This window comes from Castor canadensis, chromosome 17 (assembly GCF_047511655.1).
Source record: "Castor canadensis chromosome 17, mCasCan1.hap1v2, whole genome shotgun sequence".
NCBI lineage: Eukaryota > Metazoa > Chordata > Mammalia > Rodentia > Castoridae > Castor > Castor canadensis.
Window position 1 is genome coordinate 18,456,232 of NC_133402.1, and position 144,179 is coordinate 18,600,410.

General features: G+C 43.2%; 2 long non-coding RNA genes across 2 annotated transcripts; both read left to right on the plus strand.

Moving 5' to 3' along the window:
- The first annotated feature begins 11,587 nt into the window (after nt 1-11,587).
- Nucleotides 11,588-19,261, plus strand: LOC141418602 (uncharacterized). Its single transcript, XR_012443243.1, has 5 exons — nt 11,588-11,962; nt 12,493-12,579; nt 14,770-14,912; nt 18,389-18,438; nt 19,187-19,261. It is a non-coding gene; the product is annotated as an uncharacterized lncRNA (long non-coding RNA).
- A 1,525-nt stretch (nt 19,262-20,786) lies between these two features.
- On the plus strand, nt 20,787-116,894 carry LOC141418542 (uncharacterized). The gene is made up of 4 exons (XR_012443170.1): nt 20,787-20,892; nt 105,979-106,076; nt 114,367-114,759; nt 115,734-116,894. It is a non-coding gene; the product is annotated as an uncharacterized lncRNA (long non-coding RNA).
- The last annotated feature ends 27,285 nt before the right edge of the window (nt 116,895-144,179 follow it).

The following is a 144,179-nucleotide window of genomic DNA, read 5'->3' on the forward strand; positions in this document are numbered from 1 at the left end:
CATCTGACTGTTGGAAAAGAAAAGTGAAGCAAGGAGGCTGATTAGGAGACTTCTGCAATTGTCTGGGAGAGAGGCAGTATTGACTTAAATTGTGATGGTGGCAGCCAAGATAAAGGAAAGTCTGCAGCTTATCCTTGGGGTTGTGTTAGTCAGTTTTCCACCACTGTGACAAAATACCTGAGATAATCAACTTATAAGGAGAAAAGGTTTACTTTGGTTCACAGTTTCAGAGGTTTCAGTCCATGGTTATTTGCGCCATTGCTTTTGGGCCTATGGTGAAACTGAACAACATGGTAGAGAGTGCATGGCAGGGCAATCTTCTCACCTCATGGTGGCTGGGAAGCAAAGAGACAGAGGCATCTCAGAATTCCCTTCAAGAGCCTGCCCCCAATGACCCAAGGACTCCCACTAGGCACCACCTCTTAAAACTTTCACTACCTCCCAATAACACCATGGGCTGGGCCAAGCCTTTAATACATTTCAGACTCAAACTATGGCAGCTGGTGGCTTATTGATGACAGTGTGGAAAAGGGAGAGGTCAAGGATGCTTCGAAGCTTTTGGATGGAACATCTTGGTGGAAGAGATCCTCTCCACTAAGAGGTGGCAGGAGGGGTTTTGGCAGCTACAGACGCTGTGAATATTGTAGATATTCTCTGCAGGCAGGTACTTGGGTATGTAAATCTAGAGTCTGGACATCCATATGCCAGACTTCAGCCATGAGGCTGAGGGTGGTGTCCACAGTTCTCATGTCCCCTTGCAGATGTTTGGCTCCCATGTCAGGGACATCTTGCTCCAATCTGACTCATTCTCTGGTGCCATTGGAAGCCAGGTTAAGCACACTTCAGTGTATAAACATCAGATGCTTTCTAAGTACCATGTCAAAGGTCGAGAAACAGTCTCCAGGAGGAAGGGGCTTGCTCAAGACCACACGGCATGCTAATGGCAGAACTGTCACATCATTTCTCTCTTCGGTGATTGTGTCAGACTTTGTGTTGCTGTGCCAAAATACCCGGTAACAACAAGTTGAGGGGGAAAGATTTTTTTTTTGACTCTTGTTGATTCTGGGCCTGTGGTGAGACAGAACATCATGGTATGGTAGTGGGAGCAGGAAGGGGGGGAGGGAGAGAGAGAGAGAGAGAGAGAGAGAGAGGAGAGAGAGAACCTTCAAAGACACCCAGATCCCCCCCCCCCCACTTAACCTGTTTTCTTCTGTTAGGCTCCACCTCCTAAAGGCTCTACAACTACCCAAAATAGTGCCACCAGCTGGGGACCAGTTTTCAACATGAGCTTCTGGGGAGATTTCAAATTGAAACCATGACAATCTTCATGGGTGGCCTTGGCTGTGGCAGAAGACACAGATCCTGGTACACAGGTACTCTATTGGATAGACTTTGCCACTCAAAACCAGGCCTTGGTCTACTGTTTCTTCACTCTGCCTCTTGCCCTTCATCTCACTGGGGAGTTTCATAAGCTCCAAGTTACCAAAGGAGGCAACTCCTTAGAGGGTATGCAGATCAGGGATGGTAGAAGATGGCAGCTTTTACACCACTGCTCATGGTAGACATTGCTAGTCAATCTTAGAACTCCTACTGAGCCTTAAGGTCCTCCTCCACCTAGGTAGTACACGGGTAGTTGGCAGGTGAGTGAAGCTTGGGCACTTGCTTTCCATAGGGAGATAAGATACCAAAGCTGGTACTTAACAAGAAAATAACGGAGAACCAGCATTTCAGAAAAGCAAATCAAACTGCTCATGAAGTTCATTGTCTGTGATTTTGTGTATCTTGTGCTTTTTCTTAATGTGTTGGACATAGTCAAATTTTCGCCTAAATTTCGTTCAGTACTTGCTGAAGGGAAAGACCTGCAATTAGGAGCCTTTGTTTATTTCCATGGAATCTACATGAGTAAAATAAGGTGTTCCTCCATTGCTCCTGCCATCTATCTTCCAAAACAGTCCCTCCTACATCCTTCCCTGTGCTTAAAAAACATTAGCTAACATCTAGTAAACACTTGAGTGTACCCGACACTCTTCTAAATTCTTTACATATATTGGTTCATTTAATCTTCATAACAATGCTCTGAGTAACTACTATTAACCTCACTTTTTAAATAAAGAAACAAAAATCAAAGAGGTTAACTCATTTTTCCAGTGTTACAACTGTTTGTAAGAGGTATAACCAGGAATTTAACCTAGAACTTGAGGTTCAGAACCTGAGCGCCTATGCTGTCCAGAGAGCCACTCCTTATCTGGTGAATTAATGGTGACCACCACTGGACCCCAGTTCTGTGTCTCCCAGTCCAGGGTTCCTTACGTCCCTCCACATCTTCCCTCTTGACTTGTCTTCCCTGCTCTCATCTGGGGCTGCCATGTTGGCTGATTACTGCATTTATCACCTGTTACCCAACATGGTCTCCTGTGCCTTGGCCCAGCATAGACTCCAAGGCTCAGACCTCATTTCTCCAGCCCACTCAAAGCTTTATTGATCTTGCCTGACATTTGCTTCTCTTGGGTTCTCAGCTCCATGCAGCTGGACAAATGGCCTCTGAACCACTGAGTCTCCTGGCTGTTTACTTACTCAGGCTTTGGGTTGATGGTGAAGGAATGGGGCAGAGGAGGGAACTGCTGGAGTGGATGGAGAAGGGACACTGCAACTGGAGACTCTGAATACTCTCCTTAGAGACTTCTAAAAGGCAATGTCTTAGCACTTTGTATTTTTAAAAACATTTGCTCTGAGATTCTCAAAAACTTATAAAATGTACCTGTTGTTTTTGGGCTCCAGCAGGGGGGACCAGGATGGGACCTTCATGCCTGTTGGAGACGCAGATGGGAAGGAGCATTCTTGGGGACCAGGAAGATAAGATGTGTGTTTAGTTGGCCTAAGGTCAACATTTCTTGGCTGCCATCTTGATGTGTTTCTCTGATGATCATCCTTGGCCTACATCCTTGCCACAGCAGGGGCTGTAGCAGAAGCTGAAAGGTTTTTGTCATATTGAATGAGTGAGGGTTGTCTCATTGCCTCATTTAGGTCTTCTGATGTCAGATCTTTGATAAGTGTCCTGATTGTTGGAGAGAATGGATTGGATTTCTGAGAGATATGGCTTAATTTAATAATATGTGTTGTGCCTGACATAAAACACTCACTCAATGACGTAACTAGAAACCACTCTGGTGGAATTTTGTGTGCCAAGTACAGTTGTAAACATTTAACTCATCTAATATATTTTGGCCATGCTGGGGTTTGAACTCAAGGCCTTGAACTTGCTAGGCAGGTGTTCTACCATTTCAGCCATACCCCCAGCTCTTTTGTTTTTTCAGTTGATTTTGAGATAGGGTCTTGAATTTTTGCCAGAGCTGGCCTGGACAGTGGTCCTTCCATTTACACTTCCCGCATAGCTGGGCATGCACCAACATGCCCAGCTTTTTTTTTTTCTTTTATTATTCATATGTGCACACAAGGCTTGGTTCATTTCTCCCCCCTGCCCCCACCCCCTCCCTTACCACCCACTCCGCCCCCTCCCTCTCCCCCCCCAATACCCAGCAGAAACTATTTTGCCCTTATTTCTAATTTTGTTGTAGAGAGAGTATAAGCAATAATAGGAAGGAACAAGGGTTTTTGCTGGTTGAGATAAGGACAGCTATACAGGGCATTGACTCACATTGATTTCCTGTGCGTGGGTGTTACCTTCTAGGTTAATTCTTTTTGATCTAACCTTTTCTCTAGTACCTGTTCCCCTTTTCCTATTGGCCTCAGTTGCTTTAAGGTATCTGCTTTAGTTTCTCTGCGTTAAGGGCAACAAATGCTAGCTAGTTTTTTAGGTGTCTTACCTATCCTCACCCCTCCCTTGTGTGCTCTCGCTTTTATCATGTGCTCATAGTCCAATCCCCTTGTTGTGTTTGCCCTTGATCTAATGTCCTCATATGAGGGAGAACATACGATTTTTGGTCTTTTGGGCCAGGCTAACCTCACTCAGAATGATGTTCTCCAATTCCATCCATTTACCAGTGAATGATAACATTTCGTTCTTCTTCATGGCTGCATAGAATTCTATTGTGTATAGATACCACATTTTCTTAATCATTCGTCAGTGGTGGGGCATCTTGGCTGTTTCCATAACTTGGCTATTGTGAATAGTGCCGCAATAAACATGGGTGTGCAGGTGCCTCTGGAGTAACCTGTGTCACAGTCTTTTGGGTATATCCCCAAGAGTGGTATTGCTGGATCAAATGGTAGATCAATGTTTAGCTTTTTAAGTAGCCTCCAAATTTTTATCCAGAGTGGTTGTACTAGTCTACATTCCCACCAACAGTGTAAGAGGGTTCCTTTTTCCCCACATCCTCGCCAACACCTGTTGTTGGTGGTGTTGCTAATGATGGCTATTCTAACAGGGGTGAGGTGGAATCTTAGTGTGGTTTTAATTTGCATTTCCTTTATTGCTAGAGATGGTGAGAATTTTTTCATGTGTTTTCTGGCCATTTGAATTTCTTCTTTTGAGAAAGTTCTGTTTAGTTCCCTTGCCCATTTCTTTATTGATTCATTAATTTTGGGTGAATTTAGTTTTTCAAGTTCCCTATATATTCTGGTTATCAGTCCTTTGATGTGTAGCTGGCAAATATTTTCTCCCACTCTGTGGGTGTTCTCTTCAGTTTAGAGACCATTTCTTTTGTTGAGCAGAAGCTTTTTAGTTTTATGAGGTCCCATTTATCTATGCTAACTCTTAGTTGCTGTGCTGCTGGGGTTTCATTGAGAAAGTTCTTACCTATACCTACTAACTCCAGAGTATTTCCTACTCTTTCTTGTATCAGCTTAAGAGTTTGGGGTCTGATATTAAGATCCTTGATCCATTTTGAGTTAATATTGGTTTAGGGTGATATACATGGATCTAGTTTCAGTTTTTTGCAGACTGCTAACCAGTTTTCCCAGCAGTTTTTGTTGAAGAGGCTGCTATTTCTCCATCGTATATTTTTAGCTCCTTTGTCAAAGACAAGTTGGTTATAGTTGTGTGGCTTCATATCTGGTTCCTCTAGTCTGTTCCACTGGTCTTCATGTCTGTTTTTGTGCCAGTACCATGCTGTTTTTATTGTTATTGCTTTGTAATATAGTTTGAAGTCAGGTATTGTGATACCTCCTGCATTGTTCTTTTGACTGAGTATTGCCTTGGCTATTTGTGGCCTCTTGTGTTTCCATATAAATTTAACAGTAAATTTTTCAATCTCTTTAATGAATGTCATTGGAATTTTGATGGGAATTGCATTAAACATGTAGATTACTTTTGGGAGTATAGACATTTTTACTATGTTGATTCTACCAATCCATGAGCATGGGAGATCTCTCCACTTTCTGTAGTCTTCCTCAATCTCTTTCTTCGGAAGTGTATAGTTTTCCTTGTAGAGGTCTTTCACATCTTCTGTTAGGTTTACACCTAGGTATTTCATTTTGTTTGAGGCTATTGTAAATGGAATTGTTTTCATACATTCTTTTTCAGTTTGCTCATTGTTAGTGTATAGAAATGCTAATGATTTTTCTATGTTGATTTTATATCCTGCTACCTTGCTGTAGCTATTGATGATGTCTAGAAGCTTCTGAGTAGAGTTTTTTGGGTCTTTAAGGTATAGGATCATGTCGTCTGCAAATAGGGATATTTTAACAGTTTCATTACCTATTTGTATTCCTTTTATTCCTTCTTCTTGCCTAATTGCTCTGGCTAGGAATTCCAGTACTATGTTGAATAGGAGTGGAGATAGTCATGCCCAGCTTTTTATTACTTGAGATGGGGTCTCATGAACTTTTTGCCTGGGCTGGCCTTGAAGAGTGATCTTCCCAATATCTGCCTCCTGAGTAGCTGGAATTACAGGCGTGAACCACTGTGCCCACTCGGCAACTCACCTACTCACCTAAATGTGTATGGTAACTCCATGAGGTAGATACCATTACCTACCCCATCCCCCATTTTACAAATGAGGAGAGGGAAGAACAGAGTGTTCCAGTAACCTTACTCTGATTGGGATTCATACTTAAGTGCCTGACTTTCAAATCTGTGCTTCTACCCCCAAAATTCTTCTGACTGCTGTGATCTGTTCTTGATTTTTCTAGCATTGTTAATCTGTCACTCACGTCTATCAAATTTTATGGATTTCTGTGTTTTGTTAGAGTAATTGTTCTAGAAGCAATTTTGGGTGCACTATCTGGTGAGGGCTGGGGCCACAGTCAGCCCAGCTCAAGCTCAAACTTATGGATGGAAGAAGGCAAGTCATATACTCCATGTGCTAGCCATTTGTTTCTTTCTTCATTTATTTATTACCTTTTTTTTACAGTAGTGAATTTTTCCCAATATTTGTTGAGCACAGATTACATGCTTGCTCAATATATATTGACTTAGCCTCTAAAAAAATTTGTTCACTCAGGGAGAGAAAAGATGTAGCCCCATCAACTCTGCCTGGGACCCTGGTCTCAGACTGAGAGCCATTAATTTGTCCAGAGCTGAGATTCCTGTAGATGGCCCAGTGTTTCCCAAACCTCTGAAAGGTTTGATTTTACACCCTGTAATTTGAAAGCTGGAGGGCAAATAAAACATTTTCTTACCATGGCGGGAGATACTCCAGGCTCCTATTACATGTGCATTTGGGAGGCCATCAGACATACCATCATGTGCTTGGTGGTGGTGGTGATGGTGGTGGTGGTGATGGTGGTGGTGGAGTGGCGGGGTGTGAGAAGTGTTTTCCCAAACCACACACAGCAAATCCTTACTGGCTGTTGATCAGAGTGTGATGATTAAGGGAAAGAGATCTGACAGGATGTTTGGGCTGGTTTCAGTGCTGCCAGTTACTGGCTCTTTAATTTTGACCAAGCTACGTCTCTGCCATCAGACTGGGACATGAGCAAGACACAAACATTTGGATGTCTTACTGCCCTGGTAATTTAGGCTGTTGTAGCAGCTAATAGGTATCCTTGTGCTCAGTTGGGTCATGGTCGAACTTAGGAAGTAGAAGAACAAATAACCCTGTGATTGGCCAGGTCACTGTAAATGCTGGATGCAGGGGGAATGCTGGGTGGGGCATGTCAAGTGTGAGGAGGTGCAAGGTGACTCTGAAGGTCTGAGAGGGATTCTGGAGGTGGAGGTGGAGGGGGAGGTGGTTCACACTGGAGTTCCTGCTGTGGCCCGTTCTGACTGAGAGTGCACTGCTTCCTGCTTAGTCCTCATAGTGGACTTTTCCTTTTCTACTCTACCTAGTGACAGTGGGTCCTTCTCTGTGACTGAGTAGCATCAGGGTCTGCTTGCCACACCTGAATGCTTTGAGAGGAGGATCCATGCAGGGACAGTGGGGAGTGTGGAGGGTTGACGTCTTTCTCACAAGGGCCTCACGTCCCCTTCCCTACCTTTGAAGGGTGTCCACCTTTCTGTCTGTCTTCTGAGCTCTGTGCTGGTTGGTAAGAGTCTTCCAATGAGGCCAAAATCCTCTTGTATATAGGACTCCTGGGGAGGCCTCGGGGTCACCAAGCCTACATTTGGTCTTCGGCTGCTCTTTAAATTGTTCTTGAGACTTTTTTTCCTGAAGGATAGTGGCCACCCCTTCCTCTTGAGCTGGACTTCTTATCCTGACTTCCTGTTTGAATTTCTGTTCCAACTTCCTTTCTGTATTTACGGCCCCAATATTTTGTCTGGATTTCCCATCCCAACTTCCTGTCTGGATTTCCTGTCCCAGTTTCCTATCTGGACTTCCTGTCTTGGCTTCCTGTTCCAGCTCTGTTTAGAGCAGCCTCTCTTAGACTTCAAGGTACTTGGCAGCCAAGCAACTTCAGTTCTCTAATGGGTTTAAGATAAATTTTGATTCTATAGATCATCTAGAGTTTTCTCTTTTTTAAGACTTCCTGACTTATTCTAACTGAACTGAAGCAGATTCCTGAGAAGAAACAATATGGAATTTTCTAGTTTAAAATTTAGCAACTAATTAGAAAGATTTGAAAACACTGCATGCCCATGGGCCGAATATGACTAGCAGGTGGCCAGTGACCTATTTCTTTGTTTGTGACAGTTGACTTTCTATCTTTCTGGGAAGAGTGGGAATCCCTTCAAGGTGGGGAGTTTATCATATTTCGCCTTAATGCACAATGCCTGGCTTGAGCTGGGAGAGAGTAGGTGTTTTATTAATTAACTGCTACCCTTAGGCCAAGACAATTCCTCTAACAAAAAGATAGACAGAGGTTAAAGAGAAGCGTTTGCCTGTTTTTTGTGGTCGGGGAAGGGCAATTGGGAAAAAAGAACCTTGTGAAGGTTCTGGAAGAGAAAAGAGTCCATCAAAGCCCAGTGGGACTGGGTTTTAGGAGTGTAAATAGTAATGCCAATGAATGCTTGAGAACAAGGAGGACAGAGCTGTGGAGGGGATGAGAGGGGAACCCAGACAGTGGTTGAGGATGTAATTAACAACTGTTGGTTCTTTGGGTCCATGAGCTGATCTACATGTGCCTCAGCGTCACCACAGGCTCAGTGACACTGTTTATGGGAAGCTGGGGTAAGTTAGGCAAAATTTTTTGAGAAGCAAAGACATGAGGTTTTGCTGTGAATGGCTTGAGAGGTCCTGGGCCTGCATCTTTTTTTTCTCCAGCCCAATCTGGGGTTGGGGTCCTCTCTTCCCAGGTCTATGCAACTATGTCCCGTAGCTCCTTATTTCAAGCCACTAAGAGCCACTAAAGCAGGTTTCTTCCTGGGGAGAGTGTCAAGAAGAATTTACAGAGTTTCTGCAGAGAAATAAAACACTGCCTTCTGTTCAGGCTTCTCATCCTGCAGGGTTACTCCCCCTTGGACTCCCAGACACAGGATTTTGAGTGATGAAGGAGAGACGAAGAAGGTGAGGGTAGGGGTAGAAATAAATAGTGGAAATAGTGGTAATCAAAGAGATACAGAGATGGTGATGAGATTGATGAGGGAAGAGAGAGGTTTGAGAGTGGAAGAGTGGAGTAGAAAGAGTGCAGAAAGACAGACAGACCTAGTGTCAGGGAGAAAATAGAGGAAGACAAGGAGAAAGCCAATGACAGAAAAAGAAGAAAGGTGGCAGGAGAGATCAAACCAGAGAGAAAGAGAGAGGGATGGAGAGAGGGAGGGAGATGGAGAGAAGAGTAAAGGCACTGGGAAATAAGACCAGAAGTCAGGGATAAGGTGATGCCACAAAGTGGAAATTTTTCCTAAGGATGGAATATGGATAGATACTAGAAAAATTATTATAGCATCACTTACCAAGGACTAGGACAGATAGGTAGCATGAGATGGGCCCTGAGTCTCAGATGGGAGCCGATTGTGGCAGCAATTCTACAGCTGATTGGCTGAGGGTACAGTACTGTCCTCCCATCTGCTTGACTTTTCTTCTGGAACATTCCCTGGACAGGACACCCTTCATCCTTGGGATGGCAGTCAGTACTAGGTAGTCAGGCTTTCACTTCTGGCCAAGGATTAATTCTCAGTGTTCTGCTAGCTTGCTTCTCACTCTGACCCCTCTGGGTCACTACCCAGGTCATGACCTTTAGATAAGAAGGAAGGGTAGCCACATTTGGGTAGGATGATTACGTAGAGGTAATGCTGAGGTTGGACTCCCCACCTTGGGCTTTTCCAGCTCTTTGGAGACCTTCTCTTGGCCTGAGTGCTGAGGTGGCAGGTGCAGGCTGCTGCATGGGGGACTCCTGCTGTCTGCCCTTGAAGAGGGCTCACCCCAGGAATTGAGGCAAGGAAGGGTGGGGTGATATGTCCCAGTCAGAAGCACTCACCTGGGGTCAATCCTGCTGTTCATAGGAAGAGTTCATGAGAAGTGCATTTTTATTTCTTTGAACAGGTTGAGAAAGCCCAGCTATTGCCACAGGGAAAACCACAGCTGTCACGGGGCTCCAGATGGCAATGGAGTGCTCAGCAGAGTAGCTGGCTTTGCTTCTTCATTGTGAAATTGGTGGCAATGGGGTCAAGGATTAGACCCTGAAGGAAGGAAGACTCAGGCTGACCTTTGGGCTAGAAATGAGGTCAGGATTCTGCGATTTGAGACTGGGAGTAGCAAGCTCAGTGTTTCTGCCTCCCTCCCAGAACTTCTGTCCAGAGTGAGCCAGGACTGGGGCTGCCTCTCAGCCTGATCTGAAGTTGGAGCTTCATCTCTCCTCCTAGGGGGGTCCTCAGTTGACCCCTCTTCAAGGGACAGACAGAACATGGCTTGCACACACTAGAGTCAGTACTGATGAGATCAGCACTGGGGCCAGAGAGCAAGAAAAGGTCTCCAAAGACTGCCACCCTCTTGCTTTGGGAAGATAGAGATAATGGGTAGGCTACTTTGGTAACAAGTGCTCCCAACCGTCAGCGACTTTGATGCAGGAAAAAGATTTCTGGTTTTCTTGCTCACATTACAGGCTCATGTGCACTGGCACAGACACTCTGCACCAGGCAGTCTTTCACGGACCCAGGTTCTTTCCACATTATGACTCTATTCTCCTCTATGTTCTCAGCTTGAGTGGGGATAATGAATTTCAAGTGGGAGGTTTTGGATCAGGCCTGGAAGTTGCACATGGCAGTGTTCTCACATTCCTCAGGCTGAGTTTTAGCTTAAGGGAACCATCTTTTTGGGAGCAGGCACTTCCACTTCTTGAGGCTATTGGTCAAAATTGGGTCACCCAGTGTCCATATGTGCAAAGGAGGCAGAGAGATCATTGTTTTAGCTGAGCACATTGCTATCTAGGACTAAATATGAGTTTGGGATGTGTGTGCATGAATGCACGTGTGTGTCTGTGTACACATGTGTGTGCTTTTATGGGTGCATGTGTGCATTTGGACAGCTCCTTAGGATGGATGGCCCAATGCAAGACTGGTTAGCATGTGTGTCAGGTTGTGAACCTAAACATCCAACAGGCCCAGGCTGCTCTGGAAATACATAGTTCATGGTTATGACAGACTGAAGAAGCCTGTCCACTCTGGTCCCATTGAGAGAAATCTGATGTCTCTAGATATTCAGAACTGTTAAGAGAAGCTGCACATACAAACTCTATGTGTGACACTGTTTTTAATGCCAGCAACATGTATCCTAAAACACATTCAGTGGTACTGTGGCCAAACCAAGGACATGTACAGGATGGCTGTTTTTCAAGGGCTGGGCCCTTATTGTTGGGTCCATCCTGCACACAGGAGAGGCCCAGTTCGCATCGATGACGCCCTTCTGGATGTGCAGGAAAACAGCGAAGTGTTAAATAAACACCCACTAATTACCCTGAAAATATTTATTGAGGTTTCCCCATGTTGTAATAAGAAATTATTGAAACATACATCACCTACTGAGTTGTTAATCACTGGTAAATATATTTTAAATACAGCAGTCCATTAGTATTTTAATTTAGCCTGTCTCCAGGAGAATATGTGTTGGATCAGACAAATGTCCCAAGCTTTCAAGCCAAGGGAAAAATTTCCTCACCTAGTTAATCTTTATGTTCTTCTCTTACGGAGGTAATTCCAGCTGCACCAGAAAGAAATGATTCCCCTGGGGCTTGGTATTGATGGCCAGTGTCCTTGAGGAGCCTGTGGGTGAGGCAGGGAGGCCACAGCTCCAGAGAGAATGGTGGAGTGGGTGGAGGGACCAGGGAGGGCTGGGAGTAGTATTACTCATAGCTTGGTCACTTCCCTGTCAGTTAACTTAAATGCAAAATTGTGCAGCTAAAAACCCCAGTGACTGCTACATTGGACCAACATGATCACAACAGTCTTGTCCAGCCTGATGGCTCGGCACTGAATGATTCTCCTCTCTCCCCTTCCTTCCTGTCTAAGGTGTTCACTGTGATCTCGTGATTCATATGTCTGCATCTCAGGCGGGGCCTGCCAGAGGGACAGACAATGACAACGGACTGAGGAGTTTCTGGTGAGCTTCTGCCTAGGAGACTACCACGTGGTGATATGTAACTGTTGAGCATTCAGTATGGACCAAGGACCATTCTAGCACTGGAGAGACAGGTGAACCACCACGTGGATGTCCTTTCCTCTGGAATTTACCTTCAGACAGCAAACACGCCAACAGTCAGTAAACAACTGTGCTTCAGAGGATGAGTGCTAAGAACTCAGGACCTAGGAATGGGGGAAGACAGCTTGGGGTGGTGAGGGGGAGGGAGAAAGCTGGTTGGAACTCAATTTTGATCTGAGAAGTGAGGGAGTGGGAGAAATTTATGATGTCTTTGAAGTTTTGAAAATGGGATGGAGAATGGGTAATTTGGTGAGCTCTGGAATTCAGGAGGGAAGAACAGAACTGGAGGGGTGTGAGGAAGCAAATAATTGTTTGGAACATGTTAATCAGAGCTGTATGTCAGCCAGCTTGCTGCTCAGAAGAGGGGCCTGAAATCCTTTTTTTTTTCTTTCAAGTTGTAGCAGACCTGTGCCACGCACTTAGCCATGTCCCCTCAGCACAGAAAGGTGGACGCCTCCCTGCCCATAGCTGGGTCCTATACCCAGCATGTGCTATGTGATTCTTTCCTTTGCTACCTCCATAGGGGCAGCCTCAGCTCATTTCAGGTGTGGCCAGGAAGTGAGGTAATGTTCCTGGGAGGACCTCAGCCACAGGGAGATGGACGGAGGGGGTGAGTAAAGGCCTCAGCCTCCCAGGCTCTGATGGGACAGCACCCATTTGCCTTTTGCACAGTGCCTCATGGTCCCCAGTTGGCCATAGCTGTCATCCACTCATTGATGTACGCTCTACTTGGCTTTCTTCCTCGCTCCCTTACTCCTCTCACTCCTGTGCTGTTAAATACACCTCTGAGACTTTCTGCATTTGCCTCTTTGTCCCAGGCTGTGCTTTTGGAGATACTCAAATTAGGACAGACGCTCACCAGTTCCACAGGGGATGCACGGGAGGATGCTCATTGGGGTGTTGATTAGGAGGAATGCAGAATGCTGGGATCAGAGTCTGAGGCTTGCTGCTGTAGAGGAAGAAGACACGCTCTCCTAAATGCACACAATAAGCAAACACCAACACCCAAATACTTTGAGAAAACCTCACCAGCTGCTTCTTTCTGTTCCCCTCTGTGGGCTGCGAGATTGTACCTGTTTTCAGATCCCTGGCCCAACCCTGTCTGGGGTATTTTCTGCTCAGACTCTGTTGGTTTACAATCCAGTGAGACTGCTTGAAACCTGGTGCATGGGCAATGCCCCCCCTAATGGGTTCCCAATCAAGTGACCATTTTTCCTGTCCATTTCTTTCTTAGTTGGCTCTTTATAGAATAATGCTGCCTAAGAAGACTCAGTGGCATAGACATATGAGCATTTATTTCTTACCTATGAGTTGCAGGTTGGTGTGGCCAGCTCTGTTCCTTGTGTTTCCAGTCTCAGGATGGAAGAGTGTTGGTTGACAAACACTTTTTTTTCTTTCTTTGGCAGTACTGAGGTTTGAACTCAGGACTTTGAGCTTTCAAGGCATGTGCTGTACTGCTTGAGCCATGCCTCCAGCCCTTTTCACTCTGGTTATTTTGGAGACAGAATCTTGCTTTTTGCCCAGGCTGGCCTGAATCATGATCCTCCTATTCACACTGTCTACCATTGTTGGGATTACAGAAGTGTTTAACCATGCTCAGCCTTTTCCTCTCTGTTGAGATGGGGAGTCTCATGAATGTTTGCCTAGGCTGGCCTGCAACCATGATCCTTCCAATCTCAGCTTCCCAAGGAGCTAGAGTTACAGATGTGAGCCACTGGCACCCAAGTTGAGACTTCTTCTTGAGAAAGAAATTGAACAGTCCCAGAGGGGTGAGCAGAAACATGCAAATGTGTCTTACAGCCTTGATTCTGAATTCACAAACTGTCCCTATCGTAATGGACAAAGGAAGTCCTGTGTTCAACCCCCTGATACCAGTGTGCAAGAAAACACATTCTTCTCACAAGGGAAGTGCACGTGTACCGGTAGATGAACATTTGCTAAATATTCTTCTCATATCAGGCCCCAAAGCATGGATGCATGCTTTCCTTGTGGAATTTACAATTTCCTTCCCTCCATTATGTGCAAGTCAGTCACATGCAGCTTTATTGCCCAGCCACACTGTGAATTTCTTCAGGGCAGAATCCGTGTACAATCTCTCTCAGTACCTCCCCGCCAATTAAATTCCTAGAGAGACTTGGCACATGGTAATATGTGGCCAGGTTCTGGATGTATGTTGAAGGTAGAACAAGAGGAATTTGCTGACAGGTGGGATAATGTATTATACCGGAGAATGAAGGAGATGGTGATGCTGGTTTTGACCTGAGCGCTTGAGAAAATTGATCTGCCCTAGACACATGAGGGGAAATTGTGGGAGGAACCAATACTCTGGAAATTGAAGGTCATTAATATCTATTTTACTGCTTCCAGAAGTGTGGGATGCTCAATATTTATGAGTGGTAGAGGAAATGTTCAAATGATACACAGACCCAAGTACAGTGAGCTCTGCGTCCAGGAGTTAGAGAGCTATTTATCTTTCAATTCTTTATTGGCTTTTTTGATTAGTTAAAAGCAGTCTCAGTTTGGTTGCTGGTATGTCTTTAAACACTTGCTGATTTCTCTTTTTGGAAAAGAGATTATGTGGAAGGCTTAGGGAATTCAGCTGGCAACAATATCTAGCTAGGTTTAATAATAGCATTTTCTTCTCATTGTATTTCTTTTTCTGGGAACTTCTCTTATGATATGGAGGCTGTTCATTTATGGTCCATATGTATATTTCCCTTAAAAATGAATTTACTTATGTTAAAAAGGAAATCAATTTGCAAAGAAATGTGTAAGTAAATTCACCTTTCCATTTACTTAGGAAATATGTATCATTATGTACCAGGCACTATTTTGGGTGCTAGAGATACAGCAGGAGACAGAAACAGACAGAAGCTGGGGCCTTTGTAGAACGTGTGATCCAGTGGGAAAGGAAGACAACAGACCAAGTGCACAGGTAAAATAGTAAGTATTTAATTTAATTAATTTTCTTATATTGTTGCTGTACTGGAGGTACACTGTGACATTAAAAAATTGCTTATATCTTAATTAAATACACCCCCTCTCTCTGTTCTTAGAATAGTTTCAATAGGTCTCATTTTTCCATTTTTATACATGAGTACACAATACTTCTACCATATTTAGAAAGTATTTTAGATGGTGGTTAAGTTCTATAGAATAATTAGAGCAAATAAAAGGGGGGGGGGTTGGTGATGTGGATGGGGTGGGAGTTGCTATTTAAATAGAGTGGGCTAGGAAGTCTTGGTGGGAAAGGCAGCAACTAGAGAAAGACCCAAAGGAGCCAGCCATGCTGGATGGAAATACTAAGGCTAGGACATGGCTAGCATAGGAGAGGGACAAGAAACCTGCATGTGTATGGAATGTAAGGAGCTGGGAGGGAGTCGGGGATGGTGATATTAAGGAGGTGATAAGGTGGGAGACCCCGTAGGGTCTGGGAGACACTATTAAGGGAGAGGTTTTTTTTGTCTTTTCTTTTTTGGTGTTGGGATTGAACCCAGGGCCTCACACATGCTAGGCAAGCGCTGTACCACCGAGCTACATCCCAGTCCTGGGGGACACTATTAGGAATTTAGCTACTGCTTCAGGAAGATGGGGGCAATAGGAAATTCTGAGCAGAGGGGTAACATGGTCTGGTCTCCAGTCTAAAAGCATCACTGTGGTGAGTCTGTGTCCAGAACAGACTCAAGTCAGCTGTGGCTGTGAGAGGGACCCCATGGGAAGATGTTGCAGAAATCTAGGTGCGAGGTTATGACGGCTTGGGCATGGCTGGCAAATGTGGCCAGATGCTGGGTCTGTGTTGAAGGTGGAATGGCACAATTTGTGAGACACTGGACACAAGTTGGGAAAGAGAGAAGGGAGGTGATGATGTCATTTCTGATCTTAGCAATGGAGAAAGTTAAATTGCCCTGTGCAGATGGTGTGGGGTGTGGACTGGAGAGGAATAGGAGATGGGTCCATGTGGTCAGCTGGCTTTGAGACACCTGTGAGACATCTCATTGAGTATGCTAGGGGGCTCTTGAGTACCTGAGGTTAGGACGGAGTCCTCACAGGGGCCTTAAATGTCATTGACATTAGATGGTGTTGGGTGAGCCAACAGAAGACAGCGCAGAGCATGGACTCTGTGTCCTCTTCTCACCTGCCTTCAGCAAGCCCTGCATTTGCATCTGCTACTATCTGGGTCCAGATGCGGCAGGTGCACATGGCAAAAGGCTATCTTCCTAGAGACTCTGGGAAAACCTCCAGCTTCATGTGGCTCAAGAAGAACAAAGGAAATTATCTTTGAAAAACTGTCCCTTCAGCGCAATCACTCTGCATATCAGGCTTTACATGTTCAGCTTTTCAAATTGATCCATCCTGTCATTTCAACTTCCCAAACTTTGTCTTTTTTTTGCACAGCTCATATTTCCACTGGGAAGCTGTTGTCTGAAGCCAGAACTATGTATGTCAAAACATCCTGTTAGGGTTTCCTGAAGGTTCTGATATTGGACATTCAGGGCATTTGGTTTCCACATCAGAGGAGGAAATTTTCTTCCTGTCATTATGTTATTGCTGCAGATCTGAGTTCTTACTGCTTCAGGTCTTGGGGCCAGAAACAGATGTCTAAGATGTGGAACAGTGTTAGCTACAAGATGTGAGGCGGGCTCAGCCTGAGAATGGGGAGGACAATTTACAATAACCCCTGTGCAATGGACACTTATGTTTGCTGAGCTCTGTTTTGCAGTGGGTGCTATGGATCCCTCACAAGAATTCCCTCATTGACTGTACACCCACTCCCCAGCTGCTGTGGGGATTGCTTTCTAACAACTCTTGGCTGCCCTCTGGCTGCATAGGGGTCACCTTGTCTGTCCCTGCAACAGGGGACAGGCAGGCAGTAGCCAATGGTTGGCTGACATAGGCTGGTCCTCTGGCCTCAATCTGGGAGTAGCCCTGTGGTTTGATATGTGGCCCAGAATTCCCCATGGGATGGGGCTGAAGGCCGTCTTGGGAGGATTACATCCTTGCTTTTCTTTGTTCTTTCATCCCATTCTGCCTCTATCACCCCCTCCTCTGGAGGACTGTCTCTCCATCCCAGAATCACATCTCCATTTCTCTTTCTAGGGAACGTGGCTTAAGTGCTATATATTTTTAACATTATATAGTCCTCTCAAGGACTGCCTACCATAAAATAATGGTAATAATGATAGTAACAATAATATTACTGCAGATGTAGATGCAAAGACTCAGGAAGGTGGGCAACCAGCCCAAGAACAAGTGAAATCCATCATTTGCTTCAAATCTCATACTCCTGCAACATGGTCTGTCACCCATCCATAGGGCCAGTCTCAGATATTTTGAATCTCTAATGTTTTCTTCCTTTCTTTTCTTTGGGGACCGAATGTAATTTTTAAAGCAGTGTTGACGAAGGGCCAGACGTCAGCCATCTGTAGTGACCATAGGTAAGAGGTTAATAGGTATTTGGACCCTTGGGGAGCAAAGAAAGGTAGTTAATCAGTAAGTATAACCATGTTGTATTTCTTCTGGTAAGAATAAGTAGGTATTTTTGGAAAATGCAAATGCCACTCCCATTAGGTTTTGGAATATAGTCAGATTCCCATCCACAGACTCAGTGCCGTCTACTCCAGACTCGGTCTAAGATGCTCTTTGCGCAGACATCTGCGTGTGTCCAGAGAGCCATAGCCTAGGGTTTAGGGCACACTCATGACAGTCTAGGTCCTGCTGCTAGTTAGCAAGCTTTCCTCTTGCAAGTTTTCAAACCATGCTAAATGAAATCATTTTCTCATCTGTAAATGGGCAAAATGCCTTCTCCTCTGGCCTTTATGAAATCGTTTCAAGGGCTGGAAAAACTGAGGTTGTCTTGGGAAGAAAGGAAGTATGGTTGTTGGGTTTGCTAACTGAGGAGAGGGTCCTGGTTTCCCTGGGTAACCGGAAGTGTGTGCTGAGGACTTCTGCCACCTGGAGGATCAGCTTGTATTTCAAAACAGAGTGTCATGTTACACCCATATTGAGAAGACCTAAGCTGACTGTGTAAGGACCAGGGTGAGCCTTTCCATCCAAACGGTCATGCCACACCAGCTGGATGTGAGAAGGTTGGTGAGAGAACAATCCATACTTGAAAACCACTCAAGGAGTTTTGACTGATGGCAAGTCCACAGCAGCCAGTGAGGATGATGACATTGACCTTGTAAGAGCATAAATACCATTCTCCTCTGCCTAATGAGATGTAGAGCACCTACCATCTCATTGTACTTCACGTGGGTGAGATTGCAGCAGGAAAACAAAGGTCACAATGGGAACTTGTATTTATTGACCACTTACTTCATGTCTGACCTTATGCTAAGTGTTTTTTTTTTTTTTTGCATTATCTTCTTTAATTCTCACAGCATCAGTGGTACATGAAATAATAACTTTTAATCCTGCAGATGGTGATATTGGGGCTTGCAGAAGTCACTTCCCCAGCAGCTGGCAGTCAGTAAGTTGATGTTCTTACCAAGGGTGGGATGTTTTTCAGTCTGAAGGCTGTGCTCCACTGTGGGTTATGATACCAAGTTCATGAGTCATGGTCAGATGTCAGAAAATATCAGAGTTCCTTGCAAGTAGAAAAGAGTAAATTTATTAACCTTTATTCCAGTAACACATATACTGTGGATATGTGTGTGTACATGTTTGTTTGTGAGCATTGGGTTCTGATGCAAATGTATTTCTTACTGGACACTAGAGTTTAAAGAATTTGTAAAAATGTCTGCTCACACTCTACATCTCTCTTTGGGTTTCCCTCATTAAGAGAGACAGAGCAACTTAAAGTAAACCCAGCAGAGGGTGAGTAGGAGGATGGGAGTGGGAAAATATGACTGACCAGAGCAACGTCTCCAGCCCTGCTGTCTATGGGACTGGAACCTTCTTCGGGTTACCACCTCCCAGGCCTCAGGCTCATAGTCGGTCTGCAGCATGGGGAACAGGGCTCTGGGACAGGCAACATCATCAACCTGGTGATGTCTGACATGGCCAAGCAGGTGGGTCCCGTGGTGTCGGTCACAATCGGTCAAGGTATGTATAGGTCGGGGGAGCGCATGAGCAAGGCAGGGCTGGGAAGTCAGAGCGAGCTAGAGGTCAAGGACTACATCTAATCTGGGACAGTTCCTACGGTCCCCTTGCTCTGGAGTCACTGGGCTCTTGCTTTGTGTCCTCTGAAAGCTGGTTGATGGTGACTTTTTCTTTAGTTTGCCGGGATGTACGCTCAACTTCCCAAGACCCTTTGCCTCGGAGCGCTGTTTTCTGACCTTATGTGTATGATGCGTCACAGCTCTTCCTGGGACTGCTTGAGAGGTAAGAGGCAGCAGCACCTCTCTCAACTGGGGTGGGAGGCCAGTCTCCTAGGAGGACATTCTTACTTTCTGCAACATAAACGCAACCAAGCCATGCTATGGAAGAAGCGTTGACTTCAGAATTAGACAAGGAGACTTCAACATGAGTGGGGACTTGGTTTTTATTTTTTTCCAGTACTGGGGTTTGAACTCAGGGCCTCGCACTTGTGAGGCAGGTGCTCTACCATTTGAGCCATGACCCTGGCCTTTTTTCTTGCGTTACTTTGGAGATGGGGTCTTGCTTTTGCCCTGGCTGGCCTAGATCATGATCCTCTCGTGTAGCTGGGATTATAACTTGTACCACCATGCTCAGCTTTTTGTTGATATGGGATGTTGCTAACTTTTTGTGTGGCCTGGAACCGAGATCCTCCTGATCTCCACCTCCTGTGTAGTTGGGATTACAGAGGTGAGCCACTGGGTGTGGCCTGGACTTACTCTTTTTGTTACTCTACTATATCCAGTGCTTGTCACATTGAAGGACCTCAGTAAGTATTTGTCAAGTGAATAAGCTTCAATATACAGGCACTTTTAAATTTTAACTAAGGTCCTTTTGGCAAGGTGTTTGACCTTCTGAGCCTCAGTTTCCTTATGCAGAAAATAGGAGTTCTATAGGGTTGTTGGAAGAAATAGATATGACATAGTATTTAAAAGGACCTACACAAATCAGGCACTTGATGAATCTTGACTTCTTTCTTGGTGGAGGGTGACCTCTGGTCCTCCTCTCCCAACATCCTGACATCTACTGCTGGCTGAGCCTCCTTCTCATCCAGGGCCAGTGTTGCTTCTGACACTCGAGCTCTGTGTTTGGACCTCATCTTCTCCCATGGGACTAGAAGCCAGGACAGATGCCAGCTTGTGACTTCTCACAAATGTCAGTGGAGACACTGCACCCAACAAACCCTGCACCACTGGGAAGTTTTCAACCTCACACTACTTTGTTTTCAAAGCCTAACTTTGTTTTTAAATATACGTACAACACAAACACATTCCTAATATAAAATAATCTAAGAATTCATTAAAGGAATGATAGCTCCCATTCCTACATGCTGTTTTGGTTCATGTAGTGATAAGCATTTTTCTATGAGCACATGTGTATTTAGTGTATATTATATATATTTTAAAATTTGATTATTCTCTACTGACTTGTAACATGCCTTTTGTATTTAACATTTTTATGTTAGAATAAACTTTATTCTTTTTAACAGATGCACAGTATTTCATCATATCCTGTATCCTTCATATGATTAACTAGTCTCCCTCTTGGTGGTCATTTGGGTTATATCAGTTACTTTGCTAATAATGAATGTCTTTGTCTGCTTGGGATATACATGCTTTTGAGTCTCCCATGCAAGATAGGTTTTTATCTTCTGAAAAACATTTGGATTTTGGAAAGAGCTAAAATGTGATCATCCCCCAGCTTCCTCGTGATTCTTGTAATAATCATTTACTCAGTACTGAATGTTCCAGACTCTGTGTTGGTTTCTGTGACCGTAGAGGGTTTGGGCTCATCAGTCTGCCAGTATTATGTGGGCTTCATGCAATGATGGCCCTGTAAGAGAGAGGTGAGTAGCCTTGCTCTGGGGTGGTGGGGAAAGTTCTATAGGGACATTTGATCTGAGTTTTAAGTGAGCAGAGTTCTCCACGTGAAAGGAAAAGAGAGCATTTGAAACATAAGGAACAGCTTACAAAGGCCGAGTGAGATGCAAAGGCATGCAGTGTTTTGTATTGACAGACCATAGCTTGGGTCTGGCACTGACGAAGCTGTGTGTGGAGGAGGGGGTCCAGGAAGGAAGCTGCAAAGGCATCAGGACCAGACTGTGGGCTCCTGCTGTGGACTCTGAACTTGGAGGGAGGAAGAAGAGAGAAAGAGAGAGAAAGAGAGAGAGAGAGAGAGAGAGAGAGAGAGAGAGAGAGAGAGAGAGAGAGAGACCAAGAAAGAATCTGCTACCTCTATAAGCAGCAGATCTTTATTAGGGAGAGGAGACCTGAGAGGGACCCTCAGCATCAGAGTAACACTCGGAGAGGGGCAAGGGCAGCCTCTCTTACAGGCTGGGTTTTAAAGCATCCTGTGGTGGGAAAGGGAGGTTGGAGAGGGATGGGCATTAGAAAAATGACTGCGAAGGGGGAGGGGGAAGGTGCTGGACATTATTGGGAAGGTCATTGGGCTGGGCAGCCAGCCATACGTGCTGTTTTTCTCTGGCTCTTTTATCAAAGGTAATCATGTATGCATTATTCCAGTGTTTCTCAATATTCCAGCATTCCAGGCTTTGTATTTTATATACATAAGTGATAAAGGGCATCGCCGGTCTTCTGTCTACTTCCTGGCCAGGGACGATGTGGGGGGTTGTCAAGCCTGGAGAGTTTGTAGAAGCATGATGGTGTTAAACTGCTCCCCTGAGGTAGCCCGAGAAATGGCAGTAATACGCTCCTGTAAAAATCTTTGGAGGATATTAATACAACATGGTAGAAACATTAAAGCCAGACAAACAAGGATGAGAGGAACAGCCAACGGAATGAGCCATGGGTACGAGGAGGAAAGGAAATCAGTAGACTGTGAGGATGTTAGCTATTGTGCCCTATCTAAATTTTTTTATTCCATTTCTAACTATGCCAGATTATTGGTAAAGAAACAGCAATCCTCCCCTAACAAGAGGCATAGCCTGCTTTTTTCAGCTGTGAGGAGATTTAATCCTCTCCTGTTTTGTAGGACCACTGCTGCTAATGAGTCGCTCTGATCTGGGATTGCAGAAATCTGTAGGCAGTGTTATTAAGGCTTTCTTTTAGAGCTGTGGATAGTTTTTGGAATTGGCTGATTGACACCCCTATTCCAGCCAATCCCGGTTAAGAGGCCCAGTCTCACTACTAGGGGGTGAGGCCGGTATCTCTTTTTGTGCGTATAAAACTGACAACTGGGACAGGAATGATTTCTGAGTTGATAGTGTAGGAGACAGGGGGAATCAGAAAAACAAGGGTACAAACTCTGGTCTGGTTACTAGGTAGACATGTGTATGCATGGGATCCACACAGAAAGAAGATTCCTGCAGAGGGAGAGAGACATCCATTAATTTGAAAGAGAGGAGGGGTTCTAGCCCGTCTGCATTTTGTTCTCTTTTGTATGAACAAAAGGAAATGGAGAGGGAGACTGTTAAAAGAGGTTGTAAGAGAGGGGAAGAAGCACTAGTGGGTATGAGGGCTTCCATGATAAGTCAGTGGGTTGGTGGATAGAGGAACCGCCGGGCGTGAGTGTGAATATCAGTTTGCAGTTACTTTTGGAGAAGGGTTTTGGGTAGAGTCCTGGTATGGTAAAGACTAGCATGGCATTGGGGTGGAGTCTCCCATTACAAAAGTCTGACGTGCCTGTAGTGAAGTCACCCTGGGGGGAGGGGATGAGAAGTAGCTAAATGAAATTTCATTATCCTTTTTCTATCTACCTATCTACCAAAAGGCATGAATGTTGGGGTTAACAGTGAGGACAGCCATGTTAGGACCAGACCCCCTCTCCCCTTGTAGGTGGCTTACTGGAAACTCCCCACCTGACCCCAAAGACTAACAAAGGGACAGTTGTTAACCTTTATCTCCCTGGATGGGTGCCAAGGATAGTTGGGCAGACAGTAACCTAACTACAACTTATCTTTCTTGGTTGCCCAGCAACAGTATTCCTTAGTGACCTTTCTGGTACTTTTTTATTAGTCCCCTATATCTAGTCCAAGCCTGTGTGTGGCAGTGGGCTCTAGCTCTCTTTCTGGGGTTCCCCTCCACAGGGCTCCTGCCTGAGCAATAAACCTGTGCTGGTGTTTGAGCCATCTGTCTCTTCCATGCTTCTTTCATTTCTAACAGCTGGTGAAGAAAAGGCAAAAGGAGAAGAGCATTTGGTTGGGCGTGAACTCAGTGAGATTTCCTTGGAGCCAAAGGTCCAAGACAATCTCTGCGAGGTTTTCTTGTGGTAGGTAATAATTGTTAAGTTGGCTTTGGAGTATCTGGAGCAAGGTCTGGTATGGTTAAAGGCGTCAATCAATCAGTCTCCTAGATGGAGGGCAGACAGGTGATAAGGATCTTGGTGGGTCTGTCCTGGAGCAGGAGAGAGCAGGAGGGGGCGGAGACCAAAATGGGGAATGATTTCCCTCCCTGAAAAGTATGGTGGCCACTATGGAGGCTCTCTTGTCAGTGGTGGGGAAAGCTTTGATCCATCCTGTTAAGGTGTCAATGAAAACTAGAAGATATATGATGCCCTTTAATGGGGGCATATTTGTAAAATCCACTTGCCAGTCTGACCCGGGTAAGTGACTTCTTGCCTGATGGGTGGGAAATAAGGGGGGGTCGGATGTTTGATAGGGGGTTAGTTTTGGAACATATGTTGTAAGAGGATGAGTTTTTTTTTTTTTTTTTTTTAGTGTTTTGTGGATGTTAGAATTAGGAGCAATGTGGGTTTTAATAACATGGAGTAAAGATAGAGGGTTAGAGTGAAAGACTTGATGGGGGGCAGTTAGTATGGGTTTAATTTGTTGTTCTGGTAGAACAAGGGTATTATTAAGAAACCAGTAGTATCCTTTGTGCTGGCTAGTGCCTGAGTTTTAATAGTTCTGTCTCTTTTTGTGAGTAACTAGAGTGAATTGGTAGAATGGCCTGTGGGGGCCGGGGGGGCATTTGTTGGGCTGCCTGTTTAGCTGTGTTGTCTCTCAACTTTTGTATAACCTGCTCTAGCTGAGAGGTAGTGGAGGCCTTTATAGAGCTGCCATCTATAAACCATGTGGGGGCATCAGGTATGGGGGTGTCTAGGATGTGATGAAAAGTTGTGAGTCATCAAGTACCTCAAAACAGTCATGAGCTGGGGGCTCTGGGTTAGGTGGGATTTTTGAGGGTGAGAGGGTAGCAGGGTTTAGTTGCTGACATCACTGGAAAGTTAGCTCAGGTTGTAAGAGAAAGGAGTGTAAGATCTGAACATGAGATGGGGAGATGGAGTTAAGAGCTTTGTGGCTAATTAAGTCTTGAATGTTGTGAGATGACCAGACTGTCGTAGCTAAGTTGAAAGTTATTCTTTGAGCTTCTGGTATTAAGAGAGCTGCTGTGGCCAATACTTTTAGGCAGGCTGGCCAGCCCTGTAAATGGGGTCTAGTTGTTTTGAGAGGTAGGCTATAGGAGCTATTGAATCTCCTGCACTTTGGGCCATCAGGCCCAAAGCTTGGCCTTTGTCTGATTGTAGGTATAGATGAATAATTTTGTTAGGGTTTGGGATGGAGAGTGCAGGTGCCCTTGATAAAGCTTGTTTGAGGAGATTAAAGGGGGTCAGAAGGGCCCTGGGGTCCCCTCTAGCAGCCTCATATGGTGGTTTGGCTATTATTGAATAATCAGGAATACAGATTTTAAATACCCAGTGAGTCCTAGAAAAGAAAGGATGTCCCTTTTTGTCTTAGGGGAAGGAATTTGGAGTATGGTGGTTTTTCTGTTTTGAGGTATTTGATGATATCCTGAAATTAATAAAAGTCTCATGAATGAGATTGAAGTTGAGATAAGTTGGGCCTTATTTTTTGATACATGATATCCCCAGTGTGTTCATGAATTAAGAAAATAATGGTGTGGGTTTTATATAAGGATTTTGAGGGGTACATAGAAGGAGGTCATCTCTATACTGGATGAGCTTGGCTTGGGAAAAGATTGAGGTAATTGAGATCCTGCTGTAGGTGTTGGCCAAAAAGTTGAGGGGACTCTCTGAATCCCTGGGGGAGGACCATCCAGGTTAATTGTTGGGTGTAATGGGTAATGGCATCTGTCCAGGTGAAGGCAAATAAGGGTTGGGAGGAGGGATGTAAGGGAATGGTAAAGAAGGCATCCTTGAGATCTACGACTGAAAAGAAAGAGGTTTGGGGAGGAATCTGGGAGAGAAGAGTATACGGGTTAGGGACCACAGGATGAAAGGGTTAATGGCAGTATTGATGCTGCTGCTCATGGAGTTTGTCAGCATGTTGTTCTTCTGCCTTCCATATTCTTACCTTTTCATCCTCTGTGAAAGTGTCATTAATAATGTTATAAATGTCACACCATGTGAGGGCATAGGCCCGAGTAAGATGGAGAAATTCCTTACGGTATCTTGTTGGATTGCCTGAAAAGGAACCCAATCATTGTTTGATTTGGGAGATATCTAGCATAGAAAAAGGGACACTTGACTCTGACTGTTTCTTCCACTCCTGCACCTGTCACAGGGGGAGAATGACAGCTGGAGGGAGATGTGTAGATGTGGATAGTTGCAGGAGTGTGGGAGCATGTGTTCAGGATCGGGTGTGAGGAGGAGACAAAGGAAGGGAAGTGGCTGCAATTGAGGAAGGGTTTTCTAGTGAAGGAGGGGGGAGTCTTACAGAGAGGAGAGGGGCTTGGAGGAGTTGGGTTGGGGGAGGGGGACTGATAATGAGGGGATTCATCGGTGGGACCTGGATCAAAAGTTGATGGGAGGGAATTGGGAGCAGGAGCTGAGGGGGAGGGGTGAGAATCAACAAGGACTTGGAGGGGGCTGCAGTTTGCACAAAGGGAAGGCCAGGACTTGAGATAAAAGAAAGCCTGAAGACAGGGGGCCTCTTGCCACTTGCCATTTCTCACAGTAAAATTGTCAGGATCTCAGAGAATACTGGGATCAGAAGTGCCGAATTTAGGCCATTTTGAAGTTATCTAATCTATATTGTGGACAAATATGTGTGGAAAAACGGATGAGGTTTGTTTTAAATCACCCTTTAGGCCTAATTTTGTGAGGTTATGTAGGAGACACCCCAGGGGTGTCTTTTAAAGTGGGTATTGCCATGCTGGGGTTAGGAAGCTTTCTTAGGGCATCCCTGGAGAAAGCTTACAAAACTGGAAAAACACCTTGGGCAGTAGGTAGACTTCTCTAACCTATGTAGCCAGAGGCCAGACTTGCTGGAGAGTAAGAGGGAGGGAGATAGGAAAAGGGAAGCTGAGAATGGCTGGAGTCAGACACACCAAGGCACCACAGAGTGCCAGACGGAGAGGCCAGGTCTTAACTGCCATCCCTGTAGAAATCAGAGCCAGTGTTGAGTGTGCGGGTGGCCTTGCGAAGGGCCCTGCAGAAAGGTCGCAGAGGAACAGGAAGTTAGGGGTTTATGTATGACCAAAGGTCAGGCCCCAGAGCACTGTGGCTATTAGGTAGAAAAAGCTAACTAACAGTAACTTTTGGGCTGAAGTCCAATCAGAAGGGGCAGTTGCCCCAACCCTATGCCCAAAAGAACGGTCAGTATGATGGGCAGGCTTAGCAGAAAGTACAATAGTGATAGAGTCACACAGAAGATTCTGAGGAGGGAAAGAAGGGAAAGAAAGAGATTTGGAGAGAGGTCAGGTGGTTTGGGGATGGAGGTGGGCACCGGCTGTGTCCCTCTCAGGAACTTAGGCACCTCTTGGCCCTAGTGCATCCCTGTAATTCCCAGATTGGAGACCCCATGGGGGTGCACCACTGACCATAAGAAGATCGCCATGGAGTCGCTGAAACCCTGCCCCTGGGTTTCAGCACCAAATGAAAGGAAAACAAAGAGGGGAGAGCAAGAGAGAGAGAGAGAGAGAGAGAGAGAGAGAGAGAGAGAGAATCTGTGACCTCAGCAGGTCTTTATTAGGGAGAGGAGACCTGAGAGGGACCCTCAGCATCAGAGTAACACTCGGAGAGGGGCAAGGGCAGCCTCTCTTACAGGCGGGGGGTTTTAAGCATCCTGTGGTGGGAAATGGAGGTTGGAGGGGGATGGGCATTAGAAAAATGACTGCGAAGGGGGAGGGGGAAGGTGCTGGACATTATTGGGAAGGTCATTGGGCTGGGCAGCCAGCCATGTGTGCTGTTTTTCTCTGGCTCTTTTGTGAAGGTAGCCATGTATGCGTTGTTCCAGTGTTTCTCAATATTCCAGCGGGGCCCACTCTGGCCTGCTCTGGCTGTGCGTATCTTCATGGGGTGAGCCGTCAAGGGGACAGTCATGTGCACCCAGAATCTACATCCCCTTCTTCTAGACCATGTGACCTGTGATTCCTGTGCAAACATCCCAGCCTCCTTCCAAGGCCCTCTTTGGGAACCTCTTTGCTGAGTGTGCACCCCTAGGTGGCTTCAGGTGGGCACCTTCCACTCTGAGCAGTGCCCCAGCAGGCCATTTGCAGGGGATGTGGATGAAGTTTTTTGTGCAAGCCGAGGCATCCACACCCTTGTGATGAGGTTCTTCAGTGTGAGTTGGAGCCAACATGGAAGGAGAAGGGGGTGGGCTGCGGGCTTAAGGCCTCCACTAGCCTGGAGCCTGGTCAAGGTCAAGGGAAAGTCTTTAACATCTTGTTCCCTAGTTTTCTCTTCCGTAAGGTGGGGCTTGAAATAGACTGATCCTGGGTCTTTGGATTTGGTAGAGATTAACTAAGATATCCTCTGTGAAATTCTCAGTACAACACCTAACTAGCATTCAGTAAGTGCTCAATAATGGCACAAAATTCTCAGGGAGACAGCAGCTGGGAACATGATGCTGGATGTGGGGATATGGTAGAGAGGATGGACTGGGGTATAGAACCAAAGACAGGGAGACCAATTAAGAACTGGCACCAGGGTTGACAAGGACAGCTGAGAGGGACTTTGGGTATCTTGAGCAGTGGGCTGAGGTGACCAGTGGCATCTTCAAGGGCATCATTGGTCACTGGAATTGGGAATGCACAACGCCTTCCAAATGAAGCACTGAAATCAACATCTTAGCTGGGCATGGTGGTGTATGCCTATAATCCCAGCTACTCAGAAGGTGGAGATCAGGAAGATCATGATTTGAGGCTGGCTCAGGCAAAAGAAGTTAGTGAGACCCCCCCCCCCACTTTTACCAGAACTGTGGTGGCACATGCCTGTGTTCCCAGCTCAGCGGGAGTCATATGTAGGAGAGTTGTGGTCTCAGGCCTACCCTTGGGATAAAGATGAGACCCTACCTGAAAAATAAAGCAAAGAAAGGCTGGCGTCATGGCTCAAGTGGTAGAGTGCCTGCCTAGTGAGCATGAGGTTCTGGGCTCAAATCCCTAAACTGCCAAAAAAAAAAAGGGAACCCCCCAAAAAAACCACAACATTTCTTCAACATGGCCCCCAACTACCAGCATAAGAGTGAGTGTGGCTGGGGGGAGAGTGTTAAATGCAGCTGCCGTGACACTAACCCCATCGTAAGTCAGAATGTCTGGGGATGCAACCTGGAAGTGCTGATAAAGCAGGTCAAGTTTGTGGACCACAGACACAGAGTGAAGTTAAGGCCAACTGATGACTAAGGATTGGGTCTTAAAATCTGAAATGACATTGAACGAAAAGTGGGAGGAAACTCTGACTTAATATATGACAATTGGTTCAGACGAAATGTGTTTCCAAACAGACAACCAAAGGAAAAACAAAAGGCTTGGTGGCAGAGACATTGGAAGGTAGAGTGTGCATGCATGTGTGTGTGTGTGTGTGTGTGTGTGTGTGTGTGAGAGAGAGAGAGAGACAGTGTGTGTGTCTATGAGGCAAATCGATATCCCATTTCCCTTGGAGTTTACGCAGCTGCCCACAGGGTGATTCTGGACTTGAGGATAAATAGAACCATATCTCCCTGCTAGAGGACAATGAATTTTCCAGATGGGCCACACATCCTTTCCGTGGGCCTCTCTGGATCAAATTCAGCCCCTCCAAGACGAGCCTGTAGACACTCCGCCCTCCCCAGCCCATTCCCAGGCGAGGGTGGGTGGCACGAGTGATGGCTTTGTGCTGGCGGTGGTGGAACCAGCCCCTCGAAGTTCAGACAGGTCTCTGTGATTTCTGTGCTAGATTTGCTCCCACTGAATGATGGTTAACTGGAAGGCAGGGCCACCTTGGATTTCTCTAGATCACATCCCTGTATCCATCAGAATGGGCCAGTATGCGTAGTCATAAGCCACAAGGGTTGCTTTCTTGCTCACTTGAAGTCCATTGTGGGTCTAGGTAGGGCTGGGCTCTGTGATGTCCTTATTTGGACACTTGAACTGACAGATGGAACTCTCAGCACTTGGGCTTGTGACCTGCTGGTCACCAGGGAATGGGGAGGAAGTGAGGTGATTCATACTGTCCATAAAAGAAACCACCCGACTCCATCAAAGCCCAGGGAGCTGCGAATTTCAGTGAACTCAGTCTTTGGAAGGAGGAACCAGAAATGTTGGTTCAGAGCATGGATGACTACCATGCTTGTGTGATAAACCAGCCAGGGCTTGGAGTGGCAAATGAATGGACAGGTCTCTTCGTGACTCCACGCTAAAATGGATGAGGAGCAGAGGAGGCTTGGGTCTGGGGGGACCTTAGTAAGTCCCACTGAGTGGGTATTGAGTTATATACTTGAAAAGTAGGACTGCTTTGCCCTTTACTTTTGAATTTCACCTTTGCCTGTAAGCTGGGCAGGGAGATCGTGGCTGAGCGGGTATTTTGAGCTCCGTAATTTAAATTCTAAGTGTTCTTCATGGTCTTCCAAGGAAATGCCTGGCACTGACCACTTGTAGCTGCTTGCCTGAAAATATGCCAGTGAATTTGACCATGGAGATCCCAAAGGTACATAGCTGGAGGACCTGAGCAGAGCACTTAGATCAGCCCTTGTGTTCCAGCCATTTCCATTGCAATATGGACTCCCTCTTGGAAAGTCAGATTAACAGAACCATGAGGCACATGGGTTGAGTTCAGATCTCACCTTCAGCACTTGCCGTGTGGCCTCAGGCAGGTGACTTGCCTCTTTGTCCTTGATTTTCTTCCTGAGGACTTCCGTGGGGATGGGCTGTGTTTAGCTGTGAGAAACCTGCAGCACTGTGCCTGACACTGAGTGCTCGGCGATGGAGATTCGAGGTGAGCATGATTGTTATTACTTGTTTCTGAAGGATAAGATTCTCTGTGCTCACAGAATCAGTGCTTCCACATGTGAATCAGCTAAGATGCCACTGCACAATTGCAGGATTTAAGTTGGTAGGAATGCCTCGTACAATGCTGAGTCCAGAGCAGGAGCCAACGCCCAGGCGTTTCTTCTCCTGGTTCCTCTGATGCAGGAGCGTGTGGCTATCGTCTTGCTCTGCTGATGTGTTCTTGTTCTCTATTGCTTTAAAGAATTAAAGATAGGAACGAAAGTGAAAGTGAGCAAGTGTTTTATTAGAAAGCAAAAGAAAAGGCCTCTTGGTGGAGAAGCAGAGAGGTGGGACCTGGAAACTGGTAGTCCGCTGAGGCAGCCAGGGGGTTTCCTTTTTATAGACCGGATGATACCCTCCTCCTGTTCTACCCCTCTTTCCCCATTGGGCCCAAGGTTGGTCTCTCAAGGTGTTTCCCAACTGCCACAACTGCCAGGCACTGGTTGTGAGCTTGGGGAGTTGCATAGCTGTTTGTGCAAGGCTTTCTGGGCAGAAGATGACTTGTTGCACTTCCTCAATTGCCATTTTTAGGATGGTTTCAGCAGTCCCTTTCTTCAAGTGCCCTCCCTCAGAGGCTGCCCTAACTGCTGTTAGGGAGTCTGGGCCATGATCTTATCCCAAACTACTTTCTGCTGAAAAGGGATGATGTGTAGGGGCCCTGCAGCATCAGGGCTGGCTACAGGGAGGACTGTCCAGAGGGCTGCGGTAGTAGGTTGTCTTCATCTCCATCAGCGTCCATAATTTAAATTATTCTAGGCAAGAGGAGACAAATTTGACCACAAGATTTAAAAGACAGGGTCCAAAAAGTAGAAGGGTTATAGCAACTATGGGGCCTAGAAGGAGTAGGAACCATGTCATGGACGGGAGCCAGAATTTTATGTCCATACCTGTGAGGATACCTGAGTTTTAAGAAATTGTTCCTGGAGTCACTTAGCTTGCTGGAGGATGTAAAAAATCTAAGGCTAGGTGGTGGTCCATGACCATCTCAGTGAGAGAATAGGGTACTCCAGTAAGAGGGATCATAGCATAAGAAAAGTTCTTTGATTTTGGCCTTAAATGTGGAAATGGGGGGCCATTGGTAAAATTTAGCTGAACCCAGGTAGGCACATGAGATGTTGTAGGCCTTTGGAAATAGATCCAGCAATCCTGCAATGGGAATCTGGGAAACACAAAAGCTCAGGAGAAGTTTAAAGACATTCCTGTTTTAAGGCTGTGGGTCTTTACCTTCCTTTACCAGAGCTACTAGTGCAGACAGAAGATTAAGCCCCAGAGCAGTGCAACAAGAAACATGTCAACACTGCCTGTTGACACCCAGTCCAATTGGATGGAGCAGTGGCAGTCAACCCTACCCCCAGTACAATTATAAATAGAATAAACAGACTTAGCATAAAGTGTTGTAACCCAAAATTTGTGGGGCTCATAGGCAGTTTTGGTCCATCCAAAGGTTTGCACAAGAAGGAAGCAGGTCTTTTTTTTTTTTTTTTACTTCTCAGAAGAACATGATTTGTTTTAATGTTCCATGTAGTTTGGAGTACTGATTCAAGACTAACAGATGCAAGTAGTCTAAGTAGGGGAAATTGCTAAAAGCACAATTAAATTGCCAGAGTATACCACAAGCAACAGTTTCCTTAATTTTTGTTACACACACAATTTGAAATGATTATGTGCTTACAAAAACATGCACAATAAAACAAAGTGTTTATGATCTGTAATTTCATATTCATAACTGTGTCTCAAGGTTAAAAGTTTAACTTTATAAATCATTATTATTTAATATATAAAATTAAGATAACTCAAATTATCCTAATACAGATCAAACACCTCTTTCTGTTCTGTTTTCATATGTCAGATGATACATATATTAATGTGCTAAAACTTTTTCTTTCTCTTTTTTTTTCTTTTTTCTTTTTTTGTTTTTTTCGCAGTACAGGCACTTGAACTCAAGGCCTACAACTTGAGCCACTCCACCAGCCCTTTTTTGTGTTGGGTTTTTTCTTTTTTCTTTTTTTTTTTCCTTTTTCTTTTATTATTCATATGTGCATACAAGGCTTGGTTCATTTCTCCCCACTGCCCCCACCCCCTCCCTTACCACCCACTCCGCCCCCTCCCTCTCCCCCCCACTCAATACCCAGCAGAAACTATTTTGCCCTTATTTCTAATTTTGTTGTGGAGAGAGTATAAGCAATAATAGGAAGGAACAAGGGTTTTTGCTGATTGAGATAAGGATAGCTATACAGGGAGTTGACTCACATTGATTTCCTGTGCGTGGGTGTTACCTTCTAGGTTAATTCTTCTTGAACTAACCTTTTCTCTAGTTCCTTTTCCCCTTTTCCTATTGGCCTCAGTTGCTTTTAAGGTATCTGCTCTAGTTTCTCTGCGTTGAGGGCAACAAATGCTAGTTAATTTTTTAGGTGTCTTACCTATCCTCACCCCTCCCTTGTGTGCTCTCGCTTTTATCATGTGCTCATAGTCCAATCCCCTTGTTGTGTTTGCCCTTGATCTAATGTCCACATATGAGGGAGAACATAAGATTTTTGGTCTTTTGGGCCAGGCTAACCTCACTCAGAATGATGTTCTCCAATTCCATCCATTTACCAGTGAATGACAACATTTCGTTCTTCTTCATGGCTGCATAGAATTCCATTGTGTATAGATACCACATTTTCTTAATCCATTCGTCAGTGGTGGGGCATCTTGGCTGTTTCCATAACTTGGCTATTGTGAACAGTGCCGCAATAAACATGGGTGTGCAGGTGCCTCTGGAGTAACAGTCTTTTGGGTATATCCCCAAGAGTGGTATTACTGGATCAAATGGTAGATCGATGTCCAGCTTTTTAAGTAGCCACCAAATTTTTTTCCAGAGTGGTTGTACTAGTCTACATTCCCACCAACAGTGTAAGAGGGTTCCTTTTTCCCCGCATCCTTGCTGATGATGGCTATTCTAACAGGGGTGAGGTGGAATGTTAGTGTGGTTTTAATTTGCATTTCCTTTATTGCTAGAGATGGTGAGCATTTTTTCTTGTGTTTTCTGGCCATTTGAATTTCTTCTTTTGAGAAAGTTCTGTTTAGTTCACTTGCCCATTTCTTTATTGGTTCATTAGTTTTGGGAGAATTTAGTTTTTTAAGTTCCTTATATATTCTGGTTATCAGTCCTTTGTCTGATGTATAGTTGGCAAATATTTTCTCCCACTCTGTGGGTGTTCTCTTCAGTTTAGAGACCATTTCTTTTGATGTACAGAAGCTTTTTAGTTTTATGAGGTCCCATTTATCTATGCTATCTCTTAGTTGCTGTACTGCTGGGGTTTCATTGAGAAAGTTCTTACCTATACCTATTAACTCCAGACTATTTCCTACTCTTTCCTGTATCAACTTAAGAGTTTGGGGTCTGATATTAAGATCCTTGATCCATTTTGAGTTAATCTTGGTATAGGGTGATATACATGGATCTAGTTTCAGTTTTTTGCAGACTGCTAACCAGTTTTCCCAGCAGTTTTTGTTGAAGAGGCTGCTATTTCTCCATCATATATTTTTAGCTCCTTTGTCAAAGATAAGTTGGTTATAGTTGTGTGGCTTCATATCTGGTTCCTCTAGTCTGTTCCACTGGTCTTTATGTCTGTTTTTGTGCCAGTACCATGCTGACCATGCTGTTTTTATTGTTATTGCTTTGTAATATAGTTTGAAGTCAGGTATTGTGATACCTCCTGCATTGTTCTTTTGACTGAGTTTTGCCTTGGCTATTTGTGGCCTCTTGTGTTTCCATATAAATTTAACAGTAGATTTTTCAATCTCTTTAATGAATGTCATTGGAATTTTGATGGGAATTGCATTAAACATGTAGATTACCTTGGGGAGTATCGACATTTTTACTATGTTGATTCTACCAATCCATGAGCATGGGAGATCTCTCCACTTTCTATAGTCTTCCTCAATCTCTTTCTTCAGAAGTGTATAGTTTTCCTTGTAGAGGTCATTCACATCTTTTGTTAGGTTTACACCTAGGTATTTGATTTTTTTTGAGGCTATTGTAAATGGAATTGTTTTCATACATTCTTTTTCCATTTGCTCATTGTTAGTGTATAGAAATGCTAATGATTTTTCTATGTTGATTTTATATCCTGCTACCTTGCTGTAGCTATTGATGATGTCTAGAAGCTTCTGAGTAGAGTTTTTTGGGTCTTTAAGGTATAGGATCATGTCATCTGCAAATAGGGATATTTTGACAGTTTCTTTACCTATTTGTATTCCTTTTATTCCTTCTTCTTGCCTAATTGCTCTGGCTAGGAATTCCAGTACTATGTTGAATAGGAGTGGAGATAGTGGGCATCCTTGTCTGGTTCCTGATTTTAGAGGGAATGGTTTCAGTTTTTCCTCCGTTAAGTATAATGCTGGCTGTAGGTTTGTCATATATAGCTTTTATAATGTTGAGGTACATTCCTTATTCCTAGTTTTCTTAGAGCTTTTATCATGAAATGATGTTGGATCTTATCAAAGGCTTTTTCTGCATCTATTGAGATGATCAAGTGGTTTTTGTCTTTGCTTCTGTTAATGTGGTTTATTATGTTTATTGATTTTCATATGTTAAACCACCCCTGCATCCCTGGGATGAAGCCTACTTGGTTGTGGTGAATAATCTTTTTGATGTGTTGCTGAATTCGGTTTGCCATTATTTTGTTGAGAATTTTTGCATCAATGTTCATTAAGGAGATTGGCCTATAGTTCTCCTTTTTGAAGGTGTCTTTGCCTGGTTTTGGGATAAGTGTAATACTGGCTTCATAAAATGTGTTTGGCAGTTTTCATTCTCTTTCTAAGGAGGATTGGTATCAGTTCTTCTTTAAAGGTCTGATAGAATTCAGCAGAGAATCCATCAGGTCCTGGACTTTTCTTTTCTTTTTGGGGAGACTCTTGATTGCTGCTTCAATTTCATTTTGTGTTATAGGTCTATTCAGGTGATTAATTTCCTCTTTGTTCAGATTTGGATGATCGTATGTATCTAGAAATCTGTCCATTTCTTTAAGATTTTCAAATTTATTTGAATATAGGTTCTCAAAGTAGTCTCTGATGATTTCCTGGACTTCCATGGTGTTTGTTGTTATCTCCCCTTTTGCATTCCTGGTTCTACTAATTTAGGTTTTTTCTCTCCTCATTTTAGTCAGGTTTGCCAGGGGTCTATCGATCTTGTTTATTTTTTCAAAGAACCAACTTTTTGTTTCATTAATTCTTTGTATGGTTTTTTTGGTTTCTATTTCGTTGATTTCAGCTCTTATTTTTATTATTTCTCTCCTTGTATTTGTTTTGGGATTTGCTTGTTCTTGTTTTTCTAGGAGTTTGAGATGTATCATTAGGTCATTGATTTGGGATCTTTCAATCTTTTTAATATATGCACACATGGGTATAAATATTCCTCTCAAGGCTGCCTTAGCTGTGTCCCATAGATTCCGGTAGGTTGTGTTTTCATTTTCATTGACTTCCAGGAACTTTTTAATTTCCTCTTTTACTTCATCGATGATCCATTCTTCATTAAGTAATGAGTTATTTAGTTTCCAGCTGTTTGCATGTTTTTTGTCTTTACTTTTGTTGTTGAGTTCTACTTTTACTGCATTGTGGTCAGATAGTATGCATGGTATTATTTCCATTTTCTTGTATTTGCTGAGGCTTGCTTTGTGCCCTAGGATATAATCTGTTTTGGAGAAGGTTCCATGGGCTGCTGAGAAGAATGTATATTGTGTAGAGGTTGGATGAAATGTTCTGTAGACATCTACTAGGTCCATTTGATCTATTGCATATTTTAGATCTTGGATTTCTTTATTGATTTTTTGTTTGCATGACCTATCTATTGATGATAATGGGGTGTTAAAGTCTCCCACAACCACTGTGTTGGCATTTATATATGCTTTTAGGTCTTTCAGGGTATGTTTGATGAAATTGGGTGCGTTGACATTGGGTGCATACAGATTGATGATTATTATTTCCTTTTGGTCTATTTCCCCTTTTATTAGTATGGAATGTCCTTCTTTATCTCATTTGATCAATGTAGGTTTGAAGTCTACTTTGTCAGAGATAAGTATTGCTACTCCTGCCTGTTTTCGGGGGCCATTGGCTTGGTAAATCTTCTTCCAGCCTTTCATCCTAAGCATATGCTTATTTCTGTTGGTGAGATGGGTCTCCTGTAAGCAACAAATTGTTGAATCTTCTTTTTTAATCCATTTTGTCAAATGGTGTCTTTTGATGGGTGAATTAAGTCCATTAACATTAAGCGTTAGTACTGATAGGTATGTGGTGATTCCTGTCATTTAGTTGTCTTAGTTGTTTGAAGGTTTGGTTGTGTGTACCTAACTTGATGTTACTCTCTACTGTCTTGCTTTTTCTTTTCCTGTGGTTTGGTGCTGCCTGTCTTTTCATGGTTAAGTTGGGTGTCACTTTCTGTGGGCAGAATCCCTTGCAGAATCTTTTGTAATGGTGGCTTTGTGGTCACATATTGTTTTAGTTTCTGCTTATCATGGAAGACTTTTATTGCTCCATCTATTTTGAATGATAGCTTTGCTGGGTAGAGTATCCTGGGGTTGAAGTTATTTTCATTCAGTGCCCGGAAGATCTCACCCCACGCTCTTCTTGCTTTTAATGTTTCTGTTGAGAAGTCTGCTGTGATTTTGATGGGTTTACCTTTGTATGTTACTTGTTTTTTCTCTCTTACAGCCTTCAATATTCTTTCCTTAGTTTCTGAACTTGTTGTTTTAATGATGATATGTCCTGGAGTAGTTCTATTTTGATCTGGTCTGTTTGGTCCTGGAGGCCTCTTGCATCTGTATGGGAATATCTTTCTCTAGATTTTGGAAATTTTCCGTTATTATTTTGTTGAATATATTACGCATTCCCTTTGCTTGCACCTCTTCTCCTTCGATGCCCATGATTCTCAAGTTTGGTCTTTTGATGGAGTCAGTGAGTTCTTGCATTTTCTTTTCACAGGTCTTGAGTTGTTTAATTAATAGTTCTTCGGTTTTTCCTTTAATTACCATTTCATCTTCAAGTTCTGAGATTCTGTCTTCTGTTTGTTCTATTCTGCTGGATTGGCCTTCTGTTTTGTTTTGCAGTTCTGTTTCGTTCTTTTTTCTGAGGTTTTCCATATCCTGGCAGTTTTCCTCTTTAATGTTGTCTATTTTTGTCCTGAGTTCATTTATCCATTTATTCATTGTGTTCTCTCTTTCACTTTGGTGTTTATACAGTGCTTCTATGGTTTCCTTTATTTCTTCTTTTGCTTTTTCAAATTCTCTATTTTTGTTGTCTTTGAATTTCTTGAGTGTCTCCTGTACATTTTGGTTGACCCTATCCAGTATCATCTCTATAAAATTCTCATTGAGTACTTGTAGTATGTCTTCTTTTAAATCATTCTTGTGGGCTTCATTGGGTCCTTTGGCATAGTTTATCTTCGTTTTGTTGGAGTCTGGATCTGAGTTTCTGTTCCCTTCATTCCCCTCTGGTTCCTGTACTAATTTCTTGCTGTGGGGAAACTGGTTTCCCTGTTTTTTCTGTCTTTCTGTCATTGTTGTTGGTGTTGTTACTGTCCCTGTACTGTGTGCAATTAAGTATTTTCTAGCTTTTAATAATAACAATGGTAATATTTAGAATGGAAGGGTGAACTGAGATGGAAAGCAAGAAGTTAAAGAAAAGGGGAAAACAAATATACAGACAAGAGGGAGAAAGCAGAACAAGGTATCAGACAAGAGAGTTTCAAAGGTATAAATGGAGTGTTAGTGTACTAATCGACAGTAAGCTGAACAGACATTAGAGAGACAGAGAGAGGATTGAAAATCAAAGATAAAAAAAATAAAAAATAAGTAAATGAAAGAAATATCTATATATAAAAATGAATTAAAATAAAATGGAAAATAGAAAATTAAAAAAAAAAAACAAACAAAAAACAAAACACAAAAAACTTCCAAGTTTATATGCAATGCAGTTTCAGTCTTAATAATTTGGGTGTCGGTCTCAATCTCCAGTCCTGGAGTTGGTGCCTCATATGTTGCTCTGTAGTTGTCTCATCAAAGGGGATGCATAAAGTAGAACAAAACTACACACTCACACACACACACACACACACAAAGCCCCACTAAGTGTCCCAAGTTCAAATGCAATACAGTTTCAGTAAGTTTTTCGGCTTGCAGGTGTAATTCAATTGTTCTCTCATCAAAGGTAGGGAGAAAAAGAAAAAAAAAGCGTCTGGAGACTGTTCTGAGAGTGGTATCTGCAACTGTGGCTTGCCTGCCTGCTGTAGCTGGCAGCATTATTTATGCAGATCTCAGGGGTGAGCTTAGCACTCACCTTTTCCCACAGGCTTTGTTTGTTCAGAGTTCTCCTGTGCGGGAGCCTCTGCTACAAGCTTTCCCCTTTCCAAGCACTGGGAAAGGTGACACTGCCCCTGCGTTGTCAGGCCTGCGTGTTTATTTACAGTTCATGTGGGAGGTGGGTCTTCCCCCATCTCCTGTGCAGTTTTCCTCTCACTGCCACTTTCACAAGCTTTCCTGCTCCTGATTACTGGGCGGTGCTGCTGCTCCTGCAGGCCGCCATGTTTGTTTACAGTTCACGTGGGAAGTGGGTCTTCCCTCCTCTCCTGTGGAGTTTTTCTCCTTCTGCCACTCTCACAAGCTTCCCCGCTCCTGGTTGCTGGGCACGTGCCCCGCTCCTGCCAGAGCCTCTCCAGCCCGCCCGGCTTGTTTATTTACAGTCCCGGGAAGGGTTCCCTTCCCCCAATCTTCAGCGCTCAGGGCACCCCACCCTCCTTCCAGAGTGTCTTAATTGTTCTTATTGCTTATTACTCAGTTTCTCTTTTTTTCCCTGGGTGGAGGTCAGTCTGTCCAGGGGGCTATGCTGCTCTGGCCCAGGCTTGTCTGTGGGAGAACCGCAGTACTGCGAAGCTCACCTGGTCCGTGTCTTCCCAGTGGGTGCCGGCCACTGGCGGCCTGGGGGCCCTCCTCATTTCTCCATTTAACGTGAAGTGGAGATTCTCTGCGCCGGCTGGAGGTGTGGAGGGGTCAAAGTTATGCCTTTTCTCAGTGATTATGCCTGCAAAGTGTGTCTCCAACGTCTCTCCAAGATTTCACTACGGGAGGCTTGCTTTCTGCTTCCTACCTCTAGCCGCCATCTTGGAATCCTCAGGAAGCAGGTTTTGACCTTGAGTCAGGAGGTGAGGATGGAGCAGATTCTGGGTTTGCCGCCTAAGCTTCCCAGAGGACTGGGGATGCTAGGCACAGTGGAGTGGAGATGGTAATTTATGCCTAAAGCCCTAGAAAGTCCCTGGGTCACCTCTGCCTTGAAGGCTGGCCCATTGTCACTTTGGAGGCTTTTGGGAAAGACAGGAGTCTTCGATGGCTAGGACAAGAACCACTTCCCTAGGATGTTTGGTATTGCAAGGGAAAGTCTCCATCCATCCTGAAAATGTATTTACCAACATTAGCAGTGATTTTGATCTGGATCCCCCTTTTAGATGTAAAAAGCTTTAAATTAGGCATACCATAAATGTCAATTTAAGTGTGCATAGATTTAAGAGCTCAAGAACAGGTGGCTCATTGTATATGTTGATATCATTTAGCCAGATTATAATCCTTCCTAGATGGTAACAAGGTAGCGCAGGCCACACACATTTGCAGGAATAGATGGCGTACTTTCTGTCATCCAGGCAGTGCCCCCTCCTGGAGTGACCTCTGGTTTCTGGTGGAACCTCCAACCTGTGTGCCTGTGCCGAGGCCAAAGCTTTGTGCCTGGGTTGAACCCCTGAGCCGTGGGAGAAGTGCCCTCCAGTCCACGAGCTAGGTAAACCTGTGTGGTCACTGTCAAAGCCTCATTTTTAGTGGCCTGAAACCAAGAAATTAGTGAGCATGCCTGTCTAATTTCCTCTGTGGGCATCTCTCTTTCCTTTAGCCATTGTTTGAGTGTTATCTGGAATGGCATCCAAATCTGGCTCCTGTCTTTAGGTGAAGGCACCTGTGTGTGCTTGGAGCCCTGTTAAGTCTATTGGGCTCTTGAACTGTCCAAGGAATGTTCCTGTTTTATTATATCTTTTTATGGCCTGTGCCATTCTGGATAGCACAAAAGATTGAGGAGTAGCCTAACAATAAGGAATTGTCTTATGAAGGGTGGAAAACTACACTTGGAATAAGCTCTTCTCCTGGGCAGTGGTATAAAAGGGAGAAGCCCAGTCCAGAGAGAGAGGGAGGGAAATAAATACTGTCAGGGGTCCACCCAAGATGAGTTTCTGAGCTTTGGATATCAGAAGGCTGACTGTAGCGACTGTCCACAAGCCTCCAGGCCATCCCTTAGTCACCTGATAATTGGGCCTCGGTGCCAAGTTATCACCTCCAAGGCCAGTCTTTGCCTTTCCTAGACAAATAGGGAGACTTAAGTCAGGGGCCCCAGTTAGAGCTCTTTTTAGTCAGTGAAAAGCATCAATGGCATTATCATCCCTCTCAATGAGAGACTGGGAGTGTGTCTGGGCTTAAGGTGGACTCAATATAGAGGCCAGGCTAGATTTGTGTATCTTGGAATCCAAATTCTGCAATAGTCTGTCATTCCCAAGAAAGCTCTCAACTGTTTTAAGGTTTTGGGCAAGGGGAAAGTCAAGATTGGATGTATCTGTCTCCCCCAGAGCCCTTGTTCCTCCTTCCAAGTCAAGCCCCAAGCACGTGACCCTGGTTTGGCATAATTGAGCTTTTTCCCTAGACCTTATAACCTCTGATGGCTAGAAAGTTTTAAGAGGGACTCAGTCGTCCATGAAGTGACAGGTTCAGTTGGCCCACATAGAGGGAGGTGATCCACACATGGTAGCAGGGTGGTTTGTGGGTACTTTTACTCTGACAGATCTTGAGCCAAAGTCAATCCAAGGAGGTGGGGGTGGGGCTGTCCATAAATCCTTGAGGGAGGACAGTCCATGTGATCTGTCTGGCCTTTTGAGTGGGAGCCTTGAAAACAAAGGTGAGTTGATGTTCAGGATGTAAAAGAACGAATAAGGCATCTTTTAGGTCCAGGACTGAAAAATTAGTAGTATCAGAAGGTATCTGGGCCAGAAAAGTATAGAAGGTTGGGTTAACCAGGCAGAGGTCTTCGATTAGCCTCCATTGGTCAGGTCTCTTTCTGATTTCTAACATAGGGGTATTATTAGGGCTGGAACATTCAATTAAAAGTTGTTCTTTTAGTCTTTTGATAATAGGTATTGTTCCTTCTTGGCTTCCGGCCTTAAAGTATACTGCTTTTGTTGAGTAAACTAAGAGGGATCCTTAAGATGGACCTGGAATGGGGCCACTGTTAGTGCTTTCCCCACTATGTGCCCATCTGCCCACACCACAGGATCCACCTGGGTCTCTATCAAGGGTAGGCAAAAATACTGCCTGAGGGTAGAAGAATCTGGACTTTCAATCTGGGCATGAGGTCTCATCCCAACAAAGGATGGGGGTTTCTGGGGCAATTAAAAAAAGTGACAGAAGTGGAGATCTCCCAGGAGCAGGCAAGCAATTGGGTAAAATTGCTCTAGGGGCCAGCCCAATATGCCCCAAACAATAACCTCATTTGAGGACCTGCCTGGGTCCAGGAGAAAAAGGGATAACTGAAAAGCGTGCTGGAGGAGGAAGCTGACTTTGCGCCTGTTGATGGTAAGTACAATCTGAGGCTCTTCAGTCTGTACTGTGATCATGGGAGCCTGGATGGGAGGTCCTGGGATCTGTCACTGTTCAGAAGGATGCGTACCTGACTCCGTTAGGCCACCGAGGACAGCGTGACGTCTAGTTTCTCTTACAGATGAGGCAAGGTCCCTTAGGGTATTTGTGGTATCCACTCTGGGGACACTCCCTCTTGTAATGGCCTTCCTGTGCACAGGGGAAGCAGGTCTTTGGGCCTGGTCCTGATACAGAGGAAGCTACCTGGAGTGTAACGATCAAAGCCTCCTGCTGTTTATCTTTCCTTTTTCCCTTTTTTAGGTATATTGATATGGCTGCCTGGACCAGTTGGTCCAGGTTTCTGCTCCCTTTAGCCACCAGTTTTTGAAGCTTTTTACAGTTATCTGGGGCCAATTGTGTAAGAAATTTATCTTTTAGGACAATCTCCTCCTTCTGTGATCCTGGCACTACATTAGTATGGTTCTGTAAGTTTTCTTTAAGTTTGATAGTCCCTGTTGAACAGCCGGGACCTGGGAAAAATTGAGGGGCTTAACTGTAGTCTTCCTCAGACCTTCAGTCATTCTGACCCATGGGAGGGATGAGGAAGGGAAGAGAAGAAGTGAAAGCCTCAGTGCACTGGGATTTCAATCCTGCCCTTGTAGCATATGGCAGTCAGGTGTAACCCCTGGATGGCCCCCAATTTCTTGGGTTACCTGCCTATTAGCTGTAGAGGGTGCAGGGCATCCACCCCAGGTTCCCAAGGGGGAATCCTCCCTATCAAGAGAAAGCAAGAGGCTGGTGCAGTCGCTCAAGTGGTAGAGTGCCTGCCTAGCAAGCATGAAGCCCTGAGCTCAAACCCTGTACCACCAAAAAAAAAAAAAAAAAAAAAAAAAAAGAGAAAGCAAGAGAAATGAGTCAGCCAGGGAGTTTGACCATGCTAAGTGTGGTTGGTGGCCAGGGCAGAGGTGGGTGTCCCCTGGAAGTAAGGTCCATAGCAGTGCCAGATGATCATGGTCACTTCCCAGGAATTCTCCCCCAGTTTGGCATGACTTACACTGACATTGCAATGTCAGAGCAAGGTCTCACAACTCAAACCCCACATTGGGTGTCAAGAATGATGTTCGAGGGTGCAGCTGTTGTCTTGCTTGGCTGATGGGGGTTCTTGTTCTCTATTGTTTTAAAGAATTAAAGATAGGAACAAAAGTGAAAGTGAGCAAGTGTTTTATTGGAAAGCAAAAGAAAAGGTCTCGCAGCAGAGAAGCAGAGAAGCGGGACACAGAAACTGGTAGTCTGAGGAGGCAGCTGGGGTTTTTCCTTTTTGTAGACCTGGTGACACCCTCCTCCTGTTCCACCTCTCTCTCCCCATAGGACCCTGGATTGGTCTCTCAAGGTGTTGCCCAACGGCAAATGCCTGCCACTGATTGGTTCCGTTGTGAGCTTGGGGAGTTGCATAGCTGTTTGTGCAAGGCTTTCTGGGCAGAAGATGACTTGTTGCACTTCCTCAATTGCCATCTTTAGGATGGTTTCAGCAGTCCCTTCCTTCACCTCTTCTTACCACTGTGGAACCTCAGGCAAGCCACTGAGTCTCTGTGCCTTGTTTTCCACATCTGTAAACTGGATGCTGACATACCTGAAGTCATGGGCTGGCATTCTGAACCTCTGTCCTTCCCCAGGGCTTTCTCCCTTTGCCTCTCCTTCCTTCCTCTCCCCTTCCCTCCTAATTTTTTAAGAAACAGTGGGAAGAGCTCTGTGGGGCTTAGCTCTTCAGAGATAGTTGGGGGAAGGAAAGGGGGATGAGGCATGAGAAAAATTGGGAACTGACAGAAAGATTTCTTTTTTGTTACCCATTCACCCTCGGAAAGAACTGGAATGTGGAGCCGAGTGTGGTGGTGCATCCCTGTAATTCCAGCATTAGAGGCTGAGGCAGGAGGATGAGTTCCAGGCCAGCCTGGGCTACATAGTAAGATCCTGTCTCAAACAAACAAACAAACAAACAAACAAAACTAGGATGGGAGAGAAAGCCATAGAATATAAATATGTAATGCTTATACTCAACACACACATCCCCCACTCCCCACCCCCCCATCCATGGCATCATTTTCCTAAGGAAAAGAAGTCATAACAATAGGGAGCAAAGAAAACAACATGTTGATTCCCTTCTGTCATGGCAGTGTGTTCTGCAGTAGGCTGCTGGCGTCATTCATTTCTTTGCAGACAGATAGCTTCTTGGTGCCAGTGGTGATAGCCATGGGCACTTCTGGGTTTGGGTTGGAGATGGGGGCACTTAAGTGTAGGGATGGGACGGTGTTTTTCCCTTCCTTTGCTCCCCTTTAAAATGCTCTTGAGGTCCTGTGAGAGGGGAGGGAGACAGCAGAAGAGCTGTGAAGCTGTGTGCCAGTAGGGCTTCTCAGGGACAGAGGTGACAAAAAGTGACAGTAGGAGGAGGGTCCTCCACTGCCACCATCCCTACAGGGTAACTTTAGTGCTCTAAGGACCCGAAATGAGCCCGTCTGGGGTGGCTGTGCTCAGAAGAGGGCCTGGTGGAATTGGTTGATTATGGTAAAGACCACTGGTATCCAGGGGCCTCCCTTGAGGGCCCCTAGGCAGGTGACCCCCTTTCAGAAAACTGGAGAACATGGTAGGCTTGGGCTTGGTGCCATGACCAATCTGGTAGCTCACTGAAGAGCTGGGACAAACTTTTGAGGGCCTGCTTGTTCTTAGACCACTGGATGGCTGAGGCCATGGGTACTGGATATTGTTGCTAGCCATGAACTGTCCTTGAAAAATGGTACTTGTGCTTGTAGGAACTGAAGTAATTGCTCTAGTCAGAGCTGACTTTGTGCCTCTAACTTGGATCATTGCAGCAGGACCCACGGTGACTGTGGCAGGGATCTCTTCTCAACTTGTAGATCTTTCCTCCCTAGGATGAATTTTGTACTTCCCTAGGATGTAAGTTGCACCAAAGTCATTTAGCTGAAGTGGAACCAAGGCCATTGTGGCTGGAACTGCTAGGGCTTGACCTGTGAGGTCTGGATTGGCTGATGGTGACGTTGGCAGGTTCCTTCTATATCCTGGTAGCAGGAGCAGGGGTTTTGGGACACCAGGGTCAGCCAGAGCCTGCAAGGCTGTCCCAGGTCAGGAGTTTCCCCCCTGGGTTCTGAGGGACAGCCACGGTGACTGGTGTCACTTGAAGACACATGGTCTAGAGAGGCTTATGTAAAGCCAAACTTACTGGGACACGTTTTTGAAAAGGAGGCTGGATAAGTGACAGGCAATCACAGAGGGGTCCTCTCCTTTGGTCAATGTAAATTTTGTGTTTGAGGTCTGTCTTTAGCTTCATGGTGGGTTTGAACTGACCTGATTTCATCATGATCTTGCTGCAGAAATTGACGATGGGCATGCCAGAAAGGTGCAATAAAGCCACATGTCCTGTGTAATGTGGTCACTAGTTGAATTTATTGATGATAAACATGAGGAGGAGGTGAGTGGTGCCTTTGGCTGTGAGACACTAAGATCTCCTGGTGACAGCTGGAAATGTCCCATTTCCTGCGTGGGCACAGGGCTCTGCATGGCACACAGACTAAGATCCAGGGAGCAGGTGGTAAAATTTCTGGGTATAAGTAGTGGGACTGTCACCTCCAAATTGATGGATGAAGATGACAGTCCTTTCATGGAAGGCCCAGTCCTTCCATGTCTCAGGCATGTCCCTGGGTCCCATAGCAGGCACCTGGGTGCCCACAGTCTCAGGTGCCTTTACCATCTCCCCTGGTCTCTCCACCCCAGCATTTCAAAACTAGTCTGTGTGATGAGGACCAGTAGGGTGATGGGAGAGGTGGAAATTGGGAGGGTATTACAAAATGTGACAATAGAAATAAGAAGTAAAGACAGTTATTTATTTTATTTTTGGCTAGCCTTGAGGTGGTGTTTGCTCGGGTTGCTGGAAATTATCCTGAGGTCTGGATACTCAGAGACAGACTTACTTCAGTCTTCTCTGCCCTCTGCAAGGACCACTTGTAGTCACAGCTACCAAGGGGGAATTCTTAGTAGTGGTGGTAACCATGATGACACAGGACAAGTCGGAGCACACACATTCTCAAGTTTCCAGGGCACAGACAGGTCAGTGAAGGACCTGGGCCAGGCAATGAGGAAGGTAGAGTAAAGGGCACTTACCCTCTGTTACCTAACGGGGCCGCACCACTCAGCATCCATCTGCTCACTGGGGCTGGTGGCAACACGGATATAATCTTTCTCCCTCTCCCCCTTGCTTCCCTGATCCTTCTGCCTCCACCTCCCTGGTGCTGGGATTGCAGCTGTGTTCCACTCCTGGCTGGCGTGAGAAGTTTCTGAACGTGCCTTGTCCAGCACCTGGCATGCAGCAAACCTTCGTATCACCAGGAAGGAAAATAAGATGAAGCCCAAGATGGGTGGAGGTTGTCTGTCTGTTGTCTTAATGGGTTAAGTCTCATCATTAAATTTTCCTGAGCTGATGGCTTTCTGTGGAAGAAATACCAGCCAGGCCCAAGCACCCTGAAAGCTCTATTAATCTTTCCGTAACCCCATTAAACACTCACTGCATATTTCCTGTGAAAAGGGACTGGAAATGACCAGGCCCTACAGTATGGAAGTATCTGTCATGTGCCAGTAGCCGGAGGAGGCCATGCGCTTACACAATGGGAGGATGGCTGGAACACGCTTCCTTCAGATGGAGGGGAGAAGAAGCATCGCTTAACCGCAGGAACCTTATAACTTGACAGTCATTACACCGGAGTCCCCTGCACTTTCCATCTAGAAGTATCTATTACCTTGAACCTGGGGTTAGATGCCTGTTCCACACCCCTCCAGCCCGGAAAATCTGGAAGCAGAGATTTATTCGTGCAGCAATAATTGAGGAGTTCATTTGATTCCAGTGTGCATCTTTCAACCACAATCAATTTCACGCTCTGTCATAAATAATAGAGGTCACAGAGGCAGCCAGGCAGGGCGGGGGATCGGGTGATGCTGTTGACAGTATTCAAACAGCATCCACAGAGAGAGGGACAGAGCCAGATGTGACAGCCAGCTCAGGGGGGTGTTTGAATGGCAGCATGGTCGTCGTCTTCTTTTCAGTGCCCTCCTACCCTCTAATGAGAAAGACGGGCCAATATTGCAGAGTAACGGCTTGTGACTCCAATACCTGGGCAGTGCCTGTGCTGTAACAATGCTGCTTCACATTGGGTCCCCTCAGGGGCCCCGGCCCACTTCTTAGGGAAACCCTGTTAGTGGAGAATTAATAAGTGGACTGCTGTAATTGGCAGAGTTTCAGGGATGCTCCAGGTTAACTGCCCTGAGGCAGTGTAAGAAATGGCTGTTTGAAGTCTGAATTATATGAGAATAGGGAAGAAAATGTAAGGGGAAAAAAATCAGTCTTGACTGATTTATAGAGATTTTTCCATTTCTAATGAAATGAGATATAGAATTTTTAAAACTTTGCATCTGGAATATATGAATGAAATATACCTCTTAGCCTGGTCTTCTTCCCTTGGCTTACAGGGCAAAGGACTCTGTCAGTTTCTTTCCTGCCCCAGGGCCTTTGCACATGCTGCTGCTTTTGCCTTCCCGCTCATCATCTAGCCAAGTCTTACTTGACTTTCTTGTTCTGGCTTAAATATAAGTTCCTGGGGGAGATCTTCTAGCTCACGTTGCATGTTCTCCTCCAACCTGTACCATTCTTTTCTCGTGCCGGTGACATTGGAACTCAACAATCATTTGTGCAACTGTTTGCTAAGGCTTCACTTTGTTCTCTAGCCTGGAAATGTCCTGGGGAGCCAGGATTGTGTTGGTCTTGCTCAACATTGTATTTTCAGCCAGTTGGGAAAAATTGGGTATACTTTTTGACTGGCTTCCAGGATGATGGTCACCATTCAATACCTAATGTTTGCAGGTGAGTGGAGCTGGGCATGGGGGCAAATCTAGAAAATGACACCCAAATCAGGGGTGTCAGCGCCATTAGACATGAAAAAAACCATATGATGCTACTGTGAGATGCATAGCAGAGAGGTGGGCCTGAGTCTCTGGGCTTACTTTACCTGCTGGATTGAAGCATCATGGGTGCGTGGAGAAAGGTTTTGGAGGTCGGTCAGAAAAATGTGTGCCTCTGGGAATTTGTAGATACCTGGGGCTCCCCACTCTGGGGAGGCAACTGTGGAGCACCAAGATGAATTCCAGAGCTGCTGGTGGAGCTCGGGTTTTCCTCCAGGGACCAGGGCAGGGTGTGACAGACACTCAGAAGTCCACACAATGTCCTCTTTCTCCACCATCAGATTCTGACTTTTGTGTCAGAAGTTGCACCTTGTTCTCTTCCCCCCTGAGACTTGGGGCAAACCACATGACCAAGCTTATGACATTCCCACTGTTTTCCCCTGGCCTCAGTGGTTGACTCAGGCACAGGTACCAGAGCCAAATTAAGTCAATCAGGAACCAGCAGCAGCTACTGAGTGGGTAGAGTCACCCCTTCCCACTGCGTGTAAGCATGGCAGGACATGCAGCTGGAGCGTGGTGGCCGTCCTGCCCTGGGCAGCAGGGGTGAGCTGAAGTGTGGACTGTGCCACTTGGACCCCTGCACCACGTTCTGCCTAGAGCCAGCCCTGAAGCCTTCGATTTCAAGTTACAGGAGTCAACAACTTCCGGTTTTGCTAAAGGCCCTGTTTGAAAGATTTAACGTGGTGTTTTTCCTACTTTATTCCATCCTCCTTTCACCTGATTCACCAGAACTAACAAATTCTGTTATCCTTTTTTTCTGGTTGGTGGTACTGAGGTTACAGCTCAGGGCTTTATGCTTGCTAGGCAGGCATTCTGCTGCTGAGCCATGTCCCCGGCCCCTTTTGCTCTGGTTATTTTTGAGGTAGGGTCCCACTTTTTGTCAAGCATAAAATGGTGACCCTATTTTATGCTTTTTGCCCTAGCTGGGCTGACAGGTGTGCACCGCCACACCCAGCTTTTCTCCACTGGGATAGGGTCTCATGAACTTTTTTGTTCTGGTTGGCTTGGAACAGCCGTCCTCCTGATCTCAGCCTCCTATGTAGCTGGGATGACAGGCATGTGCCACCACTCTATTGGTTAGATGGAATCTTGAGAACTTTTTGCCTAGGCTAGCCTCCAACCACAATCCTCCTGATCTCAGCCTCCCAAGTAGCTAGGATTATAGGTGTGACTAAAAATCTATTTTGAATCCGTGTTGTTGGCTCTATCAATTAAGTGCAAAATTACAGAGTTGTAGAATGCCAGACTTATGACTTTCTTGTCTGGTTTCATAGCTTAGCAAATGGAAACATTGAGGCACACACAAAAATGGCAATGATTTTTCTCATTCACTCATCAAACATGTGCTGAGAAGATGCTGGGTACTGGGTCACATGCTAAACATTAGTTGTGTCAGAAGGGAGAGGCTGTTATTCCCACACTCAGGAAACACTCCAGACAATAGGTTCTGGTGTATGATGGGAGAATGGTGATGACATTGTAGAAATATCATGGAGGAGCCCTGAATTTATCCTGGGTCACAAACTGGTCTCATTCTTGAGCTGACTTTTGGGAGATAGTCGGAATCTCAGCATGGCTTCATTGTGTCAGGGCTTCCCAGGTGAAGGAAATAACATCCACAAAGCCTGGGAGGTGTGATATGAACCTCTGGGAATATAAGTCATTTGTTTTGTATGGCTCAGAGGTCTTCTGACTATTTGGGATAGTGAGACAAGAGACTAGGAGGAAACAGAGGCAGGCCAGACCCTCGCGGGACTTTGGTGATAGGCAGAGAGGTTCGTTGTTAATTGTGGGTCATGGGGAGCCATGACTTCATCATGCTACAGGTGTGAATCTCAATCCATAAACTCAAATGCAAGAAAAGTCACTTCTATTTTGCTTGACTCATTCATTTTCTGAATTTGAGCCTTCCCATTCCAACATTGGCATCAACCATTTGGGGGAATTCCTAAGGTGACCTCATCTCCTGTCTGGGGTCTTATGTGGAGTTAAGAGGTGTGGAAAAGCCTTAACTGGAAGGAGTCCGTTCCCTGACTGACCAGTCACAAGGGAGCTGATGGGGACATGTCTACCATCTTTGTGTGCATGATGCCTTGAGGTCTGGCAGCTCTCACTGGTGAGCCAGGCCTGAGAATCCTTGGCCAGCTCCCCCCAGATACACCATGCAGATTTTCCTCTCTGGACTTTGGCTTTCACTGTCAGTGACGTCAGGAAGTGGACTTCAGGCCACCCATGCTCCAGGACTCCCAGATCTCTCTGCTCTTATTGACTCCTCTTTTAGTCTAGGGAAGCACTAATGGTTAGTGAATCCTATTATCCTAAGAGCATAGGCTTCTTGGAACCCAGAAAACAGTGTGGGGAAGTTTTGGGTTAGACCCTGCTATTTCTTGCTTGAATGTCGTTGGGGGAAGTTGTCGAGAGAAAGAGAAAACACAGGAATCATAACAATTCATATATATATATTTTTTGCTGGAGACAGTCGTACTCAGATATCAGTAGTTAGTGTGGAGATTGTACGTGGAGGGGAGTTGGTGGGTAGGGAGGTGCTCACGCCAGTTATCCACACAGTCAAGCGGTTGCTTCCTGAATCTTCACTTACATCATCTCATTAAACCCACAGCTGGTATTTTACATCTCATTTACAGATGAGCAAATTGAGATTCATACAGAGACTGGGTGCTCTGGATATGTGTACCCCAAGGTTTATGTGTTAGAAATTTAATATCCAAAGAAACATGCTGGGGTTGGGCCTAATGAGAGGTGTTTAGGTCACAAGGGCTCTGTTCTCATAGCTGGATTCGTGTCATCATGGCAGTGAGTTAGTGATAGCCAGAGTGGGTTTGTTATAACAAACTAATCCTCTTGCTGGCTCCCTGACCCGCTCTCTTGCTCTTCCACCTTCTGCCATGGGATAAGGCAGCACAAAGACCCTTGCCACACACCTATCCCATGAGCTTGGACCTCCTAGCCACTAGAACCGTGAGCCAAATAAATCTCTATCCTTTATAAATTACCCTGCCTCAGGTATTCTGTTATAGCAGCAGAAAATGGACCACTGCCATCAGCAAGGAGATGGCAGAGTCAAGAATGAAACAGGTTTATTTAATGACCAGCCTTTCATTGGTCCTCTGGGTAATTTAAGATTCTCCCTACCAGGAACAGGAGAACTTTCTTGGGCTGATGGAGAGGAGGGATGATGACCAGATCTTTGCTCATGCACTAGGGTGTGTGTGACTGCTTACAAATGCAAACTTTTCTTAATGACTGAAGTCTATGCTAGATGTCTACATCCTATTTTCTGCCTGAACTTGTTCCATAAGTGAATTCAAATTTACTTATAACTTCTAAGAATTGTTTTGTGCCAGTGTGTACACCAATAAATAGAGTAGTTGGTTTTCCAAGATGAGTGGCTGGGTGCTCTACCTCAAAGGGGAACATTTGATGGACGGGCACTGGCAGCTGGTTTTAGTTATCAAGGACAAACACTGGGAAATCTGGGAGGGGGCCTGGAGAGGCCTTGCCCTTGTTATGGAAGGGAACAGGCCTGTTCTGGGCAGTCTCTGGCTTGTTTTCCCATGACATGTTCCAAGTGCATCTAACATCTATGTGATCTTGAGCAAGTCACCTCCCCTCTCTGGTCCTCTTGTTTACTCAGTAGCCTGGTTTAGGCTCAAACAAGCAGGCAGAGGAATTTGGTGGACACCAAGTCAGCTTTTACTCCTTCTCTGCTCAGAGCCCTCAATGGCTCCCCATTTCCCTTGGTGTCAAAACCAAGTCCTTGGCATGGCCTACTTGGCTCTACACAATCTCCCCAGTCTCTGACTACCTTTCCATCCCACCCAAGCCACATCAGACCCCGCTGTTCTTCATACACGCCACACTCTCCCATCTTAGGCTTTGCCTTGCTGCCCCATGGAACCCCCTGCCTCTAGGTGGCCCTCTTTCAAAACGCCAATTTTGTAGGGAAGCCTTTTGACCATGCTGCCTAAAATGCAGCTCTGCCCTCAGGGTGACCTTGAACAAGCTGCTTCCCTGCTCTGGTCCTCCTAATCTAGTTCAGACTGCTCCATAATTGGAGGCTATTGTCAGCATCATCTTCAACACAGTGAGGAGGGGTGAGCCCTTCCTCCCCGGGAGCAGTGACACCAAGTCAAAGCCAGATGGGTCCTAGGGCTCTTGCTTCTCAGGTACTTTCCTCTTAATGACTGTACCCCCTGGGAACTGAGAGAGGAAGGAATTGGGCCCAATTTCTGAGAACAAACTCATCTTGAGTATTGTCCTTGATTCTGGTAGGTCCAACGTCCCTGACCTTAGAGGACGGAGGAGGTCTTGGGCGACCTTAGTCTCCCCTGTCCTGTAGCTGTTTCCTGGGCCCTGGTTACTGCACACTGGTCTGGCCCCCAGTATGACACTGTCTCTGGGCCATCCTGTGGGCAGAAGCATCTTCAGGAGAGGGCTTGGTAGATTCCACTCACAAGACATTGATTTTTCTAATGATGAATTATCCTAACAGCCTGTTGACCTAAGACAGAACAGCCTCTGATGTTTAAATCCACCCATGTCTCCTTTCTGGTCATTTTTCAACACGTTAAGGGTATTTAAAGCCCATATATCTGGGTGCAACTCTGATCTGCTGAGTATCAATTTTTCTGTGTTTTTATAAAAGGTAGAATTCTTTTGAATTCTTGTGGGTATCTTTTCCCCCTCCTACTTTATCTGCCTTTAATGCTTTTATTTATATCTTTAAAATGCCTGAGTGGATGCTAAAGCACTGCAAGGGGACTAGAATTAAAAAAAAATTGTATAAGAGAAAATGTACCATTTCTGTTCATTTTTTAAGTGTACAGTTTTGTGGCATTAATTAAACCATCACAACTTTTCATCTCTAGAGTATTTTTCACCTCCCCCAACTGAAACCAGAAGCATTAAAGTGTTAACACACACTCTTCCATCTCCTCCCAGGGCTTAGCAACCTCCATTCCGCTTTCTGTCTGTATGACTGATGATTCTAGGAATCTCATGAAATGCATCATACGTTATCTGTCCACATGCAATTGGCTTATTTCGCTCAGCATAATGTCTTTGAGGTTAATCTGTGTTGTAGCATGTCAAATTTCCCCTCATTTTTAAGGCTGAATTATGCTTAATTGTGTGTACAGATCACATTTTGTTCTCCATTCATCTTTTGATGGACACTTGGCTTGCTTCTACCTTTTGGCTCTTGAGAATAATATTGCTGTGGACATAGGTATGCAAGTACTTGCTCAACTTACCTGCTTTCAGTTCTTTTGGGGTGTATGCCCAGAAGTGGAATTGTTGGATCGTATGATAATTCTGTCTTTATTCGAGGATGGATTGTATGGTAATTCTATCTTTATTTGTGGAATTTCCATTCTATATTCCACTGTAGCTGCACCATTTGCATTTTCACCAGCAATGAACAAGGGATCCAATTTCTCCACATCCCCAACACCATTTGTTCTTTTCTTTGTTTTGATGTTAGACATCCTAGTTGGTGCGAGATACCTGGTTGGTGTCTCATTATGGCTTTGATTTTCATTTCCCTAATCAGTGATGTTGAGCACAGTTTCTTGTACTTAATTACTCATATGTTTTCTTTGGAGAATATCTTCTAAGTCTTTTGCCCATTTTTAATTGAGTTTTTTGTATTTTTGTTGTTGAGTTGGAGGAGTTCTTCACACATTCTAGAAACCCATCTTATATTAGATATATAATATGCAAACGTTTTCCTCATTTGACAAGTTGCCTTTCACTCTGTTGATAGTGTCCTTTTGCCTAGTCTTAAAAACTCTTGATAAGGTTCAATTTATCTGTTTTTTTCTTTTATAGCCTGTGATTTTGATGTCATATTCAAGAAATCATTGCCAAACCTAATATCATGTAGCTCTTCCCTGTAGTGTCTCTTAAATTTTATGGTTTTATCTCTTATATTTAGGCTTTTGATCCATTTGAGTAATGGTGAAAGGTAAGCATCCAATCTCTCTCTCTCTTTTTTCATGTGGGTCTCCAGTTTTCCAACACTGTTTATTGAAGAGACTGTCCTTCCCCCATTAACTGATTGTGGCATTCTTGCTGGAGATCATGTAATCACATATGTGAAGGTTTGTTTCTGAGTTCTCTATTGGAATCCTTTAGTCTAGACATCCCGTTAATGTGAGTTACTACACTGCTTCAATTACTGTGTCTTTGTAGGAAGTTTTGAAATCAGGAATTTTGGGATCCCAGCATTATTTTGTTTTCAGGATTGTTTAAGCAATTTAGGGTCTCTTGAGATACCATAAGAAATTTAAGATGGATTTTTCTACTTTTTGCTATTGTAGTTTTGAGGAAAAATCACCTTGAATCTGTAGATTTCTTTTTTCTGTTTTTGACATTTTAACATTGCTTTCCGATCCATGAACATGGGATATCTTTCCATTTCTTTGGGTCTCCTTTAATTTCTCTCAGCAATGTTTTGCAGTTTTTGCTGCACAAGTCTTTTACCTCCTAAGTAAGTTATTCCTAAATATTTGATTCTTTTTGATGTCATTATAAATCAATTTTTTTGAATTTCCCTTCCAGGTTGTTTATTGTTAGTGTATAAAAATGCAACAGATTTTGTATGTGTATCAATTTTGCATCCTGCAACTTTGCTGAATTCATTTATTAGTCCTAACAGTTTTTCATGGCACATTCTTTTGTGGTTTTTCTATGTATTATATCTTGTTTGTAAATAGAATTTAACTTCTTCCTTTTTCAGCTTTGATGTGTTTTATTTATTTTTCTTGTCCAATTGGGTAAAATGTAAGTGGTGAAAGTGAGCACCTTAGTCTTATTCCAGAAAAGTTTTTAGTCACTCACCATTGAGTATGATGTTGGCTGTGGGGTTTTCATGCATGGTCTTTATTTTGTTGAGGTAGTTTCTTTCTCTTTCTACTTTATTGAGTGTTTTCATCATGAAAAGGTGTTGAATATTGTCAAATGCTCTCCATTCTGTGACTGTGATGCATTGCATTGTCTGGTCTGCATATTATTTTGCAGACAAGGAATAAATGCCACTCAATTGTGGTATGTCTGCATACCCTTTAATGATGATGACTTCATTTTTGAGTATTTTGTTGAGGAATTTACACTGACATGCTGTGGTGTTAGGGCAATGCTGGCCTCAAAGAATGAATTAAGTAATGTTTCCTCCTGTTTAAATTTTATGAAAGACTTTCAGAAGGACTGGTTTCCTTAAATGTCTGCTGGAATTCAAATGCTGATGCCACATAGTCTGGTTCTTTTCAGTGTTGGGAAGTTTTAAATTATGGATTCAGTCTACTTTTAGTAACTAATTCTCTTCAAATTTTCTTTCTTCATGACTCAGTCTTGGTAGACTGTGTGCTTCTATAAATTAGTGATTTCTTCTAAGTTATCCAGCTCAGTGTATAGATGTTAATAGTACTCTCTTATAATCTTTTTGTTTCTATAAAATTGTTAGTGATGTCCCTTCCTTTGTTTTGATTGTATTTATTTGCATCTTCTCTCTTTTCTGCCTGGTGAACCCAGCAAAGATTGATCAATAATAATAATAATAATAATAATAATAATAAACCTTTTGAAGAACCAACTCCTAATTTTCTCTCTTTTAAAACTGTTTTCTTTCTTCCTCCTCCCCCCTTCTTTTTCAGTACTGAAGATTGAATCCAGGGCCTCACACTTGTGCTATACCACTTGAACTACGCTCCAAGCCCTTTTTGTTTCTATTTCGTTTTTGAGATAGGTCTCTGTAACTTTGCTGGAGCTGGCCTTGAACTCATGATCCTCTTGCCTCTGCCTCCTGAGTAGATGGGATTATATGTGTGTGCCACCACACCCATCTCAAAATCTTCTATTTTATTTCTGCTCTAATCTGTATATTTTTCATTCTACTTGCTTTAGGTTAATTTTGTGCTTATTTTTCCAGTTCCTTGAGATGTAAAATTAGGTTATCAATTTGAGACTATTATTTGTTCTTCAATGTACATATTTACAGATCTAAATTTCTTCCAGACCACTGAGTTTTCCACATTTCTCAAGTTTTGGTATATTTTCATTATCATTTGTGTATTCTTTCATTTTCAGCCTATGTGTGTCCTTAAATTTAAAGTTCATTTCTTATAGCCATGACACACATATGTTCTTGTCTTAAGAGAGAAGTTGCATCTTTGTTATCATAAGGTGGCAATGCATTTGGTGTAGCTGACCTACTGAACACTATCGCTTAGCAACACAGCACACTGTAGAGTACTGTTGTCAGCCTTCATGACTGTGTGGCTGACTGGGAGCTGTGGCTCTCAGCCATTGCCCAGCTTCATGAGAAGTAACTACATCACATACCATCAGCCTGGGAGAAGATCACACATAAAATTTTCAAGTGTGTTTTTTTTTTTAACTGAATGTATATCACTTCCACACCATGTAAAGTCAAATACAATCATGGCTGAATTATCATAACTCAAGATTATCTATAGATCCTGTTTTCCACCATCTCCTCTGCAATTTATGTTTTTGGTGGGTTATTTATATTTAAAGCAATTATTGATAGGGAAGCACTTATATCTGCCTCTGTATTTTTTGTTTTCTGCATGGCTTAATAGCTTTATCGCTCCTCTCCTCCTCCTTCCTTTGTAGTTAGTTGAGTTTTTTTTTATTGACACATTTTTATTTTCTTCACACTTCCTTTTTTGTATATTCTGTAGGTATTTCCTTGTGGTTACCTTGGGGATTACATTTAATATCTTAAAAAGTTATGACAGTCCATCTCAAATTTATGTCAACTTTACTTTAGTTTCATAAAAAAAGTACTTGCTTACACTTAATGTTATCGATGTCACAAATTATATCTTTATATATTGCATAACCATCGACATTGATTTATAGTTATTTTATGCAATTGTTTTAAAATCTTGTAGAAAATAAAAGGTAGCATTATGAACCAAATTTACGATGTTTTGTATGTGTGCAAGTGTTTACCTTTAACATAGAATTTCATATTTTCATACGGCATTGAGTTACTGTCAAGTGTCCATTTCAACTCAAAGCACTCGCCGTGACATTTCTTGTGTGGCAGGTCTGGTGTAATGTCTCAATTTTTCCTCATTTTTGAAGGACAGTTTTGCTAGATATATATTCTCAGTTGACAGGTTTCTTTTTTCTTTCAACACTTTAAATACAGTCATGCATCATTTAATAGTGGAGCTATGTTCCAAGAAATACATCAGTAGGCACTTCCACCATTGTGTGAACGTCATCAAGGTTATCTTCTCAAACCCAGATGGTGCAACCTACTACAATCCTCGGCTACATGACACCTCGGTTACACATTTACATATAGATATAAATTTCTTCTAGCGCCACAGTGAATGAAACAACACAGGAGTAGAAGTGCAAGAGAAAATGATATAGTCAAGGGAAGTTGGAAACACAAGATGTGTAAGACTGCTGTCAACACGGCATAGTGACTTACAGTAAACATTTTTTAAGAAGTAGTACATTCTAAACTACTGATGAATGTGTTGTCTAGTAAACACAGTAACCAGTAGCAGTCACTTATTATTGCCTTAAGTACAATGCACTGTATGTTATTGCATGGGTTATATTTCATATGCTGACAGTGCCATAGGCTAGCTTACACTAACTCCACAACAAACATGTGAGCAGTACATTGCACTACAGCAATATCACAGCTATGTCACCAGGTGATAGTTTTTCAGCTCCATTATAATCTTATGGGAATGCCATTGTGTATGCAGCCTGTCACTGGCTGAAATGTTGCTAAGTGGCCGGTGACTGTGTCTCCTTCCACTGTCTTCTGGCCTGCACAGCTTCTGCTGAGAAATCCACCGACAGTCATTCTGAGGAACTCTTGTGCACACAAGTCTCTTTTCTCTTGGTGCTTTCAAGGTCTTGCCTTCTCTTCCAAGAGTTTACTCTTAGGCTTATTTTAGAAACCATTTAAGTTTTTTATATTTGTATATCCATTTCTTTCCTAAAATTGGGGGACATTTTGGCCATTATTTCATCAAATAAACTCTCTTACGTTTTCTTTCTCTCTTCTTCTTCTGGAATTTCCATGATGTGTGTATCAGCCCACTTGATGGTGTCCCGTGTGTCCCTTTGTTCAATTTTCTTTGTTTCGCTCCTCGGACTTGATAATTTCAAGTGGATTATTTTTGGGTTCACTGATCCTGTCTTCACCTGTTTGAGTCAGCTGTTGAATCCCTAGAGCAATTTTTTTCAATTCAGTTATTAGATCTTTTTGGTTCTGTTTTTGTAATTTCTATCACTTTGTAAACATTCTCATTTTGTTCATTTATCATTTTCCTGATTCGCTTCATTTGTTCATGTTTTCCTTCAGCTCTTTGAGCATATTTAAGAGAGTTGTTTTAAAGTCTTCATCTAGTTAGTCTCATGCATATGTTTCTTCAGAGACTGTTTCTGAAGATTTATTTTGATCCTTTGAATGGATCATATTCCTCTGTTTTTGCTTGTTTGCTTTGTGGTCTTTGGTTGAAAATGAGCAATTGAAAAAGCAGCCACCTCTGTTAGTCTTTGCATACTAGCCTGAAAGGCTTTTTTTTTTTTGTAGTGAAAGTGATAGTAAAGTTTATTAGGAAAGGAATACACTCAATAGACTGAAAGCAGGGCATCTCTAGAGACAGAATGAGAATGACCAGCGTGAAAGAAAAACGTTTACTAATTAGTCGTTTCCTGAGTCTTGAGATCAGCCCAGGGTGAAGGCTGAATGTCTTCTCAGGTATTTTCTGGGTAAGTGTTTGGTCTGGATTTGTGTGTGTGAGTGTGTGTGTGTGTGTGTGTGTGTGTGTGTGTGTGTTGTTTTTTCCCAATTTCTTTAAGCTATTTTTAACTGCTTTAGTTTCTCACAGAGTCTCATTCATGCTTTTCCTTGGGGCCTTGGATGTTCTGTTGTATTCCTCTCTCTTGCCCAGGTGTCCTGGGGACTGCAGTGCCCTTGCAGTTTCCATATGCCACAGTGCCCACCACTGCTCATCTGCAGCTTCTGGCTTGAGATCCGAACTGAGTCATCATTTCTGTTTGAGGTCCAAGACAGAGGAGCTGGAAACCAGTCTCTTGGGTAGACCTCAAACAGGTCAGAATGTTGCAACAATTTCCACTCATTCAAATGAGGAAATCTTTAAGTTAGTACAAAAATTCCTACTATTTTGAATGTGGCTTTTCCTTGTTTGGGAGTTCACTTGGTTGCTGTAGCTCTTTGACTTCAGATCTTCTATAAAGTAATTTTGGCCCATGTATCATTGTTTATTTGGTGTTTCTGTGTGAGGAATATCGGCCTGGAGCCTACTAGTCTTTCACCTTGCAACTTGGGGCTTGTTTTTGATGAATGGAACTGTAGGTAAATAAATGTGCTTAGAAATGAGTGACATATTCTCCCTCTGTTCCTGTAGGACAGTTACACCTTCCAGAAAGTACCCAGGAATGGGCTCTCTTAGGTCTGAGTGAAGACAGATTTGGCTGTGAAAGGCCAGAATCAAGTTTTTTTTTTACTAGATCAAAGTCTTTACCGCTATCTCCACCACTGTCAGTTCGACATTTGAAGCCACAAGACCTTTCCATAGCCCTGCCACTTTCTGACAATGACCTTGTCCAAAGCATTTAATTTTTTTAAGCTTCAGTTTCTTTATTCATATACTAAGAATAATGATTAATGACTCTGAGAATGATAGTGGGGAAGGATGCACAGAAGTTCTTTATAAATAAGGAGGCTTATATAAAATGCTAATGAAGAAGACAACTCTTTTTGCTGCCTCCCATCATCCATTTCTTTCTCTGAAATTGTGCACCAGGGGAAGTTGACACTGGTTCCTGCTCCATTGTGGGTGGAGGGAGGGAGAATGTTGCTTGATCTAGACCAGGGATATCCAACAGGACTTGATGAGACAATGATAATGTTTTGTGCTTTCCAATATGGTAGCTATTGAGTCCTTGAAATATGGCTACTTCATCTGAGGAATTAAACTTAAAATTTTATTCAATTTTAATTAGCTTAAATATAAAATCAATCAGTAAAATATTAGCTATAATAAAAAAAGATGGATAAGCTTTGGAAAATATATGGAGAAATTGACACCCTCACACATTGCTGGCAGGATGATGGTACAACCATTTTAGAAAACAGACAATCTTCTAAAAGTTAGATATACAGGTACCATTGATCCAGAAATTCCACTCCTAGGCACATTTTCAAGAGAATTGAAAACCTGTTCACACCAAAAGTTAAACACAAATGTTTAGAGCAATATTATTGATGACAGCAAAAAAAATGTAAACAACCTAAATGTAAGGTTATGTTCAAAATATGGTATATCCAGACAATGTGATATTTTTTGGTCATAAAAAGAAATAAAGTACTATACATGTCATAACTTGGATGAGCCTTGAAAACATTATTGAAAGAATGTGGCCAACTGAAAGAAGCCACATAAAAGAGCACCCTTTATGTGATTTCACTCATGTGAAATATCTAGAGTGAGGAGGTCCATGGAGCTGGAAAGCGTTAGCAGTCGTTAGGGACTGGAGGGAGGATGGAATGCATACAAGGTTCTTTTGGGGGCATGATGAAAATGTTCTGGAATTAGATTGTGGTGATGGTTGTGAAGCATTGTAAATATACACTCTTGCTCCCCAAGTTGTACATTTTAGAAGAGTGGTTTTATAGTGTGTGAACCATATGTAAATGTTAAAAATAGTTACATATGGCTAGTGCTTATTTTCTTAGACAGCACTGTCTGCATCAACCTTGGAAATTCTCTTCCCTTTGCCAATGAGCAAGGACCCAGTTCAGACCAATGAAATACAAAGGAGGATCTTCTGAGTGGGAAAGTCTTCCTCACTCTTAAGAAGACTGAGAACTCAACTATGATATAATGTAAGAACTTTTGCAAATATCACAATGTACCCCCAATACAACAATAAGTTAATAATAAAAACTAGAAAACACACACACACACAAATAGGAAGACCAAGGGAGAAATAGCCCTTTTATTTTTCCTAGGTGGTTTCCTCCATTTCTGTCATCCTCTTTCCTACAATGTACCAGATGAGAAGTCTGGAATGGGCTGACACCATCTTGGATCTGTAGGAAGGCAGATGAACACAAAGCCCACACATATGGAAGATGGAAAACTCATGGGTTTTGATGGTTTTATCGAGTCCTGGATCACATCACACCTGAAATTTTCCTTCTTCCTCCACTCAACATAGAATTGTGAGATTAAAATAATCTGATTGTTTAAGGCATAGTGAGTCACTTTGTGCTGAAATATCTTAACCAACGACTACATCCCCCTTCCACTCCCCTCCACCCCATCTTTGTGCACGTCACTACCATAATCCTCCTCCTCCTCATTGTCATGTCTTCCCTGGAATTTCAGGGTGCTGCTTTATGTGGGGTGGAAACTTCAGTCCAAGGGCAGGATTTTCAAGGCCAGGTGGCTGCTGGGTGGGTGGATTTCTCTTCAGTGAGCTTCTCTTCGCCTTCAATAACTGCTGGAGGGACAGATCTTTGATGAGTAAGCAGCATTTTCATAGCACTTACAGATCTAGAGGTCTCACATGTTCTTTATCTCATTTAATGTTTATTACAATCTAGTGAGATGGTTGGAGCTGGGTCCTTACACCATGGCAAGCATGAGGAAAGTAAGGTGTAGTTGGAAGTGACCTGCCTGGGCCATCCAGGACATCAAAGAGAGTCAGAAGCACACATCCAAGTCTTCACTCCTGTCTTATTGGCCATATGAACAATTTGTTTTGTTTTGTTGACATAGGGTGTCATTATGTAGCCTGGGTTGGCCTCTAACTATCCTCCCACTTCTGCTTCCCAAGTACTGAATCACAGGCATGTGTCACCATGCTGGGTTGCACTTGTTTCTTTGGGGCACACACTGGGGGTGGTGCTAGAGTTCTATTCACTTCTTTACCCCTGCTGTAGAAGCACAGCACCCCACCCCCTGCTTTCTTGTCCTTTGGTAATGCCACGGCCACAGGATTCAGGCAGGCAGAGCATACCTGGACGTTTATATGCCAGAAGGCATATGTAGACACCTGAATGTTCATCTTCTCGGGATGTAGAAATCTTGCCTGCTGGATTCTAAACTTGAGACTGTGGTGAGCTGGACATAGCTAGTGGATTTTGGTGTCCTCAGGAATATTTGAAAGTCACAGATTGGGTCTAATTAGGCTGGTTAAAGTATCTTATTAACCCATACAATTGTAAGTATGGGGACCAGCAACAAGGAAATAACCATTCCAGCCTGGTTCCCACAGTGACTCTGGCCCTGAAATGGGCCAGGTGAAATGGGAAATGAGTTCTCCCAACTCAACTGTCCCCAAGTCCTACCCCAAGTGCCCTCACTTACCAAAGATGGCTTTAATGCCTGCCTTACTGAAAAAGCACAGAACACCGTGTGGTAGGAATCCCCTAGCTAAAGTTTTGCCTCAGAGATTGTGTGAGAGGATGTCAGAGGGAGACCTGATGGTTGCCATCACAGCAGCATTGTCACCATCACGAAGTAACCTCCATCAACATTGCCACCAGCAAGCAGAACGTTGGGGACTGACATTTACTGAGCATCCTGTATGCAAGGTGTGTGCTGCAAGGCTTTTTATATAAATTATGTCACTTAATTCTCACAAGATTTACAGAGGAGGAAGCTGAGGCACACAGCATTAAGTGGCCTGCCTACGTGAAACTGGAAAGTGATCCTGGGCCTCCCTGAACCTGAATCTGAGTTTTACAGTGCTCTTCCAGATGGAATTAATATTTTCCCACTGATCAATTAATTAGCTGATCAAGATAGAATTTCAACACTCCTCCCTGTCACCCACCCCCCACAGCAACTCTTTCTCACAACCCAGCACCCAGGAATGAGAAGGTGAAAAAAAAAGACTTTTTCTGCAGGACAATTTGGAAAACAGATTAGTAGTGTCAACTATGAAGTGTTGTCACGAGGGTTAAATGCAGTCACCGAGAAGCCAAGACCATCCAACATGGATGCTGGACAGTGAGGACCAGGGGTCTCTCTCAGAGATGTGCTGGGGCCAAGCTCACCTTCCCAGAGAATGTGCGTCCTTCTTCTTCCAGCAGGAGGCGCTGTGAACAAACCCAATTTTCCCTGGGCCTTTCCCAGATAATCCCAGAATGCCTGGTGGCAGCCTGCATTTCTCCATGCCAGGGTTGCTCTCACGCTTATCCTTCCCTATAAGAAGGGAGGGTGCTTAGTGACCTGCGCTCTCTCCCCAAATCCAGCTCCTGACAGAGGGTCCAGCCCAGCATGCTGGTCCTGGCACACCTCTGCTGTGAGTAGAGGAGAGGAGGGGCGTTTTGTCCTCTCTTGCTGATCATGGTTTGTAAACCTCCAATAAAGTCATTCTGTGTCAAGCTTTGCCACTCACCGCAAGTCCTGGCACCTGACAGATGGGAGTCTCACAGACAGGCCACCTGACTGATAATGATGTGGTTAATATCTTTGGTGTAGTGCTACTCACAGGGAGAGCTCTTGATGAGTGCCAGCTGCCAGGGTGTCATGGTGACCCTGATTGCTACCTCCCCACCCCAGCCACTCTTTGGGAATTCCTGCAGCTCGGGAAAGGACAGGGGCCCTTTAAGAAATCAGCCTTGTACTTCAGAGCTGCATCCAAGAAATGCCAGAGGCTGAGGCGGCCCCAGACCTTAATGTGTCCTGTCAGTCATCGCAGACCACAGACCTGCTAGGCCCACTGACAGAGGCCCAAGAAGATTTATTTTGTCTCACTTAATTGCCCTTTCTGCTTTGTAAACATAAAGGTTGCAGCTTATGGTCTGACAGCTAGAGTAGCCTTTTTCTTATCAGAAAAAAAATGGCATTTGGATTCTTAGAAACTGTTTTCCCTCACTCCTCTGGAATGGCCCACCCCCCCTTCCCTTTGCTGACTGCAAGGTCTTGTAGTGTGTTCGGAAAGACCCCAGCCCCGAGGTCAGATAGACCCCCCCAGGACCTCAGGCAAATAGTGTGCCTCAGCTTCTTCTTCTATGAAATGTGAGACCAGGATTTCCTACAGGGGGTTGCTCAGGTTCACTGGGGTGGCACAGTGAAGTGATTGGGTTCTGAGTACAAATCCCAGATCTGCCACTTACTAGCTATGTGACTTAGTGTCTCTGCCTTAGTTTCCTTCTCTGTGAAATACAGGCAACAAATACTATCTCAGTACTGCAGAGGGTCTTACGGAGGAGTCCACGATATGTAAGCATTTAGAGCCCTGTCTGGCCCATGGTCGGGACTGAATCACGAGAGCTACTTAAATGACCTGTGCTTGGTGTGTAGCTACTGCCTGGCCCAAATGACTGCGTAGTCATGGTTATTTACAAGTGATTCTCCAAGGAACGCTTTGTTGGTCAGCATTTAATAAGTTGGAGGAAGGTGGGCTTAGTGGTGCATGCCTATAATCCCAGCACTCAGGAGACTCAAGTAGGAGAATCACAAGTTTTAGGACAGCCTGGGCTACTCAGCAAGATCCTGTCTTTTAAAAAATGGGTATTTCAATATAAAATGCATGTTTCTGGCTTTTTTTTTGAGAAGGTGGGAGCTCCCCAGCATTTGGTACCCCGTTGTTAAGCCATCAGTGATTGAGAAGGTTCTTGCTCTCAGATGTTGAGGCCACCCTAGCCTTCTTTCCTCCCAAGAAACTCACCAGAGTTAAGCCCAGGAAATGGACTATCTTGCCGTGGAGTGAGTTTTGGGCTGTGGCTGGGAGATGGTCATGCCCTGCCTACAGTTTTCTGAACAACTCCACCACCTTTGAACCACACGGGGCCTGCTGAGGTCCCCAGAGGACTCAGTGTGGAATTTCAAAGTGAAGGTTTCAAAGGTTCTGCCCGGAAGCGGTGGTGGGGCAGGGGGAGGCAGCACAAACAATGCATACACATGTAAGATAAAATAAAAGAAAGAAAAAATTTTTCCATGTTGCTCATGGAACAGCTCAGACACTGGCCAGCTCAAGCAGGTGATCTGAGTCCTCAGGCCATCTACATGGGAGGTAATCCTATATTCATTTTGAATACAGGAAAAATGGAACCTGTAACTACGTACATATAGATGCAAACATTTCTCCCTTACCTTGTCTCATTTATACTCTAATTATCTACCACCACTCTTTCCTTCTGGTTTTTACGGTGTTGGAAATGTTGACCAATTATACCATACTCTATAAGCTAATACCCAATGATTTCTACCTATGGCAATCATTTCTATGAATTATCCTCTCCCAGAAAAAAAAAATCTAGAGAGAGGGAGAGAGGGAGAAAGAAACAGAGATATCTGTCTTTGCAAGAAAAAAAAATCTGAAAGGTTGTAGCAAGTACTGAATCTGTGATATAAATAAGTATATAAGAAGGCTGGTGTGTGATAACAGGGGATGAGCAAAATGAGCACATGTGTCCCTAGAAGACGCAGAAGAAACTCAGGTCTGGCCAGTGTTCACCAAGCAGGATCTACACTTTACTGAAAGCTTGAAACTCTCGATTTTTATTGGAACTCTTCCATTTTTCCAATATTGCAACTACTGGAAACAGTTAAAAAAATAACTCTGTGAGACAAATGAAGTCCACTCTTGGGCTCAGAGAGGCAAACTTTGCAGAGAGGATCCTGGCACTGGGTTTGAGGTACGGTGTCAGAGACCCAGGGCTTGACCACAGAGTCCAGGGTCATTTATTTAAACTCTCTGAACTTTGACATCCTTATCACTAATAAGGAGATGTGGCTATTTACCTACAGGAGCTGTTGTTGAGTATTAAAGGAGAAATTTTTTGTGCAATCCTTGGAGTACGACCAACAAACAGGAAATGCCCAGGAACTAAGTGGTGGCCATTGGAGGTGTCCTATGTGGGAGGTCCATGACTTTTATATATTTATTTATTTTTACAGTTCTTGGACATAGTGGGTTGTGGCCAATTGAAATGTTAGCATGATTTAACCTTGATCATTTCCAGTTACTCTTGGGGGACCAACTCTTGTTCCCCTTTCTCCAGGGCTGAGTCCACAGGGTGTAGCTCTTGCCTCCCTTCTTCCACCCCCACTCAGTAGAGGAACACAAACATTGTTGTTTGCTGGGCACTCAGCTTGCTGCACATTTATTCAGGGAAGTCTAAGTGGGGGGCAGTGTGGCATCACATACAGAGTCAAAGAGGCCCTGGGCTGGGGCTGCTGGCTGCCAAGTCCTTCCTTGGCATGAAGGTGTTTTATATGCTGTCCTGCATCTCTGTGAATTAGCCTGCCATTAGCATGAAAAATATTGAGCAATAAACACTTGCCATGTTTAACACTCTGAGAGGCTGTATCAGCAGGCCTAGCCCGTGCGCTAATGAAGGGCGAGGAGCCGTGTGGTGGGAAGGGGTGGCACTGGCTGTGGCATAAGCAAGTCCTGGCCACCACAAAGCAAGTGCTGGGTTGAAGATGTGTACATCCCATGTGGACACTTGTACACAGAGGTATTCTTCCACCTGGGTACATACATATGCAAGCACAAATGTGTGCATATACACACATATCCACATGCAGACATACAGTAACTACTGATGCACGAACACATGTGCATGTTGACAAGCACAACACACCCACCTAAATGCATCTACCTACAAACTCACATGCATGTGACTGAGACAGTCCATTCTTCTACTCACAGGTGGACCCAAAGGCACAGTCACACACACACACACACACACACACACACACACACACGCGTGCGCACACACACACACACACATGCAAACTTGCCCCTCCCCAATGATGGGGCAGTGGTTTGCTCTGATCTGAGAACAGAACTTATTTGGTATCCATCTGGAGTAGAGAGATGGCCAAATGATGACCTCACTTAACCTTGATGGCAGCTCTATGTGAAGGTATTTTTAGATTTGGCTCCATCCAAACAGTGGCTAGGCTACATAGAACCAGGGAGATAGACATTTGGCTAAAAGAATATGAGCCACCAAGTGACTTTTTCAGGAGTCATGGGTGAGACTGAAGCTTGATACAGACTTCTGCTTCCCCAAGCTCCCAATTAGTGGTGGAGCTCAAACACTGTGCATGGTCCCCTCTTGTCTGAGGGTCCCGTCTAGCCTCATGAGCTCTGTACTAACCTCCTGCAGTGCTGGCTCTCACCCATCCTTATGCATGTGATACTCCAGCTTGCCTGAGCAATTTGCTTGTTCTTCCATTCTGTCATTTCACCATGTCTTTGCACATAGTCTGACATCTGCCTGGCAAGCCCTTTTCTTCCTTTCTCATTTCTTAAAGGCCAGCAGAAATGTCACTCCTGGGAATAGTTCTTGGCTCACCAGGCAAAAATCCATCAATCCATTATGAGCCTACTGTGTGTGCTGGGGGTTTATAGAACGTGGAATACTCCAAGTTAGCCACTCTGTCTAGTCCTATGCTTCTAAACCCCCTGCACACAGTGCACTGTGGTACATTAACCACACTATTGACAGTACTGGCATGTCTGTGTCCTTCCCTGAATGGTGAGCTCCTTGAAATTTGCAGCTCTGCCTTTTATTACCATATCACCCTTCGCACAGTGCTTGGCCTGATGTGGATAGGTGATAGGGTCTTGTCGAATAAAGAGGAAATTTCATTTTGTACTAATAATGGTAGAAGCCAGTAATCAACTGTAAGTAGTCTCATTGGCTCGAGATCTTGTAAAGACGGAGGGCAGAGGTGACCTTGTGGATATGGTTTCTTGGAGGATTTCAATGCTATGCTGAGATGGCTCAGCTGAGCTATAAGAGAGAGCTGTCTGCACAATGTTCACATTCCTGCTTCCATCAGGCTTCAAAAAGCCATGAAAAATATTGGGACCAGTGGGAACCAAGAGGAAGAGAAATGGATGAAAACTGCAGTGATCAGGACAAAGGGGCCTCAATGGTAGGGCATTGAATAAGCAGAGATGTCTTTCTCTGGTGTGGGGAAGATGGGGAGATCAGGTCAGTAAAGGCTGGTTCTGAGGTCAGTATCCATGCAAAGTGTTGTTTAGGAAAATGGTCCTTGAAAAGATTGGTAGGGAAGTGAGAAGGTTAAGATACGGAAGGAGAAGAGGCTAAGCAATGATGCAGTAGCAAGCCAGGTCAAGGGTCAGTGTGGCTCAGACCTGCAGGGGAGCCCTAGAAACAGCACGGGTCATGCCTTAGGGTTGGGTATGGGCACGGGACCTGAAGTATTTCTATTCCATACCTGCCAATCATTGTCTAAAACCTAGCCCCAGTGGGACATACACCCCTAGCCTCTCTGAACCTGAGTGTGTGGTGGATAGTGGTTTCTGGCAGCAGTGGGCAGCCTTAGGATGAAGCAACCAGGCAGCACCTGCAGGAGGATGGCAGCTCAAACTCAGTCCAGGGACACAGGGGGTGGGCAGAGCACTGGCATCTGCCCCAGGTGGCTAGGCAGAGTGCTCAGTTTGGGACACACTGAGTTTGAGTTCATAGTGGGAGGGGTTATCTAAGTGGAGATTCTTATTGGTGAGTTGGATTTTTATTCATTGACTCCATTGGTGGATAGTGTACCATGTGCCTGGTTCTGTTCCATTGAAGGTAAGGAGGCTCCCAGCAGATCCAGTCTCTCCCCTAATGGAACCCACATTGCAGGGGCAGAGACCCTGCCGAACAGCAGAGCTCTGGCCCAGCACCAGGAGTAAACAGGTGTTAAGAAGGAGAGAAAGCAGAATGAGGGAGCAGAGAGCAAGGGGCTGAGCCAGAGTTTGGCCAAGGTGCCTTTAAGGAGTTAAGAGTCTAATGAAGGGAGAACAGCCATGCCAACATCTCAGTAAAAGAGGCATTCCAGCTAAAAGGAGCTGAGATGGAAACAAGTGTTAAGTGATCACGGGGGTACCGGGGGTGGGAGGAAAGTGGTGTGCCTTGCATGTGTTTACTTATTTAAAGTTTCTTTAATTTTGTATTTAACAAATGATAAATATGTATTTGAGGCACTCTGTAATGTTTTGATACATGATTTTTGGGGAATGATTATATGCTAATTAGCATATCTATCACCCTCCATACTTACTTTTGGGTGGGAACATTTAAAATCTACTCTTCCAGGAATCTGAAGTTATTATATATACCTTATGATGCATTGTATAGATTTTATACCTTATTATATACATCCTGCGATGAGTCATAGTCACCATTCTGTGCAATGCTGTTCGCATAGCATTGTTCAGAATAACTAAGCTAGGGAAGAAACCAAAGTACCCATCAATGGATGAATGAATACACAAAACATGTCCGATACACGCAAAGGAATATTATTCAGTCTTTAAGAAGGAAATTCTGTTATTTGTGACAACATGGATGAACTTGGAGGACATCATTCTAGGTGTAACAAGCCAGGCCCAAAAATACAAATACCATATGATTTCACTTGCATGTGGAATCGGAAAACATGGCAAACTCACAGAAATAGAGAGTAGAATGGTGGTCACTAGAGGCTGGGGAGGTGGCAACAGAGAGAGGGGAGATGTTGATCGTTGATGGCTTTAAATAAAAGGGTGATAGGATTAGCATTTTTACCTTTGTCTAAGGTTGCTCTGTTGGCTAGAGGATCCACCCCCAGGACAAAGAGTGGAAATAGGAAGTCTCATGAGGAAGCTATTGTCAGAAGCAGTGGAGGAGACAGGAAGCAAGTCCAGAACAGCAATTGCCTATAGATCTATGGGTCTCATTGTTGTGTTGAGTGTGGGGTAGAAGTGAGAGGTGAGTCTTGGCTCTTTTGCCTGAATGACAGTGTTATGGTTTGAATATAAAATGTCCCCAAGAAGGCTCATGTGTTGAAGGCTTGGTTCCGAATGCAATGTTCACAGGTAGAACTTTTGGGAAGTGATTGGACCATGAAGGCTCTGACCTAATCAGTGATTAATCCATTGATAGATTCATAACTTGATGGCATTATGGGAAACTAGGAGGTGGGGCCTAGCTGGAGGAAGTAGGTCATAGGAGGAGTGCCCTGGAAGGGTATAGCTTGTCCCTGGCCCCTTCCTCTCTGTCTCTGCTTCCTGGCCACTATGAGGTGACCAACTTTGCTCTCCAGGATTTTCTGCCATGATGTTCTGTCTCACCACAGCCCAGAAACAACAGAGTCAGCCGACTAGGAACAGAAGGTTCTGAAACTATGAGCCAAAATAAATCTTTCCACTTTCAGTATTTTGTCCCAGCAACAAAAAGTGACTAACACAGGCAGGGTAAAGGGACCTTTCACTGAGGTGGGGAAATCTGTCAGAGAGGTTGGTTTGGAGAATCAAATCAAGTTCCCTTTTGGTTATGTCAAGTGTGAGGCATCCATGTAGAGACAAGCAAGTCTCCAGACCACAGGGAGGAGTTTAAAATCATTAACTTGTAGACAATATTTAAAGACATAAGACTTAAGATGGGTAAAGTAGGTCACACCTATAATCAATCCTAGCTGCTTGGGAGGCAGAGATGGGAGAATGATGGTTTGAGGTCAGCACAGGCAAAAAAGTTCACAAGGCTCCATCTTGATAATAAAAACCGGGGAGAGATAGCACACGTCCATCATCCCAGCTATGCAGGAAGCAGAGTTAGCAGGACTGTGGTCCAGGCTGACCAGGGCACAAATGTGAGTCCCTGCTCAAAAAATAACTGAAGCAGAAAGGACTGGGGACATGGCTCAAGTAGTAGAGCACCTGCCTAGCAAGGACAAGGCTCTGAGTTCAAAACCACACCACTCCCCAAAAGACATAGGGCTTGGTGAGATCACATAGGGAGTGAGTGAGGCTAAAGAAGAGGTCTGAGGAGTAAACCCTAGGGCATTTTGAGATGTGATGCTTGGAAGCAGGAGGAAGAACCAGCAAAGGAGATAAAATAGAGAGGCTTAGGCAGGAGGACAATGACCCAGAGCATCAGGTAAGAAGTATTTAGGGCATAGGGAGGTAGCTCAGTAGTAGATCACTTGTGTAGCATAAGGAATGCCCTGGGCTCAACCCCCAGAATCTGTCTAAAAATAAAGAAAATATTTTAAGGAGGAGGTGGCAAGCAGAGTGGAATCTTGCTGAGTAGTAGAATCAGGAGATGTGGCAACATGAAGGTGGTTGTTGGCAGTGGAAGAGTTTGAGATGATTGGTAGAAGAGGATGTAAAAGAGAATGAACTTGGAAGTGGAGACAGTGGGAACAGACAGCGCTTTAAAGGAGTTTTCCTACAAAAGGGAGTTTGGAAATGAAGTCTAAGACATTTCTGTAAACACAGGAGCTATTTCCACATGCTGCACAATGATGGGAATGACCCCATGAGAAGAGCCTGGAACTCAGCAAACAGGTATGGCTGGTGATGTAAATTTGAGAAGTGTCAGTAAGACACTCGCAGCTGCAAGTAACAGGAAAACCCAACCCAAATTGGCATAAACAGTAAGGGGGGGGGTTCTTATTTCATGAAGTAGTAATTGTAGAGGTGGGGCAGCTCCATGGTTGATTGCACCAGGTGCTCTGTGATAGCATCCAAGATACCAACTCCTACTGTCTGTCTTGGCTTGCCATTGTTCAGGCTTCATCTGGGGCCTGCCAGTGGCCATATGGACCATGTACTCCCTTATCCAAATTCAGCAGAAGAGAGCAAGACCTCTTTCCCAATTATCACTATAGCCATTCCCTTCAATCTCATTGGCTAATTTAAGCATGTGCTTAATTGGGATGTGTGAATTGTTGGGTGGAGAAACCAGACTCTACCCACAGAGCTCAGAATGAGGCTGGCTTCCCATTTGGGCTTTTGCACAAAATTTGTTAGGAAGGCTGGGAGGGAGGGTGTGTTGTATGGGTGCTAGACAAGCAAACTTCAGTTTCTTCTGTGGATTATTGACAGAGTGTAAAGAGCAGTCAGCACTCTCAGTGAGCACGTGGGATGTCAGGAAATCCTGTAAGCTGAGAAGGGAAGTGGACTTGGTCAGAGCAACTTTCTTGTATACAGCCCATATACAAGCCCCATGTTTGAAAGATTACATTGGGAGCAGAAGTGAATGAATTATGGAAAAATCCCACCTATCATCCTCAACTAAGAGACTCAGACAAGGAAGTGTCCTGTCTCTCCACTGACAAGTGGCAAATCTGGCATTTGAGATTTAGGAGAAGGAAAGTAGGTCTTTCCCACACCACGGCACTTCTGTGGCTGGACCTTAGGAGCAGAAGATCACTTCCCTGGATATTAAATCTGACTGACACATAAACAGAGAAAACTCAGGTTTGGTCTTTGCTGCATCACCTATTTGGCTTTGATAGAGCTCTAGGTTATCATACTTCCTCGAGGTGAGGTTAGCTCTCTTGATGGCCCTTCTTACTTGGATAGATGACAAAACATGCCGTAGCCATTCATATGAGGATGAGAACAGAAGATGCAAGAGAGACTCAGTCCTTGTCTGTGAGTGACAATTATTTAGGATGAGAACTGGTGTCTGATACTGGATCTTAATTGTAGGGACAAGTATGATTGTGCAATCTGTGGCTTCATTAAACATCAGAGATCAATGGAATCCAACAAGACAAGTGTAAGATCCATGTTAGGTGTATGTGAGTTCAAGAAGATTCAGGTTAGGTCTATAGAGACAGAGCCTCTGTAGACAATAGAAGTCATGTCCATGAACGTGTGTCTTTCAGCTTCACTGAACAGCTCTGTGAGCCCAGTGTCTGGCATCAAAAGTGCCTAGTAGAATGGGTCCTCTTGTCCAGGGCTTAAGTCATAAGAGGAGGTCAGTGTAGTTTAATGGGTACAGTATAAGCTTTGAAGACAGACCTTGGTTTGGTCCATGGCTCTGCCACTTAGTAGCTATGTGGTAGACCATGGGTAAGTGATACTGGATTTTGCAAGCACAGTCTCATCTGTAAAGTGGGCACCATGTAAAATGCTGTCATGCAGATGTTAGGAGGGTTAAATGAGGTAAGGCATAGAAAGCTTTGGGCATGCTCCAGGCATAGAGTGAGTGACTCACAACTGTAGCTGTTCTTTTAGGGAAGGCAGCTATGTTCTTCAGCCTTAAATGCACCTGTCCAGCTGCTCTCCAAGGCTCTGCAGACACCTGTTGGATGTGACAAGCTGCATGGCACTGTTGACAATTCCTGACAAATTCCTGTAGCTCAGTGGATGTTGACAAGAATGGGAATGAGGGTCTTCCAAAGGTGAGGGCAGTTGTTTACCTTATCAAGGGAAGGACTGTGATTATATCAGCATCAATACCTTTCATCACCCTGTGTGGATAATGAAAAGACAGCATGAGTGGTCAAGGAAATCTGCCTTCTTTGCTCACCTTACTTCTATAATAACCCTTCTGGAATAGTTCAGAGAACTAAATGATCTAACATATGTAAAAGGACTTGGAACAGTGCCTGGCCTTATTATTTTTGGAAAGCAGCATCTCTGGCCCAGTCACAAGACTTAGATCTTTTCAGAACCTGTAACTAATTTAAGTGTGATTTGGGATTAGTTCTTTAATACAGTGGATCATAGTTTCCCCATCTGAAGCCATCCCAAGGCTCTATAACTTTCCTTATTTCCTATAGGCTTAATTCCCCAAATCCAGGAATGTATATCAATTCTATAATAACTTCTACAGCATTAAGTAATGAAAAGACAGCAGTCAAATTGATTGAAGCAAAAAGAATATTTCTCCAGCTTATAAAATGAGACCACTAGGGTTACTTGTCTGTCCACTTCTGAATTTGACTTTTCTTTTTATCAGCTTCCTGCTCAGGTATGCTTGTCTCTGTTGCTCTAGGTGTTCAATACAGCCTCGTAACTGAAGTTGAAAGAATCCTTTTTCCAATTGTCTATCCCAACATTTTGACATTTCTAGGACATAACTGTTACTGTGACCTGGGGGAGGCTGGTCCCTGTTATATATCAACCTCAGCAGTTCACGCTGTGAGCAGGTGCCACCAACCATCATGGGACTGGGAGATAGAGATGTGGATCCCCATGGGTGCACTGGAGGGCTGCCCTGAGAGAAGGAGATGTCTGCAGGGTAGGCACAACTGCAATATCCCCACAACTGGTCCATGAATGAAGTCTACTGCAAGCTAGCTCTTGTCTTTCTCTTTGGAACCTTCCCTCGCATTCCTCGAATCTGCTATTCCTCCCCAGTTTCCCTCCTTTTGCCAGAACACCTGTTCCTCTCTTGCTGGACAACTTTCCACCCTTCAGAAATAGCATGAAGTCCTTCTTCACCACGGCAGGGAGAGTTCATCGTCCTTTCCTCTGTGTTTCCATAACGCTGCTTTACAGTTCAGAGCCTATGATGATGTAAAGCAACTCTTCTGTGCCTGTCCTCTCCACTAAACTGTGAGTCTCAGACAGCAGTGACTGTAAGATTTATCTTTGTAGCACTAATGCCCAGAATAGTTATGATGCATAGTAGGCACTTAATAAATGTTTCTTGCATTAAAAAGATTCAATCGAGCTGAAATTTATCAAAGCGTTGCCACTGTCCCCAATTGCACAGCATTTCCCTGTGTCCTAGGGGATGCTGGGTAGATAGTCAATGCGACAATATTACCAAGGTCCGGGAGAGATGGGCTTCCGGTGAATACAGGGTTTTGTTATTGGTGGTGTGTTGCTTATTAAGAGACCCTGGCAACATTGCATCTGCCAGGTGCTGGGCAAGAGAATTGAAAAGTCGTGACCAGAATGCCAAAGTAGAAAGAAGTTGAGTTGGCAAGAGCTGAACATATCAGCTAGAAAGCCCATAATTTACATTGGATTAGCAGGTGAAAGATGAAGGGGCCACCACAACAATCCCTTCCTGGCATATGAACATCTCATTTATAAAAATATCGATTCCACTTCTTTGGACATAATTGATTAATTATATTTTAGGAGAGAAAAATCGTTTCCAGGTCTCTGCAGGGTTTGCCTTGCCTCATCTCACAATGTCCTGTCCCCCCAACTATTGATAACCTTATTTTTCAAGATCGCAACTCCTCCCTCTCTGGAAGGCGGGGGGGTGGAGGGGGAGCATGGAGTTTACAAGAAAGTAGAAAGAGATCTGTCTCTGAGAACTTTCTGGGTGGGTTGCAAACAGAAATAGCTGAAGCATGGAATATCAGAGTCATAGTCTTTGAAATGGAAAACGTCTGAGAAATTATCTAACTCAAAAGCCCTTGACTTTCAAATCTTCTTAGCCATCAATCGTCACATTTTAGGGAAAGAAGGTCAGGAAAACACATTACATTTTATTTTTCTTTTCAGTAAAAGCCCAGTATATATTCTCTGTGGAAGAGTGGAACCATACAGAACAACAACAACAACAAAAAACATAAGAATGATTTCCTGTTGCCTTATCCCATTATGAAGACCATCATTAATACTTCAGTCTTTATTTTTAATAATTTTTCCAAAATGAGAATTTCCCTTTCTGTACCTTACATAGCCTGCCCTTGCACTCATCTTAGCATCGTGTGATTTCTCCTTGCTATTGCCTTTTAAACATGTTTTTAGTGGGTAGTACTTTGTCATGCGTTTGCACAATAATGTCTTCAACTATTTCCTCATTGTTGGATAGTTAGGATATTTCTGGTTTCCTTGTTTTGTGTTAAAAATAACAATGCAATAGCACTGTGATATATAAAGCTTTGCATATATCTCTCAATACTTGCATAGGCTGTGTTTCCAAAAGGAGGAATAGCTTGAACAAACACAATTTGTATGTTCAACATTTTGTTGTAGTTTTAAAAAGGTCTTCCAGAAAATATGCATGAGATTGTACAGCAATGGCAGCCATGTATTTGAGAACATTTTCATCTCCCCCTAAAGAGACACTGTACCCACTGGAGTCATCCCATCTCCTCTTCTTTTCTCAAGACCATCACCAGTCCACATTCTGAATCCCTATTTTGCATGCTAATCACATTTTATATAAATTTCATTTCATATGCATTCTGAAATCATATCATATGTGCTCTGTTCTGACTGTTTTTCTCTCTTAGCATAACCTTTTCAAGGTTTATCCACATTGTAGCCTGCGTCAGACATTTATTCATTTTTGGCTGAATAACAGTCTATCACATGGATATACCAATTGTGTGTGTCCATCCATCTTTTGATGGACACTCGGGTTGCATCCACTCTTTTTGCTATTGTGAGCAATGCTGCTATGAACATTCACGTACAAGTTTTTCTGAGGATACGTGTTTTCACTTCACTTGAGTCCACACCTCAGAAGGAGCTGCTGCTCATATGATAGCTGAACAAGTTTAATTGCAAGAACTGCCGGACTCTTTCCCAAAGCTGCTGTGCCATTTTACATTCCATGAGCAGGGACTTTGCAGATACAGGATTTCAAAATATTATTTTCTCTCAAATCGTGGGTTATCTTCCCCTTTTTTGATGGTGATTTTTGCAAAATACAGTTTTAAATTCTGAGGAAAGCCAAATTTTTTTTTCTCTTTTTCCTCTTGTGTTTTTGGTGTTATAGCTAGGAAACCATTGCCTCACACACAGTCAGGAACATTTATTCGTGTTTTCTTCTAGTAGTTTGATATATTTGGGTCTACCGCATTGAAAATGAGTACAAAAGCCTCACATTCATATTCTTCCTTTTGTACACTTGATGCATTTTGTTCTCAGGCTGTTTTTTTTTTCTTATTGATTTTTCTGAGTGATTGATCTATTGAATGTTAACACTTTGTCTTATGTGCTGCAATTTTATATTCTGGTTTATATTTTTACCTGGAAATTTTGCTTATTGTGCAATATTCTAGAAATTATTATTTTATGGCCAGGTTGCAATGACTCAAGTCTGTAGTCCTATCTACTTAGAAGGCAGAGATTGGAAGGATTGCAGTTTGAGGCCAGCATGGGCGAGAAGTTCATGAGGCCCCATCTCAACCCGTGGCTGGGAGCAGTGGTGTGCACCTGCCACCCCAGCTATATGAGGAAGCACAGATTGGAGGCTTGGGGGCCAGGCTGACCTGGACATAAAGTAAGACCCTATCTCAAAACAACCAAAACAAAAAGGGCTGGTGGCATGGCTCGAGAGGTAGTGTCTGCTTGGTACCTGTGAAACCCTGGGTTCAAATGCTCAGCGTCATAAAAAGAGTCACTCTTTTCTCAGAAGTTAGTGACCTAGGAAGGCAGGATCCTGGGTGCAGGAGGTGCCTCTTGGCTGTGGCTGCATTGCAGAATTGTGACCCTGCTATGATTTCCTGGAGAATGGGTAAAGAATGGGTAATCTTGGATCAGAAGTTAATCGTGAAGGTTGAAAGTCTGTTGCTGAGGTTAGAAACAGATTCTAGCACTAGGGCATCCTTTGGTTCAAGTTCTTGATTCAAGTTCTTGACCTGAGCTCAGTGACCTTGGTTAAAGTGCTTGATCCTTTTGACTGGTTTTTCTCATCTGTAAATCAAGGATGGTAATCTCTGTAGCACAGAGTCAGTGCAATCAGACTCTGAGGGAGAACTTGTGGCACTGACAATGTGACCATCTTAGTGTGTTTTCTGCTGCTGTAACGAAATACCTGACCTCAGGTGATTTATACAGAATAGAAGCTTATTTGGCTCCTGGCTCTGGAGACTTCAAGAGCACGGCTCCAACATCTCCCCGGCATCTGTGAGGGCCTTGTGCTGTATCCTAACATGGTAGAGAGCAAGCCAGACAGCTCAGATCTCAATCCCCCTTAGAAAAAAGCACTGATGCCATCAAAGGGGCTCAACCCCATAACCTCATCCAGTCCTAATTAACCTCTAACAGCCACACCTCCAAATACCATCTGTGTATGATTTACTGATTAAGTTTCTGTCACATGAACCTTTGGGGAAGACAGTGAAACCGTGACAGTGAGTGATCAGAAGCCTAACCACACTCCTACTAGAAAGATCTAGAAGTGCTGGAGACAGTGCAGGTAAAATTCGAAACGCATAGAAGAGCTTGCAAAAAGAAAGACTGACAACTAAGAAAATGGTATGTAAAGTGGGCAGTGTCCCTGCCTCAGGGTCGCATGTCCATTTTACAGCCTGGGGATGTGGGTGGTGCCAAACAATGTGTGTGTGTAGGGGGTTGGAGCTGAGACCCCAGTCACAGAACAGAACCTTTGAAAGGTTATATCTTCTGTGAAAGGGTAAACTAAAAAATCCTCCCCCTAGCAAAGGGGTAAGACAGCAGCTTGTCTATTTCTATTTTAGTCTTGGTGGGAAATGTCCCTGTACAGTTTCACAACACAAGCCTTCCATTCTTCAGGTGCATTAAATGATATATTGTTTATGGGTACAGACAGGGCATGATTATAAAGAAAAACATTGGAATGATAAACACAAATGACATATTTGAGATTCAAATTGATACTGAGGATCCCCAACTGAGAAAATAAAATATTAGTCTTAGATTTTTCTTTTCTGGACATTTTTACTGAATCTAGAAGAAGAGGCGACATTCCCCATTCATTTGATGACACAGGACATTGACACCCAAAGCTTGCAAGGACAATGTAAGAAAGTAAGACTTCAGTCCAAGCTCATTGATGAACATAGATGGAAAAAGGCCAAAGATATTGTTATTAAACAAGAATCCAGCAATACATGAAACAGATAACATAACGCCCAAGTTGGGTTTATTCCAGGGATGTAAGTTTGGATCACATTAGAAAATCAATTGATGTAATTTACTCCACTCAAAGATTAAAGGAGACATCACTGATAATTTCAATGTATGTAGCAAAGGCTGCTCAGATGTATTAGCAAAAGAAAAATAAAAGGGAATTTTCTTTAGTCAGATATAAAAATTTCCCAAGAAACATCACACTTAATAGGAAATGAGGAAAGAATCCCTTTCAAGATAAAGAACAAGAAAATAGTACCTACCATCACTGCTTTCATTCAACATTATAGCAGCAGACCTAGACAGCACGGTAAAGTAAGAAAATGAATAAAAGCCATGGTATTAGAGAAGGAAAAAACTCTGTTAATATCCCCAGATGATATGATTGTTTACACAGGAAGCTCAAAAGAACTTACATATAAATTATTGTAATTAAGAGTGTTTATTAATACTCTTTTCACAATCATTGAATATGCAAAAATAAAGTTTATCTGAAGTAAACAGCCACTAATGGGTAGAACATGTAACAAATACATACCATTAAAATAGGGTGTATAAGAAATCTAAATCTAAAGGCTTATAGGACCTAAAGGAGAAAAATTATAAAATGTTACTGGAAAAAGTCAAAGGATTTGTAAGAAGATCATGGATCTTGTGATCATGGATAAGAAGACTCGAATTCATGAAGCTCTCAGTTCTTCCCAAGGTGATCTAAAGAGCCCATGATACTCTCATTAATATTTTAAATTTTTGGGTAAAAATTGATGTTAATACTCAATTTTATGGAAGAGGAAAGGACTAAGAATATCTATGACTCCAATAAAGAAGAATAATGAGGAAATGCTTCACCTCATCTTCAAGTGACACAAAGCTACTGTAGTTAAAATTATGATAAATCTGTTAATTAAGATAATATGACTTAGAGCTGGACGATTAGTTGAATCCCCACCTCACACTATGTGCACAAGTCAATCTCAGGTAGGTTAAATATTTTGATGTGAAAGAAAAATATAAAATCTTTCAGATGGCAATATTGTCAAATATATTTGTGACTGCATCAGTGAAAAATATTTTTAAGATAGTACACAAAAAAGAGAAATACTTAGAGGAAAACATTAGTAAATTTGATTACATAAAAATGAAAAAAACTGCAAAAAGATAAAGAACAAAATGAGACTTAAGATACAAGTCACCCTGTGGAATAAAATATTTGCAACAGTGAAATTGATAAAAATATTAATACTGAGCACACAGAGCATATCTATAGCCATGCTAATATAATAAAGCAAAAAATGTAAAATTGAAAAATGGAGAAAAAACTGTAAAAGGCTATCACAGTAGAACTGTCAATGTCATTGAATACAAAAAATGGCTAACTTCATTAATATTCTGAGAATAAAAGTGAAAGTAGCTGTGAGATATCACACCACATCATGTAATTGGGTATAAATAAAGACAATAGCAATTGTTCGTGAGCCTATGGCATGATGACAAATTTTATACATTTGTGACAAATTGCAACTCTTTAGAAAGCAATTCACCTTTCCTGGTAAAGTGAAGATAGTTATGCCCTTGGCCAGGCAATTTACCAGTCCTATAGATCCACATCCTGCATGAATGTGTCTGCACCCATAGTGGGAGACACACAGAAATATGTTGCTAGCAATGCTTTGAATGATAGCAGAAGAATTGGAAATTCTTACCCTCTATGGTGCATACAATGGGATTGTGAAGAGCAGTGAAAATAAACAACTGCACATGACATCAAGGACGGGTGTCAAAAGGAGAATAAAGAAAATGGTTCCATTTATTTAAAATTCCAACATGGAAAATTAAACAACATATCATTGATGGTTATAAACAGAGCAATTTTAACTAAAAACAACAGAAGGGTAGCATGGGTGATAAGCAGGTGGGGTCTGAGCGAGAGGGACCAGCTAAAATCAGGAATGCCCTGTGTGCACCTTCAAAGGGCTGGCAGCCATCTGCTTCTCAGCTGGATGTTGGGTACACAGGTATCCTTGCCATTACCTCCTGCCTCACCTGTGTGCCACAGCTATTCACTTGGATCTCTTCAACTTTGGATCACAGTGGTCAAGAAACTTTTTCTGTAAAGAGTCATGTAAATATTTTAGGGTTGGCAGCTATGAAGTCTCAATTGCAATTACTCAGCTCTGCTGACAGTAGCTATAGACAATATGCAAATGAATGAGTGTGGCTGTGTTCCCATAAAACTTTATTTACAAAGCGAGTGAGGACAGAAGGATTCCAAGATGGTGGCTAGAGGGAGGAAGCAGAAAGCGTGCCTCCTAAAGTGAAATCTTGGAGAGACGCTGGAGACACACCTTGCAGGCAAAGCCATCGAGAAGAGGCAAAACTTTGACCCCTCCACACCTCCAGCCTGCGCAGAGCATCTCCATTTCATGTTAAATGGAGAAACCAGGAGGGCTCTCGTGCCACTGCCAGACGCCCACGCCCAGATGACTCGGGAAGATGCGGACCACAAGGTGAGCTAAGCGGTACACAGAACTTCCACAGACATCCCTGGGCTAGATCAGCATAGCCCCCTGGACAGACCAACCCCCACCCGGGGAAAAAAGAGAAACTGAGTAATAAGCAATAAGAACAATAAAGACATGTAGCAAAGTGGGTGGGGCGCACTGAGCACTGAAGAGGGGGGAAGGGAATCCTTCCTGGAACTGTAAATAAACAAGCCAGGCCGGAGAGGGCGGGAGCGGTGGCGCACGCCCAGCAACCAGGAGCGGAAAAGCTTGTGAGAGTGGCGGAGGGAGGAAAACCCCACAGGTGAGGTAGGAAAACCCCACAGGAGAGGGGGGAAGACCCATCTCCCACGTGAGCTGTAAACAAACATGCCGGCTGGCAGGGGCAGCAGCACGCCCAGTAATCATGAGCGGGAAAGCTTGTAAAAGCAGCGGTGGGAGGAAAACTCCACAGGAGGGGGGGAAGACCCAATTCCCATGTGAGCTGTAAATAAACACGCAATCCTGAGAACGCGGGTGCAGTGTCACCTCTCCCAGTGTGCTTGGAAAGGGGAAAGCTTGTAGCAGAGGCTCGGGCACAGGAGAACTCTGAGGAAACAAAGCCCGTGGGGCCAGGTGAGTGTTAAACTCACTCCTGAGATCTGCATAAATAATGCCTCCAGCAACAGCAGGCTGACAGCCGTGGACAGGCAAGCCACAGCTGCAGATACCATTCTCAGACCTGTCTCCAGACTCTTTTTTTTTTCTCTCTCTACCTTTGATGAGAAAACAACTGATCTATACCTGCATGCTGAAAAACTTACTGAAACTGTATTGCATTTGAACTTGGGACACTTTGTGGGGGTTTTTTTGCGTGTGTAATTTTGTTCTACTATATGTTTCCCCTTGGATCTCCAGGATTGGAGGCTGAGGGATGAACACCAAAATTATTAAGACTGAAACTTCATTGCATTTGAACTTGGAGGTTTTTTTAATTTAATTTAATTTAATTTTATATATATATATTTTTTCTTTCATTTACTTATTTTTTATTTTTATCCTCATCTTTATTCTTTTTATTTTTTATTTTCAATCCTCTCTCTGTCTCTCTAATGCCTTTTCAGCTGATGGTTGATTAGTACACTGTCTCTCCCTGTTTATATCTTTGAAACTTTTTTGTTTCTTTGTTTTGTTTTTTTCTACTTGATTATTTGTTTTTCCCTTTTCCTTTAACTTCTTTGCTTTCCATTCCCTCTCACCCTTGCATTCTAAATATCACTAGTGCTATTATTACAAGCCAGAAAATACTTAATTGCACACAGTACAGGGACAGTAACAACACCAGTTGTTGACAGTTACTGTCCCTGCAAAAAATTAGTACAGTAACCAGAGGGAAATGAAGAAAACAGATACTCAGATCCAGACTCCAGCAAAACGAAGATAAACTATGTCAAAGAACCCAATGAAGCCCACAAGAATAGTTTAAAAGAAGACATACTACAGGTACTCAGTGAGAATTTTATAGAGATGATGCTGGATATGGTCAACCAAAATGTACAGGAGATACTCAAGAAATTCCAAGACAACAAAAATAGAGAATTTGAAAAAGCACAAGAAGAAATAAAGGAAACATAGAAGCACTGTATAAACTCCAAAGTGAAACAGAGAACATGATTAATAAAGAGATAAATGAACTAAGGACAAAAATAGACAACATTACAAGGAAACAACCCAGGATATGGAAAACCTCAGAAAAAAGAACGAAACAGAATTGCAAAACAAAATGGAAGGCCAATCCAGCAGAATAGAACAAACAGAAGACAGAACTCAGAACTTGAAGATGAAATGGTAATTAAAGGAAAAACCAAAGAACTATTAATTAAACAACTCAAGACCTGTGAAAAGAAAATGAAAGAACTCACTGACTCCATCAAAAGACCAAACTTGAGAATCATGGGCATCGAAAAAGGAGAAGAGGTGCAAGCGAAGGGAATGCGTAATATATTCAACAAAATAATAACAGAAAATTTCCCAAATCTAGAGAAAGATATTCCCATACAGATGCAAGAGTCCTCCAGAACACCAAACAGACCAGATCAAAATAGAACTACCCCATGACATATCACCATTAAAACAACAAGTTCAGAAACTAGGGAAAGAATATTGAAGGCTGTAAGAGAGAAAAAACAAGTAACATACAAAGATAAACCCATCAAAATCACAGCAGACTTCTCAACAGAAACATTAAAGAAAGAAGAGCATGGGGTGAGATCTTTCAGGCACTGAATGAAAATAACTTCAACCCCAGGATACTCTACCCAGCAAAACTATCATTCAAAAGATGAAGCAATAAAAGACTTCCATGATAAGCAGAAACTAAAACAATATGTGACCACAAATCCACCACTACAAAAGATTCTTCAAGGGATTCTGCACACAGAAAGTGAAACCCAACATAACCATGAAAAGACAGGCAGCACCAAACTACAGGAAAAGAAAAAGCAAGAAAGTATAGAGTAACCTCCACTTAGGTACACACAATCAAACCTTCAAACAACTAAGACAACTAAATGGCAGGAATCACCACATACCTATCAGTACTAACATTTAATGTTAACGGACTTAATTCACCCATCAAAAGGCACCGCTTGACGAAATGGATTAGAAAGGAAGATCCAACAATTTGTTGCTTACAGGAGACCCATCTCACCGACAGAAATAAGCATATGCTTAGGATGAAAGGCTGGAAGAAGATTTACCAAGCCAATGGCCCCCAAAAACAGGCAGGAGTAGCAATACTTATCTCTGACAAAGTAGACTTCAAACCTACATTGATCAAATGAGATAAAGAAGGACATTCCATACTAATAAAAGGGGAAATAGACCAAAAGGAAATAACAATTATCAACCTATATGCACCCAATGTCAATGCACCCAATTTCAGCAAACATACCCTGAAAGACCTAAAAGCATATATTAACTCCAACACAGTGGTTGTGGGAGACTTTAACACCCCATTATCATTAATAGATAGGTCATCCAAATAAAAAATCAATAAAGAAATCCAAGATCTAAAATATACAATAGATCAAATGGACCTACTTGATGTCTACAGAACATTTCATCCAACCTCTACACAATATACATTCTTCTCAGCAGCCCATGGAACCTTCTCCAAACTAGATCATATCCTAGGGCACAAAGCAAGCCTCAGCAAATATAAGAAAATAGAAATTATACCATGCATACTATCTGATCACAATGCAATAAAACTAGAACTCAACAACAAAGTAAAGACAAAAAACATGCAAACAGCTGGAAACTAAATAAGTCATTACTTAATGAACAATGGGTCACTGATGAAATAAAAGAGGAAATTTAAAAGTTCCTGGATGGCAATGAAAATGAAAACACAACCTACCTGAACCTATGGGACACAGCAGAGGCAGTCCTGAGAGGAAAGTTTATAGCCATGAGTGCATATATTAAAAAGACTGAAAGATCCCAAATCAATGACCTAATGATGCATCTCAAACTCCTAGAAAAACAAGAACAAGCAAATCCCAAAACAAATACAAGGAGAGAAATAATAAAAATAAGAGCTGAAATCAATGAAATAGAAACCAAAAAAACCATACAAAGAATTAATGAAACAAACAGTTGGTTTTTTTGAAAAAATAAACAAGATTGACAGACCCCTGGCAAACCTGACTAAAATGAGGAGAGGAAAAACCTAAATTAGTAGAATCAGGAATGCAAAAGGGGAGATAACAACAAACACCATGGAAGTCCAGGAAATCATCAGAGACTACTTCGAGAACCTATAGTCCAATAAATTAGCAAATCTTAAAGAAATGGACAGATTTCTAGATACATATGATCATCCAAAACTGAACCAAGAGGAAATTAATCACCTAAATAGATCTATAACACAAAATGAAATTGAAGCAGCAAACAAGAGTCTCCCCAAAGAGAAAAGTCCAGGACCTGATGGATTCTCTGCTGAATTCTATCAGACCTTTAAAAAAGCACTGATACCAACCCTCCTTAAACTGTTCCATGAAATAGAAAGGGAAGGAAAACTGCCTAACACATTTTATGAAGCCAGTATTACACTTATCCCAAAACCAGGCAAAGACAACTCCAAAAAGGAGAACTATAGGCCAATCTCCTTAATGAACATTGATGCAAAAATTCTCAACAAAATAATGGCAAACTGAATTCAACAACACATCAAAAAGATTATTCACAACGACCAAGTAGGCTTCATCCCAAGAATGCAGGGGTGGTTCAACATATGAAAATCAATAAACATAATAAAGCACATTAACAGAAGCAAAGACAAAAACTACTTGATCATCTCAATAGATGCAGAAAAAAGCCTTTGATAAGATCCAACACCATTTCATGATAAAAGCTCTAAGAAAACTAGGAATAGAAGGAAAGTACCTCAACATTATAAAAGCTATATATGACAAACCTACAGCCAGCATTATACTTAATGGTAAAAAACTAAAACCATTCCCTCTAAAATCATGAACCAGACAAGGATGCCCACTATCTCCACTCCTATTCAACATAGAACTGGAATTCCTAGCCAGAGCAATTAGGCAAGAAGAAGGAATAAAAGGAATACAAATAGGTAAAGAAACTGTCAAAATATCCCTATTTGCAGATGACATGATCCTATACCTTAAAGACCCAAAAAACTCTACTCAGAAGCTTCTAGACATCATCAATAGCTACAGCAAGGTAGCAGGATATAAAATCAACATAGAAAAATCATTAGCATTTGTACACACTAATAATGAGCAAACTGAAAAAGAATGTATGAAAACAATTCCATTTACAATACTCTCAAAAAAAAAAAATCAAATACCTAGGTGTAAACCTAACAAAAGATGTGAATGACCTCTACAAGGAAAACTATAAACTTCTGAAGAAAGAGATTGAGGAAGACTATAGAAAGTGGAGAGATCTCCCATGTTCATGGATTGGTAGAATCAACATAGTAAAAATGTCGATACTCCCCAAAGTAATCTACATGTTTAATGCAATTCCCATCAAAATTCCAATGACATTCATTAAAGAGATTGAAAAATCTACTGTTAAGTTTATATGGAAACACAAGAGGCCACGAATAGCCAAGGCAATACTCAGTCAAAAGAACAATGCTGGAGGTATCACAATACCTGACTTCAAACTATATTACAAAGCAATAACAATAAAAGCAGCATGGTACTGGCACAAAAACAGACATGAAGACCAGTGGAACAGAATAAAGGACCCAGATATGAAGCCACACAAGTATAACCAATTTGTCTTTGATAAAGGCGCTAAAAATATACGATGAAGAAAAAGCAGCCTCTTTAACAAAAACTGCTGGGAAAACTGGTTAGCAGTCTGCAAAAAACTGAAACTAGATCCATGTATATCACCCTATACCAATATTAACTCAAAATGGATCAAAGATCTTAATATCAGACCACAAACTCTAAAGTTGATACAGGAAAGAGTAGGAAATACTCTGGAGTTAGTAGGTATAGGTAAGAACTTTCTCAATGGAACCTCAGCAGCACAGCAACTAAGAGATAGCATAGATAAATGGGACTTCATAAAACTAAAAAGCTTCTGTTCATCAAAAAAAATGGACTCTAAACTGAAGAGAACACCCACAGAGTGGGAGAAAATATTTGCCAGCTACACATCAGACAAAGGATTGATAACCAGAATATATAGGGAACTTAAAAAACTAAATTCTCCCAAAACTAATGAACCAATAAAGAAATGGGCAACTGAAGTAAACAGAACTTTCTCAAAAGAAGAAATTCAAATGGCCAAAAAACACATGAAAAAATGCTCACCATCTCTAGCAATAAAGGAAATGCAAATTAAAACCACGCTAAGATTCCACCTCACCCCTGTTAGAATAGCCATCATTAGCAACACCACCAACAGCAGGTGTTGGCAAGTATGCAGGGAAAAAGGAACCCTCTTACACTGTTGGTGGGAATGTAAACTGTTACAACCACTCTGGAAAAAAATTTGGAGGCTACTTAAAAAGTTAGACATTGATCTACCATTTGATCCAGCAATACCACTCTTGGGGATATCCCCAAAAGACTGTGACACAGGTTACTCCACAGGCACCTGCACACCCATGTTTATTGCAGCACTATTTACAATAGCCAAGTTATGGAAATAGCCAAGATGCCCATTACTGACGAATGGATCAAGAAAATATGGTATCTATACACAATGGAATTTTATGCAGCCATGAAGAAGAACAAAATGTTATCATTCGCTGGCAAATGGATGGAATTGGAGAACATCATTCTGAGTGAGGTTAGCCTGGCCCAAAAGACCAAAAATCTTATGTCTCCCTCATACGTGGACATTAGATCAAGGGCAAACACAACAAGGGGATTGGACTTTGATCACAAGATAAAAGTGAGAGCACACAAGGGAGGGGTAAGGATAGGTAAGACACCTAAAAAATTAGTTAGCATTTTTTGCCCTCAACGCAGAGAAACTAAAGCAGATTCCTTAAAAGCAACTGAGGCTAATAGGAGAAGGGGACCAGGAACTAGAGAAAAGGTTAGTTCAAGAAGAATTAACCTAGAAGGTAACACCCACGCACAGGAAATCAATGTGAGTCAACTCCCTGTATAGCTATCCTTATCTCAACTAGCAAAAACCCTTGGTCCTTCCTATTATTGCTTATACTCTGTCTTCAACAAAATTAGAGATAAAAGCAAAATAGTTTCTGCCAGGTATTGAGGGAGTGAGGGGGAGAGGGGGGAGGCGGAGTGGGTGGTAAGGGAGGGGGTGGGGGCAGGTGGGAGAAATGACAGAAGCATTTTATGCACATATGAATAATAAAACAATAAAAATTAAAAAAACAGCAAGTGAGATTTAGTCATCAGGTAGTAGTTTGCTGACCCTTATTTTGTAATATCAATTAGAAATGAAAATGTGTAATAACAAATAATAATCAGAAGGAATATTTTTATTTATATTAATATAAAACAAAATATTTAAAGAGCAAGTTATTACTAATGATGAAAAGTGTTGTTAGATCATAAGGCTAGAAGTAATTCATCAGGAATATCTATCATATCTGGATTTAAGAAGATAGATTAAAACTATATGGAGTAGATATTGACAAAATTACTAGGGGTACATAAATCCACAATCATAGTGGGACAGTTTAACTTAACACCTCTTGTAGTAATTGATAGGTGAATCAGACAAAAATATAAACCTGAATAAATTGTGAGTAACAAAATGAGCAAGTTTTGATCCGATGGACATGATATAGAATTCTGCAGGTGACATTTAAGGAATACAACAATTGTTTTCTAAAACTCATGAAAATTTTTAAAAATAAAAATTGACTGTGATTCACCCACCAATGGATATGAATAACTACCAACAAATGCATCCCTTAACCTTAATGTCATACAATTAGACACTAAGAAAAAACATGTACTTTAGGATTTAATAGTATATAAGAAGGTAATTCATATATCAATGAATGAACACAATGGAAGTTAGAAAATACGTGTAGCTGAATGACAAAGAAAAACTTCTCATATCATATTTTGGGAGATAAATTTAAAGGAGGGACAAAATTATATCTTTAATTCATCTCTTAAAAAAGACTCCCAAATAAAAGTGCATTTTAACAAGCATTGAGGGAACAGATAATATCTAGTGCAAAAAGAAAAAGGGACAGTTTCCCATAATTTACGAGGCTAAGAGAATGTTGAAGGATCATACAAGACAGTTTAGTAAAGGAAGCAGTGTTAAGTTATACTAATGAACAAACATCATAAGTAAAATATCAATAACCAAAACCCCAACTTGTACTCAAGATACATTATGATGTTTTCCAGCAACATAAGCATAGTTTACTATTTAAAAATGTACAAAGTTGCACTTAAGTAGGGTGAGTAAATCTAGATCTCTCACACCAGCATGGAGACCATAGTTAATATTATATTGTGAACTGGTAACTTGCCAAGAGACTGGATTTTTGGTCTGCTTAACACATATGTGTACACACAGAATAAGGTAATTAAATGAGATAATTGGCATATTAATTTGCTTGACTGTAGTATCAGTTTCATATATATATGTATATATATATATATATATATATATATATATATATATATATATATATATTAAGATAAGTATGTCAAAACATTGTCTTGATCCAGCAGCAGTATGATACATATTCTTCTCAGCAGTCCAAGGAAGTTTCTCCAAAATAGATCATATTTCTAGGGCACAAAGCAAGTCTTAAATATAAGAAAATTGAAATAACTCCCTGTATCCTGTATGACTGCACAGAATAAAACTAGAACTCAATAACAAAAGAAACTGCAGAAAATATCCTGAACAACACATTGCTTCATGACCAGTGGGTCACTGAGGAAATAAGGGAGGAATCTAATGAAAACACAACCTATCAGAACCTATGGGATACATCAAAGGCAGTGCTATGGGGAAAGTTTATAGCTATGAATGCATACATTAGAAACATAAAAAGACCTAAAATAAATGACCTGATACTGCATCACAAAGTCCTAGAAAAACAAGGACAAGCTAACCCAAAACCAGCAGGAAAGAGAAAATAAAAATAAGGCTGAAATCAAAACAAAGACCAAAAACACTATATTGAGAATCAACAAAAAGTTGGTTCTTCAAAAAGATAAATAAGATTGATAGCCCTTAATGAATCTCACTAAAAAAGGAGGGAAAAGATCCGAGTTAATACAATTAGAGTTGAGAAAGGGAATATCACAGCAAACACCAATGGAATCCAGAGGATCTTCAGAGAGTACTTTGAAAACCTGTACTCAAGTAAATTGGAAAATCTAGAAGGAATGGATAAAATTGTAGATGCATTTGACCAGCCAAAATTGAACCAACAATACATAAACAACCTAAATAGATTTATAAGAAGTAATGAAATTAAAGCAGCAATAAAGAGTCTCCCAAAAAAGAAAAGCCCAGGACCTAATGGATTGAATAGTGAATTCTACCAGACCTTTAAAGAGGTTCTAATACCAACACTCTTAAACTTTTCCTGAAGTAGAAAGGGAAGGAACACCACCACATTCATTCTATGAATCCAGTATTACACTCATCCCCAAACCAGACAAGGGCATAACAAAAGAGAATTATAGGCCAATTTCTTTAATGAACTTAGATGCAAAATTTCTCAATAAAATACTAGCAAACTGAATTCAACAACATATCAAAAAGATCATGCACCATGATCAAGTCAGTTTCATCCTAGGGGTTCAGGGATGGTTCAACATATGCAGATCAATAAATGTAATACAGCACATAAACGGAGGTAGGGACAAAATCATGCGATCATCTCAATAATTGCAGGAAAAGCCTTCAACAAAATTCAATATCCCTTCTTAATGAAAGCTCTGATGAAACTAGAAGCAAAAGAAATGCACCTTCAACACAATGTGAGAAACCTACAGCCAACATCATATTACATGGGCAAAACACGAAATCCTTTCTTCTAAAGTCAGGAAGGAGACAAGGGTGTCCACTCTCCCCACTCTTATTCAATATATTTTGAAATTTCTAGCCAGAGCAATAAGATAGAAAGAAGAAATAAAATGAATTCAAATGGGGAAGGGAGAAGTCAAACTATCCCTATTTGCAGATGACATGATCTTATACCTAAAGGACCCTAAGAAGTCCACCAAAAAACTGTTAGATATCACAAACACTTCCAGCAAAATAGCAGGATACAAAATGCACATACAAAAATCAGTAACCTTCCTATATACTAGTGAACAGACTGAGAAAGAAATTTAGGAAAGCAATCCCATTTATGATAGCCTCAAAAAGAAAAATACCTAGGAGTAAGTTTAACAAAGGAAGTGAAAGACCTCTACAGTGAAAACTATAAACCACTGAAGAAAGAGATTGAAGAAGACATCTGAAGATGGAGAGACCTCCTATGCTTATGGATCAGAAGAATCAATATTGTGGAAATGGCTATACTACCAAAACCAGTCTATATGTTCAAAGCAATCCCCATCAAAATTCCAATGACATTCATCACAGGGATTAAAAAATCAACCCTAAAGCTCATATGGAAGCACAAAAGACTGCAAATAGCTAAGGCAAATGCTGAGCAAAAAGAGCAATGCTGGAGCTACCCAACTTCAAACTATACTACAGAGCTATAGCAATAAAAACAGCATGGTATTAGCACAAAAACATACATGAAGACCAGTGAAACAGAACAGAAGATTCAAACACAAATTCATACAGATACAGTCTTCTGATTTTACAAAAATATATGTTGGAGAAAAGATAGCCTCTTCAACAAATAGTGCTGGGAAAACTGGATGTCTGCATGCAGAAAACTGAAACTAGATCCTTGTCTTTTATCTTGTACTAATAACAATTCAAAGTGGATCAAAACCCTTAATTTAAGACCTGAAGCTTTTAAAGAATAGGGAAAATGCTGTAGCACATAAGAATAGGCAGTAACTTCTTTTTTATTTTTAGGATGATATTTTATAATATATATATATTTTAATTTTATTATTCATATGTGCATACAAGGCTTGGGACATTTCTCCCCCCTGCCCCCACCCCCTCCCTTACCACCCACTCCACCCCCTCCCTCTCCCCCCCACCCCCTCAATACCCAGCAGAAACTATTTTGCCCTTATTTCTAATTTTGTTGTAGAGAGAGTATAAGCAATAATAGGAAGGAACAAGGGTTTTTTTTTGCTCATTGAGATAAGGATAGCTATACAGGGCATTGACTCACATTGATTTCCTGTGCGTGGGTGTTACCTTCTAGGTTAATTCTTCTTGATCTAACCTTTTCTCTAGGTCCTGGTCCCCTTTTCCTATTGGCCTCAGTTGCTTTTAAGGTATCTGCTTTAGTTTCTCTGCGTTAAGGGCAACAAATGCTAGCTAGTTCTTTAGGTGTCTTACCTATCCTCACCCCTCCCTTGTGTGCTCTCGCTTTTATCATGTGCTCAAAGTCCAATCCCATTGTTGTGTTTGCCCTTGATCTAATGTCGGCATATGAGGGAGAACATATGATTTTTGGTCTTTTGGGCCAGGCTAACCTCACTCAGAATGATGTTCTCCAATTCCATCCATTTACCAGCGAATGATAACATTTCATTCTTCTTCATGGCTGCATAAAATTCCATTGTGTATAGATACCACATTTTCTTAATCCATTCGTCAGTAGTGGGGCTTCTTGGCTGTTTCCATAACGTGGCTATTGTGAATAGTGCTGCAATAAACATGGATGTGCAGGTGCCTCTGGAGTAACAGTCTTTTGGGTATATCCCCAAGAGTGGTATTGCTGGATCAAATGGTAGATCAATGTTTAGCTTTTTAAGTAGCCTCCAAATTTTTTTCCAGAGTGGTTGTACTAGTTTACATTCCCACCAGCAGTGTAAGAGGGTTCCTTTTTCCCCGCATCCCCGCCAACACCTGTTGTTGGTGGTGTTGCTGATGATGGCTATTCTAACAGGGGTGAGGTGGAATCTTAGCATGGTTTTAATTTGCAAGGCAGTAACTTCTTAAATAGAACTTTAATAGCCCAGTAGTTAAGAGAACAGATTGACAAATGTGACTGCATCAAACTAAAAAGCTTCTGCATAGCAGAAGAAATGGTCACCAGACTGAAGAGGCAGCCCACAGAATGCAAGAAAATCATTGCCAGCTATACATCAGACAAGGGATTCATAACTAGAGTATACAGGGAGCCCAAAAAACTAAGCTCCCCAAAAAATCAATGATCCAATAAAAAAATGTGCAAATGAACTGAACAGAAATTTTTCGAAAGAAGCAGTAAGAATGGCCAAAAAAAATCAAAACCAAAACCAAAAAAACACCATGAAGAAATGCTCACCATCCCTGGCAATGAAGAAAATACAAGTCAAAACCACATTAAAATGTTAGAATGGCTATCATCAAGAACACCACAAACAACAAATGTTGGCAAGGAAGTGAGGAAAAAGGAACCCTTTTATAGTGTTGGTAGGAATGCAAGCTAGTGCAACAACTATGGAAAGCAGCATGGGGGTTCCTCAAAGAGCTAAAAATAAAACTTCCAGCAATACCACTCCTTGGCATATATACCTAGGAATGTTAAGCAATAAAGACACTTGTACACCCGTGTTTATTTTAGCATTATTCACAGTAGCCAAGCTATGGAAACAGCCTAGATATTCTATAATGGATGAAAGTATGAAGGAAAAGTTATATAAACACACATAATGGAATTATTCAGGCATTAAGAAGAATGAAATTGTGCCATTTGCAGGTAAATGAACGGAACTGGAGATCGTCCAGTGAAATGCGAAGTGAAGTAAGGACAGTTCAGAGAGATAAAGATTGCATGTTTTCTCTCAAATGTGGAAGATCGTTCTAAATACAAACACAAGCATTATCATTACTTGTCTCTCTCTTATGTTTCCAATAGTGGGACTCTTTGAGGAGATTTGGGGAGGAGGGAAAAGAGAATAGAATGATAGGGAATAATACTGAAATACATCACGTCTGTGTAGGAGCAAGACACGAAGCACACTGAAAACTTGAGCAATATGGGGTGGGGGAAGGGTAAGGAACAGTAATAGAGGGGTTAGACTATTTAAGTCAACATATTTACAGGTGAAATGCCAAGGCAAAACCCCACTGAACGATGAACAGACACTGAAACAATGAAGGGCAGGAATGAAACGGCACCAGTAGGAGAGGGAGGGTAAATGAGGAGGGTGGAGGATGGTGAAAATGGCACATTTTCTGTGCGTGTATGAACACGGGACATTGAAACCTGTGGAGGTCATTTTAAGAAGGGTAGGGGAAGTGGGAGAATAATGGAGGGGATGAACCAAACTGGGGTATGTTATATGAATACATGGAAATGTCCCAAGGAACACCCTCCCTGCACAACTGTTATATACTCATAAAAACGTTTACAACCATCTTCTACACACTAAATACAATAAGAAAAAAATTTAAAACACCTACTGGTGTAGCTCACTATATTAAGAGACTAAACACAGAAAACCATACGATCCTCAAAAAGAATCCTGCAAAATGTACTAATAAAAATAAAAAATCTTTATTAAGAGGAAAAATTTTAAGGAGTTAAAACTGAAAACAATTCCTTAACTTTATAAGAGTACTGCTACTTTAATGAGAAAAGAATCGAATTTTGGGCTGAGTGAGGAAGTCAACCGTCTTACTATTTGTTATACTTTGATGTTTCTGAGCCCTCCTTTTGCCTCATACGGAAACTTCCTAAGATTTGTACCTCTCAGTAAATAGGGATGTCAAGTTAAAGTTTACTGATAGCACAACAGATTATTAAATGAATAGTTGCTTAGAACTAGAAGCACTTTAAGTTCGGGTCATATTTCCCAGAATCGACCCCTGGGTGATTAAATAGATTTCTTTGCATGACTGTACCATGTACAACTGTACAGTAACAGGAAACAGAGGGAGGTGCTCCATGCTTGATTGATGAATTTGTTACTATTCTCACCATCTCACTGTTACAGTAACTTTATATGTAGGCATAGTGTCTGGTGTTCTGCCAACTCTGGGGGTGAAGCAACATTTCTCATCTTCCTGAAATTTCTCTCAGCAGCAGTCATAAAAGGTTTTTTTTGTTTGTTTCAAGGTTAAGCACTGGAGTTCCCTTAATTTGCACCAACAGACTGAGTCACTGAAAACACCCTGTAAGAGAAAAATGGATCACAGAAAGAATTTTAACAAAAGTATGACATGTGGTATTTTGCATCCAAGGGCATCTACCCCAATCCACAAGCAGCCATCCATAATGGTGAAATTTAAGCAAAATTTTCTTTAAAGCCAGCAACAATATTTCTGCCTCTGTCTCACAATTTTGCTATTTAAAAAACAGCTGTCAAAAAATAAAGAACAGCTGTGCTGAAGTACACTTGATATTCAGTAAATGGCAGATATTTAATTGGTAAAATGTGGTACATTTTGCATATGTTTGCATTCATGACACCATCTTCACAATCAAGACAGTGAACGTGGCCCTTGACCCCAAAGGTTTCTTAGGGGCCTTGGTAACCCTCTCCCCTTCCTCCTTGCCTGCCTCAGCCTCCCCTTCCCAGGCAACCAGGCTTCTGCTTTGTGTCACCATGGATCAGTATTCATTTCCTTTTAGAATTTAATACTAATGCAATAAAACAACGTGTGCTTTTGCATCTGCTTTCTTTTACTCAAATTAATACTTCCAGATTTATCTGTGCTGTGTCAATGCTTGCCTCCGTATTGAGGCTAAGAGCTATCCCTTGGTCTGGATAGACCACCTTGTGTTTATCTGTGCATCTGTTGATGGACATTTAGGTTGTTTGGGGCCCTTGCAAATGAAGCTGCTGTGAACATGGGTGCAGAAATTCTTGTCTGGACAAGCTCTTTGATTTCTCTTGTGTAAATACCTAGGCGTGGAAAGCAGGATTTTAAGATAGGTGTGTGTGTAATGCCTTAGGAGCTGCCATGGTTTTCCTAAGAGTTCCAAAGCACCTCATATCACCACCATCTGTGGGCCTGATTTCTAGTGAATCATGTACTTACCAACAAAGAAAATTCAGCAACTGCAGTGTATTCAAGTCTTGTTCAGTTGTGCTGTTTTTGTTTGTTCTCTTACTCTAGTTTTTCTGCATGGAAGTCTTAAAAACCTTATATGTGGTTTGCAAATATTTTCTACAAACCTGTCTTTTCATTCTGCTTTTTTGAGGCACCTATATCAAACAATTTACATATATATACGTATATATATATATATATATACATATACATATATATATATACATATATATATACATATATATATACGTATATATATACATTTACATATATATATGTATATATATACATATATATACATATATAAATATATATATGTACATATATATATTTATATATATAAAATTTTAAATTAATATAAAAGTCACCCTATCTGAGTAAACAATTGAATTTTCTATGTATATTCACAGATGTTGTGCAATAATCTTCATAGTCCAATTTTAGGATATTTTATCACCCAGTACAGATTCCTTGTACTAAAAGCTAGGGGTGGTGGCACATGGCTATAAACCCAGCACTCAGGAGGCTGAAGCAGGAAGATCACAAGTTTGAGGCCAGTGTGGTTAGATAGTCAGACCTTGTCTCAAACAAACAAAGAAACAAAAACCCCAATAGAAACAATGATGAAGAAAAGATCTCTCTTACACCCTGCAATCACTTTCTGTTCCTATCTCTAGCCTTCGGCAACCACTACACTGGTCTACTTCCTGCCTGTGCGGATTCATGTTTTCTGAGTGTTCATAGAGTATATGGTGTTGGCATCTGGCTTCCTTCACTTACACTGTTCTTGAGGTTCATCTCTGTCGTGGCAATAGTTCATGTCTTTTTAAACATTTCTGAATGGTATCCACACATTAGGTGAGAGACACCTGAACTGTTTCAAGTTTTTTTTTTTGTTGGCGGCACTGGGATTTGAACTAAGTACCTAACGCTTGCTAGGCAGGCGCTCTACCACTTGAGCCACTCCACCAGCCCTGTTTCAAGTGTCTGACTTTTATGAATAATGCTACTGTGAACACTCATAGGCCAGGCTTTGTCCAAATGTATTCCTTTATTTCTCTTGGGAAGACTCCTGACATTGTGGTGGTCGTATGTAGGTTTATGTTTCAATTTTTGAGGACTGGTCCCATTCTTCCCCCAGGTGGTTGCATCCTTTTACATTCCCAGCAGCAATGTCAGAGGACTCCAGTTTCTTTATGTGTTATTTATACTTTTATTACTTCCATTATACCACCTGTGCTAACTATGTTGAATATTTTACCACACCTTTATTAGCCATTTTCATATCTTCTTTGGTAAGAATTCTATTCAAATATTTTGCATACTGTAAAAATTCAGCCATTGTGTTTTCAAATATTTTTCTTGCTAACCAATGTTATGCATACCAGGGATGTAGAGTTGTTTTATAGATCAGTGATGTTTGCCCATTCCTGAGTCTTTGTGGTTAATTTGGGAAGTTGCTGTCACCACACCTGTAACTTCACTAGTGTCTTCTGTATCGTGTCTGTTAGTCTACCCCATCTCCCGTACTTTTCATCTGGGATATTTTGGGTTTTATCTCAAGGTTGGTTTTGTGATTTTTTTATTATTATTATTTGTTCCACGTCTCTAAGTAACAACTTCAAAGTTTTCTCTAGCTTCTGTTTGTGAATCCTATCAACTGTGTCCATCCTGCTTCACTCCTTACTGTTTTTTTTTAATCACTGTGGCTATATTTTCTTGTTTTTGTATGCTATGCAATTGTATATTGTGTACCAAGTTTGGTTTGTGTTTCACCTTGCTGTGTGATACCTCTGACGTGTGTTTGATTCCCATGGTTACTCTTGAACTTCATTCTTGGATGTGACTACATCATTTGAGTCCTGTTCCATGTTTGGATCTTATGTTTACATCTTGCTAGGTGGGACCAGGGCATTCACTGAGAGCTGACTTTACCCCATTTTTAAGGCAAAATCCTTGTCATACCTCATCCAAGATTCTGTGAATTATGAGGTTTCCCCAGTATGCCTGACTGGAGCAGGCATTGTTTCCTGGCCTGTGTGATCCCTAGGAATTGTACCTTCTAATCCTTTCTGGTGGTTTAATTCTTTCTGGTGGTTCTTTACCCAACCTGGAATTTTCTCATGTTTATGAACTGATCAGTGTTTGACTGAAGATGCAACAGGGACCTACCATTTGTCTCTGGAGCTCTTTCTCTGAATAACTTTTTCTGTTTGGTTAATTGTCCTGCCCTGAACACTCTTGCCGCTCCAGTCTTCCCTGACTCTCAGCTCCATCTTCTGGTGTTCACTCACTCTGCCTGGAGCCACCCTGCTGTTTCTCCTGGAAATTTTTCTCTGAAGTTGGGGAATTTGCTTGTTGTTCTTCTTTGCCTAATGTCCAAAATCTTAAGAACCATTGTTTCATAATTTTTAGGTGTTTCACCTGAGAAGGTAGATCCAGTTTCTGTATCTCTTTCTGAAAGGAAGTACTTCAATTCAATATTATCTGAAGACATAATGTCAGCACACACACGTTTGCATGTACACACACAATGAGATAACAGTAGGCCAATCCAAAGGAGAAACAAAACTGCCACTGGTCATAGTTAAAATAAGAAATTCTGCAGAACATATAGTCATATTAATAACAAATGCAAGAGTTTAGCGGGTTGCTGGATACACAATCAATACCAAAAAAAATCAATTGTGCTCTAAAACACCAGCCAGAAACAATTAAAAACAGTAATTATAAAGATTCAATGGTTAGTTATAAATTAATTAGAAATATATCTAGCAGGAGATGAACATAAATTTTATGGAGAAAAATAAAATATCAGATCAAAAACACAGGAGAGCTAAAGAAATGGGGAAGCCATGTGCATGGATGAGAAAATCTCAGTTGAGGTGGAAACAGTTCATGTATTTATCTATAAATGTTTGCAGGGGCCATAAAATTTTATTATTATTGATATGATTATTATTTTAGCTGCACATCACAAGAAAGTCTAGAACATTTCACGTGGGCCAGGAAGGGCCAAGAAGAGGCAAGATCATCTTGAGGAAGAAAAATGAAGAAGGCAGGCTGCCTTCTCAGGGGTCAAGTTTGCTGTACAGGGCACAGCTGAGAGACAAAACCCACACCCTGTATTTCAACTGGGTATACAATTGTTGGGTGAGTAAATAAAGAGCTGGAGGGTACAAAGAGGTGTCACGGAGGCAGTGACAGAATTGTCCACTAACTGGGATAAGGATCAAAGCAAAGCAGTTGGAATTAGGATCAACCGAACTTTGGGGAGACTGTAGGATCTGAGCTCAGACTTCTGAGGAGGGAGCCGAAAGCAGGCTGAGTCCTGAGCTTGCTCAGCTGGGGCCGGTGTCTCTGAGGAGGACGTGATGAAAATGACTCAGTAAGTGTTGGGAAAATGGCCACTGGTGGAGCCACTGTTCCATGGCAGGACTGCTGGCTCCTGACTGGAGAAGGATGGCAGTGAGGGAGGAGGCACCAGCAGGCAGGGAGGAGTGAGAGTCCCTACTCTTCTCCCAGCCGGCCAGCCTGCTTCTACAGCCCACCAGGACTCATGGGCACAGCAGGAATGGGTTTATAGAGCTAAGTCCCAGTGCCACAGAGTAGAGCACGAAAGGGGAGAGCTGGGCTGAGACACATGGCTTGACATCCGAGAACGCCACACGTAATTGAGCTGTGTGGTGTTGGTGTGGGAATGGCTGAAACAGCAAAGTTCCAGTCCACTGGGACACAGTCCTCCATGTACCATGGGGCTTGGCTATAAGGAGATTGTAGGTTAGTGAATGATTACAATGGAGAACTTGCTATCACATGGAAAAACATCAAAATTAGATGCTTAACTTCATACCTCGTAAGGACATATGTTCCAGGTGCATTCGAATTATACACGTGAAAATCAAGGTTGTAAAACTTTAAAGACGAAAGCCTTGGAGGACTTCTTGATGAGATTGTGGAGAACTTGGGGGAGAGGACGTGAGACATAACAAAGGGAACGTAAGCCACAAGGAGAATATCGACACATGCCACTACGCTAGATTAAACCTTGGGTGTCAGAAAACACATTGTATGCCTTGGGGACAGAACATCTGAGAGAGGATACCTGCAGATCGCATAACTAGTAAGGTATTAATATCAAGAATGTGTGAAGAACCCTCACAAAGTCATTAAGAAACAAAGATCCCAATAATGATGAAATTAGTAAAATGTCAATGAAAAGAAAATCCAATATCCAATGAAATCTAAGAATATTCTTACCAGGACCTGGGCTCACACCTGTAATTTTAGCTATTTTGGAGGTGGTGATTGGGAGGGTCAAGGTTTGAGGCTAGTCTGGGCAAAATGTTCCTGAGACCCTGTCTCATCCTATAAAAGCTGGGCATGACGGTGCACGCCTATCATCCCAGCTAACATGGGAAGTATAAGTAGGAGGATCAGATCCAGGCTGAATTGGACATAAAGCAAAAGTCTATATTCCCCTCTCCCCTCCAAAAAAAGTCAACATAAAAAGGCTGGTGGAGTGGCTCAAGTGGCAGAGTGCCTGCTTAGCAAGAGTAAGGACCTGAGTTCAAACCCCAATACTGCCAACCTCTCTCTCTCTATATAGATATATATTCTCCATACCATCAGTGAGTCTATTCAGAATATGACAGTAAAATATTCATTTTGTAGTTCTCAGAATGCCAAAATCATCAAGTCTGGTAATGCAAATGTTGGCAAGGATGTGGGGAGGTATGAATTCATTTCTCTGGAGAGAATGGAACTTGATAAAACCATTTTGGATGGCAATTTGACATTACTTAGGAAAGGTTAAGCTGCCCATGCTACTTACCTTCCATTCTGTTTCTGGTTGTTTCTGTTGCAGAAACTCCCCAATGTGCCCCAGGAGAATCACACAAGAATGTTTATTGCTAAAATTTGTAATCACAAGAATGTGAAAACAACCAGTGTTCTGTACACGGGGAACGAACGATCGTGCTTTATTCATACCAGGTGTGGCATCAGAGCTTAAATGAAAGAATTCAGTCCACATGAGTTACTACAGATAAGTGTGGAAATGTACAGTTTCAGAGGAGAACAAGTTTTAAAAAGAGTATCGTATGAAAGAATTTAAACACAGAATTATGTATTTGCACATATACACATGTATGTATGCATATTTATTGTGTAGTGTACTTTATACACATATAAAATGAACATCAATGTATTTGTGGTCTGTTCACACTTACTCAGTACCTTTACCTCTGGGGAAGGAAGGAAGTAAAGAAGAAACAAGGGGAAGCCACGAGGAGTTTACCAGTAGCTGTAATATACTCTTTTTTTCTTACCTAGAATTCTAAGCAATGTGATGAAATGTTAACGTCTATTTAATCTTGGAACAGAGCACACGTGTTTCTGACACATTATTTTCTTTATGTTGGAAATGTTACATAAGTAGAAAAAGGGAAAAGATTAAATGAGGTGGTGTACAGAGCACTGAGGCCACACTGGGTTGTCACCACTGTGATTATTAGACTGAGTCCATAACCATCGATGGACAGTTGATGGTCACCGGTACAGAGGAAGCTGGATGTCACATTCAGCATGGTCATGTGGGCTGAAGGATAGTAACCTGCTGCTTTTCTGAAAACTGTCATGCCTAGATTTCTCTGCCACTGATCAGTGGTAATCAGCACCACTAATTTAGGATACCATTCTCATCTTAGTGTGCACAGCTGTGATGTGTGGCCAGGAACCCACCCCAGTAGGCCTTCTGGAGCCAGGATTCTGTTAAAAAGAGATTCTTTTTTTTTTTTTTGGTGGGATTAAAAGAGATTCTGAATAGTCTTCCTGGCACAGGACACAGTGAGGAAGGTGGAGCCTGGCTGCTGGAATCGACCAGTGTGAGTTTGAACCTGAGCTCACATTGCATGGGCCAAGTGTCCTTAACCACAACAAAAGTATTGGGAAGAGAAAAGTCACTTCCTAGGGATGTCTCAACGTGCTGGAGGTTAGAGACATGCACAGTCAGTTCCACATGTCCAGTTTGTTCTTTCCAGAGGGGTGTACCACTCAGGGGATTGTCTGCTTTTTCTTCTTCATCAGAAAGACTCCAGATTTCTCACCCATCCAATCAACCAAATCTTGCTCTGATTCCAGAATTGGACTCAGAACTAGCCAGTTTGAGTCATGGGAGTTTTAGGGGTTAGTACAGGATCCAAATTGTACCAAGGAATGGGTCTGGGTCTTGTGCAGGAGCTATTGGAAAAGAGAAACGCTCTTTCCAATAGTATTGCTGGACTGGCAGGACATGAATTGGAGATTTTGCTGTCCATCTTGCCATCGAGAGAGCAGTGAAAACATGAGAGAAAGACGCAAGGGCTGGGGAGAGAGACTTCTGATATTAAGTCCCCTAGATCCGGCTACACCTGAAATACACTTAAACCTTTCCATTAAAGGAGATAATACGTCTACACCTTCACTTCTCCTCTCTCTCTTCCCTTTTTCTTATTAGTTTATTCTGGACATTTTGATTCAGGTTTCTACAACTGAAAGAGTTAATGGCCTCCGTGCCTCAAGGTTTTAGTCATATCATTAACTTTAAAATGACAGAGAGGACATTAGTAATTCTACAACTGGGTTCCTCCCTCCCCCCCACCTGCCCAGGGCTAACATGAGCACCTGCCTAACTGTTCCCTGTGGAACAGTGTTCAAACTTCAAGTTTGAACTTGAAGAAACTGCTGCCCAGGTCATCTGTGCTGGGGGCTGGCTCCTAATTGTCTCCTGCTGTGTCATAAGCCTCTTGCATGTAAAGTACTCAGAAGGAGATAGAGAATGTTTGGCCCCCTAATTTTGTAAGCATATGGAAGCCAGGTGAGCAAGGCAGTGCCATTAACCCCCCACACAGATGAACAGCTGGGGGCCCTTTGCATATGTGAAGCCTTATGCATAACTGCAGACCTGGTAGTCATCTAGACAGCTGGACACACAGGTGCAGAAGGACTCCCCAAACCCATCTGTTCTCAGAGTCTTTCAGCCACAGGTGCCAATTCCTACTCATTGACTTTATTCCATCCCATGACTTGGCCTGCTCAGTGAGGGGCAGCTTCTCTCTCAGCCAGGGAGGTATACAATCACTTTGCTGACACTTGCCAGGGAGCAACTGTGTTTTGGGGCTGAGACATAGTGACCCACAACTTCAGCCATTCTGTGGAATACAGTGGTTGAGCTATGTGCTTTGGGGTCAGGAATGACTGGGTCCCTGAATGTGTTCTTCACATTCACATAGGAGCCCTGTGAATCTGCCGCTCTGACTCCCCGTCTCTTTATCTGAGGCCAACAGTGCCACCTACCTCCTAGGGCTGTAGGGAGGATTAAAGATAAATTGCACAGGTAAAGCACTTGGTGCATGGCTTAATGCCTCAGACACTGAAATTGTTAATAATGATAACGATTGTGTCTCCTTTTTCTCTGCTGTGACTGCTTTGCTCCTGGTCTGTGCCCAACGGTCCTGAGTAGACCTTAAGGTTTGTCTTTGGAGGTGTCCAGGGGACATGAGTGGGGGTTCTCACTGAAGCCAAGTTCAAAGGATTCCTGAGAGAGGCAATCCATTTTTCCAAGATGAAGGTGAGGGCCCGGATCTATGGAAGAGGAGAAAAGGGGCCCAGAGAACCTTCAGGAACATCTTTGAGGTCTATGACAGACGTGTTGTGAATCTGCAGCAGACCAGGCAGCAATGGTTCCTGTGCAGTACAGAAACACTTGACTAGGACCCTCCTGGGCCCCACTGCCCCACTGCCTGTGACAGAGCCATTTGTCCTCATCATAGGCAGACAAATAAAAATAACCTGGCAGCTAGAGGCTGTAAGAATGTCAATTTACCCCTGCTAAGTCTGGGCATCCAGTGCTTGGTGTAGCTGGGGGAGATGGGCGTGGCTGGGGAGTCAAGGAGCAGCAAAAAGGAAGTCCCTGGTTAGATGGTGGGTGCAAATCTCATAGCACTGTCTCAGGAGTAGAAGAAATAGAATGAAAAACAAAGTGACTGGGCTCAACTCAGCTGGTGGAACTGAACATTGGTCAGTGAGGCCTTTTGCCCAGGGTCATGGCTAGGTTTGGAGGGGCCCGTTGGAGTAGGGGAGGAGGGGTGTCGGTCATGGTGTTGGCATCTGTCTTGGTGGGCCCCTGTGATACAGCGGGGTTGCTCAGGTCTTGCTGTCCATGCAGCTAACTCCTGCCCAGCTCCTAGACTCCTTTAGTTCACACCCCGTCCATCTAGGGCCCACAGGACATTTTGTGGTTCTCATTCCCTCAAGGGTCCAAGGCCAACTCCAAGAGCTCATCCAAGAACCATCTCCATGGATTCTGCACTCAGATTGCTTCTTTGCCCCACTTGAACTTGCCACAGTGGCCTCTCGAGCTCTGACCTACTCAGAGACCAAGTTCTGGGACAGAGAGCATGGATTCCCTTTCTTTTTGATTGGGAGTCCACAATTCCTACAACCTTTCCCCTAAACTCAGCCTTGGGAGGAGGGCAACCACAGCCCCTTCTTGCTGACTCACCAAAGTGAACCTCTCTAATTTTCTCCTTCTCCCACATCTGGTTAACCTGTACGTGGTCTGGGGAATGTGTCTCCTGATGTTTTCCCAGGAGGGATTCTGGGAAATCCGTACCTTACAGTACCTTCATCCAGTGTGATGTAAAGTCTTTTGATTCTTCTGCTCTTGGTGTTCAGTGCTGTGACGTCCCTTTCCTGAGGCAGGATGGTGTCCACCCAGCTGTTTCTGGCGTCAGGGAAGCCTCTAGGGGCTTTTTCCTTCCTAGGAATGGAAAAGAAAAACAGGTGCCTTAATTAACATATCAAAGTGTTCCTCCCCCAGAGCCAGGAAAAGGTCCAGCACAATACACAAGGAAGATTTCTGCATCTCCTCCAGCCTGATGGTTTTCTTGGGAGATCTTTTCCTAGATCATGCTTTCTGGGAAGGAGGAGGGGAAATTTATTTCGGAATGATGTGAGGATCATTTCCTTCCCATGTATTCCCTGAGTCATCTCATGGTCCCCGGATGTAGGGGAAGCATCACACTGTTGGAAATATTGTTAGTGAAGACAGTCCATGGAAACAGAAAGCCAGAGACCCAGGTTAAAGTGTACACCTAATCATTTGGGAGCAGGCACATTGCTTGCCATCGCTGGCTTTACATTCATTGTGAGAAGAGCAAGGGTTATGTGAGAAGAACTGATGTGCCATGAAGAATGTGGCCAGGTGAGATGGTTCAAGTCTGTAATCCTTATTTTGGGAGGCCAAGATCAGGAGGCTCACAGTTTGAAGGCCAGCTTAGGCAAAAAAATTTGAAAGACCGCACCTCAACCAATGGCTGGGAATAGTGGCACTCATCTGTTATCACAGCTATGTGGGGAAACACAATTAGGAGAATTGTGGTCTGGCAGGTCTGGGCATAAGACAAGACCCGATCTCAAAAACAGCCAACACAAAAAGGGCTGGAGGCATGACTCAGGTGCTAGAACACCTGCCTAATAAGCACAGATTCTGAGCTCAAACCCCAGGACCACAAAAAAAAGCCAAAGTCTGAGAAAGCAAATGTCAAAGCCCACCACAAACATTTTTCTGAATAAGGCACAGTTGTTACAGTGACACTCTGGGTTTGAATGTCACACATGTGGACAAGTTATTTAATCACTTTCATGACTCGTTTCTCCAATTGATGGCATTTATCATAGGGTCTGCTTCCTGGAAGTATTGGGAGATAAAAGGAGCTAATACATGCAAGTGCTTGGAACACAGTAAGTGCTCAATCAGTGCTTATTCTTGTTAAAGAGCAGGCAATTTTCTTTTTTGAGTTGAGGGTTTAGCTTTCATAAGAATAAGATTTTTCCTTCTTTCCTGCCTCTCTTCCTCCCTTCTTTCTTCCTTCCTCCCTCCCTCCCTCCCTTCTTCCCTTTCTCCCTTCCTTTCTTTCTTCCTTCCTTCATCCCTCCTTCCTTTTCTTCCTTCTGTGGTACTGGGGTTTTTGAACTTAGGGTTGTGTGCTTAAGAGGCAGGTTAAGTCATTAAGCTTTACTTATTTTTCAGTTAGGGTCTCTAGTTATTTTGCCTAAGCAGGCCTCAGTTTTTGATCCTTCTGCCTATATCTCCTGCATAGCTGGGATGACAGTGATACACTATCACATCCAGTTTGTTGAGATGGAATCTAACTTTTTGCCCTGGCTGGCCTTGAACCTTGAGTCTCTCAGTCTTTCTCCTCCTGAATAGCTGGGGTTACAGGCTTGAGCCACTCCACCCAGCTGAGTGTAATTTTCTTGTTTTAAATTTTTTTACCCTACAGGTCAAGTGTGTTGATACTTTTTGCCTTTTTAACCTCAGCCTGATTTGGCTCTTCAGATTCTCTTTTCCAGTTCCCCCAGTGTTGGCTTATCTGATGTACCACCATCCTTAGACCTGGCACCTGAGGACGTCTCCCCTCTGCACTTCTTTCCCAGGTAACAACGCTTGGGTGTGCACCTCTGCCCCACCCTTTGCCTTGGGTGCCCTCCCTACTTCTCCTGGGCTCTATTTCTTTCCTCTTGTGAGGGCAAGGGGTCACATCTTAGGTTTTCCATGCAGCAGCCTCTGAATTTGTCACTTGGAAAAGTTCAAACTTACCTGCTGGGAATCCCAGCCATAGGCAAATGCCTACCCCCAAGAGTGCTTATGACTGCCATCTAAAGTTTGAAGCCACCCTTCCATTGGCTCCTTCTGTTTAGACCTTGTGGGAGACTGAAAATAGTTCACTTGACCCATTTCTGGGTCTATGACCCAGACTGAAAATAGTTCACTTGACCCATTTCTGGGTCTTCCTGGGACTATGGACTGACTATATTCTCAGCTTGCCTTGCCTGTGACTTTGTGGATTTGGTTCAATCCAACAGAACTTGAGCAGAATGGGGATGAGCCCCTTCTAGAACTGATCCTCAGAGCCCTCCATGCCTGCTTACCTACGCTCTGTCCCCTGAGGCCAGCTGACTGCACGTCAGCATGGTGAAATTAGAAGGCAAGAATTATAGATGGCAGAGTCACAGTGTGGACGGAGCCTGGATGGCCAGGAACAACTGTGGTGGACTGAGAAAGCCACTGAATTTGTGCTCAGCCACTGAAGGTTAAGCGTTGTTCGTTAGATTAATTTCTTTATTCTAAATAATCCACCTGTGCTGCCCAAGGTCTAGCAGTGATCCTCTCCCTCATCAGTAGCCTCTTGAATGCACTTCCTTCCCCTGGGGCTCATTACACAGGGCTTCCTAAGCCATTATTCAAATAGGACAGATGAACCATGGTGACACCTCACCTGCTTGAAAAAACCTTCACAGTTCCCTACAGGGAAAGTTCAAGTTGCTAGCTTGCTGTTCCCAGCTCTGGATTATTTTTCTCTTCCTATACCTTCTATTTTATTTACTTGTCTCCCCATTCAACCCTGTCAAGTCTTAAAAGACAATCAGCACATCAAAACACAGTCCTATGCCAAAAGACAGCATAGATATTACTGGTTGAGTAAGGAAACAGATACAAGCAATCGAAACCACACCAGCAGTGGCAGGTGAGCTGTGGTTTCATTGAGTGTAAGGAATGATTGTGTCTGCAATCAGCACTTTGCAAGCCCAGCCCCAGCTGCCTTTATAGCTGCCTGCTTACAACATTTGCGGAGGACAACCTTAGTCACGTGTAAAGACGTCACCGTGAACAACAGGGAGTTGGAGCCATTTACTGCTTTGGAAGATAACTGTCAGGTGTCCTCCTGCTGTTTCCCCATAAAGTGCCCTCAGCTATAGCCATTCCAAATGTTGTCCTTCCCTTTGTCAGCGTTCCACTCCTAGCCAGATGCTGGTGACTCATGCCGGTAATCCTAGTTACTCAGAAGGAGGCTTAGATAGGGTGAATCATAGTCCCAGGGCAACCCAGAGGAAAAGTGCATGTCTCAACAGAAAACGCTGGACCTAGCAGCGCACCCCTGTCATTCCAGTTACTGAGGGAAGCATAAATAGGGGAATCACAGTCTAACCAGGGCTGGACAAAAAGGAAGACCCTATCTCCAAAATAACCAGAGCAAAAAGGCCAGAGGGGTGGTTCAAGTGGTAAAGCACCTACCTGCCAAGTATGAGGCCCTGTTTAAACCCCAGTACTACCAGATAGATAGATAGATAGGTAAATAAATAAGGAAATAAAAGGACCCACTCCTTTTTTGGCTGTGATGCCCCTACCTAGGAATCTTTACCAGTCTTCTCCCACAGGAAGTGTCCTTGTCAACCCTTAAAAGTAACAGAGGGCTCATCTTTCTAGCCGAGAGCTTCTCTAGCTCCTCAGTGACTTCCTCCTGATGTAACTAACTTGGGTCTCCTTCTAATTTACGGCCTTTATGCAAGCTGTCTGGGCAGGACGCTGGGCTGCAGCTCTCTGTTTCTCCAACTAGACAATGAGCTTGGAGGACAGATATTAATATTCATACATCAGGCACCCTACCAATATTCAATGACCCAATAATAGGAGAAGAGAACAGAATCTGGACACATCTGTATGTTGAATGCAATTCAACCAGAATATTGGCCCTTAAGCCTGGCAGGAAAGCCACTTGGCTCATTCCTCCTGTCTACGGAGACCACAGAAGTGATGTAGAGAGTAAGAAAATTTATCCCAGCTGGTTCCAGCTAGAATTAGTTGCTGGGATGTAGAGCCTAATATCAGTTTAGATTTAAAAAAAGTACTTTTCCCCATTTGCTAAAATTAAGACATAGTTCAAGCATCAGAGAAGTTCAGAGAGTAAAATAACATTCAACTATGTACCTACCACAAAGTTGCAACAGATGTTGACATTGTACCATGTTTGCTTTGGGCTTTGTGTTAGTCACTTTCTACTGCTGGGACAAGTACCTGAGATAAACAATTTAAAGGAGGAAATGAGGCAGGACAGATAAATGAGGTGACAGGGAAATTAAAGATAATAAAATATTTGGGCTGGGGCCGTGGCTTAAGTGGTAGAGTGTCAGCCTGGAAAGTGCAAGTTCCTGGGTTCAAATCCCACTACCACCAACAAAAAAAGATAAATAAATATTAAAAGGGCCAGACTGAAAAAACAGAATCAGGATGTGAAACTAAAGCTCTAAACAGCAAGCTCCCCATCCATCACCTCCTTTCAGATGTTCAGTTACAAGAACAAGGGACACACAGGGGCTATGTGCACCTGCCGTCCCCTTTGAGATGTTAGGAAGCTCAAACCAAATGGTTTAAGTAGGCAAAGGGACAGGAAATCAAAGGACATGTCTGGTACCAAATGTCCTTGTGTTTTGGGTAGGCCTAGATCATATCTCCATGTTTTAGCATGATAACAAAACCTGTCTTGGCCATGTTTTCTGTAATAGATCCAGCTGTGTAATCTCCCAGCTTGGAATCTCCCACATGAGAACCATTTTGAGTCCTCACTCCCACTTCCTGTGTGGAAGCAGGAAATGTTTCTCTCTTTCCCATTCTCCCAACTTTCTCCTGTTACACTAAAATGAATCCTTGCTAAACTCACCTTGTGAGACTCTCCTTTTTGTGAGGCCCTTTGAAATGCTTTTTTTTGTGGATCTCGAGTTCCTGTGATTTGCGTGGACTCTGGGAAGCTGAGGGGCCCACTCATCCTTCCCTTCCTCTGGTAACAGGAGGATTTATTTTGGTTCATGGTTTCAGTCCATGATTGACCAGTTGCATTGCTTTGGTCTGTAGTGAGACAAGACACCATGGTGGGGAGCACAGAGTGGAACAATACTGCTCATCTTACATTGACCAGGAAGTAGAGAGTGAACAAGGGACCAGAGACAAAATATGCCCTTTTAAGGAAATGCCTGCCCCTTGACTCCCTTCCAGGGACCTACTCCCTCTAACTAGGCTCCTCCTAATAGTGTGCTTAGTTCTGAACTCACGAGTTGATTAAATCCACAGATGATTCAATCACCTCTCCATACCACCACCAGCTGGGACCAAGCCTTCAGCACATGAGCCTTTTGGGGAACACCCAAACCATCACAGGGTATTTTTTTAAAGAATTAAATATTACAGATAGTGTTGAAGACTGCCCTCCATCCCTTGTACCTCTCTACTGTCTCTTCTAAGAGGCAAGTTCAGTTCTGAGGTTATGTATTCTTCCTGTGCGTGTGTGTGTATACTCTTACTACACACAACATATAGCATCTTAAAATGAATATCCACACATATTATATAATTATAAGCTGCATAATGACAATGACGTTTTGGTCTGTGATGCACCACATAGATGATGGTGGTCCCATAAAGATTCTATTGCTTAGTGTCACTGTGATTGTCTTAGTTTGTGTAATTCACTCTGTGATGCTTACACAATGACAAAATGACTTAATGATGTGTTCTTAGAACATATGTCTCTGTCATTAAGTGCATATGAAATATGTGAATGAACACACAGTACATATTTGTGTTACAGTATCATATTGTACATACAATATTGTGTTTTTCAAGATGTTTATTTGGTTGCCTGTAGACCTAATGAAGTGACGAAAACCATACAGCATATGGATAGACCAGTTTATTATCCATTTCCCTGCTTAGAGATATTTGTTTCCATTCTTCATTATTGCAAACCAGTTCCAAAAGGAACATCTTTGTTTCTCCTTTGTTGTGTACACAAAACAACATGTTCAGAACAACATGGGCTGTCAGAGCTGCCCAGCCGTGGATCTGGAGCTTCAGAGGTAAAGGGGTCCCAGCCCCTGGAATAATTACTCATGGGCAGTTATCTCGGAATTAAAAAGAGCTTTCTAACTTGAATCTGATCGTGCTACATTTCCTTCCAAGCCTGAAGGGAATGCTAATGGTTTTCATGACTTTTTCAGAATAAACCCACCAGCTAAGCAATGGGGGTTTGCTCTGATTTGTGGGGTCACAAGGAAAATGCAACTGAGTCTGTCCTGGGGTCAATGGTTCGAAGGCCTTCCGAGGAATGACCTCATTCCTCCTGTTGGTCGCTGTCTTCAGGCTGAAGTCGGGGTATTGGAACTGTCACTACACGGAATGCTGGGCAGATGTTTATTGACCACGAACTATGTACCAGGCATCATTTCAAGTGTTAGGTTCATGTGGTAAGGAAAAGAGTTTCTTGTGGAGTTTATGATTGCAAATAAATATATAATATAACGTGAGATGCAAATATGAGCTGAGTTGTATCACCTCTGAAATCCACACACAGAAGTCCTATGCTCAGTACCTAAAGTAACTGTACTGTATTTGCAAACAGGCTTTAATCAAGAGATGAAATTAAAATGGAACTCTGAGAGTGAATTCTAGTCCAATCTGACTCTTGTCTTTATAAGAAGAGGAAATTTGGACACACACAGACACCAGGGGTACACCACGCACACACACACACACACACACACACACACACACACACACACTCACAAAGACCACGTGAGGAAAACAGTGAGAAGGCAGCCATCTGCTAGTCAAGGAGAGGGGCCTCAGGAGGAGCCGAACCTGCCAGCACCTGATCTCAGCCTAGCTTCCAGGCTGTGAGAAAGTCTGTTGTGTTTTTAACACCCCACTCAGTGGTATTCAGTCCCAGGGACTTTATGGAGTCTGGTGTAGAATGGGTAAGCTGTTATTTTCTTAGGGTGGTCAGGGAAACACCCAATCCTTAGCTACTTCACCAAACCCCAGGGTAACTGTCCCCACTTCACAGCTGGGCATCTTAAGCTCAGAGAGGCTAAGTGACATCCACAATGCCCCACAGCAGGGAAGCAACAGAAATCCAAACTTAGGTCTTTTAATTCCAGATCACTTTTGTGTTATACAATGCTCTGTTGTTTCTATTTTTTATTTAAAGGAAAACTAGCATAAGGTGACTGCTTTACTGTTTATAAACTATTTTCATAGGTACTCTCATGTTTGATCCAGTAAATTGTAGCTAACCTCCTCTCTAGTCTTCCTCCTCCCCCTTTATTAAAGACATCGAATGGTTGGCCCAATCTTACAGCAGGGCAGTGAAAGGGCTGGGGTTGGGGATTAGGACTGAAATCTATTCTATTGCTCTTCCCATCCCATAGGAAGGAGAAAACAGCCAGCCCCAGCTCCCTGGGATCTGCTGGGTGGGCAGAGCCCATTTCTCAGGGGCCCCAGCTCCTCCAGCCCCCACCTGCCAGGACCGCCTCTGCCTAGCTGGGGATGAGCCCCTGTGGAGCCCACCTGTCCTCCTGTCACTGAATAAATCAACCTAATTGTGGAGAGTTAATTTGTCCGACTATAAAGTGCATTCAATAAGTGTAAAACAAAACTAATTGGTTCTCTTCCATACAAATTTAATCATACCATAAAATGTGATCAATGCGAATAAAAACCATTGAGTAGGTTAAGTGTCGAGGATGTATAAAAGGGAAAAATGGTCCAGGAGCATAATCATAGGGACCTACATCTGGAGGAGCTCACGTGAGCATCGATCACTTCATGAGCCAGAGCTGACAGTAGCAGGGCTGTGTTGGAGGGACACTGAAAGTTTTCTTCTTTTGTGCCAATTGTGTGGAGAAGAAAATTCCCTCATTGGTTTGGGGTGCCTGTGTTATCACAATGCAGTCAGGATAATATTTGTTGATGCTTGCTCCCCGAATCTGCTGGTGCTCAGATTTCCTGGGTGCGGGGATGGATGCTCTTGTGGACTTGGTGAAATGACATCAGATGTGCACTCCAAAGGGCCAGATGATACAGGGCGGATGAGGTGGCTTCTGTGCAGTTGGTTTGGGAAACAGAAAGCCAGGTAGAACTCAGTGCCATTCAAAGCCTTGAGCCTGGTGCCTTTTTTACTCCTTACCCCAGGGGCAAAAGGATGCCTGAAGACTGCTCACCTTTGCTCTTTCTTGGCTCCAAGTGTGATCACTGGGCCACACCTGGAAGCTTTGCCCTGTGCAGACTCCAAATAAGACTGGCGAGGATGAGGACAGGGCTCCAGAGAGGGCAGTCTGGCATGGCAGTCCCACAGGGCTGCATCCCCAAAGCTGGACCTTGAAGCTCTGTTTTCTTCTTTTCTTTTTTTTTTCTGGGGGTCATTCATCACTGTCCCTTCCCAGTTTTGTGTCTTGATCAAGATAGTTCAGATTTTGTTTCTTTTACTTGTAACTGAAAATAATTGTGGCTATAACACACTTCTGTAGAAATACCAGACCCAAAACAAGGAGAAGTTTCTGACACCAGGATCATGCTACTACACAGAAACCACTTTGGAAAGAAAGATTAATTTAGTCATATCCAGTCTTTCAAAACAAAAGAAAACACCAAGATTTCCTTCTTTTGTGCCAATTGTGTGGAGAAGAAAATTCCCTCATTGGTTTGGGGTGCCTGTATTTTTACAAATGCAATCAGGATAATATTTAGCCCATTGACTGGGCTCATCCCAGGAGGGGCTGTGCTGCTGATGGTGTCTGAAGTTCTTTGGAAGTTGTTATCCAAACGTGAGGTGAGTCAGTAGGCAGGGTGTGTCAGAATGAGGCCAGTCCAGTTTCATGGGACGCTGGGGTTCAAGCATAGTGTTGGCTGCTTTAAATGACCTTGAGAAGGGACAAGGGACAGTTGGAGTAGCTTCTGTATTTCTCAAGCAGAATGTCTATCGCAGCTTTATTCCAAGCAGATGTGGGTTCACATCAGGTAGCTTCCTCTCTGCACCTCAGGAGATGAGGTTAGGATGTGGACACAGTTACAGAGGTTGGTGGCAGAGTTTGGGAGACAGGGGCAGGTGGTGGCCTGATATCTGTGGGGGGCCTGCAGAAGGGTAGACAAGTGGTCTCTGTCTATGGAGAACGTGTGTGTGTGCATGTGTAGTGACAGCTGGGTACGAAGGGAGGCATTAAGAAGCATCCTGTCCCCGAAAAGGCCCTCAGTCAGGGCTGTCAACTGAGAGTATGGCAGGACAGGGAAGCATCTTTCCCCAGAAGCACTGGGACTACTTGGGGACATTTGCTAGGCTGGGACTGAGAAGCAAGGAGGAGCGAAGGCAGGCCTGGGTGTTTGAGGACAGGGTTCAAAGTAAGAAGCATAATCTGACCACATAGGTAACAACCAGTTCACAACGGTTCTGGGAGTCAGTGTCCTCATCTGTAAAATGGACATCAGAAAATGCCCAGTAAGTGGGAATTTAGTTCTAATGGACTCAGAAACATAGGAATGAGAAACCCATTCTGTGGGAAGGCTCTAGGGGTATAAAAGACCACATACTCACATCAGTGTGGAACTAAGGTCTCAGGTTATCATTCAATAAAACTCATATTAAGCTGGGTGTGGTGGCTCACGCCTGTAATCCCAGCTACTCAGGAGGCAGAGATCAGGAGGATCATAGTTCAAAGCTAGCCCGGGCAAATAGTCCGAAAGACCCTATCTTGAAAAAAACCCATCACAAAAAAAGGACTGGTGGAGTGGCTCAAGGTGTAGGTCCTGAGTTCAAACCCCAGTACCTCAAACAAACAAACAAACAAACAAGCAAACAAACTCCTATGACCCAGGGCCTTTGTACTTTCTGTTCCTGCTGCCTGAAACACCCATCCTTCACTTTTGTTTTTATTTTTGAAACAGGATCCTGCTATGTGACCCAAGCTGGCCTTGAGCTCTTGATTTCCATACCTAAGCCTTCCTAGTTCTGGCATTACAGGCACGCACCACTACACATGGCTCCCACTCCTGTTTATCCTTCAGATCTCAGTGTAAATTCTGCTCCCTCTGGAACGTCTTCCTCTCTCACACTTTCCCCAGATCACGTTAAACCTGAACTCCCAGAGCACCATCATCTGCTGTATTACTGCTCCCACACCCAGCGTGGTTGGACTGAAGGCTTCTCGTTATTTATAGCACACAGCTGGCACTTTACGTTTGCTGAACAAGTGAATGCATCAGAGAATGGATGAAGAGTTTGAGCTTCCACCTTGAAGCCATCAGGGTGGCAATTCTAGGGGAAGTTCATGGGATGACACCCTCGAAAGGTTTGAATTTCTCCAGCCTCAAGATGAAAATTGGAGGAGGGTAGAGATTATAACAGTGTGATACCTTGAGCCCCGAGCCTCTCCACAGCTCCGTAGTCAGACAACAAGGTGGACTCTGTTCTCCCCGAGCTCTCTTTCTTCCAGAAGAGCCAAGAAAGGTCACACAGTAAGTGTTTAAAGGTCCCCAAAGGAAAGCCCACCTCATGCATCTTTTCTCCCCCAGCGGCTCGTCACTGGTTGACAGCACTACTCAGGTCCTGTTTCCGATTTTCATTTCACTGCCCGGAATCTGCCTTTCCCAGAGTGGCTGCAGCTCTGCCTTTTTCCTTATAATTTATCACCACAGCATCTCTTGCCATTCTACAGTTCCATTTGTCTGCTTTCAATAATTATTTAAGCTTTATTAGGTATTTATCAAGTCTACTGTCGGCTTCTGAAGTTTGCTTATTGTAGCCAGAGGTTTACAAGGGCGATTTGTATGCACCTCAGAACTCGCACGGCAAATCCTCTCTCTGGATTGAAATTATGATATGAACATGATGTTTTATGAGATAATAGAAAGAAGATTCCAAATTCTAGGGTTGAATATATATTTTTTTCTCCTGAGCTTTCCTGAGAAAGAAATATGTGAGCAGCCTCAATGGCTGAATTTTGAAAGCAGGGTGTGGAAGTCACTCAGGGGGAAACTTGCATCCAGCTTGGATGGTCCCAGATTCATGAAGTTGAGAGCCAACCAAGTGAAACCCCACGGGGTGCCACAGCCCCATAAACTGCTTAAATGGAAGATTAATCTGAATGTAGGGCATGGGAACAGGTGGAGCTGGGGGAGGTAAGAAGCCTCCACAAAGATGGAACTACAGCCCTATAGGTTAGCAGTGATGTCCTGTGTCATGACAAGGTGTTGGGTGGATTTAGGGGCCCAGTCCTTTAAAGGGATAAAAAGCACAGGTCTGATGGGGGTGGTAGTTGGAGCTGTCTAGTCCTCTGCATTCATTGGCCAGTTTGCTCCAGTCTTGAGCTAAAGCATGTTTAATGCCACATTGGCAATAGGCAGAAATGGGAACTCCAAAAAGTCACCGAAAACAGCAGCTTTCTCATTTGTCTAACACCATTCCTTCATTTTTTTTGCTCCGTTCTCAGTTCACGAAGTTGGGGTGATTATATCTCAGCTTCAGAGGCAGGCATGTGACCCAGGTGTGGCACGCTGGAGGGAATATTTCAGTCTCCCGACCACAGCCACTCTTCATGCACGATGCTCTTCCTGGCCATTGGTTCTAAGGCTTTGTGCAGAGGACCAGGGAGGAGCTCTAATGGGACTTGAATCCAGGAGGGCTGTTGGGGGCCTCGGTGAGGAGAAGGTCTGCCTAACGCGGAGCCAACGGCGGCCAGAGACTGAGAAGGAAGACGCTGAGAGCTCCAATAGCATTACTCCAGCCTGGATCCAGCACTCCTGAAGGGCCGTGAACTAAGAGCCTATGTCAGTGTCATGATTATGGCTACTGTTGTTTCCATTGATATTAGTGTATCATATCATCATATCGTTTTGAGTACTGCTTTCTGTCACAACCAAAAGAATTTCCCTCAATACAGCCATTCAACTAGAGTGATGGGAGTACCTGTGATGGTGTTTTTTTGGAGCTCTTTAGATGTGAAGTTCTGTACCCTTCCCCCTGTGTATACTGTAAGGGAAAAACCTGAAGAAAAAGTACTGCCAAGAGTCAGATTCCTGTCCCCTGGAATCTCCTGGGGGGACATAGCTCATCCCAATGGCCTGGCATGAAATCTAGTCCAGCAGCTCATCTCTGAGTGACCCTGGGCACATCTCAGAGCCACAGCTTTACCTGGGGACATTAATTGATGACTCTGTATATGTATGTGTGTGTGTGTGATCAGAAATGACAAAAGGGCTTTATAAGTAAAACATCCTGCAGATGAGTTGCTGGTGCTGTTACTACTTTCATCATGATTTCCCATTGTTGGGGTGTTCTAGAGAGGTTGCGTGCTCACCTGTCTCAGGTGTAAACCAAAACTACAGACTGGTTGAGACGTTAGCAGATCAGTAAGGTCATTTGCCTTCGAAATCCCACCAAGGGGAACTTGTGTCTCTGGATTAGTGTCTGTGGGGCTGGAACTGGGTGTACGAATCTCTGTTGAAGATCTCACCTGGTGTGTGCGGACCTGGTCTACGTTAGCACTAGGCCTTGTGCCAAGCTTGGGGAGCCAAACTGATGACCTCATGTCTCTTCCCTTGAGGACCTCCACCCTCTGGGGCATAGAGTCCTAACAGATAACCAGCTTTAGTACGGTGTGTGATTGAGCTGTTCAGAATGGGGACAGAGTAACTAGGGATTATTCTGCAACGAGGAAATGCTGGAGAGGAGGGGCCTCTGAGCTGGTCTTGAAGAGTCATACAGTTTGTCACAAGGACAAGGTGGGGTGGGGGGTGGGGCTTTGGAGAATCAGTAGCTGTTATATGTGGTTGGAGCCTGGGAAGGTCACTTTGCAAGATGATCCTGAATGGCCCTCTGACCCTCCTGAGATAATAGCTTAAGGATGGATCATTTCTTCTAGGCCAGGTGTGGAGTTTCTAGTAAATAGCTAAAGGTGGATGTTTATTTTTCTTTAGGGCCCAGGGCACGTGGAGACCAGGGATGAGAAATGCTAGGAAGTCTTTTCACCTTGCCCTTGATGTGACGCCCAGCCTGGAAAGGCACTTAATTTGGGGGTGAGAAAGTCAAGATGGCCTTTGCCACCACTGGAGATGGCTTAGCAGCTGTAGAGGGGGCTGCTGAACAAACCCAATGGTTACTACCTGGGCCTGAGTTAGCAAAGTGTTTGAGAAGCTGCAAAATCCAATATCTGAAGCCAAGGGGACATTCACAGCAGCCATCACTACTTGTATGCTTCCAGGGATAGGGGCTCACCATCTTGTGGGATCTTGTGGGAGAGTCAAGCCCATTCTTGGCTGGATCTTGTAAAAGACTGGCCAATTTTCATCTATGGGCTCCTGGGAAAAGAGAGAGAGAGAGAGAGAGAGAGAGAGAGAGAGAGAGAGAGAGAGAGAGAGAGAATGTTCTACTGAAGGAGGTCAAGAAGATGGGCTGCTGAACTGCCTCCTACCTGAAGACTATGAGAGTGGGGAAAGTTTCCTGGACCCCAGCTCAAGTCAGGGGTTCCCCAAAGACTCTATTACACCTTCTGTTTGTTGTTGGGCATGGAGAGAAGAGACCAAAGGCAGCATTCTTCCTGCCTTAGAATCTTCTTTGGAGTGGCCAGTGGACTTCTACTCACTCTTCAAAACAAAACATACAGCCTGTGAGCGTTCAGGTAGGGAAGGATCTCAGACCACCTAGACAAGGGGTCAGCATACATTTGCATGAAGGCCAGGCAGTAACAGTTTAGGCTTTGTGAATCAGAAAGCCTTGGTGGCATCTAATCTGCTCTGTTCTTACAGGGGTGGGGAAGGGGTTGGGGGAGAAGCAGCCATAGACAATAAAGAATGAGCATGGCTGTGTTCCAACAAAACTTTATTTATAAATGCATGACACAGCCCCAAGGCTGTTGCTTGCCTATCTCTTATCTCTCTCAACACTCACATGAAGAAACTGAGATTTTACTTTGAGAAACCAAGCAAAACAGAACAAAATCCCTTACTCTCTAACAGCATCTTGACTTAGCACTCAGTAAATATTGGTGAAATTGAATCAAACCGATGCAGGCTAAGTCTTTTGTAGGAAAGGAACTGGCGGTAATGAGTTTATTTTTGGAACTTGATCCTGGTCTAGAACAATTGGCCAAAATGACTTAGGCCCACACAAAGAAAGGAGCTCAAAGATCCTATTCCTGCCCCTCGTAGCCTTGGTCTTCTGGGCCGCATTTCATCTTTCTGGGTGGTTTGATGAGTTCGACCCTATAGCGAACTTGGCTGATGTTAGGGTGAGCAAAAGAAGCCATGTTAGAACTGGACCCCTTCCTCCTTGAAGGTGGCTTACTGTAAACTCTTCCCTGGGCCCTAAAGAAAAATAAACATCCACCTTTAGCTATTTACTAGAAACTCCACACCTGGCCTAGAAGAAATGACCCACCCTTAAGCTATTATCTCAGGAGGGTCAGAGGGCCATTCAGGATCATCTTGTGAAGTGACCTTCCTGGGACTTCTCCATCAACCTCCTATATCTACCTCTAGTCTATAAGCACTATGGGCTCCAGCTGTCTTGCTGGGGACCCCCTCTGCAGGACCACTTCTCCAGAATAAATCCTGTGCTGGTGTATGAGTCCAGCCATCTCCCCGCCTATCCATTCTGCATTGTTCTTTCATTTCCAGCAGCTGGCAACATGGGGAAGTCAGTTAGGTTTTGCTTTATTTGTTCTGAACTTGCTGTCAACAATGGCCTTGAGACCCTGTAATGTGGCAACCCACAGTCAGGAGCCTGAAGCAGCTGTTCTGAGGTAGCAAGCTTCCTGGCTCCACTGTTCTCCTGCCCTGTCAAGTCAAGCAAGCATCTTTAACCTCCTGACCCTCAGTTTCCCCATTGTGAAATGGCAACAACAGAATTTTCTCAGAAATGTTTTGAGAATCAAATAAAACTACAAAGGCAAGGTACACAGCAAGTGCTTAATAGTTAGGGATTTTTTTAATGTCATTGTTAGTACGTGGTAGGTGTGACATTCCCTTCCCTTCCCTTGCCTTCTCTTCCCTCCCCTCTTCTTCCCTCCTCTTCCCTCTCTCTGCATCTTTTCACTTTGGCTTCCTGCCTCCCTCCTCCTTTCCATGCCTGCATCAAAGCTTTCTCTGTGCTGCCTGGCATAAGGCTTCAGGTATAGCTTGCAGTATAAACCAAGTCCTCTTAGTCTCCTTCCCTGGAGAACACCTGGGACAGGGATGCTAATCCCTTTCTAGCACCAAGAAACTGCTCTCCCCTCCATGGACTCTGAGTTTCCCCAGCTCCTCTGAGCTGGAGTCTGTGCTGGCCCACCCAAGCCAAGTGAGCAAAGGGCAGCAGTATTTGGAGGCCTCTGTCCTAGTAATGTCTCTTCCTTGGATGTGGCCCCTCCATTGTGCCTGGGGGAACATTTTGCCCCCTGAATGGGAGGGGTCCTCTCATTAAGGTCTTCCTCAATTTCACGAGCACTTTTACTTTTTAGGACTCACCTCCTCCTTGGGGCGAGGGGTCCTGACTTCCTGTATTGCTCTTCTGCCATTTGCTTAGAAGAGTTGGAGCCTGGAGCTGCAACTACCTGCATCAGGCCCAGGTCCATTTTGTCTTATCTGTCTGACAGATCCTCTTGATAGCTTTATGTTTTGACTCCACATGGAATGCTTGTCCCTGCTTTCTATATGGCAAGACAGGAACCACAGTCTATCCCAGCCCTGTTTCCTTCTCCACTGGGTGGGCCCCAGGCCCCCATAGCCAGCAGTCTCCCTCAGAGTTCCTATGATGGTCAAGGGTGCCATCCTTGGGGTGCACTGAAGGGTGCTGAGTCTGGCAAAAGGGTGGGGCAGGGGAAAGAGAAGCTGGGGGGAGAAATCAGGAGCCCTGGTTCAACTGAGGCATATAAATCGCCAGGCGGTTGTGAAGGCTTTTAAATGTTGTGACAATCCCCAATCCATCAGAGCCTTTAATTGGGTTTTGACTGAGTTGTTCTATATGTAAATACCAGTTACTGGTGAGGTTGTTTATAGCCAAACTGTCTGTTTATGCAAATTGTGTTCCAAGATCACAGCATTTTCATTGCAGGATGAAAACATTCCTTGTATTTAATGCCAAAATTGCTTCCTCCTTGGGCTGGGGTTCATTTTCCTCTTTGGTTTTTAAATACAGCAAAGCAATTTGGTAAGCAAGCAGAGAAGTGGTTCCCACACAGGGAAGCCACAGGGACAAGGATGACGGTTCGGGTTCTCAAGTGCCTCAGCTCATCTTCCCTCTGCAAATAAAGACCCTAACAAATGATGGGGGGTGTTCTTGCCTCCCTGAAGCAGCCTGGCCCATGTTCGAGTAGTTCTTCTACCACAAAGAACTATTTCTTGACTGGTCGTGGTGGTTCACACCTGTAATCCCACCTATTTGGGAGGCAGAGATCGGAGAGGTTGTGATTTGAGGCCAACCTACTAGAAAAGTTAATGAGAACCCCATTTCAATCAACAAGCTTGAGGCATTGCGGTGCACACCCGTCACTCCAGCTACTTGGGAGGTATAAATAGGAGGAGTGTGGTTCAGGCAAGCCCAGGCAAAAATACAAGACCTTATCTGAAAAATAACTAAAACCAAAAGAGCTGGGGAGCATGGCTGAAGTGGCAGAGCACCTACTAAGCAAGCAATAGGTGCTGAGTTCAAACCCCAGTACTACCAAAAAAAAAAAAGCCCACAAAAATTAAAAATTAAAAAAAAAAAAAGAACTCTTCCAATGATTTGGAAGTTGGACCTCCACTCCAGCTGGGGGAATAACCCAATCCCTCTTCTATCACTGGATGATCATAATATCTCTCATTTCTTTCCAAAACTGTCTCCTAGCAGCCCTCAGTTACCTTTTAGAGCTCATCTCCCTCCTGTTGCTCTATCTTTTGCCCTCAAGATAAAATCCACTGCACAGCGTGCGTGATGCTTTGTGATCAGGACTCAATGCCTTTCCTGGTTATCTTTGATCCCCAACCCCAACTACTGAACTGCTTCCAGGCATTTATCCCTGGCCTGCCAAATGGTGCTGAGGAGAAATACAATCGTAGATGGGTGCCAGGATGTGTTGTTTTTGTATTTATCACGTGCTTCATCCTGGGGCAGAGCAGTGATTGACACAGAGAAAGGCCCCACCTCGGGGAATCATGGTCCAGCGGTTTGCCCACACACCCTGGTCTCCAGTCTCAGCTGAGGATGTTTTCTCTGGAGGTCACAGTCAGCATGAGCTTCTACAAAGCCCCATGCTCCTGCTTTCCCTCCTTCTGAGCAAAGCTGCTACAGTTTAGGTTGGGTCATGTACCAGAGGCTTGGTCCCCAGCCTGGCCATGTTGAGAGGTGGAGGAACTTTTAAGAGGTGGGGTCTAGTGGAAGATAACTAGGTCACTGGGGAAATCACTATCAGAAGAGATTAGTGCAGTTCTTGCAGGTCTCAGCTAGTTCTCTCGAGGGTAGATTGTTATAAGAAATGCTAGACTGGCCCCTGTCTGGTCTCTTGCTTCCTGTCTTGCCATGTGATCTCTCTCTCTCCTTATGATGCTTCTGCCAGGAGGCCCTCACCACAGCCTCACAGAACTGTGAGCTAAACAGACCTGTTTTCTTTCTTCCCCTGGGAGTATTAGGGTTTGAACTCGGCCTTGCACTGGCTAGACAGGTGCCCTACCATTTGAGCCATGCTTATATAGTCCAACCTGTTTTCTTTACGAACTACTCAGCTTCAGACATTCTGTTATAGCAGCACAAATGCAGAAAGACACAAACTAACCAGCTTTCTTCCTTTTCCATTAGAACCCACATCTTCATCTTCTTCCTTCCTTCCTTCCCATCTCAGAGGACAAGTATGTTAGCTTAATCCACCTGCATCCTGGATACCACACCATGCAAGGACGCCTCTCTAGTGACTGATGGTCACTTCTCCTACCTCATTTTCCTCTGCCTCTACTGTTTGCCATCTTCACATGCCCAAGAAGCTTTCCCATTTTGGAAAAACAGTTCTATAACCTCACTTTCTCCACCCCACACATTCTTCCTGCTCAGAAACTCTCAATCTCCAACACACCTGCACAACCTTGGGAGATTTTAAAAGCTGGTTCTTGGGCCACACTGCAGAGCAATTACAGCCATGTGGTGTTAGGCCCAGCAATCAAGAGGCTCGCAAACTCCACCAGGTGGTTCTGTAATCTGCCAAGACTGAAGATCACTCTTCTTGTTTTACAGGGCTCCTCCCCACCCCCGCCGCCACAGTCTATTGAAAATTAGCCCAAGACACTGTCTCTAGCAACCTGTCTTCCCACCAATCCTCCATTCAACACCATCCAGCTTCATCCATCAATTCCCGTCTGTTTCTCAACCCAGCTGACACTTCTACTTCCTGGTTTGATTTGTGGTGTTTGAACTCATCAAGTTTATTCTTGCCTCAAGGTGTTCGAAAATGCTATTACGTCTGGCCTTGAAATGCGTTATGCTTGGTCCAACGATTTTTTTTTTTATCAGTAAGAGATTTTATGTAGGAATCTGAATACCCAGATTAACTTTGTCAAAAAGTTACAAGATATGGCTACACAGACCTTGCATTTCCACATGGCAATAGTTGACCGGTACCAATTCCTGTCCTGACCACTTAAACTGAAGCTAATGCTTTTTAGTTAACCACAGACCCCACTCCTCCCTTTAGCCCCACTCAGGCTCTTTTGTTGTCCTGTAGTAGATTCTGCTTTGTACCTGGCTCATCTGCTGTGCAAGACACAGAGAAGACCCTTTCCAAGGTGTCAGTTTCACATAAAATCTCTGGGACATCTTGGAGCAAACACATTGTCTGGGGATGTTGTTAAAATTCAGATTCTGATAAGTAGAGCTGGGAGGAGATCTGAGATTCTGCAGTTCCAATCAGGCCCCAGGTGGGACCAGTCTGGCCCAATTAACAAGGATGAAAAGAAATATAGATTTCTTATTTTCAGAACCCCATTTAAAAAGTTGCTTTGTAAATTCTTGCAGCTTATTTCCCTCCTCTTAACTGTGAAATATATTTGAACAGAATCCCTTTCAGACACTCACAAGTTCCAGGATACTGCTAGGGCCACCAAGATCACCACCAAGTGTAACAGAGAGGGGCTGGAGGTCCAGAGAGGGAAGGTGGTGTTCTCAAGGCCACACAGAAAGCCAAAGACTCAGGTTTGAGTCCGGGTTCTCTGATTCTCTACCCACATGTCTACACGGCAGGCTACAAACTGCCAGATCACAGAGAAAGCTGTGAGGTGTGAATCGGCCCTTGCACATGGTACAAAGTCCCCAGGATGCCACCATTAACACTGCTCATCAATTTCCACATGCCCACTCTCCTATTCATCGAGAGAGTCACAGTTATGTTTCCTTTTGGGCTGGGGGCAAAGTGTCAAAGCAGGGCTCGTTAAAAAGTTATATTTCAAAGCCTGACTAAAGCTTTGCGCTATTTAAAATCTCTAACTATTTAAGAGTACATGTCTTAAGGCATCTGAAAATCACAGGGATATTTCATGGTCTCATTTTAGGGCATATATCTGGCTTGGCTAGACACAGTCCCAGCTCTGTTTTGCTTGGGAAAAGGCAGGAATAAATACAAGGGTGAAAAATCCAATAATTTCCACGCTGAGTGGACAGGAACGTGCCAACACAGGCACACAGGTGGTCTTGCAGGCAAAGCAGAGAAGAGGTGAGAGGTGGGGCTGGGGCTAGAGACAGAAATGTGCCCACCTCCTACGAAAGGAGCCAAAACAGACCCAGGAATGGGGCACAGACAGTTAAGGACCAAGTCCTAGAGAAAACGGATCGCTCCCTTCACCCCCAAGTGTGGGTCTTTTTCTTTGCTTTTTAGAAGATTTTGATTTACCTAATACCTGTGGTTAAAACAACAACAACACAATGTAAAACAAAACCCTTCGTGCAATAAAAGAAGCAATGCAGAGAAAATCATTCTCCAGGGACTTACCCTTCAGGCTATGAGCCCCTGTTCCCACGGGTAACAGCTGCATCTAGGTTTTTTTTTTTATATGTACCTTTCAAAATGTGTTATGTTACAGGGACACATTTATGTTTCCATTGACAGACAGATATTATGAGCGGCTTTCTCCACCTTTGCGTGTATATCGGTAAATCACGTGTTCTATGGTACACAGCAATCTCACTTATTATTTTTACACCTGTGTTGTGCTCTTGTAAGATGTTACACTATAATTTATCAAACCTTCTTTTATGGATGGATTGCTATGTTATTTTCGGTCCTTTCCTTTTTGCAAACAATTTTGCTAAGAATGTCTTTCTAGGTGTGTCTGCACCACACATGTCTGTGCTGGCAGTGACTCTTAGAAGTGGGGTGGCAGGGTCAGTAGTGTGGATGTGGTGCTTACTGGGCTAGGCTTTGTCACAATTGTGCACCATGGAGGTTGTGATACATTTACACTCTCATCAGAAATGCGTGATGGTGAGTGTTCCCACACCTCACAATCTACTACAAATATTTTGAGGGTTTCTAAAAAAAAAAATACAGGCAAACATAACTCACAAAAACTAATGTGTACAGATCTTCAGTGCAGGGGTAAATGGGGATTGGCAGGTGTAGAAATCCATGCAACCACACCACAATCAAGAAAAAAGAAATTCCAACAATTTGCAAGGTTTTCTCTTCCCTTTTCATTTAATTTTGACCCCTGCTCCAACAAACAGTTACTATCATGATTTTTATTGCCATAGATTTTGCCCCAGAACTTCATTTAGATGAAGTCACACATCACGTACACCTCTGTGTCTGTGAAATTCATACATGTCATTAGCAACCTTCCCTTTTCATTGCTGAGTAGTTCTCCATCATATGAATATATCAATATTTGTCTACTCTCTTCTTGGTGGACATTTAGTTTTGGTAGAGGGGGGGTAAGGAAAGCTGTTGACATTCTAGAGCAACTCCTCATCTGTACATATGGCTTCCTTTATCTTGGCTACGTGGCTAGGAATAGAATGCTGGATCATGGTACTGTGTTGCTTAATTATATAAGAATGGCTAGACTATTTTTCAAATTAGCTGTACCGTTTAAGACTCCAAGCAATAATGCATGAGAGTTTTGGTTACCCGACGCAGTCACTGGTAATTGGTGTTATCAGTCATTTAAATTTTAATCATTCTTTTGAGTGTGAGGGTTATCTCACTATTTTAATGAGTTTTAATGTGTATTCATGTGGTGACTAATAACATAAAGAAACTTTGCGTGACTATTACACATTTATGTATATTGTTGTATAAAACATCTGTGCAAGTCTTTTGCCAATTTTTATTGCATTGTTTGTCTTTCATTATTGAATTGCAAGAGTTTATATATTCTGGTTGCTGGACTTTTGTCATATACGTATTTTCTCTCGGTCTGTGGTTTGACATTTTTTAAATTTATAAGCAGAATTTCTATATATTGATAAATTCTCAATATACTTTCTTTTGCTGTTGGTGCTTTTTTGGTCCTAAGAAGCCTTTGCAAAACTTGTGAAATTATTTTATGTTTTATTTTGAAGCCCCACAGTTTTAGCTTTTAAACTTTTATCTACAGGCTATCTCAAATTAACTTAAAAAAGTCTTATAATAGTTGTAAAGGGGAGTACGTTGTGATCTTTACATATGTGCTTATGATACATCTTAGTTAGATTTACCCTCACCATCATTGTCCCTCTTCCCCTTCTTAGACAGGTTTCACTCTTCTATTTCCATATATGGGTACAAAATACATCCACCATATCCACCCTCATGCCCTCTTTCCTTGTGCCCATCAGCCTCCCACTGGTACCCACCCTCAGAAAAGATCTATTTTCCCTTCTTGCTCTTAATTTTTTAAGGGTATATTGATAGTCAGAGGGGGTTTTACCTTGGTACTTCAGGCCTGTATATATCATGCCTTCATCAAACTAACCTCCTCTCCCCAGCACTTACTCATTCTCTACCACCATGCTCCCCTAATAGTCAACAGCTTATAGTACAGTGCATTATACTATATTCATATACGGATGGGTTGTTTCAATATTTTTCATTCTCTAACATTTTCCTTATCACTCCCATCTCCCAAAGTCCCCTCAGACAGACTCACTAATATAATTTTATTCTCTCTTTCTCTCTCTTTATAACTAATCGCATATGTATCTATGTATACATTTAGCTTATAGATCTATCTTCCACATATGAAGGAAAATACACAATTTTTGACTTTTTTGAGCCTGGCTTACTTCATTTAACATGAAATTCTCCAGTTCCATCCATTTACCTACAAACAATATAATTTCATTCTTCTTTACAGTGGACTAAAACTCCATTGTGTGTATATACCATACTTTCTTAATCCATTCATCAGTCATGGGCCTCTGGGCTGTTTCTAAAGTTCGGCTGTTATGAACAGTGATGTAATAAACAAGGGTGTACCAGTGGCTCTATTGTATCTGGAGCACATTCCTTCAGATAAATGCCTAAAAGTGGTATTGCTGAATCTCGTGGCAGTTCTATTTTTAGTCTTTTGAAGGTCTTGCATATTGCTTTCCATAGTGGTTGCACTGATTTACATTCCCACCAGCAGTGGAGAGCTGTGCCTTTTTCCCCAGCATCCTCACCAGCATTCGTTGTCGATCGTGTTATCGATGATAGCCATTTTGACTGGAGTGAGGTGGAATCTCAATGTAGTTTTGATTTACATTTCCCTTATGGCCAAGGGTGTCAAACATTTCTTCATATGTTTATTGGCCACTTGTACATCTTCTTTTGAGAATTGTCTATTCAGTTCATTTATTGATTCTTTGAGACGCTAGTTTTTTGAGCTCCCTGTATATTCTGGTTAATAATCCTTTGTCTGATGTATATCAAATTAACTTTTATATATGGTGTGAGGTAGAGGTCAAGATTGTTTGTTTCCATATGCTTATATACAGTTATCAAATATTGTTCATTGAAAAAATATTTCTTCCCTCCATTGAATTTCTTGGATGCCTTAGTAAAAAGAAAAAAAATCAACTCACTATATAAAATATGGGTTTGTTTTAGATTTTATTTTCTTCCATGGAGACCCAATGCTGTACTTTCTTTATTATTGTAGCTTTATTGTAAGTTTTGAATTCAGCCCATGGAAGCCCTCCAACTTTATCCTTTTTCAAGATTATTTTGATTATTTTCTGTACTCTTTGAACACAAATCTTAAAATAATCTTTTCTATTTCTACTCAAAAAGATTTCTGAGATTCTGATTAGATCTGCATCAAAGTTATACATAAGGGTAGTAACCTGCACCAAAGTCAAGTCTTACAATCCGCAAACATAATCTCTCCACGTATTTGTCTTGTTTAATGTCACTCAGCCATGTTTCAACATCTTCTATTTTTTTTAGCAAAGTTCTTGCATAACATTAATTTAGTCTATTTATATGTTTTGAGTCACTGGAAATCTTTTGTTTCATTTCTCAAGTTTTTTTGTTGGTAGCATATTAAGTACAATTAGATTTTCATGGCTAACTTGTGTTCTATGATTTTGCTAAACTTTCATATTGTTCTAATAATTGTGGAGGGGCAGACTTCTTTGGATTTCCTGTATATGTGTGTTATCTTTGAATAAAGATAATTTTAATTCTTATTTTCTAATATTTGTATCTTTTATGGGCCTTTTACATTAAGCAATAGAAGTAATATACATGGACATTCTTGATTTCTTTCCAGTCTTATGGTGGTATCCAGTCAGTATTTATTAACAATTTTTTGAGCTTAGTCAACCTGAAAAACAGTATTTCATTTCCAAAAATAAATTTAAGAAAATTCCAGATGAGGGTTTAGCATATCTTCATGTGTTTGAAAACCATTGAGATTTGTTTTTATGTGAATTTCCACCATGAATTTATTAATTTTCCTACTAGACTCTTGAACAAATTTATTTTAGTCAGATCCATCCGTAGTGTGTGTCTCATTTGTGGAATCAAGACCTAACATGATGATGATGATATTAACAATAATAATGGGACATGAATGTGAAAGGGAGGACAGTCTGGGAGGTAGGAATCAGTGGGAGGGGAGGGGAAGGAGAGGATACTGAGGGGAGAAGAGGTCAGAAGTACGCTGCACATGTACATATGAAGACAGATACCACCAAACGCTGTTTGCAAAGCGGGGGGGAGGGGTGGAAATATAATGGAGGGGGTGAACTTGTTCCAATACACTATATGCATGTATGGGATTATCATAATGAAGCCCCTCATATTATTAATGGATGCTAATTCAAAAGTATAATAAAAGTATTTTTTTTTAAAGAAAATGTATGCTTGGATCTCTGAGGATGCCAAGTGGTTGATGTTGCCATCTCTGGATGTAAGAGCTATGTGGCAATGATAGGAATGGCAAAACAAGCTGAAAACCAATTTTAGCTCTTCTCTAATGTTGGAGAGATGCGGAAGGCAGTTAAGGCAGGAGCAAGCCCCTTCTCCCCGCCTCCTGCCAATCTTTGAGCGTGCCTCCCATTGGTAGAACCTCCAGGGAAACAGGCACCAAGGAATTCTGGGAAGTGTAGTGTGCAGACATCCAGCCCCATAGTCACAGGTATAGGAGAGGATGACTAAGTTGAGCTCCCGGTCAAATCTGGCTTACTGCCTGCTTTTTTGTACGTGCCAGGATTTAAGAATAGTTTTCAAATTTTTAAGTGGTTGAGTTGAAAGAATGAAAAGAAGGATAATATTTTATGACATGTGCAAATTACACGGTATTCACATTTTAGTGCTCATAAAGTCCAGTCAGGATTTTTGTTTATGTGTTGTCTGAGGTTGTTTTATGGTACGCGGCAGATTTGAGTGTTTTCAACAGAGACCTTATGGTGTGTAGAATCTAAAATAGCCAAAACCTGGTCCTTCACAGACGATGTGTGCTGCCCTTGGAGTATGGTACAGAGAATGTCTTAGGACTGAGAGACACTGAGGAAGTTACCAGCACAAGGGATAATGGTTCCTTTAAGGGACAGCACAAGGAATGTATGAGTTTATGTGTAGAAAGTGTTTAGCACTTAGCAAGCACAGCAAAGAGTACTGGTCCACACTGTGTGGCCAATACTGGTAAGATTTTTCCATGCCAGAGTGGACAGAGTCAAAGTTACAATTTCCAGGAGAGCTCAGTCTGATTGTGATGACAGACAAGTAAGAAAAAAAGTCAAACGATATAACAAGTGTATTATTTCATGTTTTTGGTAGTACTTGTGCTTGCTACACAGGCACTCTACCACTTGAGCCATACCCAACCCTTTTTGCTTTAGCTAATTGTCCCACAGGGCCTCATGTTTATGCCTGGGCAGCCTGTACTGTGATCTCCTTCTTTACTCTTGTTTCATAACTGGCATGACAGGTATGTGCCTCTATGCTCAGCTTTTATTGGTTGAGATGAGCTCTCATGAACTTTTTGTTCAAGCTGACCTTAAACTGTGATCTTCCTGTACTCTGCCTCCTGAGTAGTTGGGATTACAGATATGAGCCACTGCACCCAGTGACAAATGCATTATTAACACCGAGCTGTGTGCCTTGTTGTGGTGGCCTGCAGGAGAGGGGCCACCAAATCAGGAAAGGCCTTGGTATTTCCTGCACTGTGGTTCTACACAAATCCCAGGACATGGGCAGTGTGTGATTATCTGACAACCACTCTCTTTCCCACCAAGCTGAGCAGCCGTCTCTAGACATATCTCCAGATCTTAGACCAATATGTAAGACTGGTCTGCCACCTGCATCAGGCATCAATATATGCTTGTTGCATGACTGAATGAGCAAAATGGGATTGAGCAATGTCACATTCAGAAGGTGGCTTCTTGTTTAGTCCAGTTTCTTCCAGTGTATGAAATCTGTGTTTCAAAGCATTTGTGTCACTTGCCTAAGGATGCATTGCAAGCCAGCTTTCAGCTCCTGTCACTCTAATGCCCAGGACCCTTTGGATATAGAGGGGCTTCAGGCCATTGCCAGTTTTTGTTTGTTTGTTTTGTTTTGTTATTTGAGACAAGGTCTCACTATGTAGCTCAGGCTGGTCTTGAACTCGCAATCTTTCTATCTCAGCTTCTTGGATACTGGGATGACAGGGGTGGGCCACCATGCCCAGCAGTGATTGTCACTTTTGAAGATTCTGAGATTATTTTTTATGTAATAAGTACTTCAGAGTGAGGTTGATAAAATTGTTTCATACTTATAATGTTTATATTTAGTGAGGTAATGCTTTTAACAAGTGTAAAGTACAGTAAAGTATAATTGTATAATCTACAAGATAATTATAGGAGTTCTGTAGATGAGCCCAGAGAGAGTTCCGGATCTGTGGTGTGGTCCTGGGAACCAGACCCTTTGAATTAGTGGTTTCTTCCTTCAGTCCTGCCAGGGAGGTGACATCTAAATGGGAAGCTCTTGGGAACGTGGAGGTAGCCATGCAGAGTCCCACTTCAAACCCAATAAATCTGCTGAACTCAGTGACAGCGGCCATGTTTGATGGATCCAAACCAGAAAACTGTGGTTCTGGTCTTCATGCTTCTGCCAAGATTCAACGTTTTGATCATTTCTAAGTGGTGTGCTCGCGCGGCCCCCACAGGGTCACAGCTAGCCCATGTGCCTCTGCACAAAAGAGAAAAAGATGACTTCTCTGTTAAATGAATTAGAAAATGCTGCCCTGTTGCAGCTGGACAAATTGGAAAACGTTTCAGCCTCCGGATGGGTGGATATGAGAAAATCTTGTCTTCAAGGGCTCTGTACCAACACACATGACTTGGTGTGACGAGCTCAGGCTAGAATTTCAGACCCAATTCACCTCCTTTCAGCCAGAAGTCTTGTGCAGTACACAACTTGTACAGCCATACAGGGCAGTCCTAACCCACTTGTGTCAGATTTTTCTCCAGCATCTGCCTACTTGTACCTATAAACCTCTATTCCCAATTCCTCTACCCTTTCCAAGGTGTCCCTTGGGCTGTAGCCTAACAATAGTCAATGGGGCAGGGGAGGGGATGTAGTCACAGCTTGATGTTTGAGAAAGATCCAAGCGTGAAAGAGGCCCTAAATCTTCTTGCATTTGGCCTGCACGCTAATCACTTCCTGCTTCCACTGCTGGTGGTTGGCATTGCTCTAAGTAGCCGGCTGTGGTGGCCTTGCATATATATTCCTGTTGTCAGCATTAATAAGGTACAATTGCCTGGGGCCTTGTTACTCACCAATTAAACTTTGAATTTTATTGTGCAACCTCAAGGATGCTTTATGGCATTAGAAGTGCTTGGCAGTTAAATACGACTAATATTCATCGCTCCCACACGGGTGCTTCACATCCTGCTCCATTCACAGTGTGATTAAGGAATTAATTGATTTGGATGAGATTGGCACATGCTCTTGACAATAAAATGACGACTCCTTTATTAAGCCTTGGATGCAGGGAGCTTGCTGCTGCACTCCAGGCTTGGTTAGTGGTCGCTCTGCCTTGGGCTTTGGGGATTGGGCCCAGATCACAGAGATGTTTGGCTCTGGCCAGAGAAATCTAGATCTTAGAAAAGACTTCAAGGCCACCTCTTCCTTCTTCAGCTTCCTTCCTTCTCTCCCTACTGCCTTCTGTCTCCACCTTCTTGTTCCCTCCTTTCCTCCTTTTTGTTTTCTTCCATCTTCCTAACACTCCTTTTCACTCTCCTCCTTCCTTCCTACTTTGCATTCATTTCTCTTCCTCCTTCCCTCCCTCCCTCCCTTCCTTCCCTCCCTCTCTCCTTCTCTCCCTTCTTTCCTTCTTTCCTCTCTCCTCCCTTCCTTCATTCCCTCTCTCTTTCCTTTCCTTCCTTCTTTTCTATTAAGTTCTTCTCTTTTTCCAACTTTTCACATAAAACTCCTTCCGTCCATTCTTTCCACTCTTCCATCCATCCTTTCCTCATATTTCTTTACTTCTCATTTTCCTTCTTTTGTTTTTTTCTTTTTACTACCCTTTCTCCCTCCTTCCCTTCGCTGAAACTTTATCAAAGTGCTCATCTGCACCTCTGCCCTAAGATCCAGGCAGCTTTGCATTCCACAAGTCTTTCCAGGGCTCTGTCCTGTCACCAGGTGCATCTCTCTTCTGGTTGGGTCCACTCAAGCTGGCTCCCACAAGAGGCATCATAGGACAATCACTTGGAGTTGTAAGGACACCAGAATCTCTAACTCTGGAACAAAGTGTAACAAGGTCAGGCCTCATGGGCACAGGGCCCTGGAGAGGATAAAAGTTTCAAACCCAGGTGCCTGAAGTGTGTGGCTGTATACACTGGATACTATTGATGAGTATATTCTGTGTGCCAGGCCCTGTGCTCAGTATACAACTGAATCTGCTGAGGAAAACAGGCTCAGAGAGGTTGGATGACTTGCACCAGGAAATTCAGCAGGCAATGGCAGACTGGGACTTGGCTTATGGTTCTAGAGACTGGGAAGTCCAAAGACACACAGCCTTTCTCCAAATCCCACCTGGTGTTCATCACTCTGTATCCCATTGGACATTAATGTAACTCATCTACACTCAGCCTACATGTGGCTATGCAGAGCCCCACTGTTTCAGCTCAACTGTGTTACGTTTTAGATCTTTTAACAGTGTTAGCTAATAGCCTCTTCCAACCTGGTTTCTTGAGAGTGGGATCATGTGACAGGTTCTCCCAAGGCTCTGTTGAAAGAAGTGATGTGTGTGACTTCTAAACCAAGGTGGGTAAGAAATGAACAGATCGTTCCCCCTCCCCCACCCTTTTCTCTGGTGACAGAGGAAGTTTGATTCTCTAGGATGTGACAGAGGTAAAATATGGAAGAATTTAGATCCTTGTATCACCACATGGGGATAAGTTTCCACTAGCCAAGGTCACCTGCCCTCAAGTATCACACACAAACAACAACAAAAAATTATCTCTTATTTCATTAAGCCATCAAAAAATTGGACGTTTTGGTTATGTCACCTAGAGTTGCTCGAGCAAGTGTAGTTTGCAAATTCTGCTGAAGAAGATAGGATTCTAGCAAGGGGTCTCCAGCCGTGCCCCATTCATGACACAAGACCTCTTACAGGTGAGACGGCAAGGACCTTGTCTGTGGGCCCTCATGTTCTCATCTGCATTTACAGTTCCCTTCAGGTAGACTTGCACTCCATCTTGAGTTGATTTGGGGAAGAGTGTAGGATCTGTCTCTTGATTCATTTTTTTTTTTGCATGTGCATATCTATTTGTTTCAGCACCATTTTTTGAAAAAATTATCTTTGTTGCAGTCAGCTAGCTTTGTTCCTTTGTCAATGATCAATTGATTATATTTATGTGGATCTATTTCTGGGCTCTTTGTGCTGTTCTGTTGCCAATACCACACTATCTTAATTACCATCACTTTCTAGAAATCTGGAGTCTGGGAGTTACAGCACACCGCCTTTGCTCGTCTTCAGTGTAACGTTCTGGATCTTTTGGCTGCCATGTAAAGTTTTAAATAAGTTTGTCAGTGTCCACAAAACAACTTTCTGGTATTTTGATTACGATTGCATTGAGCTTATAGATCAAGTTGGAAAGAACAGATGTTTTGTCTTCCCATCCACGAACAGGAATCTCTATCTAGAAGTTTTTATTTTACCTTCACCTATTTAATATCTGGTGTTTTTCTTTCTTTGTATGGATCTGACTTTTTACATATATTATTTTCTTTCTTGCTAACATTTACATTTCTTGTAAGGCAGGTTTATTGGCAAAAAACATCTAATTTTTGTTTGGGGAAATCTTTGTTTCTCCTTTACTTTTGAAGTAAAATGACACAGGGTACAGAATTCTCGATTAGTTTCTTTTTTTTCTCAACACTAAATGCTTCACTCCACTGTCTTCTCAGCATGGTTTCTGAGAAGAGGTCAGGTGTAATGTCTGTATTTTCTTCTCCAGAGAAAAGGTACTTCTCCTCTGCCTTCTTTTAAGGTACCTCTTTTTCTCTGATTTTTCTGAAATTTGAATGTGATAGACATAGAGGTAAGTCGTCTTTGTTTTTTGTTGGTTTTTGCATTTATTCTTGGCATTCTCTGAGCTTAGTGGATCAATGGCTTGGTGTCTGACATTAATTTGAGGAAAATTCTCAGCCATTAATGCTTCAAATATTGCTTCTGCTCCTTTTTCTTTTTCTTCTCCCTGTCTTTTCATTACACATAAGTTAGTGCTATTCTCCTACACTTTTTGGATATTTTGCTCTTCTGAGTATTTTTTTTTCTCTTTGCATTTCAGTTTTGGAAGTTCTACTGTCACATCCTCAAGCTCAGAGATGTTTTCTCAGACATGTTCAGTTTATCTGAGCTTATCAAAGGTATACTTTGTTTCTATGACAGTGTTTTTTTTTTTAAATCTCTAGTATATCTTTTTGACTCTTTCTTGGAATTTCTCTCTCCTTATATTTATTTGTTCTTGCATGTTATTTATTTTTCTCCATCAAATCCATTGGTCTATTAATCATAGATTAAAAAATTCCTGCTCTGATAATTCCAACATTTCTGCCATAGTAGACTCTGGTTCCGATGCTTGTTCAATCTCTTCAAACTGTTTTGCTTTCTTGTATGCCTTGTACTCTTTTGCTGAAAAGTGGACATCATGTGCCAGTAATAAGACAGCTTAAGTGGTTGTGTGTGGGAAGGGAAAGCAGCGCATAGTCTTCTGATTAGGTCTCAGTCTGGGTGATTCTGTTAGATCCCTGGATTGTGAACTTCACTGTATTACTCAGCCCTGCTCCTGCCATTTGAAGGGACAGGATGGCTGCAGAGGGCTGAAATGGGGTATTTACTTCCCCCAGGTCAGAAGACTCTGATAAAACCTCAGCAGGCTAAACTCTGGGAAAGGTTTCTCCTTAAAGCAGATATTGTTAAGAACAGAATGATCTGGTATATTTCAAAATGGCTTATTTCCCCTCCCCCTGTTGAAAGAATGGGGGGACTTTTTTCTGATACTCACTGTGAGAACCATGTGGGAGTCCTGGAGGACCCCACTCACCAAAGTGTGGGGTCTCTAATGATTGGGTTGCCCAGGGAATTTTCAACCTTAGACTTCTCCCCAGTGAGCTTTTAACAATTTATCAATTATAATCCCAACTTTCCTGACTTGGCACTGGTTCCTGAGAGGATTTTTGCTCATTCCACTCTGTTCTGATAGGTTGTTTTTTTTCTGTATCCACCTATTTGCCTCTCCAGTTTTGGAATAGCAGTGACCTTGCTTTTCTGATGAGTGTAAGAGTTGTTGATTTCTCACATGCTTTTAGGATGGAACGGCAATATCTAAGCTTATATGCTGGACTGGAAACCAGAGATTCAGTGTCTTAAAAGAGAAATAAACTGAATTAGTGTCCAGCATTTAAAAATGAAACAATTCCAGCCAGGCACACAGGAGGCACAGATAGGGAGGATTATGGTTCAAGATCAGATTGGGGAAATAGTTCTCGAGACCCCATCTCAACCAATAGCTGGGCACAGTGCTCTGTGCCTGTCATTCCAGCCATGAATGAAAGCACAAATAGTAGGATTTCTGTCTAGGCTGGGATGGGCATAAAGCTAGATGCTATCTTAGAAAAAAAATAGTAACCAACACGAAAAGGGCCAGCTGAGTTTCTCAAGTGGTAGAGCACCTGAGGCCCTGAGTTCAAACCCCAGTATGACTGAAAAAAGAAATCATTAAACAATTCCACTTTAAAAGAGCCTCCTGATTTCTGGCTTTGCTAGGACAACTGGACCATGCTTTCCCTCCTTTCTGCCTTGTTTGTGATGAATGGCAGCTGGCTATGCTGATGGGGCACAGTTCTCCAGGTTTTCATCATCTATTCCCAGCACAGTTCATTGGTTATTTTTCTTGCTTTAGCTCTGAGGTCATTTGAGGCTGTGATTCTTACTTTAGATTGTGATATTCTTCCAGCTTCTCCTCTCTGGGTTTTGTCTTGTATCTTTTCTCAGAGTTGACGCCTGCTCCCATCATTGCAGCTGTAGCCCACTATATCCCTCCACGATATGGTCCATATCTTGTCTCTTTGATCTCTCTTGCTGAGCTAAAAACAGGACAGATGGAGCTTCCTCAGGCTTATCTCAATTGGGGGGTGATGGTACACATCAGAAGGCTCTCACACCAGGGCATTCTAGCTTCCTCACTTCCTTACTTCTTGCTGGCTCTTCCTGATAGGTCCTGGGTATCCAGCAGATATAATGATCTCCTGGCTCCCTGCCTTTGCAGACCTTGAACCAGCACAGCTGCAGCCACTTAGCCCCCAGCAGCAGCCTCTGCCCTGCTGTGATTCAAGGCTCAGGGCAAGCATCACTCAGAAAATTGTTTGGAGCTCGTGGCAAAGAGCTACATAGACAATCCTGGAGGGACGGCATCCCTATAGAGACTGCAGGCTAATTCAAAATCACTGCCTCCTTTTGGATGCAGTTTTGGGGAGCAATCACTCATGGCACCTTGCTGGAGGCTGATGACAAGTAATGCAAAGAGAAACAGGGAGTGCTAAATCAGGTGGGTGGCTCATCCTCTCCAGCTGGAGGGAAGAACCACAAGACCCCAGTGTGCAGCAAAGGATTGAAACAATTGGACACCCTCCTGCCTCTTTTCCCTTTGCTACCTGAGGAATGGTGTCAGAAAGGGTAATTCTGTAAGATGTCCTGGAGTCATAGGTAGGGTTCCAGACAGAAAGGAGGAGAGTATGGACATATCCTGATGTTCCCCAGACCTGTGTGCCTCACTCCCCGTCACTTTTCACTACATTTCTCTATCTGTCTCCAAAAACCTTTCTCTCAGTGGATGATACTCACTGTTATGATTTGGATGTGAAGTGTCCCCTGAAAAGGCTCATGTGTTGAAAGCTTGGTCCCTGATGCAAGCATGATTTATAGGTGGAAGTGATTGGCTCTTGAGGCTCTGCCTTCATCACTGAACTTAGTCTGTGGTATCTTTGAACCCACCATTGATGGGTTCAAAATTTGAATGGATTGTTGGAAGGTGGCGGAAGTGTGGAATGTGGGACCCAGTTGGTCCAAGTTAGTCTCTGGGGCATGCCTTTGACGGTTATGTCTTGTCACTGGCACATTCTGGTTACTCTTTCTGCTTCCTGGCCACCATGAGGTGAACGGATTTGCCCCACCACAAGCTCCCCTCCATGATGCTCTGCCTCACCACAGGTCCACAGCAATGAACCCAGCTGACCATGGTCTGAAACCTCAGAAAGTGTGAGTCAAAATAAACCTTTCCTCCTTTTCAGTTGTTCTTGCAGGTATTGGTCACAGAAATGAAACAAACAAACAAACAAACAATACATTCATGAATTATCTAAATAAAATTCTCTGCTTAATTGGGTCTGGTTACATTTTGATATTTTTCCACATTCCAAGATTCATCCTGCCTCTTTGAATGATTCCTCTTCACTTGTCCAACTTTTAAATATGTGTTGTTATTTTCCCCAGGGTTAATTCATGGTCCCTGGGCCAATCAGGAACACACTTGGCTGTGAATGACAGGTTGTTTGAGTAACAGTGGCTTAAACAATAAGGACACGTAATGGTTCCCTGGAATGTTCCCCAGCGGGTTTAGCCAGGCTGTAGGTGTTAGCGTTTCTTCCTTATGCATGCTGGTCTTATAGTAACCAAATGCTTCAGCATGGGCCTTCTTTACGGTGTAGGGCTGGACCACTGATAAGGAGCAGTGTTAGCATCTCTTTCCATCAAATGCCTTTTCACTGGTTGACCAGGAACCTTTCAAAGTCCTCCTGGGAAAGCTTTCTTTTCATCTTATTTGCTGAAACTTGGTCATATGGCCATACCCAGCTGAAAGGAGCTGGGAACGTGGTCACCCAGCAAGTGATGTTTGCCCCGTGTCCTACTCCACTTTCTCTGCCACAGCCTCCCCCCACCCCTCAAAGCTTTGCCTACCATCTTTACACTGATGCTGCATGTTTCACCATAGACCTTTTCTTGGAGACACATACCTATGGAGAAGGTGGAGGCCAGAGCCTTCTGTGTGGGTGTGCCCTGGTCGCTATACACTCAACATACTCAAAACAGATCTCAGCGTCCTCCTTCCAAGGTGCTGTCCTGTGTTCTCCTCAGAGGATGACTCAAATAGAAACGCGGGAAACCATTGTGAATCCTCCTTCCACATCTTACTCTTGCTGGGGGAGATGGATTATTTTGCAATCACTCACAGTCCCCAGAATTGAACTATTCATGCATGCTGCTGACATAGGACGCCATAAACCCTTCCAGTACAGGCAGAGTGCCTTTCCCCTCTCTTTCAAATTTAGGCTGGGTCAGGTGACTTGCTTTGGCCAAAGGCATGGGGTGGGCAAGCAGAGGGCCCTTACTAGGCAGAAGGGAGAGAGGCCTTGTGTGCTCCAGATCTTTCTCTTGGTCTCTAGTGACCCACCATGGGAAGGGCGTACCCAGGGGCCTGTGGTCTCTTCATTCTGGGCCCAGAACAAAGCACTTAGAGTTGGTCTAAGCCTACCACAGCCTGGAGCCAAGTGAAGCCAAGCCATGCCATGCAGCCGAGCCACCAGCTAAGCCCAGCCTCGATCAGCTGTAGTCAACCTGCAGACCTGTGAGCATGAGAATAAATGCTGTCTGCTGCAAGCTGCTGGGTTCCAGGTGATTTTTGATTGAACAGTTGTTCTAATGCACATCCTTTAGGTCCATGCTCTTCTGACTTCTCTCTCTCTCTGATCTGTCCTATGTAACCATATGATCACATCAAAGTGCCATCCCCTTTATGAAGTCTTCCCTGCCCTGGGAAAGCATTCCATCTATCAGAAAAGATAGCGGCTGAGTGATTAGTGATGCCTGTGGTGAGTTTCAAACAGGAAGCTGATTAGGGTTGTGTCACTGAGCAGACAGCAGGGGCTTTCCCTGCTTAGAGTACAAGGTACTGAAGGATTTTCTGAGATGCTCGTATATCAGCAGAGAAGCTAAATGGGATTGGCCAGATGAAGTGTGGTGGCAGGTACAGTCCAGAGGGAGGAGTCTGTATGAGGACATTGAGGGCTGGGTGCTTGGAGCAAGCAAGTGTGGGAGAGATGAGGCCACCATCCATGACCAGCTCAGTGAGCCAGTGCTCCTGGATGTGGCCTTTGTCCTAAGGGCAGTGGGGGAGGTTTTAACCATGCACAGAGATGATGGAGAGTGGGGTGTAAAAGGTGTAAAAGTAGATCTTTCCCTGGGTCTCACAGGAGTTTTGGATCTTTTATTACTCTTACTTTTCAGCATTGCAGCTGTGTGTTTAAATATGGCTTTTTTTTTTTTTAAGAACAATGGCGGCCAGCCATCTCTGCATCCCCAGGGCACTGGCATGGTGGAAAGAAGCCCAAAAGGAGGGAATTAGCATTTAACAAACACAAGCTTTGCAACAGGCACTGGGTTGGGAGACAGCAGGGCCGAAGTTTGGGGAAGATGGATGGAGGAGAGATGAGGGAAGGAGAAAGTTTTACTCCTGCAGCCTGGAGGATGCACAGTTGCCAGGAGTCAGCACTGCTCCATGGGGAATGAGGGATGTTAAGAACTTACCTGTAACATCAAGGCTGGCACAGGATTTCCTCCTCTGGACCCTGAAGGCAGGAGCTTGATCCTTTTGGGGATGGAATGGTTTAAGCATAATAGTGCTGAGAGTCATAGGGTCAGGCTGGTAGCCCTGTACAGTCCTTCCCCATCCTTTTCTGGGTGTGATTTGGATCCACTGGAAAAAAAAAGTCCACAAGCACTAGGGAGATTTGCTGGGCTACTGGGGGGAGGAAATCTTGCCAAGTTCTAGGTGAATGATGGGCGTCAGAGGCCATATGAAGCCTAGGTGAACTTGGGGAGAATGACAACCTCATTTGCAAAACAAGGCAAGCACAGCTACTTCATAGGTTTGCCCCAGGAAGTCACTGGAGGTTTTTCTATGTTGGAGGGGCTTCTCTTGTGAGAGGGTGGGAGATAGAAAGAGGGAGAGAGAGAGAAGAGAGAGAAGAGAGAGAGAGAGAGAGAGAGAGAGAGAGAGAGAGAGAGAGAGAGAGAGAGAGAAAGAGGAGAGAGGGAGAAAGAGAGACAGAATGAGAAGAGAGAGACAGAGAGAAGAGAGAGAGAGGGAGAAAGAGAGACAGAGACAGAGAGAGAGAGACAGGAAAGAGGGAGAAAGAGAGAGAGCAAATTTGTTCAAAGATAATTTTAATTTCCCTCTGTCCAGAGGGAAAGGAGGGAGAGAACATCTTTCTCTCTATCACAGTGGCGCTGTGCTGTGATACAGACTTTCAGAGATATTCATGTAGTGATTTATTCAATTCCTTTTCTCCATTGATTTTAATTAAGTTCCCGAGCTGTCTCCAGGCCCGGGGAACAAGAACAAAACATGAAACACTGAGAGCCAAATGCTTTTCTTTTGCAATTGAGTTTTCCAGAGTTCTTAAAGTGCTTCACGGGAGAGAGTAAAAGTGGAACCCAGAGGCTGAGACACTTCCTCTGCTCCATCAGTCTCCAAATAATAAACATAAAAATTAAAATCCGGCTAAGAAAAATCACAGAAGTCATTATGGCTTGGTGGCTGATGGGGACTTTGATCAAATCTTTTATGCAATTTCACAGTTTCTGGGGGAATTCACTGAGCAGGCATTGATCATATTTGTGCCAGGCAGATTGTTTTCTCTCAGAGAACCTGTCACCTCCCAAACCAATTTCATCTTTTGATCCAAGTCTTATCATGCTTTTTAAGGGAGATGCCATGGTGGATTCAGAACCAGTTTCCTGGCTCCCATTAGGCCTAGCCCATGTACCAGACCCCTGGCAGCCGTTCTGGACATCTGAAGGCCAGTAAGTCTCTGTTGCAGTTTCTTTTTAAATGTCCCCAAAGGTTATGTGCTGAAAGCCTTTGTTCCAGCCTGTGGTGTTATTTGGAGGTGGTGGAACCTTTAGAAGGTGGGGCCTAGGGGAAGGTCATTGGAGGCATGTCCTTGAAGGGGATACGGGGGCCCAGGCCCCTTCCTTCTCCTTCCCCCTCCTCCCTGGCTGCCATGACATCATCAGTTTTCCTTCACCATATACTTTGGCCATGACATAAACTTTTTGCTCTATCATGGTGAAATGAAATCTCTGAAATCATGTGTCAAAATAAACCTTTCTTCTTTTTAAGTTCTTTCTCTCTGGTATTTTGTCACAGTGATGGAAAGCTGACTGATACAGTCAATTTCTCATTGACTCTGATCCTTGGGTCCAGGAAGGGTAATAGAAGTGCCTAAAGCTAGACAGCTGACCACCAGCCCACACAGCTTCTAGCAGAAGTGGTAGGGATGAGAAAGCAAATGCCCATAGGTCAGCCTACAATCTGACAAGAGGAATGGGTCTGCTGGGGACACTGACAGAATGGTGAACCCAGGGTCTAAGGTGCATAGCCCTGGAAAATGGGCACAGGTCTGTAGTGCCAGATGTTATGAATTTTCCATGGAAGCCAGAAACTGGGATACTTCCAATTTAAACACAACATTTAAATATTGGTAACCAGTTTGAAGAGTTTACTGTACTCTGTGTGTCAAACATAATACATCTGAGGGCTGGATATTAGCATTCGGCAGCCAGTTTTCAATATCTGACACAATGTGGTGTAAACACTCTTGATTAAGGCCCACACTCAGGTGGCCCCACCTAGGATCTGTCTGACCTTGGCAAAGATGTTAATATCTTCATATTCATGGATTCTTATGAATGAACTCTATAGTAACTGTATGTGCATAATGGGGTCTATACAATGTCACAGCCTGCTGTACAATATGTAAACAAGGAATGGATGCTGTAACCGCTGACATCATCACCTGCATTAACTTCCTCCCTTCCTCCCCTCCCTCCTCCTCCTCCTCCTCCTTCTTCTTCTTCTTCTTCTTCTTCTCCATCACACTAGGGTTTCCCAGAGTTCCAGCAGGAGACAGTGATCCTATTCACACCCCATGGTGTGTCTTCTTGCTGCACATCCTCCACTTCAGAAGGAGATAAAGTTTCTATCTCAACCACCCTGACTTTACTTAAGACATTTATCATCTACCCCTATGAAAGGGAATTTGGCAACTTGTGTTAAAAATCCCCAAAGGGAAATAAAACAGGTCCATTACCCATGAGCTGCTCTGGGCTCCTTGTCACTAAGCACAGCCCAGGTTAGTCAGTTGATGATACATTCTGAGAAAACACCTGAAGCCATCTCTCCATAAAGTTTAATGGCTGCAACTCATCTAGTGTGTGAAATATTTCAGCAACTTGTGGGATATGAATATTACCCTGGAAGCCATCACATCTCAGGTAGAGGAGCAAGGGGACTCTGGACAAAGGTCTAGCTGTCCCTCCAGCTCCAGGACTGAAGGGCATCTGGGAAAAGGTGTGTTTACAGCCATTTTGTCAGTCTGAAAGCTGGAGTCCGAGGATAGTTCACTAAAGACTTTGAGTGACCTCCTTCCTCCAGACCCTGGATCTGGAAGACACAGAGCCCAGGTACAGGCAGGGACAGGTGGGGAAAGGAGCTGGAGAGAGTAGGAGGTTAACAAAGCCTTCCTGGAACCCAGGCAGGCTGCAGCTGCAGGAAGATTGGCGGTAGAAAGCCCCTTGGTGCATTTTATCTTATGACCTTATTCCTCTCACGTCCAAAGAGAAGCAGATGAAAGGAACAGAAGGGATGCTCGCTGCTGTTGGAATATCCCTGAGTTCCTGCTGCTTGGCTTGGCCCTTCTCTGTGATCCTGTGCTTCTGCTGTGAGAGGCTCCTGGCTGCAGGTGCATGTTCCTCATTCCTGACCTTGCCTAGGTCAAAGTGACTGTGGGTGGAATACTTTAGTCTGGCTTCTAAATACTTCTTTTCCTCTTTCATCCCAGAAATAAGAGTACCTGGACAGTGACTACCAATCCTAACCTCTCTTGCTTCAAAGAGCACCCAGGTGATGTGACAGTCACATGGAGGACGAGCAGGGCTCTGAGTGGAACTTCCTCTCAACCTATTCTGAAGAAGCTGAGGGACTTGGGATTCTTCACCTCCCGCCTCCCTCTTACTTGGGGTTAAGAGGCAGACACAGCAGGGACAGGGCCACATGTAAAGAAGCCAGGCACCTGGGGGATGTATGGGGCAGCATCTGCCCTTCAGCCTGGATTGCTCATGCTCGTGTGAACTCAACATTGCTGCTTCTGGGAGCTTCTCTGGGGTCTCCTTGACAGAGCAATTAGGGTTTTACCCCAGCACAGTATTACTCAAAGCCTGGTGTCTGACCAGCAGCAGCATAGCTGGGAATTTGCTGGAAATGCAAATTCTACTGCATTAGACCCACAAAACTCTGGGGGTGGAGCTTCATGTTCTGTGTTTGTACTGCAATGATTCTCAATTCGTGCAGTTGTAAGAAATAACACAGAGAGAAGTCCTGTGCACACTGTCCCATTTTTCCTGATGCCATCATTTGCAAAAGGATTGAATAATATGACAACAAGGACACTGACACTTACTCCACCACCAGATCTGATTTTCATTCCTGTGGTTTTACTTGTATGCACTTATGGGAGGGGTGTATGGATTCCATTCAGTCCTGTCTTATCACGTGGGCAGGTTTCTCTATTCAACCTCATAGTCAAGATGCCGGCAGTCCCAACTCCAAAGGATCCTGCTTATACACTTCTATAATCACGCCCAACTCCCTCACAGACCTAACTGTTTTAAACAAGCTCTCCAGTTGATTCTGATGTGCTAGAGTTTGAAATACAGGAATATCTTGTGCTTCCCCTCCCCCTGCAAAAAAAAAATGTTACACCAGGGGTTTTGCATTGACATTGTGCCAGGTTTTGAGTTCAAATCCTGCACGCATCATCTGACTTAGTCTTTAGAGCAGCCTGTGTGGTGGGTACAATGATTATCCTCCGTCACAGGAACAGCAGAGTGTCCCCTGCATGCCAGAGAGTGCAATAGCTGAGACAACAGGA